Raw genomic sequence first — 111,559 nt, forward strand, 5'->3', positions numbered from 1 at the left:
AATAACCTGACCAGTTTTCTTGTCGGGTTTTATATCAAACTGACCACCCATTTCGTCAAAAAATCTCACTTGACTTGACCCACTTCATTATTTATACCCACTTCATTATTTATACCTTTTTACTTAATTATTTATAAAAATCAACCGTTTATTTTTTTACTACAAAACCACTTCGAGTACTTTCATAATAGTCCCTGATATTTATTAAAATAATTTGAGAATTTCTAAAGCAACTTCATTATTTATACCCACTTCATTATTTATACCTTTTTACTTAATTATTTATAAAAATCAACCGTTTATTTTTTTACTACAAAACCACTTCGAGTACTTTCATAATAGTACTTTCATAATAGTCCCTGATATTTAGTACAATTTATGTGTATTAGAGATTTTTTTAGTAATTTTATTAATATTGTAATAAAAGTTCTATTAACAATATAAAATTTAATATAACTTCTTTTTATTATATGATTGAATTTTTAATAAATACTTTAAGATTCTCCTAAAAATTTTAGGGGTAAGATAAATCAAATATTTGATTAAGTTTATTTAATAGATACATTAAGATTCTACTAAAAGTTTTACTATATGTTTCTTTAATTATTTACATATAATATACGATTTTGTTATGTGTTCTTTTTAAATAAGGTAGATTTTGATTTAAAATAATTTAAAATATCTTAAGGTTATCTGTGAATTGAGACTAGATATACACAAAAATATGTAAATTGATTTAAGTTGATGATTGATAGGTTGAGTTGTCAGAAATACCAAAAATAGAAGATATTTTAAAACTACTAGATTTGGATTCCAGATTATGTAATAATTTACGTTATTTACTTTACAGATGTGGAAAATACCAAACATAAAAGATATGAAAATATTCACAAACAGATTTTGTCCGAAATTGCCCCTGTTGATATTAGATTTGGATATATTCTGATTGAATTTAAAAATGGTAATAAATATATTCTATCTAATGAATGAACGACATCTAAGGGAGTTCTCTCGGTTCTCTTCATAGTAAGGTTCTCTCTCGAACCTTACTCTAGTTATATGATCATCCTAGCTATGTTCCTTTAGGAATTCCCAAATTATTTTAATAAATACTAGGGACTATTATCAAAGTACTCGAAGTGGTTTTGTAGTAGAAAAATAAACGATTGATTTTTTATAAATGTTTAAGTAAAGAGCTATGAATAGTGATGATATATATTTTGTTTATAGTGGCTTAAATGAGTCCGAAATTTTTTAGGTGAGTCAGGTGAGATTTTTTGACGAAATGGGTGTGAGTTTGATATAAAACCCTTTTCTTGTCTCCAAATCTTTCAGAAACTCTCATATCTGTTACATGTCAATGGCTTCTGCAAGTAATAATCAAGCTTCATCTTCTTCTTCTTCAACTTTGCATCCTACTAAATGGGACGTCTTCTTAAGCTTCAGAGGAAAAGATACACGATACACATTTACCGATTATCTATACCATTCCTTGCAGCGCAATGGTATTAAAACATTTCGAGATGCTCCTAATATCCGCAGCGGAGAAATTATTACATCAGCATTGTTCCAAGCTATTCAAGATTCCAAAATTTACATTGTTGTCTTGTCGCAAAATTTTGCTTCTTCACAGTACTGTCTTGATGAGCTCGTAGAGATCCTCAGTTGTCGCGGAAAATTGGATAGATTGCTTATTCCGGTTTTTTACTGCATCGAACCATCGGTTGTCAAGTACCAAACCGGAAGTTATGGTGAAGCTTTCAGAAAACATGGAAATTATCATGGTCCGGATTTGTTGGATAAGTGGCGTGCAACGTTAAGGAAGGTGGGGGAATTTTCAGGATACCATGTCCGCGAAAATACGTAAGTTGTTTGGAAATATTTAAATTGTTGTTATTAATGAGATTGGTTTGGAGTAAAATTGCATAAAATTATTGATATTTTTGATATTTTAAGACCTCCGCCAAACCTGAGCTTTGATCCAACCAATTCTCCCAAATCTCAATGTGTTGGGAGAAGAATTTACCAGGATCATATTGTTATTGTAACAGTGCTCAGTTTTTCTTATCAAAATGAGTCGACCTAGTTGGAGTCAAACTCGATTGATGTTTAAAAATTTCATTCCTTTATTCTTCTTTTGTGTTGGGCGTACATGAGTATAAGAAGATCATCAGAGTCGGACACAACTAAAAACCTAAAGGCTTAACACAAGTTTGTCTGAGTCTAGGGTCAATGAGTTGAAATGATTTTGAATCAAGTTCTGAGTTGGATACATTACAGTTTACTCAAAACATGAGATTATCTGTATTACTACTAGGATAGCTATGTATAAAAAAAATAAAAAATGAATCTCTATCTTTAGATAGATTCCTCGAGTCTTCACATCATCTGTTTTACTGTCAATTAATGTTTTGCATCCATCTGTTGTTGAAAAATGCTAGGTATCTCAGAAAGTGTTCCCAATTCTTTTTTCTCAAATCCTCTTGGCGACGTATTATTGGTTTCACTCACACTAATAATAATGGGATCACTGTATGCACATAAACCACCCAATTAAAATTAGCCACCTGTGTGTCATGGACTCATGGGGAAAAATAGCATTGCTCTCTGTTGTTTTAGTGAAAATCTGACACTATAATAAATTGTGGCAGGTTTCAAGTTGATGTTATCAATGAAATTACTGATAGGGTTTTACAAGAAATTAATACCATGCCTTCGGCTCTGGAAGTAGCCCAATATCTTGGGATGAATTCTCCTGTTAAAGATGAGGCAACATTGTCGAGTAATGTCACAGCAGGTGTGCACAACCAAAACAATGGCCCCTTTAAGGGCAGCAGCTTCTTAGAAATATATATATATATAATATATGATAATATATATATATATAGGAGTAAGATCCTGGGAGAACTGAGAGAACTACTACATCTGCCGTTGATTAAGAATCTTAATATAATTATATTCTGAAATAATATCCTTACAAAATCAATCAAATCTAATGAGGCTGGGGTATATTGGTACTATCAAAAAACAAGAAATCAATGACAACTTATTACCAAATTTAATGATATTTCTTGTTGTATTTAATTTCTAAAAGATCTGATCAATTTTATATTATAATGAGTAAATTAAAATCAATGTAACATAACAATTCTTTCAGGAACCTTCTCACATCAAGCATAATACACGATGCATTCATAACGGAATTGATGATTTCGACGAATTCACACGATCAATAACAAAGGTAAGATACGTCAAATATTTTGGGGTTTAGAGCTCTATGGAGTGTTCCTGAGATGAGCAAAAGCAATAGTAATGGCTGCATAAGGCGTGAGTACTTGAGTTTTTCTCACTGATTTTGGTGTTTCGTTCTTTTGTTTCATGATGGGATAAAATAAAGGATTGGGCTAGGGTTTTATGTAGAATTTTTTGTGTGCCTCCCCGCTTAATTTGCTTGTAAGGTCTAAACAAGGAGACTGTTGTTTGTCTAGATGCCGGGACTATCTTGAAGTTTTAAAATTCAGAGGCATAATTTTCTGGTTTATAGAGATCGGATTATAGTTTATTAGGTGTTTTTTTGGTTTCACAAACCTGGGTGCCTCATATGTGTTCTGATGGTCCTGTGTTTTTTTATGTTAAGGTTCTATGCAATCGTGAGGTATTCTGCAGATTTGGATGTTAGTTCCCTCTTGGTAAATAACTGTTAGGTACTAGTATGGTTTCGCAGTTCTCAGCACAGAAGTCTCATTTTGTTGGTCATTTTTTTTGTCATTGTTTGTACGATTTGGTTTTGTTTATGCTCATTGCTGGTGACATGATTTCTGGAGTAAGGATAAGGTGGGTCTGCTATGAAGAACATCACAATCCTGACTAAAGAAGAAGAAGATGATGATGCCTCTGAGAATGCAGCAACAACTTACAACAGCATCGCCAGATGTTTTATATATCCTAGCACACATGGTGATGGGCTTCAAACTAGGAATGAATAGAGGAATCCTAGTACCTTAGCTTATTTCTCTCCCCCAATTCATAAAGAAAAATTCTAATCCTACAACTCCCAAAGTCATATTATACACTAAGATTTTGTGAATTTTTTTTAGGTGTTCCATCCGTCTCTATGATTTTATCTATGCTCATCTTCTCAGTATTCTCTTAACAATTCTATACTATTCTTCTTAGTATTCTCTTGACAATTCTAAATATTTAAAAGTCATGATTCTAGCAAGTTTGTAAAATTTTTGTCTAAGATTCTATTATGCATATTTAAAATATGTTAATATTCTGTTCGAGGTTTATAGAATTCCCATAGTATCTTTTCTTAGAACCAGAGAACCAAAGTATCCACCATTGATCAGATTGTCAAATCCTAACGGTTATTAAATTAAGAGTTTTTAATATGGAAAACTTCTATTAATTGCACATGGGTTCCATTTCACTGAAAATATTAAGCAAATATTCTTAACACCGAAAAATCAGTCAAACAACTCCATAAATCAATCAAACACCTCGATATGTGCTGATTATGTTTGGAAACTATTTGCATATTTTTTACATATTGAATTAGCATTAAACTATATGAAAAATTTTGTGGAATCTTATTTTATAAAATATCCAAATTCTAGAAAATCTTCAACAAAAAAGTATTAGAGAATCATAATTAAAAAAAAAATTTGAAACACTGTAGAGAATCTTCAATAAAAGACACTTTAGAGCATCTTAATTTATGTAATATCCAAACACTCTAGAGAATCTTCAACAAGAATATCTAAAAATTATTTTTCTAGAATCTAGAACAATCTAAAAGGCATTCTAAAAAATATTTTAGAGAATCTTAATTGATAAAATTTTCACAATAATAATTCTAAAAAAATATTTTTATTCTCTATTATGTTCTATTATATAATTCCCTCACTATATTAATATTTTATATAAAAAAAATATGAGCTGCTTCGTTAGTCGATCATATGTATATCTATCTATAATATGATTTTCTTATGTGTTTTTTAAAGTAAATTTTAATTTCATAAAACTAATTTTAATGATACATTAATTACGATTCTACGCATTAAATTTTCTATATAACGCAAATTAAAAATACTTAATTTAAATCTATAAAAGACTTAAGAGAATATAATTAAAATATTCTTTATTATAGAATACTTAATTAATATTGTTAAAAGGCATCTAAACACTTTGGAACATAGTTAATAGAATTATTTTTTTTGAGAGCAAATAGAATTTTTTTTTTGAGAGCAAATAGAATTTTTTTTATTATCTGATTTAACATATTTGATTTAACATATTAGAACACCTAGCAAGATATTTTTCAACATAATATTATTGTGTGTCAAACATTTTTTATATAATATTAATAAAATTATAATAAGTGTTCAACTAACAATATAAAAGTTAATATAAATTACATGATCAAGTATAATAGGTATATTAATATTCCACTAAACCTTTTATGAAGTGTTTCGTTAGTTGGTCATATTTAACATATAAATTTATTATGTGTTCTTTTCAAACAAAATAGAATTTAATTTAAAATAATTTAGTGGTACATTAATGAAGATTCTATTGATTAATGTATTAAACTTTGTATAGAATGACAACCAAGATTTTAAATACATTTTTATTATGTATTAGAGATTTTTAATATTCTTTAAAAATTGTTATAAGAATTTTACTAACAATATAAAGTTTATTATAACTTTTTAAATGTGTTTAAGTTTATTTAACAAATACATTAAGATTTTATTAAAAATTTTATTGATATTCTACTAAATCTCACATTAATTATATTAAGTATATATTAAGTGTTTCACTAATAATATAATATTTTTATCATTATAATATTAGATATACTTATTCTATTTTAATTTCTATTAAGATTCTACTGAGTGTTTCACTAATATCATTCGGATTCTATTATTTTAATATTAAATATATTTATATTAAATTAATTTCTAATATATGATTCCCCACCTATGTCAAGATTTCATAGAAAACTTATAAGTTTGTTCGTAAGTCGTTCATATATAAAATATGATTTTATTATATGTTCTTTTTACATAACATATAATTTTATTTCATAAAACTGATTTCAATAAAACCTTAATCAAGATTCTACTAATTGATACATTAAATTTTAAATTTTAGATACAATGATAATAGAAAATATACTTAATTTATGTTAATAAAAGACTTACAGGAATTTTAATAAAATATTTTTGTTAGAGAAGAATTCATTAATATTAGAAAAACACATTTAAGCACTTTGGAGCAGATTTAATATTTTTTTTTTAATTATCTGATAAAACACAATCGAACACCTAGTAAGAGCTTTAATATATTATTATTGTGCATTAGAAATTTTTAATAACAATAATATTAAAATTGTAATAAGGATTCATTAACAATACAGAAATCGATAGAATTTTTTAGATCATGTGATGAGATGTATTTTAACAAGTACATTAAGATTCTACTAAAATTCTTATTAGGTGTTTCGTTTTTTGGTGATGTATATTATATAGTTTTGTTACGTGATCTCCTCCAATAAAATTTAATTTAAATTAAAATTATTTAGAGATACATTAATGAAGATTCTACTTATTAATGTATTAAACTTTCTATATTGATAATCAAGATTTATGACATATTTCTATTGTGTATTAGATTCTAGTAAAAATTTTATTGATACTGTACTGAGTGTCACATTGATGGTATTAAGATTCTATTAAATGTTTCACTGATAATTCTACTATTTTAATATTAAATATATTTTTTTAATTTTAATTTCTAAATATTAGAAATGTTAATGACTATAAAAGATTCTACTATTCCAAAATCATTTAGTAACATGTTAATGAAGATTCTACAAATTGATGCATTAAAATTTCTATATAATGAAAGATTTTTAGTACAATTTATGTGTATTAGAGATTTTTTTAGTAATTTTATTAATATTGTAATAAAAGTTCTATTAACAATATAAAATTTAATATAACTTCTTTTTATTATATGATTGAATTTTTAATAAATACTTTAAGATTCTCCTAAAAATTTTAGGGGTAAGATAAATCAAATATTTGATTAAGTTTATTTAATAGATACATTAAGATTCTACTAAAAGTTTTACTATATGTTTCTTTAATTATTTACATATAATATACGATTTTGTTATGTGTTCTTTTTAAATAAGGTAGATTTTGATTTAAAATAATTTAAAATATCTTAAGGTTATCTGTGAATTGAGACTAGATATACACAAAAATATGTAAATTGATTTAAGTTGATGATTGATAGGTTGAGTTGTCAGAAATACCAAAAATAGAAGATATTTTAAAACTACTAGATTTGGATTCCAGATTATGTAATAATTTACGTTATTTACTTTACAGATGTGGAAAATACCAAACATAAAAGATATGAAAATATTCACAAACAGATTTTGTCCGAAATTGCCCCTGTTGATATTAGATTTGGATATATTCTGATTGAATTTAAAAATGGTAATAAATATATTCTATCTAATGAATGAACGACATCTAAGGGAGTTCTCTCGGTTCTCTTCATAGTAAGGTTCTCTCTCGAACCTTACTCTAGTTATATGATCATCCTAGCTATGTTCCTTTAGGAATTCCCAAATTATTTTAATAAATACTAGGGACTATTATCAAAGTACTCGAAGTGGTTTTGTAGTAGAAAAATAAACGATTGATTTTTTATAAATGTTTAAGTAAAGAGCTATGAATAGTGATGATATATATTTTGTTTATAGTGGCTTAAATGAGTCCGAAATTTTTTAGGTGAGTCAGGTGAGATTTTTTGACGAAATGGGTGTGAGTTTGATATAAAACCCTTTTCTTGTCTCCAAATCTTTCAGAAACTCTCATATCTGTTACATGTCAATGGCTTCTGCAAGTAATAATCAAGCTTCATCTTCTTCTTCTTCAACTTTGCATCCTACTAAATGGGACGTCTTCTTAAGCTTCAGAGGAAAAGATACACGATACACATTTACCGATTATCTATACCATTCCTTGCAGCGCAATGGTATTAAAACATTTCGAGATGCTCCTAATATCCGCAGCGGAGAAATTATTACATCAGCATTGTTCCAAGCTATTCAAGATTCCAAAATTTACATTGTTGTCTTGTCGCAAAATTTTGCTTCTTCACAGTACTGTCTTGATGAGCTCGTAGAGATCCTCAGTTGTCGCGGAAAATTGGATAGATTGCTTATTCCGGTTTTTTACTGCATCGAACCATCGGTTGTCAAGTACCAAACCGGAAGTTATGGTGAAGCTTTCAGAAAACATGGAAATTATCATGGTCCGGATTTGTTGGATAAGTGGCGTGCAACGTTAAGGAAGGTGGGGGAATTTTCAGGATACCATGTCCGCGAAAATACGTAAGTTGTTTGGAAATATTTAAATTGTTGTTATTAATGAGATTGGTTTGGAGTAAAATTGCATAAAATTATTGATATTTTTGATATTTTAAGACCTCCGCCAAACCTGAGCTTTGATCCAACCAATTCTCCCAAATCTCAATGTGTTGGGAGAAGAATTTACCAGGATCATATTGTTATTGTAACAGTGCTCAGTTTTTCTTATCAAAATGAGTCGACCTAGTTGGAGTCAAACTCGATTGATGTTTAAAAATTTCATTCCTTTATTCTTCTTTTGTGTTGGGCGTACATGAGTATAAGAAGATCATCAGAGTCGGACACAACTAAAAACCTAAAGGCTTAACACAAGTTTGTCTGAGTCTAGGGTCAATGAGTTGAAATGATTTTGAATCAAGTTCTGAGTTGGATACATTACAGTTTACTCAAAACATGAGATTATCTGTATTACTACTAGGATAGCTATGTATAAAAAAAATAAAAAATGAATCTCTATCTTTAGATAGATTCCTCGAGTCTTCACATCATCTGTTTTACTGTCAATTAATGTTTTGCATCCATCTGTTGTTGAAAAATGCTAGGTATCTCAGAAAGTGTTCCCAATTCTTTTTTCTCAAATCCTCTTGGCGACGTATTATTGGTTTCACTCACACTAATAATAATGGGATCACTGTATGCACATAAACCACCCAATTAAAATTAGCCACCTGTGTGTCATGGACTCATGGGGAAAAATAGCATTGCTCTCTGTTGTTTTAGTGAAAATCTGACACTATAATAAATTGTGGCAGGTTTCAAGTTGATGTTATCAATGAAATTACTGATAGGGTTTTACAAGAAATTAATACCATGCCTTCGGCTCTGGAAGTAGCCCAATATCTTGGGATGAATTCTCCTGTTAAAGATGAGGCAACATTGTCGAGTAATGTCACAGCAGGTGTGCACAACCAAAACAATGGCCCCTTTAAGGGCAGCAGCTTCTTAGAAAACGCCAGGGAGGCTTCACAAACAAACAGAGGCATAGCAGCTGGTTTACAACAGAAACCTGTCAATGATATTCTTAAATGTAAGAACATCACTATTGACAGTACTGACAGTGGAACTGAGTTGATAAGAGATAGAATTTGTTCAGCAAAAATTCTTGTTGTTATTAATGATTTAGACGGCATAGTGCCACTGGAATTTTTAGAAGGACCATTCATTGTGGGGAGCACGATCATAATAACAACACGACATGAAGATTTGCTAGATCCAATTGATGAAGAAGCCAAGTACAAGGTTAAAGAATTGGGTGATTTTGAGTCGCGTCAACTTTTTTGCCAACATGGATTTGGAGGAGATAACGAAATGCTGGACACATTCAGCGAATTGTCCAAAGAAATTCTGGAACTTGCTGGAGGACTTCAGCTGGCTCTTAAGGTTTGTGGTTCGGCCTTGATCAAGGACTCTGAGGGAGGATGGAGTTGTTTTATTGATAAGTTGAGACAAGTTTCTATTGCCGGTGTAGAGGAGATACTACTGATTTGCTTTGATGCACTGGGTGACCCTTTGAAAAATATATTCCTAGACATTGCTTGTTTTTTTATTGGGCACGAGGAAAAAGATGTTGTTCAGATAATGGAAACTTGTTATGCATCCGTGAACCATGATGTTGGCATTTTAAAGAAAAAAGGTTTGCTTACTATTAATTATCATGGATTCATGGTGCGTCAACAAATCATGATGCATGATCTGCTTGTTGATATGGGAAGGAAAATTGCATGTAACAACTCCCCTGATGCATCAGAAAAGCACAGTCAATTGTGGGTACCGGAAATTATACATGAGGTGTTGAATGAGAACAAGGTACGTCTCTCTTTTCGCCTCAGGATGATTTTGTTTACAACTTTCGCAATAGTAAGTTTCAGTCTTTACTTAAATTTTTGTGTCAGGGAACAGAAGCAATTGAAGGTATGATCCCGAGCAACTTTGGCTTCTTTAGGAACTTTAATCCTTTTTCCGAGGATAGCTTGGAACATCTGGGGAGGAAATCCATTCTTGCCTCAAAAAGTAGACAATATGATGCTGAAACATTCAAAAGGATGAGAAAATTAAGATATCTTTACCTCCAAAAAGTGAATCTCACTGGAAGCTTTGAACACAAATTTAAAGAGTTGAGGTGGCTCTATTGGGAGCGTTGTCCCCTGTGGTATTTACCTTCTGATTTTTGCCCGCAAAAACTTGTTTTTCTGGCATTGCATGGTAGCAAAATAAAAACAATGTGCACGTTCAGCAGGGTAGGCATCTTTAAGAACTTGAAGACTCTAGACATGAGGCATTCTTTTGATCTAACTACAATTTCAGACTTCACTAGATTACCGTGTCTTGAAACTTTAAATCTCAAGTGCTGTAAAAGGTTGGAAGAGGTCCACCATTCAATTGGAAGTTTGGCGAGGCTTGTTTACTTAAATTTAGGGGGGTGTAGTACACTAAAAGGTCTTCCAGGCAGCATTTGTAACTTAAAAGCACTGAAACGCCTTCATATTTGGAGTTGTATTAATCTGAAATCAATTCCTAGGAACTTTGGGAACATTGAATCTCTGGTAAAGCTCGACGCAAGGTGGGCAAATCTTAGAAAATTACCAGATTCGATTGGTTGTCTTAGTAAGCTTGTTAAGTTGAACTTGTCTTCTTGTGAAAAACTTATAACACTTCCGGACACTATCTGCGATTTGAGATCACTAAATATTCTAGATATCGGTCGCTGTAGTAGTCTGGAAGCATTGCCTGCAAGATTGGGGAACCTTGAATCCCTGGTAGAGCTCAGAGCGGGGAATCTAATTGTTTCAGAATTACCAAATTCAATTGGACGTCTTAGTAAGCTTGTTAAACTGTTCTTGTCTTGGTGCCACAAACTTAAAACTCTTCCGGACACCATTTGCAATCTGAAGTCACTGGAAATTCTAGATATTTATGGGTGTACTAGTCTCGAAGCATTGCCTTCAGAATTTGGGAAACTTGAATCCCTGGTACACCTCGGAGCGGGGGAACTTCAAAGTTGTATCAACTTGTTGTCTATTGCAGAACTTCCTTCTAGTTTGAAATATCTAACCCTTGAGTGCTGCGAGTCTATGGAAAGATTACCAAATCTATCCAATTTGAAGCAGTTGGAGGATTTAATCCTGAGAGGTTGTCGTAGTTTGACAGAGATTCGAGGACTGGAGGAATTAACTTCTATTCAAAATCTTCATTTCGGAGGTTGCAACTCGTCTCTACTGAAATCCACTTTTACAAAACGTTTATTTCAGGTTTGCTAATCTCAAACTCTTTACGAATCATTTGCTTGATGATTTAATTGAAAATTAGTTTCAGATAGTTGTAAAATAAGATTGCCAGATGAATATCTGAACATTAATTTATACAGAAAAAACATCAGAAATTATTGACCTGGTTACAATAATATTTGTTGATTAACTGTTTACGGGGTCGTATCTTGCAACAGATATACTCTGAATTTGGGCATCAGATAAAATTTTATGCTCCTCCATCAGTGTTTATGGACTGGATTAGTCGATCAGCAGACTGGATCAGCAAAACAAGTAATTCTGTATCGACAGTTTCTTTAGATTTGCCAGAAGACCTGTCACAAAATTTCTTGGCAATGATCCTTTTCATTAAATCCTCTAGTAGAGGTAGAGCTGTTAGTTCTGTTAAGACTACCACAAACAACATTTCATGGAGCTTTAGGTATACAAGCTCCTATTATGATGATTATCAAGATATTTCAAGCATGGATATAGTACCAAGATCAGTATTCTCGGTTACAGACGATGATGATATAATTGAATTCACAGCAAGTCTAGAAGTAGAATCTTCTGGTATTGGTATGCCTTTTACAAGAAAACTAGAAAAACCAGAAATTCTTGGGATTCATCTAGTATACAAGCCGGAGATTAAGATAACTGACGAGTGCGTACAGTCAAATACAGATGAAGAAATCTTCTTTGAGGCGGTTGAAACATTTGGAATGTGACTACTGGCTCTCTCTCAAGTCCTGAACAATTGGATTATTTGGAAAGTGAGAAGAACTAGATGAACAGGATAGTTCTTTGCCTGGTAGACGTGCGAATTATATGCTTAACTCGATCATCAGTACTTCCGGACTGGATTTGTCAATCGGCAGATTGGATTAGTCAGTCAAGTAATTCAGGGACAACAGTGTCTCTAGCAGACTAGCATCGCCACCAGATGTGCCTCAAATTTTTTTTTTAAATGATTCTCTGCCTTCAAGACTCCGCCATTTATTCTGTAAAGACTACAGCTTGTTATATTGAATGATATCAGAAATATTCAAGTTTATTTTCATGTGATTCTTAGTACAGCTCATGTATGCTTGTAGAATTAAAGATAAGTATTCTTATTTAGGGTTTTTCTGGAACCTAAAAAGTCTACCGGACAGCTTGTGCCACTTAAAAGCACTAAGAAGCCTTTCTATTGACAATTGTTGGAATCTGATAGCAATTCCTGGGAACATTGGGAACATTGAATCTCTGGTATGGCTCAAAGCAAGATGGCTAGCTCTTTGCAAATTACCGGATTGAATTGGTTGTCTCAGTAGCCTTGTGGAGTTCAACTGGGGTGTAAATGAGTCAAGCAGTTCGTGAGCTGCTTGAGCTCGAGCTATTCAAATAGTTTACCGAGCCAAGTTCGAGCTTCGTATTACTCGGTTTGTGAGGCTTGCGAGCATAATCGAGCATGTATTATTATAATTATTTTTATATTATTTCTGTATTATTATATAAAATATTTAATTTTTATATCTTTTTTATATATTTAATCGAATCGAACTCGAGCCGAACCGAACCGATCAAATTACGAATTTTTGTTAATATTTTGTGAAATTAATCGAACTTTCAAGCTGAACTCAAGCCTATCGAACTTTCACGAGCCGGGCTTCGAATTTAAAATTAAAGGCTCGATCGAACTCGAGCTCGAACTCGAACCCCGAACTTTTTAATCGAGTTCGAGCTGAGCCTGGCAGTGCTCGACTCGATTACACCCTGTTCAACTTGTTTTCTTGAGCAAACCTTGAAACTCTTCCGGGCACTATTTGCAATCTGATATCACTAGAAGTTCTATTGGTTAATGGTTACTGTAGTGGTCTGAGAAGCCATTATTATCACTGATCAATAGTTACGAATTTTTGTTTTGTTTAACATTTTTTTGTTCAAATTGACTAATGACTAAATATTATACATAAAATATGAATAAAGATATAATAAAATTTGTATCACTAGAATTCACAATGTATCTATTTTAATATGTATTTTTCAAATATTATCAATCATAAAAGGATAAAAAAAACATAAATAATAATCAAAATTCAGTTAATTTGATATAAAAAGATCGAATAAAATAAAAAAATTGAAACGGGAGTATTAAAGATTTCATGCATTAAAAATTTATAGTACTCGTGTATACACATGTACACCGAAAATTTACATATGAGAACAACTTCAAGATCTTATATAGAAGCTATTGATATAAGACTACTGTCCTATTTTTTATATCTCAAAAACTTTACAATGATAAACTATAAAATTGATTTCTATATCATTAAAATAGTCTCCAATAATTTTAAATTTATTGAGGATCCAATTATTATTACAACATATTTTTTTAAAAATCAATAATTAAACAATTAGTCCATATTTTATAACTTATTGAATTGATTAAACGTTTCAATTATCTGATTATTATTCAATTAATAATTAATTAAATTTCATTTCTTATTTTCACCGATTAAATAAGATTCACAATTTTTCAACTCTGGTCAACATGTAAACAAATGTGCTGGGGGAGTTGTTGAAGACTTGAAGATACAGTACCATTGTCAAGATTCAAGAATATCCACCGCCGCCCACGGTACACCAGATCCGGATTTCACACCACCCAGTAAACACACACGTTAATAAAGTGCAGCCCATATAAGTGAACCTTGAATTTCAATTCTTTTACAACAATTAGTAAATTACCACAATCCATAGCCCTCTTCTAACCCTTAATCGTATTCCTTAACTCGTCGAATTGATTAAATTTCTGATTAATTCCCGATCAATTTAATCCTTATTCCGTAACTTCGTAACACTTCCGAACTAACAATGTTTCCAAATGGGACGTGTTCATAAGTTTCAGAGGCTCAGACACAAGATACACATTTACCGATTATCTCTACCACTCCTTGAAGCGCACTGGCGTTCGAACATTCCGAGATGATCCTGAGCTACGTAGCGGAGAACTAATCTCGGACGCACTGCTCCAAGCGATACATGAATCGAAGACCTACGTTGTTGTCTTGTCGGAAAACTATGCTTCTTCGAGATGGTGTCTAGATGAGCTCGTGGAGATCAAGTCAACGGGGAGACTGATCGTTCCTGTATTTTATAACATTGAGCCGTCAGTTGTCAAGTACCAAACCGGGAGGTTTTACCAAGCTTTTGAAGCTCATGAATCTCGTTATGGTAGTCATATGGTGGATAGATGGCGCGTCACATTGATGAAGGTTGGGAACTTGTCAGGATACCATGTCCATGAAAAAATGTAAGTGCTAATACCTTTCCTCATTTTCAATTTATTTTTTTTGAATAATATTAGAGAACCTAAAAATCTTCCTAAAAATCATCCCAAATGATGGGTTCTTGCTTGATTATGGATATTTTTAAAAGTTGTCCTAGGTACCCAAATTTGTTTCCAATTTTTTTTCCAAATGACGTGGCTGAGTAATTTTAATTAGGCGGTTTATTAATGTCAATATTATTAATGTTAATGAAAATTGAAACCAATCAAACATTGACAACTTATTGAGAACAAAAATGGGAATTATTTTTGGTCCCTAGCATTTCTCTATTTATTTTCTCTAATTTTAATTGGTCTATTATATGCATAATAATAACACGAACTAAATTAAGTGGACTTAATTGATGATAAATGAGAAAAATTAGTAGAAAAATTAGTAGTCGATTACATACAATTTGGAAAAGAATTATCAGCATAATTTGGGAGAATTTTGGGATCAGATTAGGAAAACATCACTCTATCCAGCACAGTGCTGGTGAGGTTCCCTAACCAATTCAATTTCTACAAATATAGGATTCTCTATATTGAACGACACTCCAACAATATTCCCTATTTGTGTTCCTTATAATTATTGGAACATGCTAGGTACCCAAAATGTGTTCCCAAATTTTTAGTGTATGATTGGTTTCCCTCACAATAATGATAATGGAACCCCTGTATGCATATCAACCAGCCAATTAAAATTAGTCATTTGTCTGCCACGTCATTTGGAAAAAAAATTGGGAACATAATTTGGAGTAGTATTAAATTCATAATCTATTAGCAAAAAGATAATGCAAAAAATGTAGGAAAAGGTGGGAAGTGAATATTTAATCATTAAAAAGCAAATGAGGAATGAGTTAGCCATTAGTATTTATGAGGACTGAAGAGTGGATCCTAATTCTAAAAGTTTAGAGAATGACTGAGACTCTTTTGGAGTGGATTTTTGTAGCATATTCCTCGAAATTATAGTTTAGTGTATCATATAGCTAATCTGTGGGAGATGGCTCTAATTCAATGGTTATGCAACTGTTTGTTGGTAATTGGTTAGAGGCAAATAATTGTCGGGGACCAGGTCCCTAGTTCTATATCCAAGAAAAGTCACACTTGTAGAATAGCAGCTCAGATTGAAATTGGAAGTCTAAATAACAAGAGTATTATAGGGCATATAAACTTTAAACAATTATACAGAGAAGTTAGCAGCATGGACGTTTAAGACTAATAGTAGCAACAGGAGTTTTGTATACAGTGTTGATCCTTATGCTACAGTTACCACTTACCAGTAATATCTGATACAAGTAATACTCGATGCAACAAATGAATACATGGACATCGTCAAAACTAAAATAAGCAATAAAAAGAATATAAATATAAAATACTTAACATCTATATTGAAAATTCTTACATTGCTTAAAGTTTGTAGTGACTTGGCTTCTATTCTATACATCCATAACTCCATTATTTTGATATTGAACTTCCTGTCAAGTTGCTTGACTCCGCATTGACTACTTTACAGGTTGAATGTTCTGCTATATATCCGACAGAAATACATGTGTGAACATATTATCCGCGTAAATCTCATGTAAACTGTCATCAGACAGCACCAAGACACACCTTTAGTATAGAATTTACATCATCATCATATTACGAAAGATTCATCAAGTCTTGGCATCCTTTACTTTACTGTTAATTTAATTTGTATGAAGATCTGATTCTTTATTTTGATTAATAAATTGCATTGCAGGTCCCAAGTTGCTATTATTGATGAAATAGTTGATAGAATTTTACTGGAAATAAATCCTGTGACTTTGGATGTTGCCAAATACCCAGTGGGGTTGGATACTCGTGTTAAGGACATAACAGCATTGTTGAGCAATGACACAAAATGTGTCAATAGGATTGGCATACATGGTATGGGTGGAGTTGGCAAAACAACTCTTGCCAAAGCTGTGTATAACCAAAACTATCATCGCTTTCAGGGCGGATGCTTCCTAGCAAATGTGAAGGATGTTTTAGAAACAAGAAAGGGCCTAATATGTTTGCAACAGAAACTTATTAGTGATGTTCTTAAATGTAAAAACATTACCATTGACAATGTTGACCAAGGGATTGAGGTAATAAGAGCTAGAATTTGTTCTACAAAAATATTAATTGTTATTGATGATCTGGACAACTCAGCGCCATTGGAATATTTAGAAGGACCATTTGCTTTTGGCAGCGCCATCATAATAACAACAAGATATGAAGATCTACTGGATTCAATTGAAGTAGAAGCCAAATATAAGGTAAAGGAATTGGGAGATGCTGATTCACGTCGACTATTTATCCAACATGCATTTGCAGATAATAATATATCTGATACATTCATGGAACTATCTAAAGAAATTCTAGAACATGCTGGGGGGCTCCCACTGGCTCTTAAAGTTTGTGGTTCAAACTTGCTTAATCAATCCGAGGAAGGATGGAGATGGTTCATTGACAAATTAAGACGAGTTTCTCTTGACGATGTTGAGAAAAAATTGTTGATTAGTTTTGATGCCTTGAAACTGGTTGATCCTATGTTGCAGGATATTTTTCTAGATATTGCCTGCTTTTTCATTGGGGATAAGGCAAAAGAAGTTGTTCAAATAATGGAAACTTGTTATACATTCAGCAATCGTAATATCGACATTCTCAAGAAAAGAGATCTACTAAGCATCAATGACAGAGATGAGTTGGAGATGCATGATCTACTTCGGGATATGGGAAGGAAAATTTCGTGTAACAACTCTCCTGATGAGCCAGGAAAACACAGTAGATTATGGGTAACAGAAGATATATATGACTTGTTAAAGAATGACAAGGTAATTTTTAGATATATGCATATATGTCCCGTAATTGTTCTAGAGGCATCTTATGGTTTCATATAACTTTAATATGATACTCTTAGAGTTCTAAATATATGAAGTCAGTGATGTAGACTAAAATAAAAATTGAAGAAAAGAGTAGAAGAAAGTGTACATTTTGTATATAATTCCCACTACTGCATGTTACAAGATAAAGGGGCTTTTCAGAATGTGTAACTAGAATGTGCAACTGCTGGTAATATATGCTCATAATATGTAATATATTTATCAACATTAGTCAATAACTTTCCTCCTGATATATATGTTTAGGGAACAGAAGCAGTTGAAGGTATCATCTTTGGTACAGGAACATTGGTCAATAACCTTCCTCCTGATATTTTTTCCCATCATAGAGCTATCTTTGATCATTTCACTACTGATACATTTCAAAGAATGAGTAAACTAAAGTTCCTTCACCTCGAGTATGTGAAGCTCACAGGAAGCTTTGAACATTCATTTAAAGATTTGAGGTGGCTCCATTGGAAGTTTTGTCCTTTGAAGTGTTTACCTTCTGACTTTTACCTGCAAAGACTTGTTATGCTTGAATTGCCTCATAGCAAACTGACTACAATATGGAAGATAAACAGAGTAAGTACTGTATGTAAATTTCTTGCGTATATGATTACTTGTATTGGAAAATCTGGTTTAATTTCTTCCGATTGCAGTCTTTTTTGCAGATTCCACATGTATTTGAAAACCTGAAGACTTTAAACATGTCCCATTCTCTAGATCTAATTACTACTTCAGACCTCACTAGACTACCGTATCTTGAAACTTTGAATCTCGAGGGGTGTGAAAGTTTGAAGGAGCTCCACATCTCAATTGGAAGCTTGGTGAGGCTGGTTTCTCTGAATTTGCAGTTTTGTGTCAAACTAAAAAGTCTTCCGGACAGCATTTGTAACTTGACAGCACTGAAATGTCTTAACATTGCGCGCTGTAGTAGTTTGAAAGCACTTCCTACGAACTTGGGGAACATTGGATCTTTGGAAGAGCTTAATGCAAAGTGGCTAACTATAAACAAATTACCACATTCGATCGGTCTTCTAGGTAATCTTATTGAGCTGAAGTTGTGTTTTTGCGGAAACCTTGAAACTCTTCCTGACACTATTTGCAATCTGAGGACACTGAAAATTCTATATATTGATGGTTCCTGTCGGCTAAAAGCATTGCCTGAAGAATTGGGTAACCTTGAATCGCTGGTAGAACTCAAAGCGGAGAATCTAATTGTTTCAAAATTACCAGATTCAATCGGGCGTCTTAGTAAGCTTATTGAGCTGAACCTGTCTTGTTGCAGCAAACTTGAATCTCTTCCAGAAACTGTCTGCAATCTTAGATCACTGAAAATTCTGGATATTGGCTGGTGTAGTAGTGTGAAAGCTTTACCAACAGAATTGGGGAACCTTGAATCTCTAATAGAGCTCAAGGCTATGAGACTAACTGTACCAAAATTACCGGATTCGATTGGACGTCTTAGTAAGCTTGTTAAGCTGAACTTGTCTGTTTCCGAAAAGCTTAAAACTCTTCCAGATAGTATTTGCAATCTAAGATCACTGAAAATTCTGGATATTGATGATTGCCATATGCTAGAAGCATTGCCTACAGAATTGGGGAACCTTGAATCGCTGGTAGGGTTCAAGGCGGAGAGAATAAAGGTCTTAAAGTTACCTGATTCGATTGGGCACATTAGATCACTGGAAAATATCTGGCTTAAAGGCTGTTTCAACTTGTTGTCTATTGCAGAACTTCCTTCTAATTTAAAATTACTAAGCCTTGAAGGTTGCAACTCCATGGAAACATTACCAAATCTATCGAATATGAAGCAATTGGAGGAATTAAACCTTACAGGTTGTAGTGTCTTGACAGAGATTCAAGGCTTAGAAGATCTTTCTTCTATTAAAACACTCCATCTGGGAGGTTGTGACTCATCTATGCTAGCAGACACTTTCACAAAGCATTTCTTTCAGGTTTGTTTAATCTCAAACTCTTCACTGAAATTTATCAGGTATTCTTCATTATATACATTAAAATGAATTATCAACATTGAAAATGAATTATCCTTTTATGATTAACTTTCTCTGGGGTTATATCTTGCAACAGATATACTCTGGATTTGGGCATCACATTAAAATTTATGCTTCGACATCAGTGTTTCCAGACTGGATTTGTCAATCATCAGACTGGATTGGTAAAACCATTTCATTTGGGTCAAAAGTATCTTTAGATTTGCCGCCAAACATGTCACACAATTTCTTGGCACTGATCCTCTGCTCGAGATTCTCGAGGGATGGCGAGGCCTATTATTCTGTTAAGACTACCACAAATGATTTTGTATGGAGACAGGGGGTTCCTTCATTAAGATACTTTTATGACCATTATGATGATTATAACCGTGTCCCATGTATGGACGTAGTACCAAGAAAAGTTTTTTCTGTCACAGACAGTGACTATAGAATTATATTCAAAGCACGTCAAAAGTATTATGAATCATGTGGTGACAATGTGACTCTATTAACCCAAGCAGCAGAAATTCTTGGGTTGTATCTCCTATACAAACCAGAGATCACAGTATTTAATGAGTGCAACAGAACCACCATCGATGTAGATGAAGAAGGAAGACATTCTTCCAAACGCTTGAAACATTTGTAAAATGAGAAGAACTAGATCTCCCTCAAGTCGTGAACAATTGGATTATTCCGGAAGACAAAGATTGTCCAGCTATCTCTAGAAAAAGAAGAACATAAATCTGGTTTGTCTGATAGAACTAAATCATCTGTTTCACTCCTACATAAACCTGCAATCCACCTCAAGATACCTTCAGGGGTAGTTTGGAGAGCGTACTTCTGATTTGCGCACTCCATGGAGAATGTGATATTATTTGGAGGATCGGGTTCAGATGATAGATGAGTGTTTGTGTTATTGGTGTAGGTGAAGGAAATTCAACCTCCAAGTAAGTCAATAGTATATGTTTATTTTTCGTCTCCACTTTAAATGCTCTTAACATATTTGATGATTTGAGATAAGAGTTTGTTCTTCGCTGCATATTCAATTTATAAGAATTAGTTTGTATCGTATATTTTGCCTACTTGATCACTCGTATGCACAAATCAATCTTATTCTTGATCATGATATAGGTCTGATACTTGGAGTCCATTGTTATGGTCCATCACAGTATTTTGGTCACCACAGAGAGCAGCTTGTTAGGTATAAAATTTTGCAGATATTATTAGGGGAAATTAAAGTAGTTCTTACTGAATTTGAAATGAAAGGGTATACAATTCAGACAATGAAAACTTGAAAACGCCGACCTGATCTTCTAAATTGTTAAAATGCTTGTGGTGTCTGATTTTGATTTGATAGATGTATGAGGAAAACCCTGTTACTGTTGTCTGTTATAGTGTCTATTATTATAAGATCTTACTGGCCTTTTGTCATTCCCTGTCTACTAGCTTAATTGCTGTGGGTGCACGCTTAGGGTTTGAAGATTTGCCTACTCATAATGTGACTACTTTGAAGAAATTTCATGATTTAAAATTTCAACAGAATCTTTGTTACTACTACGAATGACTGACCAGAGTTTAGTTACTAGGGCCGTAAAGGAGTCCAGGCTCAAGCTCGAACCATATTTTAAGCTCATAAGCTCTGTTCGAAAAGTTTGGTATATTTGAACTTGCTCGGAACAATTCCATTAGATAAGTTCTATGTGACAAGCTTGGCTCGAGTTCAACTCAATTATATATGGAAATTCTTTTACTGAATATTTATATCACACATATATATATATAATATGAAATAATAGAACATATAATTGTTTGATTAGTTACGCGAGTCTCGCGAGTTAAGTAGTTAGTAACTCGAGCTCAGCCTGATAAAGTGTTCAAATACATAGAAGATTTGTTCATAAACAAGCTCTAGGACGTTGACATTTTCAGAACCTCTAACTGATATATTTCATTTGCAATTCAGACAGATCCCTACAGTTTGTTGTTGTTTGGTTACTGGAATAGCTTACCTGATACACTAGTAGCTTGGATAAGAATAAGTTTGTCAGTAGAGTGAGCTGCTCCAGTGGAATGAACTATTCAGAGAAGGCGGATCAACAAAGAAGACTTCTCTCAGCTACTTCATGTAGAGAAGGTATCCGAGATGTATAGAGTTTCATAGTTCTTTTTTCTTTCCCCTTTCTGGCTATATAACCCACAGCTGATGAGGCAAGGTACGTTCGACAAATACATTGTACCATATCTGTCTTGTATAAGTTTAAATTACAGGACAAGCATGTACATACGATATGAATATTTACGTCCTTAATTATAAGCTTAGAAACTTTATTATGGCTGTGTTTGAACATTTCGTCACTAGTTTGCCGTGATCTTTATTTTTGTCTAGTAATGATCGTTTAGTTACCTCTTTAATGGATACGGTCTCTACTTCTATGCTAGAAGCAGGGGTATCTATTCCACTTTCTGAGTGAAACCTACTGATGTTTACTTTGCTCGAGTATGGATGCTTTATCTATTAACTTACCAAACAGGTATAAGTTCTGACAGTTATTAGAATAAGGTTCTAAGAGAACATAACTCTAATTTTATATTAGATCTACTTGTACGTTATTAAAAAAAATGATAATTTTATTTATTTTAGTGTTGAAATTGATTTTTATTTAAAAATTCATAAAAATAAGATAAGCTAATTTCTGAGTTTAAGTCGGTTTCCAGATTATTTATAACTTTAAGCCGATTTTTAACTTGTTACATATATATATATAAATTTTCTGTTTAAAGTTCAAGAAAAAAGAGCCCTCATGATTTATAAAATTCTCAATTCGACCGATTAATTCCCTATAAGAGGCTTCCGCAATTTGATTTTTAAAATCCAATTAATCACTATAAAAATGTTATGTAGTAAATTAAACTGATATATATTGAATATTATTATAAACAAATATTATAAAATATCCAGATTTTAATCTAATTAATCACATATCATTTGATTAATTTCTAATCACCACATTAATACGACCATAATCAAAAAAGTGAGAATCGTGCTATTCTTCCGCGAAATTACAACCCTATTCTTCTTATCCTTGTACTAGTATTCTCTACCGCAATAGCAGATACCTGAAATTGTGAAGAATTTCAGAACATTTTTTTAAATACATAAATTTATTAGAGCGTACTCTCCACTCACTCGGTCACCCCTTTTCCTTCCACTCAAAATTATTCTCTACTTTGTAAGCAATACTACTTTCAACTCCACCTTGCCTTTTCTGCAGCATTTTTTTATTGTAAAATATTAGATAGCGCAAAAATTACATTCAAATTTCTTTTCTAAATTTTTAGTTTTATTTACATTAATAATAATGAAACCGCATATATGCACACAAATCACCCAATTAAAACCTGTTATTTTTTTGTCATGTCATTTGTCCAAAAAAACTTGGACAAGATTTGAGATAAATAGCATTACTATTCTTTAACTCTTTGTTTATGTTTTTATTCTTTATGACCTCTGAAGTGGATATCTTCTTTTGGATATATTTAATAAAAAATATTTAAATATTAATTAAATGATCACCAAATAATCAAAAATTTAATCAATTAAACATATTATTATCCAATTTTCAGAACAATGGATACTAATATGAAGTGACCATGCCGAACCACGAGCCGAACGTTTTTGGGCTTTTTTCATAATTGCCTAGCCTCTTGAAATTTTTTACAAAAATAACTTTCAATATTATTAAAAATACCAATTTTTATAAATTATTTACAAAAATAAGACTTTCAACCTCTACAACCTCATTTGCAACCACATTTGACAACAATTGCAACGACTTGCAACTTCTGCAACTTCATTTGCAATCATTGCAACCTGAGGTTGCAGAAGTTGCAAGTCGTATTTTTGTAAATAATTTGAAACCAAAATGTATTTTAAAAAAAAAATTAACATCACAGTATATTTGTAAATAATTTCTAAAATATTGGTATATTTATAAATATTCCAATGTTTTTTGAAGATCTTGTCTGGGCACCATAAACAAAATTTGTGTTACTAAATTGAACATGTAAATCAAGAAAAGTGCATAAATTATTTTATTTTTTTTAAGAAAAAGGAAAATGTAGGTACAGTGATGAAAAATAATGGGCAGTTTGGATTAAATTAAAAGAACGATTTTTATTTAAAGTAAATAAATATAATTAATAATTATAAGTTATTAAAATATTTGAAAAAGAAGTCGAAGTTGTAAAGAAAAATTAACAGTTTCTACTTGCAACTTCTTTCTCACTATTTCTTAAGATCATCTCCAAACATGAGAAACCCTTAGCTAAAAGTTTAGTTGACTTACAAAAAATAAAAATTATAGCCAACGCCGTTCAAAAACGACACTCCAACCATACCGACCGCTTATTTATAAATATAACCAATTCTCTTTGGATGCTAAATTTGTCGAACCTCTAAAATTCTGTAAGAAATCTGTAGGAAGATTATACATCATTTATTATCATGTTAAACTAATATATTCTATTTATGACAATCTAACTATTAATAATATAATATTTTTAAATTATAGTCAACCAATATAGCCAATATCATCGAAGTACAATAACTTATAAATTCAACAAATTTTACAGGTCCAATTTAGTTAATGACAATAGATGCTCTGACAATGCTTCTTATTTCTTTATACACACGGTTCAACGAAAGCATAGGTAAAAAGGAGCGACGACGCAAAATATATTACTCCCTCCGTGGCTCCGTCTCTTAATACTTTTCATGTTTCTTTTTATCATGTTTGCCAATGCACGCTTTTGATCATTAATATTTTTAATTTCATATTAGTATTAAATATAAAAAATCAATGTGTTAAAGTAATTATATCCCGACATATCATACAGGAAAAACTCAAGGAGTAACTTTCGGCTCCCTCCATCTCATAATACTTTTCTGGTTTCCTTTTATCACGCTTGTCAACACATAATTTTGATCGTTAATATCTTTAATTTTATATTAGAATTAAATATAAAAACTTCACCGTATTAAAGTACTCGTAAATACAAATCCAACAAGATCACTCAGAAATATATTTAATCTTATAAATTGGACGTAAATTAGTAATTAATCTCATGTTATGAACAATCCCGACATATCAAGCGAGAGAAGTGAAAAGAAACAGAGGGAGTACAGACATTTGAACGATTTATTAACCAGCAATGCACAGTTGCACACAGGTGTTACCGGGAATCTGGGATTAGGATCCCCTGTATTTAGTGGAGCCTTGCTAGTGGTTAAACTGATTAATTCAATTAAAAATATTCAGAAACCAAAGATGCTGAGCTTGCCAACTGTTCGAGCAATGGTCTTAAAGACCGGGCGAACTGGGGATTGCAACTTGGTCAGAGGTTGATGTAACTCGTTTATGAGCATCAGCTGTTCGAGTTAAGGTCGCAACGACAAGATAAATCAAAATTTGAATCTCTGAATCATCTGCTTTTACAAAGTCATGATCAAACTCCATCATCGTCATTTACTTCTACAAGATGACAAGTTTTTTCTAGGTTCAGACTTCTGAGAGATAGTCGAAACTCCAAAGTGTTAATCATAATTCATACCATTCCTTTTCAAATTTAGTAGGTTCGTTTTTTCCCCTCTAAAGTGCAACATGGTACTTTCCTTGAAATTACAAATATAAATTCCCTTAAGAATTTCATAATATCCCCCCCAAGAAGATACTGTATTAATTCTAGATCCTCCGCGTAGGGCTCGTACAGCCCGTAAATCAACTACCACTCACCCATTCACCCCTTTTTGTTCCACTCAAACTGTTCTTTACTCGGTAACAATATTCTTTACGATCTCTGAAGTAGCTTAACAATTTGTTATATGAAAGTTCTTGCAATCATATTAATCTGTTCTCTTGTTTCTCAGCTACATAATTAAAGTTTTTCAATCTGTTCACTGAATATATAATGGCTTCTGCAAGTCATTCTCAAAAGCCATTTGCTTCTGCTTCAACTTCGGATCCTACTCAATGGGACGTGTTCCTAAGCTTCAGAGGTATAGATACCAGATACACATTCACTGATTATCTTTTTGATTCTTTAAAGCGCACTGGTATTCGGACATTTAGGGATGATCCTGAGCTACGCAGTGGTGAAGTTATCTCAGATGCTTTGCTGCAAGCTATACGTGAATCTAGGACTTATGTTGTTGTCCTCTCCGAAACTTATGCTTCTTCCAGATGGTGCCTCGACGAGCTTGTAGAGATAGTTGGTTGTTGCCAATCAATTGGTAGACTGGTTCTTCCCGTGTTTTACAACATCGAACCATCGGATGTACGCCACCAAACTGGGACTTTTAGTGAAGCTTTCCACGTACATGATCCTCGGTATGATAGGGATAGGTTGGAGAAGTGGCGCTTAGCACTGATGAAGGTGGCCAGTTTTTCGGGGTACCATGTCAACAAAAATATGTGAGTAGAACTCGTTAAATTGTCTTTAATTGCTTAAATGAAATTGGGTTGGAACACAATGAAATTTTCTATTTCTTTGATTTTTGAACAAGATAGTTATTCCATATTTATTTGGCATACTTGATAAAGATCTGATACTGTATTTATAATAAATAAATTGCATTGCAGGTCTCAAATTGATATTATCCATGAGATTGTTGATAGACTTTTACTGGAAATTAATCCTTCGACTTTGCATGTTGCTAAGTATCCAGTTGGGTTGGATTCTCGTGTTAAAGACATAGCAACGTTGTTGAGAAATTCAAGGGAAGGTGCCACTAGGATTGGTATACATGGTATGGGTGGAGTTGGCAAAACAACACTTGCAAAAGCTGTGTTTAACCAACAATACCACCGTTTTCAGGGTAGCTGCTTCCTACCAAACGTTAGGGAGGCTTCAGGATCAAGGAAAGGCCTGGTATGGTTACAACAGAAACTTATTGATGATGTTCTTAAATGTAAAAGCATTACCATTGACAGTGTTGACCAAGGAATTGAGCTGATAAGAGCTAGAATTTGTTCAGCAAAAGTGCTGATCGTTATTGATGATTTGGACAGTGCAATGCCTCTGGAATTTTTAGAAGGGCCATTTGTTTTGGGGAGCACAGTCATAATAACAACACGATGTGAAGATCTACTAGATACGATTAAAGTAGACGCCAAATACAAGGTAAATGAACTCAGTGATGCTGAGTCACGTCTGCTTTTTTGCCAACATGCATTCGGAGGAGATACTAGAATGTCCAACACATTCATCAAATTGTCGAAAGAAATTCTAGAACATGCTAGAGGGCTTCCGTTGGCTCTTAAGATTTGTGGCTCGGCCTTGCTTAACAAATCTGAGGAAGGATGGAGATGGTTCATCGACAGAATGAGAAGAGATACTATTGTTGATGTTGAGAATATACTGTTGATTAGCTTTGATTCTTTGAAATTTTTTGACCCTATGCTGCAAGATATTTTCCTGGATATTGCTTGTTTTTTTGTCGGGCGTGAGAAGGAAGAGGTTGTTAAAATAATGGACACTTGTTACAAGTTCCCGAATCATAATATTGACATCTTAAAGAAAAGAAGTTTGCTAACCATCGATAATGGAAATAGTTTGGGGATGCACGATCTGCTTCGGGATATGGGAAGGAAAATTGCGTGCAACAACTCTCCTATGGAGCATGGTGAACATAGTAGATTGTGGTTATCACAAGTTATATACAATGTTTTGAAGAAGGAAAAGGTGATTTCAATATATATATAGACACACACACACACACATTATGGTTTAGAATTCATACGATGGTTCCATATAAATATATATGATATAATATCACTCATCGACTTCTCCTTGTAGAGATATGTATATAAATTTGTTCAAAAATGATATTTTGTATTGTATGCGCAAGTAAACTTCCATCTCTTAAATTTATTATAAACCTTGATCATTAACTTCTCTTATTATCGTGTATGTGTTTTTGTGCTTGCCTGTTAGGGAACTGAAGCCATTAAGGGTATCATCCCTAGCTACTTTAACTTGCACATGAATTGTGCGACAGTAAGAACTCGTTTTGCTGCCAAAACATTCACAAAGATGAGCAAATTAAGATTTCTTTACCTCGATAATGTGGATCTTACTGGAAGCTTCAAACATACATTTAAAGATTTGAGATGGCTCTGTTGGTGGGGTTGTCCTTTGAAATGTTTGCCTTCTGAATTTTATCCGCAAAAACTTGTTTCCCTTGCTTTACCTCGTAGCAAAATTAGGACGTTGTGGGAGCTAAACATGGTAGGTACTGATACTGAGTTTCTTGTTTCTATGATAATTTGTATTAATGTGTCTAATTCAATATCTTCCAATTGCTCTTATTTTTACAGGTTCCGCATGTTTTTGACAACTTAAAGACACTAGACTTGTCGAATTGTAAAGATTTAACTACTGTTACAGACTTCACTAAATTGCCTTGTCTGGAAACTCTAAATCTGGAGGGCTGTAGTAGCTTGGAGGAGGTCCACATATCAATCGGAAGTTTGGTGAGGCTTGTTTCCATAAATTTGCGGTGGTGTTGGAACCTAAAAAGTCTTCCACACAGCATCTGCAACTTGAAAGCACTGAAAAGTCTTGATATTGAATGTTGCTATGGGCTGGAAGCAGTTCCTATAAATTTGGGGAACATTGAATCTTTGGTTGAGCTCAATGCGGCGAATCTATATATTTGCAAACTGCCAGATTCAATCGGCCATCTAAGTAAGCTTATTAAGCTATTCTTATATTATAACAACATTGAAACTCTTCCAGACACCATTTGTAACCTGAAGTCAATAGAGATTCTGGATATCAGTGGTAAGGGAGAAGGTGAAATTGGTGGTTTGAAAACATTGCCGAAAGAACTGGGCGATCTTGAATCTCTAAAAGTGCTCAGTGCGTGCTCACTAGATGTATCCAAATTACCGGAATCAATGGGACGTCTCAGTAAACTGGTTAAGCTGAGATTAAGCAATAACTTATACCTTGAAAATCTTCCAGACAGCATCTGCAACTTGAGAGCACTAAAGAATCTAGATATTAGTGGTTGCACTAGTCTTCAAGTATTGCCTATAGACTTTGGCAACCTTGAATCCCTAGTAAAGTTATTTGCTAGGAAACTAAGTATTTCAAGTTTACCTGAATCAATCAGACACAATAGATCACTGAGAACTCTTTCACTTGCAAGTTGTAGTCATTTGTTAAACATTGCAGACCTTCCTTGTAACTTAAAGCGGATATGCCTTGAAAGTTGCACGTCTGTGGAAAGATTACCAAATCTATCAAATATGAAGCAGTTGGAGGAATTAGACCTTACAGGTTGTAGTGGTTTGACACAGATTCAGGGCTTGGAGGAACTCACCTCTATTAAAACACTTCATCTGGGAGGTTGCAACTCGTCTATGCTTGCAGACACTTTTACAAAACACTTCTTTCAGGTTTGGTTCATCTCAAGCTCCATGCTTTGTATTTATTTCATAATTATATTTATATAAACTAATATTACCTATATTATTAACACATTTTTTGACCTGATTATTTTATATAATGGTGTAAAATATTTTATGTTTGTTATTTAGTTTATCAGTTTAGAATATTTGAAAAACACCAATGGTAGAATGTTTAATTTCTTTTTCCAATTTTAATTCTAGTACATCACTCCAACAAGGTTCTAGCCATCTCCTAAAAAGTTAAGATCTTTCATTCCTCATTTATAGGTAATACCTAACAATTACTCATCTTGTTTTTAACAATTATATATTCACTTCCCACCTTTTTCATATAGTCATAAAAACTGGATTTCGCGCAACCGTTTTATTGTATTGAATAAATAACATATTTTTTTTTCTAACTTATTTAGGCTGTTTTGTTTGACAACAGGTATACATTTCATTTGGGCAACACATTAGAATTTACGCTTGCCCATCAGTTTTTCCAAAGTGGATTAGTCAATCAGCAGATTGGATTAGTGAAACAAGTGATTCAGGATCACCAGTGTCTCTGGGATTGTCGCCAGACGTGTCGCATAATTTTTTGGGAATGGTTCTCTGCTTTGATCACATGGAGGATATGTATTTTCAGAGAGCTGTTTATTCTGTTAAGACTACCACAAGTGATTTTGCATGGAGTGACGGACGTTATTTTTCCTTTTATACTGAAGATGAGGAGGAAGAATTTGACCATTGCTCCTGCATGCATATAGTACCAAAATCAATCTTCTCGTTGAGCGATGATGATGATGAAATTGAATTCACGGCTGCTCCAGTGATATTTTATTTTAAGTTTGGTGATCTTGAGGATTGTGAAAGAACAGAAACTGCAAGAATTCTTGGAATTCATCTACTATACAAATCAGACTTGCAGTGATTGACGAGTGCAAGAGTAGCATTACAAACGCAGAACAAGAAGAAGAAAGAAGCTGCCCCTCTTAACAATTTAAACATTGGCAAAGTCACAATAGGTAGCTCTCCGTCTCTCCCAAGTTCTAGATGTGAGGATCCTTTGGAAAGTGACAAGAACATTTGTTTCATAACTGCATTATGCGTGCAAGTCAGGGAAAGACAAGAGATGTGCGCTTGAGCACTTTGAATTCTTTCAACATAGTTAATGACTATCAGTAAGTGTTTCCTTGTCACAGTACATCTATGCAAGTTATCATAAGAAGCTCGCTGTTACATCAATTATGTTCACTTTTTCTATCGTAAAGTCCAGAAACTAGTTGAAATTTTCCCAAAACCTGTTGAGTTGTATTTTACCAACCAAAGCTTCCACTCAATATTTTTATTAACTCGTGTTTGATCAAGAAATATGAGATATTATTTGCAGTACTGTAATCACAAATTTGAAGATTTGAGGTGGCTCTATTGGCGGAATTGTCCTTTTGAAGCGTTTACATATTGAATTTTACCCAAACAACGTTTTTTTCTTGCATTGCCAGGTAGTAGAACAAGAACAATGTGGGAAGTAAACATGGTAGGCATTATGAGTTCGTTTCTTGCATATACAATATTTATATTAAAAGTTTAAAATTTAGTCCTTCTGATTGCACTTAATTTCACAGGTTTTTGAAAAAATGAAGACTCTGGGGGACTCCTTGAAACTTCTGAAATTTAAAGTGTTGATATGCTTATCATGTCTGGTGTTGGTTTGATAGATTTTGAAGGTAAATCCTGTTAATGTTTTCTTATAAAGTGTCAACTACTAGAAGATTAGTTGCTGTGGGAGCGCGTTGTGTGTTTGAGTAATTGCCTCCTCAAATGTGGCTACTTTGAAGAAATTTCATGCCGTAAATTGTCAACAGGATCTTAGGTACCACGACGAATCACTGGCCTAGGTTTAGTCATGACCGCCCATATTCAACTTATAAGTGTCCTTGAATTTTGTGGTGACTTTGGATGCAAGAATGAGAAGTTAGGCGTACGTGGTACATACAATTACATACTTTTTTTATGAAAGTTGCCTCTATTTGAGGCTGTCTAGGGCGTCATTCAACTAAATGGTGTAGTTCAGGCAGTACTTCAAAGTTCAAAGTTTGTCATACACGATTCTTTAAAAACGGCGATATTGTTGTTTCAATGGTTGCATTTTCATCGGAAGTAGTTTAGTATATCTGCTTTTCAGTATTGTTCCACATAGAAGATTTGTTCATAAACAAAGGAGCCACTATCAGCAGACATCAACACTGGAATATTATCATTTTCAATATCTGTATCTGATTTTTTCCATATTCTATTTGGACAGAGCGCTACAAAATGTTGTTTGGTTACTGGATCAACTTACCTGATACACACTGGGAAGTTAAATGAAACCTAGACACTAAGTAGTATGCCGATTGAACCTAATGCCTCCGGAAGAAATATAGAGAGCGTAATGGTAATTTCCGTATGGAGAACATGTGATATTGTTTCGACTTTGGAGGAGTCCATTGATGAGTATTACTGGCATGGGCTGGGGAGATATAAGATGGGGACGCTTGAGTAAGTCGATATGTGTGTAGTTTTTTTCTCTACTTTAAATGCTTAAAAACTAGTTAATGACCTGAGATAAGAATTTTTTCATCAGAGCATATTCATCGCACACATCCTATGAGTTATACTGTTATCTTTATAAGAATTTTTTCATGTATAATCTCTTAACCTACCCTGACAGCGTCTATAAATTACTCATATCTTGATCATAATATAAGCTAAAGACTCGGAGTCAAATGTTATGGACATTACCTGTGCTGGTTTTTTTATCTGTTAAAGGGAGCAGAAGTACGGATCTTTTATTACCAGTTTCAGCTAATTTATCAGCAAAGATATAACAAAGGTTACGTATTTAGGCTAGGAAGCAAGATTATGCTAATTATGATTACATATCTTAAACTATTCGTAAGTACCTGTTAATTAAACATCTGTTCGTATTATTGTGCCTTTATATAATGAAATCTGCAGACTCTTAACTCTTACCATTCTACTTCTCTGTAGGCTGACGTTGTAAGAAACTATTAATCTTATTTACTTTACATTAGATATCTTTTGAACAATGCAAACACTTGGTCAGAACCATAAACTCTTCCATGTTATTACTAGAAAATTAGAACAGTGACGGGGTGACAATCTCTATCTTTGCTAATGACATGCCATTGCACATTCAATGATGGCTTGTGAATTCCTATTCCTAGCATTTTTATTGAATACATTGTGAAATTGCTTCACGGACTGAGTTGTTTTTTAAAACATTTCAGCTCGTCTTCTCATCGTCGGCTGCAGCTTCTGACCGTTGCCAAACGATGTTTCCAGCACAGAGGAGTCTCTAATATCCGCAGCAAATCAGACTAAAAACGGAAACTAGAGAGTTGCATTACTTCACTACTGTTGTAGCGCACAATGGTTCCAGTGGGTATATCGTCAAAGGATCTTAGGAAATTCCAAACAGTCTTGGGTGCTTTGTGTAACAACTAACTGTGAGAAACAGATGGAGTACAATGCCAACTTGTGTGAAAACTGAACTAACAGCAAATGCACATATTTTTCGTATTCATATTCTGATTCAGAACGCTTCTCATTTTAATAGTCTTTTTTGTTGAAATAAAATATTATATAATACTTGTCTTCTTCTCTAGTTGATGTTCTATTTTCAATATTGGCTACTCTTTTAAGAATTTTAACTGCACATTTATAAATATAATTCTAAATTTTATTATTTTTAAGAAAAATATGACATTAGTATTTTTGTTCACAAAAATTAATTTAAAAATTATATTTTTATAAATATATGATCAAAACTGTTATATGTACAAAATACAGGAGACTAGCATATCCAAACCGATTGAGATGGATCATACCTCCCACCACTTAAAAAATTATTCTAACACAAACCTATGGAATTCTAATTTAACGTCACCAGCCTTATTTTTATCTGAGTCAAAACTAGTAGTTGAAATTAACTGTTGTTTTTGTTTGGAGTAACTCATACGTTTGTGTATACTGAGTACATACAGCAGTAGAAGCATGTGAAGTCTAAGATCTGCAGCAATTAAGGTTAAAATACGGACAAATAGAGTAAGTATGAGGCTATTATTAGACTAATGACTTTTGTCTTCATTTGGTTAACATTTTTGGGGATCTGAATTTAATATTACTTACTATATGTCGTATACAAATATTTTTAGAATATTGCAACTTTCTTCCTAAAGTGCGTGATCCCAGCTAATTTATCATACCCAAAAATTCATTCCAAAAGCTTGCATATTACTCAACATCAACCGTACACATAAAATAATGCTTACTTTTCCATCATTTAACATGTTGCATACTATTATCATATTATCATGTAAATATTCTGGAAATTGGAATAAAATTAAATTTTGAAATAATATTGTTTACAAATTGTATAATATCAATCATAAATTATACAACAAAATCTGCTAATTATTTTATATAATAAATAAATATAAGAATTTAAATGTGTACCCATGTTTTATATTTTTATGATAATTAAATACGCTTCAAGAGCTGTTCGCTATGATTTTTTATATTTGACAGAGAAATTGATACGTATTTCGAGATTTTTATAAGATATAAATTTAAAAATTAATTATATCTAAACAAAAATTAAAAGGAAAAGTTTTTAAGATTAAATTATGAAATTATATTTATATACATATTAAAATAAGGGTCAGAAAAATTATAAAAAAAATAATGGGACCGAGTGATAACCGAGATTTTATAAATGCGTGATGACGTTTGAGCTGGTTGTGGGAAAAAGATAGTAGTAGGCGGTAAAGTTTGGTAACAGTAGTAGAATAGTGAGATATTCCACTAGCCAGCAAAAAATGTGAATTATTGGACCCTAACTTTGGGGGAAAGCAAGAGAGATTCAAGAAACAGGAGGCTGAGACTTGGAACGCCATTAGAATCTATGAGCAGCTGATGGTATGGATGACGATTTTAAGTATTGAATAACCGGATTTGACTTTGTTGCATGTTAGTTTTGCATACACACACTGTTCTGCGGGCGCATGCACATCGATCTGTCATTTCCCATCTTGATGTTATGCTCCTTACGTATGATGTTGAGGTTGATTGTTTTACAACCTAACATTGTGTATGCCTGCAAATATGCCAAGCAGCCCCATAACCGATCAGAATTTCGAGAAAGGATTTGGCTAGTGTGTGCTCGTTAAATGTTATTGGTGAAGCTTTTGTATATGTAAGAGGTCCATCATTATTAATAAGCAGTATTCAATCAAAATGAGTTAAATATATAAATTTGATACTTAGTATTTGCTCCGGACATATCATAGAAAAACCGTTTTAAAAATAATATAATTTGTTTGGATATGAAAAGTTCCGGTTTCTTTCAACAAAATAGGTTTCAGTTTTTCTAAACTTGTTTGTGTAAAAAAATTTGGATTTTTCCAACCAAAATCAGTTTCAATTTTTCTAGATCATTGCGTTTGTGTAAAGATACAGAAGAGAGAGCAATTAAAATTGAGAAAATTAACTTCTATTTCTATTTTTGTAAACCTCCTATTTCTTTTCAATTTTTTTTATAATAAAACTCTACTTTTGATTATCAAATATATTGAATAGAATATATCCAATTGCTTAAATAACTCGTGTATCCGCTGAATTAACCGGATTAAATTCAATGGAGTAATAATGTAAATTGTTTTTTCGATGTCATGACAAAACTAATAGACTTGGAAAAACAAGTGATTTAATTAGCGGGCCATGTGGTTTTATGGCTGGGAGGAGCAGATGATGGGCATGATGTAAGAAAAAATAAAGGAAAAGAATAAATTGTTGTAAATTGGCAGACACCAACCATAGCAATACGTTATACTTTCCCACCATCAATGGTGCATCTTCAACCTTTGTTTCCTTTTCCTTCCTCCTCCATGTCATTGTGCTTCTCTTTGGCTCCACCACAATTTATTTACTTTTCTATTTTCAGAAAATTATGCAAAATGACTAACTTCCTTGAATCCTTTCTTTTTACCCTTGTTAGTTTGCATATAATAATTTATCTAACTGTCCGTCCTACTCGATTTTATATAAATTTTTCATTATTTAATATGTATTTTAAAATTTTTATAAAGTATAATTTTATTATATATATTTTTTAAAATTTTATTTCTAAAGAAAATTTAAATATTAAATATTTATTTAGAAGAAAAATCATATTATAAAATAACTTCTAAAATCATATTTTATAAAAAATTTAAAATATGTGTCAAACTGTCTGTCGCAATAATATACTATTAAATGATATGAAGGGAGTAACTTTCGAACACTCAAAATATTTTTTTCACCGAAATTTTCAATAAATTCAATTTAAATTTCGAGGATGTATGAACTTGACTCGTCTCGTTTACGAAGAAAACAATCACGATATTCCTTCTGGTCAATTTCACAAGACGTTTGATTTTTTACATGTATGTTTAGAAGGATTGATCATATATTCAAAATTTATAGTTCTAATTTTTTTTGAATAAAAGTATGTGTGTCCTATTATAATTTATAATTATAGAAATATTAATTTTTATTATATAACCAAAACATAATTTTTTAAATTAAGTGTAAAAAATCAAGATTATATAGGAAAGCACAGAGAGTATCACAAATGGGAAAACTGGTTTGGTACGATTAGTTGAAGAATATGAACTGAAAGTTAAACAGAGAGTAAAGACTCTTACTTTCACTCCACATGTCATGCATCAAAGTCTTACATTTACACCAGAAACCAAAGCAAGCTTTGAAGAAGCACGACTGCCACGTAGGCTCCGAGACGTGACGTAAGCATGACAAGGAGAGAGAAGGGGAAATGAGTTGCTGGTGATTATGTCACTCGAGATTTCGAAAAGCAAAAGAAAGGGGTTCACTTACGGACACACCACACTGCACACGTCATCCAGAGGAGTGGGCCCCGGAAGTAAAGGAGGAGGAGTTCTTACGTAAGCTGAGGTGTGACGAGGCAATTAAATAAGGGGCAATAAATGAAACAGGCAGGAGTACATGTGATCGGCCCCATCGTAAGCCAGCAATTTAAGAAAATAAATTACGGTAATAAATGACGTGGAGATGCATGTGGTTTTCCCCACTCGCGGGAGTGGCACGGAATCACGTTGGTATCACTTCCGGAGTTCATTGTTGCTCAAACTTTTATAAACTTTACACTTTGTTTTATTCTATAGGTATGATTTCTCGTATAAATTTTATATTTACATGACGATATTGAATCATCTTTAAATTTATATGATATATATTTCTTTTTTATGATCTAATACTTATCTCCAGTTACAAGAGATTCTTATTTAAAATTAGCCATAAAATACTACAGATAAAATTTATACAAATTGTAGACAAAAATCATGATTTCAATAAAATATTTTTCTTATCTAAAATTTTAGCAAACACTCTTATATTAGTAATATTAACTTAAGTTTTAAAAATTAATAAAAGAGTTTCGAATCATCACTTATCATATAAGAATGACTCTATAAGAATTTATATCAATTAACGATGTTCATCATAATAATAATAATATATTATTTTCAACAAAGAAGTGTCTCCTGAGCAAATTCTTATAAATTCAACAAATCCTATGTAATCAGTATTTTATATTATTTCATACTAAGCGCATAATTTTATATTTTTTGAGAGATTTTGATTGGTGGGGTGGTTGTATATGCAGGGGGTCCACCATTATTAAGATATAAAAATCAATCAAATTTTCTCAAATATATAAAATTCCGCGCCTGGTGGGCACACAAGAGAAAAACCGATTTTTTATTTACACACTTGTCAATAAATATCACGCTTTCTCTTACTCTATTCCGGCGCGTGAAAGATTACCCGAAAAAGCTAGATGCAGAGAAGAAATAACTACGTAAGAACTCCACTTTTCCTTCATCTGCACCAGAAAACAAAATAATTCACCTTTTCTCCTTGTATAAAGAATGCCACTCCCACCATCCCCCTCTCGTTGACATCAAAACACTCCACTTCATAATTTTATTATCTCCTCCACACCCTCCCAATTATTTTTCCCAACTCACCGGAAACAATATAAATTAAATTAAATTAAATTAAATAATTTAATTATCATGCAAGGCGTCAAGCGCTTCCTCCCGCCGTCCGACGGCGGCGTCCGCCTCGAGCTCAGCCCCACCACCGCCTCCCCCCTCGCCCTCGACGTCTCCGAGACCACCGAGACGCGAATCCAGCGCCTCATTTCCGAGAACCCCGTGATTATTTTCAGCCGAAATTCATGTTGCATGTGCCACGTCATGAAGCGCTTGCTCTCGACGATTGGCGTGCACCCCACGGTGATCGAGCTGGAGGAGGACGAGATCGGCGCGCTCTCCGCCGCCGTCGACGAGAATGACCGCGGCGGCGCGGGGGCGCCGGTGGTGTTTATTGGCGGCGCGCGCGTGGGGGGGCTCGAGAGCCTCGTGGCGCTTCATCTCAGTGGCCATCTTGTGGCGAAGCTTGTGGAAGTTGGTGCGCTTGGAGGGATGAATATGGTATTGTAATGAATTTGTGGTAATTAATTTGTTTTAATTATGGTATTTATTTAGGTGATAAGAATTAAAATAAATTTAGTTTATGTTATATATGTTTGTTAGAAAAAAAAATGAAAAAATCATGATCAGAATGGTTGATTTTGTGATTTGGCCTAATGGGTTTTCACTTGATCAATTGTCTTGATCATTAGATGAAGTATTAGATTGTAATCTTGTTTTGTTGTTTTTATAATGTTATATAGTCTATGGGGCCGTTTGGCTGGACTTAAAAGAAGTAACTTATTGCTTAAAGTAAAGAAGTGGATTAGAAGTGATAAGTTGGTCGGGACTTAAAAGCTATTATAAGTGTTTGGATACCGTGACTTATAAGTTTTTAAGTGTTTGGATAACTTAACTTTTAAGTTTGATATAGTTTTGTAGTTTTGTAATAAAATTATTTGAAATTTACGAAATAAATTAAGAAAAGTTGATGAAAATATTAGATCAGATTAATATTTATTGTGTATAAAAAAAGATTTTTGGTCTGTTTTGTCTCTTATTTTATTATAAGTTTATTTATTTATTTCTTTAGATAGTATTAAAGATATAATTCATAAATAAATGAAAAGATTTAAGCAGACTTCACGATCAATAATTTAAATAAGTGAAATTATGATTTGAAAGGACTAAATTGTGTCACATTTAAATATTTGGAAAGTAACAGCAGGAAAAAATAAATAAACAAAAGCAGGAAGCAAAGGGGAGTAAGTTGAAAGAAGCGGAAGTTGTGTCCTGAAAAAAAGCTCCATTTCCTAGCTTATTTTCTCTGACTTCTTTTGCTTTTTTAAGTACTTCCGATCGTTAGCCAAACGCACAGCAAAAAAGTAGAAGTGGGCTTCCAGACTTTTAAGCCCAGAAGCCATGTTGCCAAACATCCACTATGAATTCAAACAAGCTTGAATTCTAGTACTTCTCTTGTTGCCAGATTGAAATTTCAGTTCAGTCATTGCAGTTTAAGCTTTTAAGTTAATATGCATATTTATGTATAACATCTATCATCGTAAAAGTCGGGAATAAGAACTAAGCGACTAACCTATTCACTTATGGATTCGGAATTTATTTGAGATTTTTTGTGTAAAAACACTGATAATATCATACGATATGTCACGTGTTCGATTCTCTTTCTCGGACCGATATATGTATGTATATATGATATACACACAAGAGGGGATGGAAGCATATTCTTGAGTTTCTTTTCTTATGGAAAAGGTTGTGCAGAAGCACTTTGTTTATGCAAATTTGGGGTCACAACTTGTAGTACTCTTGTTATTCTTTAGAACAAATTGACTGATTGTCTATTGATTTCACTGGAATCAAATGTGTTAGAATTCTTTGGTGTAGAATTTGTTTAACAAGAAAAGATTCATATATTGAATTTGTTGGAGTATGAATTATGATTTGACTGACTTGTCTTTACTTGGATGGATTGAATACCTTTGGAACACAATAACCCACTTTCAGTAAGATTTCAAGAATCTTAACCACATGTGTAATTATAACTACGGTTTTTCTATGGTGTGCCCATGGGCACATGCTAAGCGCGGAAAATTTCGTGTTTGGATTATTTTGATTGGCTCCTATCTAATGATAATGGTGGACCCCCCTGCAAATACACCAACCAAACCAATCAAAATCTCCCAAAATACAAAAATTTCCGCGCTTAGCATGTGCCCATGGGCACACACTAGCCAAACCGTTATAACTATATTATATGTTTCCAGAAATTACTGTGTATTCTCTTGTCCAATTCTATTGTTACACCCAAAATACTTGGGAAGTTCTGTTAGCCGATCTTTTTAATAAATCATACTCCAACCATGTCCATCTCGTTTATAATCTTAGCCAATCTTCGGTAGATAATTATATTTGTCGAAGTAAGAAATCTAACCTTCAGTAGATAATTATATTTATATTTGTCGAAGTAAAAAATCTAACCTAATTATATTCGTCGAAGTAAGAAATCTGTAGAAATCTGATTTATAATCTTAGCCAACCTTCGGTAGATAATTATATTTGTCGAAGTAAGAAATCTTTAGAAAAATTAAATATCGTTTATTATCATATAGAACTGACATATTCTATTTATAACAATTTAAATATTAATACATATAATTTTTCAATTATAACCAACTAATATAACAAGTATAATCGAAAAACAATATCACAAGTTAGGGAAATTTTACATAATATTTTACTATTCCAACATAGCTAATGTTTCTAACTAATCCATTGGAGATGCTGTTACCAGATTCAGTGAATTCTTCAGTAGAGTGCACTCTACCCTGGAAATATTTCCGGCGGTGGTTCTTCACGTAAAGTTTGGTAGTAGTCGGTACCGCTAGTCTGCTACACGAATGTGTACCGTGCTTACCAAATTGAAGTATTTTCACCCACAAACGCTGGCACTCAGATATCGTAAAGTTCCTTAGTGTCCCATTCTGTGAAAATTACTACTACTATTATATTCATCAAAGTTCCAACCCTTTGTACAGGTATTAATAAAATAAGTAAATTTTAGAGTAACTTTTTAGAAAATCCAGAATAATTATCACGATTTTTGTTTATTACTGAGTTGAACCATGTGTGCCCAGTATGATTGTACTTTGGTATTATGGTAACTGAACTAGTACATACTCATTCAATTAAAGTTAAAGCCAAGATTGTATTGATAAATTTAAACTTTTCCATGTAAATATTTTTCATCAATAAAATTTAATACTCCATTATTTTAAACTATATAATTTTTTCCCACCAAAATTTGACATAAATATAATATACACAATTTACTTTTATGTATTTAGAATTCATACAATTAGTTTCAAAAGTTAATAAATTTTGACGGGTCATATTCCTGATTTATTTAAAAAGCGTCTATTAATTTTAAAAAATATTTAAAATTTATAAACTACATTTCGATTTTACTAAAATCTCTAATTTATCAAAAATTCAAAAATTAATCAATTAGTTTTAATTTCCGACTTTTGAACTCATTAATCAGCGATGATGACGAGAAAAGTTGAAACAGATGAATGAGATGGATGAAAAAGAGATGTAGTTATCTGGAGGGTGATGCCAAATTGCATTAAGTGTGTGCCATTACATAATACACGATCCAGGTGAGCTGGACGGTGATTTATAATTCAAGTGGGTCCTTCTTCAACTTGGATTATGTTTCACTCAATACCTGAGGTCCATATAAACTTTAAACTCATCCCAAATTTCCACCATACGAGTAATTTTTGCATATTATCATTCGATCAGTGATCTTTCTGATAGATGTGAATTAATTTAAAGATATAATTTGATTAAAATATAATTAATAGAAATTAAACTAGAAATAAATTTAGAACAATACAATCCGGTTAGGAACAAAACTGATACATATAAAATATTATATATTATTATATATAATATGACATATATACATTTATTGTGTGCGTTTATATTTTAACAGCCAGGCTTTCCAAAAACAGAAAAGTGGAGTCTTAATCAGTGATAAAATAAAACAGAGGCATTATATGAGGAAGAGCTTAAAGTTCACTTCTTGTCAACTTCCTTTCATTTCTTCTTCTTGAGGGCTTAGATTTGATAATGCTGAATGCTGAGTGACAACAACGATTTATGTACTCATAGCACACTACACTCTGCCACAATTTAAACACTTTTTGAAGCCGCCTCTCAATACCTCATAAGTCATAATTCTCAAACCGAATTAGGGATAGTTGGCTAGTTTAAACGACTGTCAAGAATCGGAAATCTGAACTAATCATTGATTTGCCTATTCAAAATTTATCAAGAATTTATTAAAAATATATTGATATATTGAAGATTTTTAGTCAAATTATGATATAATTGATAAATCGTAATTTTTTTTTATAATGATTGATCGGGAATTAATCAAAAATTTTCAATAAATCATGAATTTTTAGTTTAAAAATCAAATAATAATTTTTTTTCTTTGAACTATGATTACAAGTTAAAATCAATAATTCACTTTCATCCGGACATTAAAATCAATGATAATAAATTTTTTTCATCCTCACTAGAAATCATGATTCTGATAAAATATTAGAAAATTGTATATGAATTTTTTAATATGTGTATGTGATCACATTAATAATCACTTTTTAATTAGAGGATAAAATTCTGTTGAATATAATGACATTCTGTATACAAAAAAGCTTCCGCACATAAAAATATGTCGTTTAATTAAAAATTAATTATTAATATATGCCATGCGGACACCAAATATCTAATTATATATGCATACACATGCAAATCACCTTTAAGCATAAGTGGCACACATAAAAGGATTGCTAAAATCACTAACATGCCCCACCACCAAGAATCTTTTCATAGTTGCCAAGCAATAGTATAGGAATCTTTAATTGAATCTTTCAAAAAGGCAACTACACATATAGTTCTCCCCACACTCAAGTCTCAACCATTCATTATACTAAAGTGTATAGTTCTAACATGAACTTGCTCATTTTTCTAAACTATAGATACCTCAACTCCTTTCTAGCCAATATTTGGTTTATGCTTTCCTGTCTTATTTGTATTATTAAAGTCCTTAAAAGTCACTTTTTCTTTCCAAGCACTTTTCCATCATTTCTTCTCCTTTCTTTAGTTGAGTGAGGTCATGTTGCTATTTGGCCTATAGATACAACATGGTTGTGTGCATATGTGGTGCTAGTGATTAGGCTAATTGAGTTGGGGAGTGAATTATTTAGGAGAAGAAGAGAGTTAATCACCAGTTGGCATCTCCCTCGTGAGCTTTTCAACATTATTTCATCATTATTATTAAGTGGAGACAACACTTGTACTGTTACTGTTTGTTTTTATTTTTTGAATTATTTGGGCGTGTGACAAGATAGCATAACGGTTAAATTATGGAGATTCTCTCCACTATCACTCTACTGATTCTACTTGCTGTCTAGCAATTCGTAGGCTCAACTTGTTACACATGACTATTTTCATAGGATTTCCGGTTGCTTCGGTTTTCGATTTTGCTCATCTTAGTACTTATACCAACTATTCAGTATTCTAATATTAACCCCCGTAGTTTTATAAATTATATTAGATTTTTTAATAAATTTGAAATATCAATATTTATATATAAAAAATAAAAATAATTTATGAAATTATATTTTATATACATCTTAATACGTGTCAAATAATAAAAAATTATAAATAAATAAGAGACACAGAATGAATATAGTTGATAATATATCCAGTTGATCACTATTGAAATTCATGTTTATTGATGCAGATGCGATAATTTTTAATTTAAAATTTTTATTAAACCATTTTACTTTTATCTCGTCAAGTCGTCCTCTTCTAATTGTTGGATTTAACATGTTGATGCATCGATTAAAGTGGAAATTAACTGCCGAATTTTATCAGTTTTTATGTTTTGATGGCCTAAATTTTAAATTTGTATTAAGGTAATGAGATTGTTTTTATTCATCAAAGACGTGACTAAAAAAACTTTTTAAGAAAAAGTATTAGTTTATTTTAACGAAAAAAAACCCTTAACTATTTTTTTGAAATATAAATATAATGTCATCGTTATATTTATAATGCAGCTACTCATGGTTCATGTTTAAAACATGCAGACTGCAGCAGCAATGCAGTTGTTGGAAAGCTTTTGGGTAGTTGGGCCTCAACTTGCCAAATCTTTTCATCAAACAAAACAAAAAGATTTAGTACTGCCCATGTTGCATATCTTGTTGGGCTAATCCAGGGCCACTTTTATTGACATTACACAAAGACCTGCACATGTATGATGTAACCATTAATCAAATCTTTTTCTTGAAGTAAACTAATTTACACAAAATTTTCACAAAACATGTGAATATGACAGCAAAATATTTCCAAAAAATATAGTAAAAATAAAAAAATAATTCCGAAAAATAATCAGTAGATGTAAAAATTGACTCGACGTTCATTTTTTTTCCGACAAGATTCAAGTTACTAACATGTATAAAAGCTCATTAAAATACATTTATATATATATATATTTTTTTGCTAAATATGATTTATACTTATTTTATATTATATTATATGTCTTGTTTTGATTATTAAAAAATCATATCGATTAAATTTACTTTTTAGATATTTAAAATAAAAATGGTAAATTGTTTTTAATTATTAATCAAATTTTGATAGACATAACTATCTCATAGTTAAAGAAGACATCTAATATGAGATGAAGGGCTATTAATTTGTCATATAAAATCATGCAGGTCAATGTAGAAAAATATAAATAAATATTTGTAATGAATTATTTTACTAAAATCAAAACTAGAAAATATAAAACTGCAGCTAATAATTTGTGGAGGGAGTGATAATATTGTTTTTGTCAAGCATTCTTTACCCAATATATCTCCAATATCCATTAATCGATACACAGATCTCTCATCCTCGCCAATTTGACCATCACCATATATACATACAAATCATTTATATCTATTTTTTATTTAATAAAGCAGAGCTAAAAAGGCTTGAAGATTGGATTTTTATTGCAGCCATGGCTCTTAGACGCCTTCTCTCTGAGGTCTGTTCATACCCAATTCAATCAAGAATGTTTTTTTAATTATTTCATGTATAAATACCCAGTTCTTGAAATTTTCAATTTTGTGATTTCTTGATTAAAATGAATTTTGTGTTAATTGTGATTTTGGGTTTCTTGATTTAACTTGTTTCGAATTGTTAAATGTGTGGGAGTGTACAATCTATGTTTATGCTGTTGTTTTGGGGGCTTTTGTTATGATTGCCTTCAATTTTTATTGAAATTGATGGATAATGCTGATTTTGTTAGGCTCATTTGTCATATATTGAGCAGTATGTGTGCAAAAAGGTGGAATCTTTGCAAATGATTTTTGGCTTGCTTCATTGATTTTGTTTGTGTTTTTGTTTTCATGGTTGTTATGTTATCGATAGTTCTAGCTGTGCAATGTTCAGACTTAGTATTTGGATAAAGGAGGGGGTTACCGGGTTAGGATGTGCACATTTCCTTTCTTTGCATAAATGATTTTGCGCAGCTATTCGTGTAAAAGGCAGGAAGATGATCTGCTTTATTTCCTTGTAACAGGTTGCATACAAGCAATGTCACGTCAATCAGTTGACCAAATTGTTGGCTAACTCTTATCTCACTTCACGATATTTAGGTAATGCCGGAGGTATATACCTACCTTTATTTGTTAAATCTCGCGTTAATGTCTTCCTGTCAATTTCAATTTTGAGTTCCTAGTTCCTGCCACTTTAGACTACAGCATATTTGTAAAAACAAAATTATCACCTGATGGGAGTGGTATTCTCATTTGGAACCTTGTTTAGCACTACTCACTATAGTAATAACATCATAAGTATAAGTTGAGAATCGTTAACTGTGGTAAATGAGCATGCTATGTCATTCATGACTCTTAAAAAGGGAGGATTGGGAGTTTCTCTCTCTATACAAACACACATACCAGAGCTGATTTCTTTTTTATTCTATTGAGTGCCTATTTTCTAGCCTTCTTATGGCTTCGCATGATGATATAAATCTATCACATATGCTGTTTCTTATTGTAGATCTCTTATTTTATCTTTTCATTTAGATTGATGTACATTATTTCATTTATCTAGTTATTCCAGTTGGTAGCCGAGTTTAATAATCAGAAGTATGTACTGCTTATATTATTTAAACACAGAGGTCCTCTTTACAGCCTTCTATTTGATCTCTGCCGAATTGTTATAACCTGTTCCCAAGATCTCATTACAGGATGCTCAGTCTGGAGCTCTAATGTCCTTCCTTTCTTGTTGTTCCGTAAATGAGAAACAATGCTAAGAATTAAGTTCTGTTTTCCACCATATCGAGGTCCCTTGTAGGACAAGTAAAAAAGAAAATTAAAAAATCAAATTCCTAAGTAACAACAATAAAGGAGTTGTTAAATCTCCTAACCTATAGCAAGAAGAGAAAAAGTAAAATCTTCTAGAAAAGGGAAACAGAGGAAATACCACATAAAATGAAACATTTTGCAAGGAATTCCTACTTTAATGAAATAAATCCAAAGCAATTTCATAGTAATATTTGTACAATTTTTTGAATTTTACCATGGCCTGCCTCTGCAGCAAATGGTCTTTCGATTACCCCTCACAGGTTCCAGTCAAGTTATGTTGGACGATTGGGTCGCAGAGTACAAGATTTAGAAGGATCAAGTGATGTTGCATATCTTAAAGAGCTTTATCATCGAAATGATCCGGAGGCAGTCATAAGATTGTTTGAGAGTCATCCTTCATTGCAGACCAACCAGGATGCACTTTCAGAATATGTCAAGGCATTGGTTAAAGTTGATAGGTTGGATGATAGCGAGTTGCTCAAGACATTGCAAAGAGGTGAGTTATTTACTGGAACTGAAGCAGGTTTATACTTTATCAAACTTATCAGTCAGAGTGGACTAGGAGGACTAAAATTGGCTTCTTTTTTTGGCTAGCCTAACAATTCCATATTTGTCAGGAAAACTTTCAACTTCTTACTTCTGTCTGAAAATGCTGTTAAGCAATAAGAAGCACAACGGTTTTGTAAGTGGGCAAATTTAGTTGCCATAACACAAAAAATTGAGCTAGAGTTTCGAAAGTTGTCTGTGACTGAAGGTGAAGTCAAATAGGAATAATTGCTAAAGGTTGTTGAATAGCTAACTAAATTTGAGTTCTGTACATATTGAATCTTCTGCTTTTGAAGTTTAAGGACTTTGCATCGAGTTTAGTGTCTTCGTTTGACTCATCAGATATCTCTTAAGCAAACAAAAGTGTTGCACAGGTATTTCTGGTACTGGCTTCAATAGAACAATGGATGAAAGTATTGGTGGTCGTGCAGCTATGAGAAATGTGGGAAAAGCTTCGAAAGATGGTGTCCTAGGAACTGCTGGTACTCCTATACATATGGTGACTACGGAAGGAGGACATTTTAAAGAACAACTCTGGCGTACTTTCCGAACCCTAGGCTTAGCCTTTCTCTTGATTTCAGGCATTGGGGCACTAATCGAGGATAGAGGAATAAGTAAAGGTATTACTAATTTTCATTTCCCTTTGCTGTTTTAGTAAATTTCCTCTGGCACAATCGTCATTAGATGATGTAATGCCTTTTATATTTTCCCTTTTGTTTTACTGATGTTTGCTCTTTTCAGGAATGGGTGGTCTTAATGAAGAGGTACAACCCATTATGGAATCCAAAACAAAATTCAATGATGTAAAAGGTGTCGATGAAGCAAAAGCGGAGCTAGAAGAGATTGTTCACTACCTTCGAGATCCTAAGGTATTCATCTTACTTATTTAGTTACTCTTTGACGTCTCACTAATTATAGGTTCTGTTTGGTTAATAGTTTAATACATGCATATGTACTCTATTAAATTTATTTCTGCAGCACTCTTGTTCAGTTTTCCTTTATTTGTAAATTTGCAAGTGTTTAAGCCACTATGATAGTTTAGAAGTACATCTTACCCTCTCGTTGGTTCAGCGCTTTACTCATCTTGGTGGAAAACTGCCCAAAGGAGTTCTGCTTGTTGGTCCTCCTGGCACTGGAAAGACTATGTTAGCAAGGGCTATAGCAGGAGAAGCTGGGGTACCTTTCTTCTCATGCAGTGGCAGTGAGTTTGAAGAGATGTTTGTTGGTGTTGGAGCCCGACGAGTGAGAGATCTATTTGCTGCCGGAAAGAAGCGCTCACCTTGCATAATATTCATTGATGAAATAGATGCCATAGGAGGCCGGCGCAATCCCAAAGACCAACAGTACATGAGAATGACTTTAAATCAGCTGCTTGTTGAACTTGATGGATTCAAACAAAATGAAGGAGTTATTGTGGTTGCGGCAACTAACTTCCCTGAATCTTTGGACAAGGCATTGGTGAGACCGGGACGGTTTGATCGTCATATTGTTGTCCCAAATCCAGATGTTGAAGGGCGGAGACAGATCATGGAATCTCACATGTCTAAGGTACTAGTGGTGAATATCTACATTTCCTTTGCAATAATTAATATAGTTCTGAGGTTGCTTCTGAATTGATCTTCATACTTCTTCTTTCTTTATCATCATAGAAGCTGGAAATATGGAATATACTTTGTTGATTGAACTGTATGTGTAGGAAGAGATACACTATATGTCGTGTTTTGTTTTACATGAGCTTGGATTTAGCGCCTTAAACATAGTATTTTACACTGCAATAATTGATTTTGTTTTGGTTATTTAATTAGAATTTCTTATTCTATATCTTTGCTTGTATATAAGAAAGCTCCAATTCCATATTTCAGATTTTTTTGCAAAATTTAGACATGACAGCAATACTTATCTTGGCTTGATGTCGATGGCATCAGATTTGCTTAAAATAATGTTCATTTGTTCATGTCCTACCCCAAATGCATGTTCCCAAATGTAGACTGATGTTTTTAGAAAACCATGTACACAATGACTTTTGCCTGCAATTCACAGAAGTGGTTGATCTACAATATTTCTAATTATATTTGATAAAAAATTAATTGACAGGTTCTAAAAGGAGATGATGTTGATCTGATGATTATTGCTAGAGGAACGCCTGGATTCTCTGGTGCTGATCTAGCAAATTTGGTTAACGTTGCAGCTGTGAAGGCTGCAATGGATGGTGCCAAAGCTGTGAGCATGGCTGATTTAGAATATGCCAAGGACAAGATAATGATGGGCAGTGAGCGCAGATCAGCTGTTATATCAGAAGAATCGAGAAAGCTGACAGCTTTCCATGAGAGTGGCCATGCTCTGGTGGCAATCCATACTGATGGTGCCCTTCCGGTCCACAAGGCAACAATTGTTCCACGTGGCATGTCTCTCGGCATGGTTGCTCAATTACCCGACAAAGATGAAACGAGTATTTCTCGTAAGCAAATGCTTGCTCGGTTAGATATTTGCATGGGCGGTCGAGTTGCAGAAGAGCTTATTTTTGGAGAGAATGAAGTCACTTCAGGTGCATCATCTGATCTCCAGCAAGCAACTAATCTTGCCAGATCAATGGTTACAAAATATGGCATGAGTAAGCAAGTTGGAGTTGTTACTCACAACTATGATGATGAGGGGAAGAGTATGAGCACCGAGACAAGGCTTCTCATAGAAAAAGAAGTAAGAGAATTGTTGGAAAGGGCATATAATAATGCTAAGGCCATTCTTACAACCCACCAAAAGGAGCACCATGCACTTGCTAATGCATTACTTGAACATGAGACACTTAGTGGTAGTCAAATTACAGCCTTACTTGATAAACTCAAGTCTGATCAGCAACAGAAGCTTGTTTCAACTCAAAGCACGTCACAGTCCAACCCAGTTCCTCCATCAGGACCATCTGCTGCAGCATCTGCAGCAGCAGCGGCCGCCGCTGCAGCAGCTGCAGCTGCAAGTGCCGCGGCCAAAGCAAAAGGAGTTGCTCCCGTTGGGTCCTAGTTGCTGCTTGAATATTACAGGTATTTATTTCCCATCAGAGAAGCCATTGAAGTTTCATTTGCAGCTCCGCTGAAATCCTATTTGTATATCAGCACTGAGTGTAGAAGTCAATATGTAGATTAAGCGGAAGAAGTTCATGTCAAAAATTAGTGGTTAAGTCTGTTATACTAATTTCTTAACCCTTTGCCCTTTGGTCTTATTTAGCCTTACTGTTGATGATAATAAGTTTTGAGTAGCTACACCCATCACCACCTTATTTTTTTTGTTTTGCTTTTGCCCTTGTTTCTCTTGAGGCCTGGAGACACATTGTAAAGCTATGAGTTAGGAGGCCCTCAGTGTTGTATTATACATACCCATACTGCAAAATTGTAGAATTGTAATACTATAAGATTACAATAAGAGGTATAAGAGTTGCAATTTCGTAATTTGTGTTGTGTTTATTAATTGTTGATTAGTCTTTTGACATGGCCCTTGACCACTGAATCTTTTATATGCTTGATGAAGTTTTCTGTGGTTCTTAGTGAATCACCCCAAATTTATAATACAAATTTTATTCCATTTTCCCCTTATTTCATTTCATCTGAGTGAACACAGTCTAAAGGTTTCCTTCAGCCGATCTTTCCTTTCTAAAAGGGAAATGAAAAGTGTTGTTATGTAAACATAACAAGTGTATACTAGTCGTTAAGACAGACTCCGAGGGGAGGTTAAGATGTATGCAGTCCCTACGTCCCTCGAGTCGAGACTCGAGAGGCTGTTTCCTGCAGGTAATATTTTGCGATACATAAAACTCACTGAAGTCATATACTGTTACAAGTAATATGTTTACGTATTGGGAAATCTTTGGCATGTATGCCACTGTCTGCAACACCATGGCAGACAGTCAGTGTTCTGAAAACAATTTTTTCACTTTATCCTCGAGGTCCTCTGATGAGTACTTGATGTATCTCTCTTTGCCTCTTTCACTCTGTACACGGCTGCCGTATTTCTCTAAAAACGCTTTATAAACCGGGAGCAGTTTACTGAGTATCAACTTCTGAAGCTCCTCTCGCAGGCCAACGTCCAGCACAAGCCGTGTTGATTGCATCTGGCAAACCTCTTCAAATGTCGAATTGAAAGTCTTGAACCTATCTTTCAGAGAGTTCTTTGAAATCCCATTGTAAAATGGGAACTTATTACTCAATCCATCATCTCTTAAACAATACAAAACCCTGTGCCAGATGGATGAGTAATAGTCCTGTGCTGCCTGCAAGACCTCTTTGCGCAACTTTGACAGATACTCCTTCCCAATCATCTCCACAAGCTCCGGAGACCCTTTGACAGTCTTGATTATGTAAGTCACATTGTTCATAATGAACAGATAGCGCAATGCTGAATCTTCATACACTTTAGACTTACTCATCAAATTGATCTTCAGGCTCATCATGATCCAGATCATGTGAAGATTTGACGAGGTTCTATCTGAAGCTTCCAGAAATTGTTCGTCTGCCTGATTCCCCAAACTTTTAGTTGGCCGAGATGTAATTATGTCTGTCACCGATTCCTTGTACTGTGAAAGTCTTGTAACATAATTCATCGCGTATTCTGTCAAAGAGTGAATTGTGCCATCTGGGGGTGGAGAGTTTGATTGCTCATTGAGCACAGTGTCTTCAAAGCTGGAAAACAGTTTCCTTACCAGAGTTGCAAGGCTAGTAATAGTATTACTGGCACCCTGACATATATTTTCCGATGCCACGGTGTAGAACATTTTTTGAATCTCAGGCAGGATAACATCCAGAGCCTTGTACAGATCCAAAACAGCAAATAGTTTCCGAAATGATGTGATAAAACTTACAGCATCCGCGAAATTGTTGAGCTCAACTGCAACATGCTCGACTATAGCCAGGAAACAAGTGTCGTATGAGACTGCTCTGACACCATCAAATATCTGCTCATAGTATTGCCTCTCCCCGGGGAAGATACTGTGGTAACATTTCTGGGCTACCTGTATCCATAACTTGATTTTTGCAGCAAACTCTTCGACGTCAAGACCTTGTAAGTCATTGACACTCCATCTCCCGATGCTAAACCTCAAAAACCTTGCATCCACGACTGATTTCCTTGATATTCTGTACACCTCAATGCAGTCGCCAAGACATCCTCCTTTGTTAAGCCTCTGTACTATACTACAGAGGCGATAAACTTGCTCTTGGGAGAGCTCATGATGGCTGGCATGATGGCCACCCTGTTGTTCATAGCCATAACTGCTAGTCATGGAACTAGAGTCCAGAGTGGAACTCAAAGTATCAGACTGGTTCACACTGGTTGAGCAGTCTAATATTCCCTGAAACACCAGCTGCAGCGTTTTCATAGCGCGTGTTCCATGAGCCTCATAATCAGAGACCTGACCCGTCTTGATTGATTGCTGAATCTCATCAACTGCATTCAAGTAATGATCAAATTTGGCGCGGTCTGCATCATTCACAAGTCCTTGTAGCTGCGCAGGAGCTCCAAATTCTATTATTACTCTTGCTGCAGACTCCAAATCTAAAAACTTAGTATCCTCGCAGGATTCCATCATTACAGCCTGATCCATATCAGATATGCAACTAACTGGAGCCTGTTCAATTTCCTTATCTGTGCAAGAAGCTAGAACTCCAACCACACAATTTACCACGAGGCAATCGTCTTTTAAATAGCCCAATTTCTTCAAATGTTTCTTCTTGATGTACTGGCCAAATCCCCACTGGCTCCCACGGCGTCTCATCAAGAAAGGCTGCTTCTCCTGCAACCTCCCAAACTGAGTCTGAATTTTATGCTTACCATTCCCACTCTGATCAACAAGCATTAGCTCAAAAACCGCGTTCACATCAGTCTCTTCACTCTCCAATCTTATGTATAAAGACACGTAATCTATGTACTGATCCTTCTTGCCACTGGGGTACAGAGCAATTGCCCATTCATATCCCCCTGCTGTGAAAGTATCCGAGACCAAGTACTTGCCAACTTCAAACCCTTCTCTACGCGAGTAGCGATCAAATCTGAATGTATGGGAGCCAGTGAGTAGATCATCTACAGAGAAACCTGGAGCAGTGTTTTTAGATGAGCTTGAAGCGATTTCTTGATAGTCTTGATCCGTTGTGTCGGTAGACATGGATGTGAATTGCGGTTTTATTGCAGGTGGTGGAAGAAATGTAGACATTAATATGGTTTAACAATTTGATGATGAAGATGTTAAGAAAGAAACATGGATGGATTCAAGGATGAAGGTAGCAGATACAGTTTTATTGGATGAGATAGTGAAAGTGGGAGCCATTGACTTGCTGTCTTGAGTCTTCCTGTCCAATTTCCAGGCTCCTTCGTTTTTTGTGTGCTCAACCGCGTTCAGTTTTTATAAATTTCCCCTTTCTATTTAAATGCAATCTACATTTCATTTCAAACGATGGATTTAATTTGAAATTATCATATTTAAATTATAAGTTGAATGTTTTTAATTTCAAATAGAATTCAAATCCGAATTCTTTTGATTATACAAATATGTTATTTAATCAAATTCAGAAATTAAATTCAAATTCCGACTCAACATGAGAATTAGTCCAGGCCGCAATAGGAGAGTTTTTAATTTTTAATTAAGTTCTAGCTTAATATCAGGAACATAGTTATATCCACCTCTTATATATATTCGGAGGTTTTCATTTTTACCAAGCTATATACACAAATCAGAGTATACATGGTTAATGTTCAACTATTAATTCTCTATTTTATTTCTCCAAAAGTTTAAAATTCAACCGGATGAACATGTTCGGTATAAATAAGAGACTAATCTCCCTTCCTCAGCAAACATAAGACACTGATGACCCTTAACAAACATCACCAAAGACAATGACGATAAATATGATGAACTTGGATTCATATATAAACTTTTCCAAATGTGATACCATTACAATACAAGAACATAAATATTAAATTTTCTCCGATATTTCATTCATGAAATGATTGAATAACAGAAAGAGATGTAAAATAAATATTGGTATACATTCAAATGATTGCAACACACTATAGTACTCTGCAATACAGTCAAACAACTAAGGCATGAGTTGACATATATAACTGATGATCATGATATCAAAGTTCATACTTCTCATCTTTGTTATATGCCATTCAAATTACATGAATCTGGTGACAGTTTCAATTTCGGGGTAACTTTCTTCCCCCAACTCCTAAATTAACTACTCTACTAATACTCTGTTATTATAAATAATAAAGATTATAAAATTTATAAAAAAAAACAATTTATTCATATACTGAAATCGCAAGTAATACCTATGTAACCATATGTATTCATGAAAAACTTGATTCAAAAACAAACATAGCTAATTAGTTTTACACAAGACTCTCAGGCAAACTTGACACATACTAAGAACAAATGCGCAAAAACAATCCACAGTAATGCCAGCTCGCCAATTGAATTATCTTAGAAGCTCAAATCCTTGAAATCTTTGGGTGAAACAAGGGTCTCGGTGTACTTGACAACTGAATCCAACATTCCAACAGGCGCGGGTGAAAGAAGCTTCTTGGCATCTTTCTTTTTGTAGTCATAAAAGATTTTTTCACCATCACTTTTCACTACAAATTCCCCATCACCCAGATAAAGAAAAACCCAATCGATCTTCATACAAGCCCCAATATTGAACTTTTTAGTCCAACACACTCTGTCCTCACAAACATTATCCAACGTCCACAGACTAAGAACCAATCCATCGACGGACTCAAAGATCATTGCAGCCGAGCCTTCAAAATCCAAAACATTTGATTTTGAACGCTGCACGTGGTCGGGAACCGGATAGGGATATACCTTAAACACCTCTTTTTCCAAATCGAATGATAGCAACTCATTAGTACCTTCAAAATATGATACCTCTGTTTTGAGATCATGAACACATTTTGAATGTAAGCGAACTTCAATGTTCTTTAGGTTTTCAGGAACATGGATCTCTTTGAAACAGCCAGTTCTCGAAGAATACAAATCGGCTATTAGTTCATAGGAAATGTCCTCCCCTTCATCAGGAAGGAAATAAATATATATGAGACAAACTGTAAGCCTAAGAACCTTGTAGTCATTGCAAGCAGGATCAAACACGAACCCGAAATCACTTACATACTCAGCAGCTTCTCGTGCTTTCGGGGCAGCAATTCTTTTCATCTGCTTGGTCGATGGATTCCAGAAGTATATGACATTACCATATTTTTCCGTAAGACAAACAAGACCATTACAAGAACAGATCCAACGAACCTTGCCATTGCATTGTGGTGGAACGTTGAGTTTGACAGATTCTTGGCGAGTATCGACGTAGAGATTATCGAAATCTTTGTCAAGAAGGCTTAGGGTGGCTTGTTTATTCTGAGAATTGGTGAGAACAGCATTGTTGAATTGTGGGTCGGATATGATGGATCGCCATGACTTGCAAACGGAACGGAACCGTAGGAGTGAGATTACGGGTAAATATGAAAGTATTTCGAAGATCAGTTCTTGAGAAAGATAATACCGACTCATTTTTCCCGTTGATGATCAGCCAAATGGTGAATGAAGCTTGAATCAACCGATACACTTTGTAAACCCTAATATATATCCGGAAACAAGTTATAACCTATTAATCGGTTCACGTCCATCTAATGGTTTGATATCTAATACACGTAATTACGTAAAATTAGGGTCCGCCATTTCGGGTTTTGGATCGGGTTCGAGTTTGACAGTCGGAGGTTAAAAATTTTACCCCGAACCCGACCCGAAATTTTAATGGGTCAGAATATCCAACCCGAACCCGAACTCGAACCCAACCCTCACTACTCACGGTTAACTCGAACCCGACCCGAAAATTAATATTTATTAATAAATATATTTTTTAAATAATAAATAAATATTATTTTAATTCAAATAAATAAATTAATTTTTATTAAATTAAATAATTTTTTTATTAAATTTAACTAATAAATATTATAAAAATAATATAAATATATCTAATATTTATATTATATATTAACTTTCGGGTAATTTCGGGTAACCGGAATTCAACCCGAAAATGACCCGATTAATAGGTTATAACTTGTTTCCGGGTATATATTCGGGTTTAAAAATAATTTTTAATTTTATATTCATATAATTCTTATTTTATGCAAAATATTATTCGTATTTAAATTCAATAAAAAATAGAATTAAATTAACGATTTTTCTATGGTGTGCCCATGGGCACATGCTAAGCGCTGAAAATTTTGTGCTTAGATCATTTTGATTGGCTCCTATCTCTTGATAATGGTGGACCCCCTGCAAATACACCAACCACACCAATCAAAATTTCCCAAATATAAATATTTACGCGCTTAGCATGTGCTCATGGACACACACTAGACAAACCGTTAAATTAAATACGTTAACAACATTATTATGAAGTTCAAAAATTTGAATCTAGGTAGTATCATATGTAATGAAATATAATACGTCTCTTTTCAAGTTTGCAGGTCTTTGTGTACTTCTTTCCTCTTGAGAATAGATATAGTCCTCATATCAGTGTCTTAATATTTAATATAAATATTGATCGACTCAGATTTTTAATTCAAATTTCACTATCAGTTAATAATATTACTTGTTTAAAAATTATAACTTATCATCTTCTATATCAGCAAAAAATATTATGTTTTTGTTGAGAGATTGTTGAAAATGTTGCTTCTTTCTATTCAAAATACAATTTAATTTATTGTGTCTTAAAGACTATTACTTATAATTATTATGATGAGTTTCTTGCATGCTTATTTATATTGAAAGAGAAATAATGTAATATTTTAGCACGGGTGCAACTATAAATTTGGTTTTGTGAATTGAAAAAATGCTCAACTCTACTACAAATTTTTACTAGTATTTTTTAATATATTTTATCGAATATTTTACTGTATCGATGAAAAAAATAGGCCTCATTAAGAACCCGACAAAAGGATGAGACTATTAAGATAATGATAATCTTTAGCTGATATTATATACTTGTATATAATAAGCGTAAGGGAGATAATTTGGTCGCATGGTCCTCTGGTCCAAAAGCTTATCATCCGTTGGATCTTATATTGAACAAATAAGCACAGTTAGATTGAAACAAAATTAAATTCCGTTTTAGAAGGCAACTGATATCTATTTGCATGTTTATAATTCCTTTTCTGAATCCAAAACAAATTCTGTCTTTCACATGTATATGATTTTTTTAATCCTAAATAAATATTTCCTACCAGTTTTATTCGTAGAATCATATAAATCTCACCGTCACAATTTTTTTATAATATATTTTAAAATTAATAAGCCGGATTTATGTGAGGAACAGATACAAAAACTTTTTCTTAATCCAAAATAGATTCTACCTTCTTATTGCATATTTATAATTCCTTTTCTTAATTCAAAACAAATTATGTTTATTAATTTTAATTTAGAACCATATAAATTTTTTGAAAAATATTTAAATCACATTATAATAATTTTAATATAAAATACATTTATTAATATAATCTAATAGGAGTTGGCAATAACGTATTCCACTCAAAATATATTAAAATTTAATAGATAAAATTTAATACTTTGGCATGATACATACGAGAAAAGGAATTGTTTGATTAAAATAATTTATTTGAAACCATTAATGGCTGTGATGATGTATTTACCAAAATTCTAACTTGCAAACAAATCATAATTTCGAATTTTATTTTATTGAAAATTTTAATTTATTATTTATAAATTAAATTTTTCCACACCATTTAAAATATATTTAAAAAATTTATAAATAATTAAAAAGCTCCCGTGCCTTGCACGGGCTATAAGCTAGTATATATATATAGGGTCTTACTCTGGTACAAACTTTCTTAGCGTACAAACTACAAACTAAAATAAAAAATCTCTAAATCGAATCGAAATATAGTACATATGGTATGCAAATTGATCGTTGGGATATGAATAAAAATTCAGTGAAGTCGGATTTTGAAAAAAGTTTACCAATTAACGGGAAAAATTAATTTAAAAACGGAGGGGATTAGGTGGGAGTGTGTGTGTGAGGGTGTATTTGAGTTGTGTGTGGTTGCCCCTGCGGGGCCGTTAGATTAAATGCATCCAATGGCTGAGATTAAGGTTTGTAGTTTGTACACTAACTTAGTTTGTATTTGAGCACTTCCCTATATATATATATATAGAGTCCTACTTCAATAGAAACCAAATTAGCCTAAAAACTAAAAACCAGTTTCTGAACAGTTTTTTATCACTATTTTTAACTACAGAAATCACTAATTTGTACATAACATATCACTAATTTATATATAGCATATCTCACGGATATAAATATATATATACACACATATATGCAATGTATATGACCATCATCTTCACCCAAATCGTAATAATGGACCTCTTACCACCATTACCAGACGTTTCCATGATTTGACACCATTGTCTATCATCACCAATAGTCACATACATTTTTCATCATAACTTACAAAATTAACGACTACTTACCATCATCATACAACTTCTCTTGCGGCATCCTACCGTCAAGAACCTTCATACGGATGAAATTGATCACCTATAATCGATTATCAATAGTTTAGATAAGTAGATTTTCTCAATTTTGATAATAAAACTCGCTGTTTACATACTGTATAAAAATAGTGATTAGTGCAGTACAAATTAGTGATACCCGTAATTATAAATAGTGGTAGGGAAATTAGTTTCCTGTTTTTATTGTAAGAGGGGTTTCTATTTGATCATGAGCCTATATATATATAGTCTGACAATAAAAAAAACTTCAACTTATATAATTAATTATAATTTTGGCAAATGTTCTCTATTAGCTAAATTAATTAAAGTAAACCTTTTTATATAAATATTATGATTTAATCTATAAAATTGATCAAAATTTTATTCCTTTTAAAAACAATTCAATAAAAACAAACAGTGGCAGGTCCTGATATGCAAGAACCTGAATATTAAGTTTTCTCCCACATTTCATTCATGATGAGTGAATCAAATATGAAATGATCGAATAACAAAATATAAATGTGAAATAAATATTGGTATATGTTTAAATGATTGCAACCACGCCATGTTAAGTAGTCTGCAATGCAGTCAAACAACTAACGCATGAGTTGACATATATAACTGATGATCATGATATCAAAGTTCATACTTCTCATCTTTGTTATATGCCATTCAAATTACATGAATCTGGTTATCATCAATGATCAATGCAAGGTCGACCCGTTCCGCTTGTTCGTCGATATAATACTCTCCCACTCCTACCCGTACTCACGGAGGAGCCACCAATTAGCGTTTGAATTCTTTTCTGCCTTGCTCTGCTTACTTACTAATACTCTGTTATTAAAACTAAAGATTATATTCTATATCAGTCCCCATATGCTTTGTAATGGAGGATCACTAATTCAATGACACAACTTTAAACAAAGATAATTAGATCAACGATACTTATCCAAATCAAGTTTTACTCGTTTTAAAGTCATCTACTCATACCCTCGTCGTATATTTTTCATAATAATTTGATTTTTATTTTATTTGTTAGTATTAAGTTTATCTCTATCATAATTGTATTTAAAATTATATTATTTTAGTTAACCATCTAAAAATGATGGAATATCTAACATCAACATTATTTACGTTTTTGTCTCATTATAAAATCTTCTTTTTATCTTGTTTAATTTATTTTGTCATAATAAAATTACATACTATCTCTATTTCAAATTAACCTTTCTCATATTTTTTAGCCACATTTATTAGATTTTGACTAAAAAAATGTATTATATATAATTGTAAAATTTTATATTATTTATATAATAATTTTTAAATTTATCTTTTAGTTTCTAAAAATTATTAAAGGGCCATTTAATTGTTGACCGAAAATATGATTTGAGATGGTGAGTATATTTTATATATAACCATCTCGTTCTTAAGCATTTTAATTTGTTAGTATTATTTTTATTATAAATTATTTGTCCACTTTTTTCATGGTGTATGGAAGGCATACTTTTTTAAATTATTTTATTTTATAAAAAAATCAAATAATTAAATTTAAATTTACAAGTACAAGTTTTTAAAATATTTAACGAAAATCAGTGTTTGATATACCTAAAAATACCCATAGAATATAAAATAAAAAATAAAAAATTACTATTAGTAAAAAGCACTTGAAAAAAAATGAAGATAATAGAGAAAATATGCTACTGTAAAATAGTTTGATAAATGTAAAAAGCAAAATCTTCGTAAATGTAAAATATGTTTGACCAGAGTTATGTTTTACGTACAAATTCAACAACTACTCCTAAAAACATTACTCCCTCGGTCTCAATTTATAGGTCCACTTTGGGAAAAAAAATTGTCCCAAAATACTTGTCCCTCACTTCTTTCAATACAAATTTATCTACATATTAATTGTGATTTTTCTCATTTCTCAATGCACTAAATCCCTATATTTATTGTGATTTTTTTGAAACTCAACACTATTCTCACTTATCAATGCACTAATTAATGATACATGAGATAAGATTACATCTAACCAACTTTTTTCTTAATATGTGTGTTTATTCCAACATGGACCTATAAATTGAGAAGGAGGGAGTACTATGCATCGCACAAAAAACAAGTTAAGGACATAATAGTAAATTCTGATTACTGCATTAAGCAATTTCTTACTGCATTTAGCAATCATGAAAACAATTAATTCATACTGAAATCGCAACTAATCCCTATGCAACCTAGGTACATGAAAAATTTGATTCAAAAACATAGTAGCTAATTAGTTTTACAGAAGGCTCTCAGGCAAGCAAATGACAAATACTAAGAATAAATAAGCTAAAACAATCCGCAATAATACCAGAAATTATACCACGATTGCTCGCCAATTGAATTATTTCAGAAGCTCAAATCATTGAAATCCTCGAGTGAAACAAGGGTCTCCGTGTACTTGACAACTGAATCCAACATTCCAACAGGCGCCGGTGAAAGAAGCTTCTTAGCATCTTTCCTTTTGTAGTCATAAAAGATGTTTTCCCCATCACTTTTCGCTACAAATTCCCCATCACCAAAATAAAGAAAAACCCAATCGATCTTCATACCAGCCCCAAAATTAAACTTTTTAGTCCAAGACACTTTGTCGTCACAAACATTATCCAACGTCCATAGACTAAGAACAGATCCCTCGACGGCCTCAAAGATCATTGCAACCGAGCCTTCAAAATCCAACACATTTGATTTTGAACGCTGCACGTGGTCGGGAACCGGATAGGGATATACCTTAAACACCTCTTTTTCCAAATCGAATGATAGTAACTCATTATAAGTACCTTCAAAATATAATACCCCTGTTTTCAGATCATGAACATATTTTGACTTGAACCGAACATCTACTTTCTTTTTTAGGTTTTCAGGAACACGGATCTCTTTAAAACAGCCGGTTCTCGAAGAATACAAATCCGCTGTCAGTTCATGAGAAATGTCCTGCCCTTCATCATCTGGAAGAAAATATATATATATGAGAAGAAGCGTGAGCCTAAGAAGCTTGTAGTCATTGCAAGTGGGATCAAAAACAAACACGAAATCATGAAATAAATCATCATCACGAGCTTCTCGTGCTTTCGGGGCAACCACTTTTTTAATCTGCTTGGTCGCTGGATTCCAGAAGTATACAACATTACCATTCTTTTCCGCAAGACAAACAAGACCATTGCAAGAACAAATCGAACGAATCTTGCCATTGAATTGTGGTGGAACATCGAGTTTGACAGATTCTTGGCGAGTATCGACATAGAGATTATCAGAATCTTTCAAGTCGAGAAGGCTAATTAGGGTGGCTTGTGTTTTGTGAGAATTGGTGAGGCGAGCATTGTTGAATTGTGGGTCGTCGGATATCATGGATCGCCATGACTTGCAAACGGAACGGAACCGGAGCAGTGAGATTACGGGTAAATATGAAAGTATTTCGAAGATGAGTTCTTGAGAAAGATAATAACGACTCATTTTTCCCATGATCAGGCCAAATGGTAAGATGAAGCTTGAATCAACGGATACACTTTGCAAACCCTAATATAGGGAAACAAGTTATAGCGGAATAACCTATATATTGATCAATATTCAATATCGATTTAAAGCATGTTTTGAAAAATTAGTTCCTAAAAACAAGGGATATGGATCTCATTTATCACTATTTTTTGAATTTCTTTAAAAACTTGCCAATATATATAACCACCCACGAAGAAAATTCAAATTTTCAAATTTTGAAGTTATATCAAACATGAATCAAATAATCAGTTTAACACAATCAAAGAATCATGTAAATTGTGCCTCATAATTGACGGCGTAAATTATGACTCCTAATTAAGGGCGTAAATTGTGTCTATTTGAGAGCGTTAATTCTGTCTTAATTGAGAGAGTTAATATTTTATTAATTGTATCTTAATTAAGAATTTAATTGTCTCAATTATGAGTTATCATAATTGTGTAAATATTTTGATCACATGCATATATACGTGATTTTATTAATAATTAATTATTGGATATATTTTTATTTTTATTTTTATAATATATATAATCTGTTATATATATCGACTTATATTCTTTTTATTTCTTTTGTTTTATTTTCAGGACTCTTGGAAGAAGACGGGTTTTTCTTTTCGGACATTAAAGTTTTATTGTCTAAATTTCCCCAATCATCTTGTATGTCCGACGGTTAGATAATAAGTTTTCTTAAATGAAAAAATTATCACGGTGAATTGCCGGTTCATATTTGTGAGATTTTTTTATTTTTTTTGAGCAAAGAGATTTATTCTCAATTTCAAAAAAAAAAATTCATGTAATTTCTGTAAAAAAGAAAAGAAAAAAAATCATGTAATTGTCATGATATTTCCAGAACATAAGTTCAATGTATTGGCTTCTCATACAACTCCATCTTTGTTCACGTCATCTCGGTATTCCACAAATAATTTTAATTTTAATCCTTACATTAAAAAAGGTAACTAGAGGAACATTAATCTAAGGACGTGACAAAACAAGTCAACTCGGGCAGTTTTATTTCCATTACACCCACTAATCAAGTATACATTCACGTTCCCGTAATTATCTCCAACAAATAATTAATCATAATTATGCCCGATAACATATTTGTACACATTCATATATCTTTCCGAACTGAACACAGATCACGTCCATATCCAAACATTTTTCACTTTTCAAAAACACCCGAGATCTTCTCAAAACAAAGCCTATTTTATCCAACAGTCGAAAACATTTCCACAAATGACTGGTCCTGCTGGCGGATCCAGTGTGTCACAGGCCTGTGCCGCATGCAAGCACCAACGTAGAAAATGTGCACCTGAATGTGTATTGGCTCCGTTTTTTCCTCCGCATCGACAAGCGGAGTTTCTAAATGTTCACAAACTGTTCGGTGTTCGGAATATTATGAACACCGTTAAGAAAGTCGAAATGAGTCGTCGTGGAGATGCGGTTAGGTCTATGGTTCATGAAGCGTATTTCCGAGCGGTGGATCCGGCTGGCGGAGCGTATCGAATACTTAGTCATCTTCAACACAGGTATAATCATATGAAGGCAGAATTAGATTTAGTCCGCCAACAACTTGCTATATTTCGGTCGGTTCAAATAGATGGTATCGGTAGTGAACATATGCAACATCCTCCTCTTAATTATTCCAATTTCGGTCGAAAAGAATCTGCAGAAGCAATCAATCAAACAGATGATATTACGAGTCCTCGTATTAATATTTTACGTGGTGATATTATTAAGAAGGAAGGATCATCTTCAAACCGGGATAAGAAAACAATGCGGCTTGAAAAGAAAGGATCGGCTTCGAATTTGGATAATGGAACATTTGAATCGGCACCGTATGACGGTAACGGTAATACTAAGATCGATAACATCGACGAAAATCATTCATCATCTCGTAGTCACGAAAACGAAACGAATAGCCTGGAAGATGTAAAGCTAAATGTTCGAGATTGATTTCTTAATTTCATGGTTTGTCCTGTAAATTCTTTTTTTTATTTTGAAAGTAAACTGTTTCAAAAGTATATACGAAAATTTTAATAGCTGCTCTTGATTATAGTGCTATAATCTTATCGTTTTAGATTAGTTACCTCTAATATATCAGGAATACCAGAATACATAATTTAGCATCTTGTTCTTACATTTTACACACGGATTTGGCAACAGATACGTGCTCCCTCCGTCCCACTGAGATCTATACGTTTGGAATGGACACGGAGACTAAGAAAAGTTTATAAAGTATTATAAAGTAATGAGAAAGAGAAAGAAAAATAGGTAAAGTGGTGGAACCCATGCATATTTAATTAATAGATTTGAAAAAGTAGATGGAAGTAGTTAGTGAGTGAGATTTTTATATTATAAAAATTTACTATTTTGGAAAAGTTTTGAAATGTATAGAATTGAATGGGACATCCCGAAAAGAAAAGTGTATAGAAATCAAAGGGACGGAGGGAGTATAAGTTTAGTGTATGCCATACAATCTGCGTGCATGTGTTTAGTAATGGAATGAGTACTTTATGTTTAAAGCGCCTTGGGATGTTGAGCATCTCGTTATCAAGTTTTTATATTTTGTGCGCTTTGTTACGTGTTTTTTTAATTTTTCTAAGAAGGATCGATGTATTCCAAAGATGATGCTTCGATATCACTTTGATAATTCTGAATATTGGGTTACACAAGATATGTTAAAATCAATTACGATGTTATTATGTTTACAACTGATATATTGGATTATTACTACAACTTAAATATTTTGTGTGTTAAGCGATCTGGAAACAAAATGATTATTTGTTTAGCTCATTTTGTGTTCGAGAATCAGGTTGTAATTCACAATTCGAAAGTTTGTCTCGGATAGGTTTCAATATTTAAATGAATTTTTCATTTTCCGTCAAAAAATAATACACAGTTAGAGACTTATAGTTCCTCCAAAAAAACTACTCCGGTCGACTTCAATTAAAAAGTTCAGCATATATCTCCAATCATAGAATGATGAACTTTTTTACAAATTAAAAGAAAATAAGAATTAAACAAAATTGGTTAAAAGAATTGATGAGAAGAACTCGGCCGAGAATGAGCTTGGGCCAGGAATTGGGCTGGAGAAAGATAAAAATTATCCGAATTATGGTGCAAGACAACGTAGTGCGTTATCACTGTTCTGGAAGTTGGGAGGAGTGTATTGGATTGGGATTCTAAAGTTTTTTTTTTTTTTCATTCATGAAATTCGAGGGTATTCGATTGGGATTGTTTGAAATCCATTAAAATTTTGAGGTATTCGATTGAGATTTTAAATTATGCAACAAAATCTGGTAGTATTCAATTGGGATTTTAAATTATGCTGTAAAATCCGATGGTATTCAATTGGCATTGTTTAAAATCCATTAAAATCTGAAGGTATTCAAATGCTGATAGATTTTTTTGGATTTCATAAAATGATGGATTTTATGTTATTTTTCAGTGTATTTTAACTTTTATGAAATCCCACCAAAATTAATGGGTTTTGAAACATTGTGCTTAAATCCTATAAACTCTGCGACATTTTATCAAGAATCCACACAAAATCAAAATCACATACAATCTATTAAAATCCATGGCTAAAAACAATCCATTAAAATTACAATCGAATACACCCTCTCTTAATATCTTTTCCTCGCGAAGTAGCGCTATAGATTTGAAGATCCGTTAAAAACGTGATCCATGTAAACATTTTTCTACTAATTATTTTCAATTTTTTTTCCCAGTAAATAGGATTATATCCATTCTTAATCTATAAAATCATGCTTACTTAATTATGTATTTTTGTTAAACACGGTATTTTATATTTAAGGAACGAAAAGTTAAGGAGATCATTATTCTAGTTATCAAGACAGGAAAATTATATATTTTTTGATAACTCGATTCCAATTATTTTTAAAATATGACATATATATTGATGGGTAAATATTTTGAAAATATACCAAACTCTCGGAAGAAGAGAATAAACAAAATTCAAATAAGTTGGGAACAAAACACACTCAAAAAAAAAAATTATCAAACAAAAAATACAACGTCGAAAGATAGAAATTTTTATCTAATGAAAAGTATTAGTGAAAACAAGAACAAAATAAAGAAACCAATGGATATGAACTTACCACGGGTGAAAATCTTATGACATGTCAAGTAGAATTTTAGCTAAAAAGCATTTGCCCACAGCCCTCCCATTCAGGGCAAACTCAGTCGTGATTAAAAAATTTAAATTTGGGACAAATTACCCTAAATTCTCATCCAGCAGTTATCTAAAAACTGATCCAAATTTGGATAAGTGAATAGTGCTGATCCAAATTTGGATCACCACTGTTTACTGATCCAATTTAGATCACTTACTTTATTATAAAATAATGATTTTGTTTTATCTATATCTTTTGTTTATTGGACTTAAAATTATATTTAATTAATAATAATTTATAGTTAATGATTAAAATAAATGTTTTAGCAAAAACTGAGAATTTTCATTAAAATTAAAAAAAAAAGAGTACATGCATAAAAGAAAAGTACATGAAACGCATCAATATATTTTGTTTATTAATTCGAAATATTAGTTGCTTCTCTTTTTTATGAAATCAACAAACACATTATTTTGTTTAATAATATTATCAATTAAGTATATAATTTAAATATTTTGATTGATGTTAAAAAAATTATTTAATTAAATAAATATAATATAAGTAGTTAATAATGATTAAACATTTGATTTAAGATTAGATAGTTTGATATAAAATTTATGTAATATAATATACATAAAATAATTTGGATCAGAATTTGGATCACGCTGCTGGAGTTGGTCAGAATTGGTTAGAAATTTGAATCAGAATCAGAATTTAGATCAGTTTGTGATCCAAATTTGGATTTTTGGATCACAACTGCCTTGAATCAGAATCTAGATCAGTTTGTGATCCAAATTTGGATTTTTGGATCACAACTGCCGGAGATGGTCTCAGATGCTCGAATACAATCAAGTGGGTGTGGGTGCATTCAACTAAAATTTTACTGAATTATATATTTTATAAACTTTAGTGAATTATATCTTATTTAGATTTTATACGGATTCTAAATAGAATATCAAAAATTAATATAGAGTATTTAAGATTTAAACACAATCCTTTAAAATCTCGTGAATAATTTTGATCTTTCAAAAAACATAAGTTATGTGGAACAATAACGCAAAATCCATCATTTCGTAACAAAATTTAAAAAAATAAAGTATTTGAATACCATCATATTTTAATAGATTTTACTTTTTCGATAATAACAATTGAATATCGATGTTTAAGCTTATTTTAAAATATTGTTTGTATATCACCAAATTTTTAGTATAATTTATAATTTTAATCAAATATTTCAAAATTATGATATATTTCTTAAAATTCTGGGTAAAAAAACCTAAATTTCATGAATGAAAAGAATTATTGAAAAATATACCCCTAAAATTTAATTTGTAGTAACAGTAATTATTACCAATCTTCTTCAAAAATTAGAAGGGTTTAATTAAAATCAATACCAAACAAAAAAATGGTAGGAATAAATGGCTTATAAAGAAAAATAATAGGACTTGCCTGAACATTAGATGTAATAAAAACGAGAAAAAAGGTAGGAAAACACCCAGAAAACAAGTGGCCCGAGATGATGATAGCAGAAACTGTGGTTCATATATATCCAGTTAACAGACTATCATTACACATCACAACTCTACGCACCCTGTTGAAACATCCATACCCATCTACATTCTACACCACCAATCTACTCGAAACATTAAAATAACCAAACTCAATATATAAATATATATCGTATTTCTTTTGTGAATTCCAGAGTTCCATGGACCCGCAAACAAAAAATAAATTAATAAAGATTACAGCAAATTAATCGGTGTAAATAAAAAAAAACTAAAATTAAAATGTCCATTTCCAGATCTTGACTCTCAGATCAACTTTACATTTTGCTTTACCTACTGAAGCCACTGATGCAGACTTACCTTTGGGAGCTGTGACATGCACCCCTTCGCACTTAATTCTGATCCCCAGCTTTTTGGTCTTGAGATTATCGGCTTTTATAACGACTTTTGTGTCGAGAAGTACTTTTAGTGGTAGCCCGGATTTTTTCTTCAGATCTGATCGGAGTGAAGCGACGGAGTCGGCGTCGAGGACTTGAGATGTGCTGCGGAGAGATGTGTGGATGTAGGTGATGTTTTTGGGGGAGGAGGTGAAATTGGTGAAGGAGGATTGGCCGATTTGGACTTCGGAGGTGGTGATGGCGGAGATTTGGATGGGGAAGTAGGAGAAGGTGAGTTTTTTGTTGGGGTTGGTGGAGGAGAGAGTGAGGTTGAGCTTGGTGGTGAGGGTGGTGGAGTCGTCGGCGGCGGTGGTGAGGTTGAATTGGGAGAGTTTGAGGGAGGTGAAGGCGAATGTGGGGCGTTGGGGTCGGTAGATGGAGTAGGCGATGGCGGCGGCGATGGCGGCGATGGTGAGGAGGAGGAGGAGGATGAAGATGGACCAGCAGAAGCAGCAGCAGAAGTGGGTGCGGCGGGAGCGGCGGTGGCGGGGGGCGGGGTGAGGGGGGTTTTGGCGGTAGGGGTGGCGGAGGGGGGCTTTGGCGGGGGGGACGGGGAGGGGTTGGTGATGGTTGTGGTGGTTGGTGGCGGCGGGAGCGGTGGTGGTGGCGGTGCCGTTGGGTTTGGTGGCAGAGGGGTAGACTCTGTCAGTCATGGTTTGGGAAGAAGGGTGATAATGTGATGGAAGTGTGTGTAATATGAGTGAATGAAAATGTGAAAATATAAACGAGGATTATACACGAGGGATGGGATGGCTAGATGCTTGCTGCTTACAACTCACCATAAAATAGACTAATGCCCCTTCTTTCTATATATTTTCAATATTAAGCACCTCCTTGTAGCCAGTGTTGTAAAAATCGGGAATCGGACTTAGTCGGTGAAGGCACCGTCCAGCGATTAATCGGATAATCGGAGATTAATCGGAGTGATTAATCGGATCATTAATCGTAATCAATTTAATATTATTTTTTAAATTATATATATATTTATATAATTATATATAATATAAATTTATAGTCTTATAAAATCAAATGAATTGGTGATTTTTTATAACACAAAACATGATACAAGTCGAGTCATCTCATATATAAACTTGAATTTGATTGAATTTGCGAAAAAAGATATTGTAAATTTATGTAATTAGAATTTGGGAGCTAATGAAAGAATGAAAAGTAATAAAAACAACTTTAATTTATGTGTCATTTCCGTGCCTTTTGTTTATTTAAAATTAAATTTAAAATTTTAAAAAAGATTGCTTTTTTTTTTTTAAAATTCACCGATTTTTGACCGACTTTTTCCGATTAATCCCGACTTTTAACCGATTAATCCCGATTTTTAGAAAAAACGATTTTTTCACCGATTAACGCTTAATCGAGACGGTAGCCGACCGAACAGCGATTAATCGGCGATTAATCCCGATTAATCGCCGACTTTTAGAACACTGCTTGTAGCGGATATTGTATTCTCATACAATTCATCTTACGAGAAAATATCTTGTGATAAAAAAAAAAAAATCTCCTGTAAATACGAGTTTGTATTTGAATTTTCAGTCAAATCAGAATATAATCAACTAATTTACAATTTATTAAAATTTTATCATATATTTTGATAATTTGTATTCGAATTTTCAGTCAAATCAGAATATAATCAATAAATAACTAAAATATTTTTAAAACTAATCGTACATTTTTAAATAAATCCGGAATCTTTATAAGACTGTATTCAATAATATATTGAAACTTTTATGAAACAGAGAAATATTCATAGAATATACTTTTTCTGTTTTCTCTGTTTCGTTAATATTTAATTCAATATCAATAAGTGAATATATATGATTGTGGATTAAACGAGCGGGACCGGAAAAATATTTTGTTCGCTATAAAAATATAGTTTGTGCGGGGGAATGGGTCAATGAGAGTTACAGCAAAGGAAATTCGCAGTTGTGACGGTGCATAACGGCTCCTAATCCTCGGTCCTTTATAATATATTTTGTATTTTCTTTTCAATTTCCTTGCCAGCATGCATGTGAAGTGGAGTTCGAAAATTTATTTGCAATCCCAATAATTGAATAATAACTTTGTGTAGTTTTGCTTTCGTTTTTGTGTATGATGCTGATAGCCGTATAAGTTAGGGGCGTATTAGTTGTAAAACAAGTGGTCAAGCTCATAATGAGCTTCACGACACTCACGTCTCAAGAGGGAATTTTGGGTTTATGTGGTACTTGGCACGTTTGATTATTAAGATGGCCTCTAGTCAAGGGGGTGTGCTCTGTTGGTGTTGGTCTGTGAGCTCTATGAGCTCCCTGATTAAGTCAATGACACTTAGTTACGAGGATGATTAGGCACTAAGTGGACGTTTGGGTAAAGTTAAAATAAGTGATTTTTGCTTAAAGTAAAGAAATTGAGAATAAGTTAGAAGTAAATTAAGACTTATAAGTTGTTAAAGTGTTTGGCAAATAAGCAGAATTCTTGAAACAAAAGCTAATATTCCTAGTTTTTTGTAAGTGCTTCTTGACTTCTTACACAAACGGTACGAATAAGTGCTTCTAACTTATAATCAAGAAGCCGTACGTTTAAGCCCTCCCCAAACACCCCCCAAGTCTATAATAAGTAAATTGTGATTTAGTCGGTCAACCTAATTTTTAAAGAGAGAAAAAATAAATAAAATTTCTGTTTTAAAAAACGTTTAGTCTTAGTTTTTTTAATCAATCTAAAAAATCTTACGTAAGATGAGCAGGATGAGCAGGATGAGAAGTCGAGTTTGAACACGATATCTCTTTCTGTTATTGTGTATTACTGTTTTTAAATGAATCCAAAATAATCTTACGCATGACGTTGATTTGAATACGATATCTTGTATTATCATCCTGGAGTACAAATAAAAAAAAATATAATAAAAATTATGAAAAAATCACTTTTATAAAAAACTATTCAATTTAATCATAAGAAATACAAAATGTATTATCTGAAATGGAGTAACTATAGTCCAGTGCAGTTCATAACAATGATTTATCATAACTAGCGTGTAATTTGTAAACGATATTGCATTAAACATTCATTAATCAACAAAATCGGACAGAGGGTTTGGTGTCCTGAAACAATCACGTAATCACTTTTAAGGTGGTAAGAACTTGATCGTTTAACTCTCCTAACCACGATTTGGTAACCACTTGGTCTCACTGTTCTGCCTCATCTTTTTTAAACACGCTTTTTCTTTATTTGCATTTTGTAGATTTTGTTTCCTGCGGTGACTTGTGTCTAGATTCTTCTAATGGTTTGTCCATTTGGTCTTTTTTCTTTCTATGAGAAAGAATATTTTCTGAAAAACTTGTATTATCGGAGTGTGTAATATATAAAACCGTAAAAGTATCCTTTTACTTGGTTTAGAATAGGCCATTTTTACTTCCATGTACTCCCTCTTGCCCCAACTATTTTTTTTACGGTTTCATTTTTAGGGTGTCCAATTTAATTTTTTATATTTCAAAACATATTGAAAGTATTTAATGGCTCCATTATTTCCCTAATTTTTTTTCCCACTCTACTTTTACTTCACTACTCCTATTTCCTTTTTAGTATACATTTTTAATTTTTAATAAGTCTCACTACTTCACTCATTTTCATTTTTTGTTTTTATTATTTTATACATGTTTCTTAACTTCCGCTTTTAAATTATATGTAAACAAATGATCAGGACGGATGAAATACCAATGAAACTGAATTACACGTAAGAATGATAAAAAGGAATACTCTATTAAATACTTGTAAACAACACACTGTTCAAGAGCAGATCCGCCCCATTAATGGACACGGAAAACTAGAAGAAAAAGGCTTGCAGTGAGCGTATTAGCAAGTACAGCCACCGACAATTCTGAAATTCGGATGCCGTATATCAGGAAGCAATTTAAAATCAGGGTGTATTTTAGATCTGCTTCGATATGAAAAAAATAATATTGGGACTTTGAGTTTTGTGTTCAGAAATTATTATAAAAAATAAAAAATTGAAATTGTGAAAAATTGACATGTATAATATATAAATAAAATTGAATTTGTTTTTCAAATTGTTTTAAATGATAATCGAACAGTTACAATATGCTAGATAATAGAAAAAGCACACACAATACAATATTATTTTACTCCCTCCGTCTCATTTTAATTGTCACATTTTTAAATTACTGAAAATTATGAATCACTCTTTTATTATTTTAAAAAACTGAAAATTACATCTAAAGTAGATTAAAAGTTATTTCCGATGATATATTTTTTTAATTTTATCAATTAATAAAATATTAATAAATTTCAGCCAAACTTTAATCAATTTGACCGACACAAAACCAAATTTCACAACTAAAATGGGACGGAGGGAGTATTATGGAAAATTATCTCGTCAAAGACTCGTAACTAATTAGCTATATAAAGGAATTTTAAAATCAATAATTGTACTGGGGTTAATATCATTGCTTGTTTTCTTGTGGCTGCAAGTAGAGAGTACACAAAGTTCCCATTTTAGGAAGTTCCTACAGCCAGTGATGTCCACCAATTAGGAGTACCTCCTTTACATGATTATGGTAATCTGTGGAGTACTACTGCTTTATCATAATTAAATCTCCCGTGTGTTTCCAGCTGGATTGCAAAATCGTCCTTGGATGTTCAAGTTTTCGTTTTACTGTAGCGTAAAGCCTGCTTGAACTCGTTAAAATTAATAAAAGTTTTCAAATAATATCCATTTGAGTATTTTTGCTTTATTAATGATTTCTAGATTATTAAAAATATAATATCAAAAATGATGTATGGATAATTTATGGAGATAATGCCCTAAATAATATATTTTTTAAATGTAAGTGTCTAAAATATCATATTCTGCATTGCGTGTCCAAAATACCCAATGAAACTCGCATATTTGGTATGCGTATGCTTAGTTTAAAGTTTAAACACTGCACGCACAGGGCATTCACCTTGCTTTTAAGATCAAAGATACTAGTGTGGGACCTCTATCTAATTGCTCTTGTGCTTTACTCTGGATGTTGCTTCCCTGGATATGTACAGGGCCGAGATTTCAAGTGCCCTGTGTAAAATGCAAAAAATGTGCTCTAATAGTTTGAAAATATACAACTACATGAAATAATAAAAATTGAAACAAAACTTTAATAATCATATTACAATTAAAGAGCATAAAATATTTTTTTTTCATATTACAAAAATTAATTGAAAATTGTAAGGAAATAAAACCAGTACATATATAACATAAAATTATCTGAAAATTGTTCTTCTAGCATTTTTTGAAGCAAACCCACTAATAATATTTTTATAGTCTACATTTTCTAGCAAACTATTTTCATATTTGATATATATATATATATATACATGTATAAATTAAAAATGAATATAATTTAAAATAAATTAGTTACTAAAGATTGAATCATTATTTTAATGATATAATACTGCATATGGTCATCAAGAAAGGAAAACAATAATATAAGTAGTTAAATTAATTAACTTAATTTAATGAAGTCATTGAATTTAGCAGTTAAATTAGAATTTTACCTCAAGAGCAGGGTAATTGTGACAATTTTTAATGCAATTAATTTTCAATGCAAGTATTTATTTTTATTAACATTAATGATATTAGTATTTTTTAGAATTTATATAACTTATTCAAGATAGCATTTAAAAATTATTGAAGTGTATAATATTTTTCATTTATAAGTTTTTAATCATAAAAATAAAATTTACTTTTTTTGCTATTTTTTCATTTTGACTATACATATATATATATACACACTTGCATAAAAAAATGGGCCCCCAACATTTGAGGGCCCTGTTCCATTGAACACCCCGCACACCCTCAGGCACGGCTCTGGATATGTATTGCACCAAGCTTTCGCATCTTCTACATGCGTGTACTAGCCTTCGCATCTTTCATATACGTACACTACTGATAAGAAAAATAAATATGCACCCGCTAGATGCGTGCCTGTGACTAGACGGAGAAGATGTACTGACACTCGCATTTGTCAAATGCGTATTGCTCTAAGCGCATGTCCACAATGCGGGTCCAGTTAGGTATTTAGGACACCTATTTCGCTCGTGGTTATTTCGGGCCTTTCTCCTTTAAAATTAGTTAAAAAAAGCATTCACCCTAATTTATGGCATGTGGGTAATTTTTATCAAAAAAAATGTCTATAAAAATCGAGTCACCGTGAAAATATCTCGAATTCAAGCCTGTTTCTGATTTATTAGACAATTGATATTATTCATTAATTTTACCACAGACTTTGTAACCTCAATAATTTAACGATTTTCGAACACCATTCTCCAGTGGACTTGCGAATATGAATCTGGACTCAAGGTAATAATATTAAGATTGAGTCATAATGTATGCACGTATTACATGTTAGATGCATATGCTTAAAACTATTTGGAATAAAAAAAGAGAGAGCACATGAGAAGGGGTTCCACCAAGCTCGATCTAGTTATAACTCATAATGCAAATCAGGAAATGCATGTAATGGATAAAGAGGCTGTGTAGTGATTCTGCAGGACCAGGGCAGCTGGCACATGGAGAGGAGGACAATGGTCTTTTGTCCATTCCGTTGAGGCCCAGCTTTGAATATGAATTAATCAACGTGCCCTCCTCTCCAGATAAGCAATATCAAATTATGCACATGAAAATACTAATGGATATGTTCCAGCACTCAGATCTCTCTTAGAGTTAAGCCCGGTTACCAATTATAATTACAGTTAGAAAAATCGGAAATCGGAATAAATCGGACTTATCAATTGACCTATTGATTGGAGATTTATTGAAGATTTTTCTATAAATTGAAATTTTGTAGTCAAATTGAAGTGAAATCGGTAAATCAGTATAATGTTCGTAAAAATTGATAGAAGATTATAGGGATTTTTATAATACTGATTTTAATACAGGATTAGAAAACTAGCTACATAATTATGTTGGACTTTTTGTTACCCTTCTTTCCCAAAAATGAAACATGTTAGGACTTTCTTTACCATTCTTTCTGACCAAATGAAACATGAATATAATTTCTGTTAACCAGGATTCGAATTTCTCATTTAATTCATTTACTTCGAGTACTTTTATCGGATGCTCAATTAACATGTGTATGGATATTTAGACGCTTACTTTAACCTAAAAATATGTAAATTTTTAAGGTGGTTGGAATTTAATACTTCGACGATACGTACCTGTATCGGATACTTCTATTCGAATCGGATACGAGTAAAAGAATGCTATGAATGTAAGTTTTAAGTTTGTTTCTGGACTACTGACCGTCCACAAAGCAGAAGACGACCAACATCTTAGTCCATCTAATCACCTATTACTTTATGATCCAACCAAACCTTGTTTGCATCTCTTTGTTTTTGACGAAGACGTGTAACAGGCTATAACGTTTATAATAAGGTTAAATCTGAAAATGGACCGTTATATCCAAAAGAAATACACGGAACTACTGAAAATTGAACGATCCTGGGAATTAAGTCCAAAGCTTAACATATTTTGTACCTCCTACAGGCGATCAGATTATACAGTGTCTGGATGGTATACCAAGGTCCAAGGCGTGAAGGAATCCGATTGCGAGGATACTAAGTGGCGAGATTTTGAGGCTGCAGTCAAAATAATCGTAGAATCTGGATCACCGTTCCAGCTACAAAACTTTTTAGTTTTTTCTGTCAGCAGCTTATCGTTGATGGAGAGCCCAAAAATTTCGAACAATACTTGGATGCAGTTGACAAGTTTCAGGATTTAATTACAGCAGCTGAGACCTGGGGAATGTGGGATACTCGTACACTGCAGATGGCGTTTCAAGGAATATTAAACTGCTCAATCAGTATGACCAACTCCGCAGTCTAGTACTATGTTTCATCTATTTGGTGCGGGGTCTTGTACATTTCAAAACTTGATGGATCGAGCTATATAATTCAATTTTATAAAGGGATTTTAAGGAATTCTGTGAAGAAAAGGTTTATGAGTTTTAACAGTGCATTTGAACAGGTTTGTCAGACTGAATCCACAAGAATCATACCAGATACACACCTGCGTGCTCAGCTTCATGAGTTGATACTGAGTAATCCATCAGATTTTGAACTTCAACTTAAAAGTATATGACTGTCCAACGAAAGAGACTTCAAGTGCATGTCATTTTGTATCCAGAACGATTCTATTTCCTCCATGTGCGCATGAGATCTGTCACCAGCAACGAATTCCACGACAACACCACCAACCTCAATCAAGCTACAACCAGGCACCTTTATAACTTCTTTCTCTACCATTCCCTTCCTTACCCTTTCTACGTGATCCCATTGGTCAGCAGATGCATAAATATTTGAAAGAAGAACATGAACTCCACTGTGATCAAGACCATGGTTAATCAATCCCTTAACCATTTCTTTACCAAGATCAGCGTCACCGTGAACCCTACAAGCATTCAGTAATGCACCCAATACATAAATATCAGGTTGCATAGGCATATCCCTTACCACAACTTTTGCTTGTTCAAGCAGTCCTGCTCTACCTAAGAGATCTACCAAGCAACCATAGTGCTGTACCCCTGGCTTAATACCATATATACTAGTCATGCTTTCAAATACTCTTAGCCCTTCATCCACCAATCCAACTCGAGCACACGCGCTTAAAATACACATAAACGTCACTTCATTAGGTTTGATTCCCTCATCATCCATCCTCTTCAGCAACTCCACTGCCATTGCACTATTCCCATGATTCGATAGTCCTGAAATCAGAGCTGTAAAAGCATATACATCCCTACAGGGCATCTCCTCAAAAACACGACAAGCTACTTCAACAGAGCCACACTTGGCATACATATCAATCAATGCTGTCCCCAGCACCGTGTCCAACTCCATCTTACTTCTATCCACATAAGCATGAATCCATTTACCCTGATCGAAAGCACCAAGAGAACCACAAGCCGAAAGCGCCCCAACAATCGCAGCATGATTAGGCCTAACCCCACTCATCTGCATCTCCTTAAAAATCTCCAACGCCTCCTTGAAACAGCCAACTTTTACATACCCATTAATCATCACACTCCACGAAACAACATTTCTCTCCGCCATTCGATCAAACAGTTCCTTAGCAGCCGCAATCTCTCCGCTCTTCACATATCCATTGAGCACCGCAGTCCAAGTCACAACATCACGATTCAAACTCACATCAAACAACATCCGAGCACACCGCATCAAATCACAACTAACATAAAAATGAATCAACCCATTTTGCACAAAATCATAACATTCCCAGCCCAATTTAATCACCTGGGCATGACATAACAAACCAAACCCAACATCCCCAATTTCAACACAACCTCTCAAAACAAAAGAAAATGTGTAGTTATTAGGCAAGAACCCACAACACATCATCATCTTATAAACAGATAAAGCGTTGTGGGAGTCTTTCTTTTCGACAAAAGATCGAAGAATAGTGTTCCATAAGTAAGTAGACTTGTGTGGTAAGCGAAGAAAGACAGCGTAGGCGTGGGAGTGATCGAGAGAGACAAGCGAGGAGATGAGTTTTCCGGCGGCAAAAGGGTCGGAAATAGCGCCGGAAGTGATGAGATGGGATTGAATTTGGTGGAGATGAGTGAGCTCAAGATGTGGTTTGTTTAGGAGGGAAAGAACCCTGTAACTGCATTTCAAATACTTTAACATCACTACCTGATCTCTAGTAAGTTAAGCCCTCCTCCCGGTTATAATCAGGCTCAAAAAGCTAACTAGATAATTATGTTTTAGGCTCTTTTATAGAATTTTATGATTAATCATGATTAATCCATGTTTAATAAATCATTGAATTGGTTAAATTTCTTATTATTCAATCAATCATCCAATTAATTCTCGTTCTGTGGCTTCACTGATTAAGTTTAATGCATTGGTTTCAGGGAAGTAGGAAATCAAAACTTTATATTTGCAGAATTAAAAATGGATGGTAATTAGTGGTTATCAGATTAGATTATTTTCCTGTCAAAAAAAAAAAGATTAGATTATTTATTTTCGTTAACAGTTAGTTGATTTGACTAACAGATTGCATCACCTATTTTGAACAAAACTCATTATGAAACTGATTGAATAATAAATACATGATAAACCTCAGACAGGCTAAGAAACAAAAATATAAGGCTAAGAAATTTGTTTTGGGCTACTGACCTTCGGAGAAGAAGATCAAAACCAAAACCGTGTTTGTGTTTCTTAGTTTTTGACAAACACGGCTATAAAGTTTATAATATGTTCAAATCTAGGAACTGGACGGTTAAATCTAAAATTAATTTGCCGAATAATTGATAAATTGAACCATCCTGGAACTTCAGTTTGTCATATTCTGTACCTCCTATGATTGATGATCAGATTATATAGTGTCAGATTATACATTGTGTGGGATGGGATAGGAAGGCATGAAAGAATCGGATTGCGAGGATATTGAGTGGCAGGATTTTGAGTCTGCAGTCAAAATAATCGTAGAATCTAGATCACCGTTTCAGCTACAAAAATTTTTCTGTCAGCAGCTTATTTGTGATGGAGAGCCCAAAAGTTTCGATGAATACTTGGATGCAGTGGACAAGTTTGAGGAATTAATTCCAGCAGCTGAGACTCGAGGAACGTGGGCTACACGTACACTGCAGATGGCGTTTCAAGGAATATTAGACTGCTCAATCAGTGTGACCAGTTCTGCAGTCTACTCTAGTAGTGTGTCAAGCTCTTCTGGCTATGAGTTGCAGGTTAGCAATTATACTGGCCATGGTGAGCTATCCTCTGGGCAAATTTATCGTCTCCGTGGTATAGTAGAGAGGCTGAAATCCACAGAATATCTTGCAGACTGCATTGGGGCGTACACGAAATCAAGGAGAACAGCTGTGGTTGCAAGGTTTCGCAGGTTTGGCATCAACGATCTACAATATTTGGACGATCAGGAGTTTGCTGCAAAAATCAGATTATGGATACACACAGCCAAGACATTTTACAGCTCTATCTTCCCTGGGGAGAGGCAATATTACAACAACATCTTTGCTGGTGTAGCGGAGGCAACTTATGATAATTGTTTTCTGGCTATAGTCCAACTTGTTGCATCTGAGTTGAACAACCTCGTGAACATAAGTCCAGCTGTATCATTTCAAAGTCTGTTCGCCATTTTGGACCTGTACAAGGCTTTGCTTGTTATATTGCCTGAGATTAAAAAAATGTTCCACACTGTGTCATGCGCATATATTTCTGACGGAGCAAGTTATACTATAAATAGCCTGGAAACTATAGTAAGAAGATTGTTTTCCAGGTTCAAGGATGCTGTGCTTAATGAGAGCTCAAACACTTTATCACCATTAGGCGGAATTCATTACATGACAGACTACACGATGAATTTTGTTACGAGCATTTTACTGTACAAGGATGTGCTAACAAATATAATTGTAACTCGGCCAACAGAAAGTTTAGGAAATGAAGCAGATGAACAATTTCTGGAAGCTTCAGGCGGTACCCCTTTGCAGCTGCACATGATTTGGATCATGATAAGTTTGAGAAAAAATCTGGAGTCTAAATCTACTAATTATAAAGACCCGTCATTAGGTCGTGTCTTTATTATGAACAATTTAAACTACATGACTAAGATCATTACAGGGGATCCGGAACTACTAGAGATGATTGGGACGGAGTACCAAACAGAGTTGAGCAAAGATATCTCGCAGGCAGCACAGGACTATGTTTCATCTATCTGGCACGGGGTCTTGTACTGTTCAAGACTTGATGGATTGAGCTATAAAATTCCGTTTGTTAAAGGGATTTTGAGAAATTCTGTGAAGAAAAGGTTTAAGAGTTTCAACACTGCATTTGAAGAGGTTTGTCAGACTGAATCCACAAGAATCATACCAGATACACACCTGCGTGCTCAGCTTCATGAGTTGATACTGAGCAAGTTGCTTCCGGCTTATGAATCCTTCTCAGAGAAATTTGGTAAACACATACAGAGTGAAAGATACAAGGAGAGATACATCAAGTACTCATCAGAGGACCTCCAGAATAAAATTCAAAATTTGTTTTTAGAATATCTAATAGTCCCCAGTGGTGCACAAGACATTGCAACAGTTATTTAAGACTCTGTTTCACCATTGAATAAAATATTAGTTATTGAGACCAATGCTCCATAAATGACACAATCTTCTTATGTAAACATAGCTTGTCACCATTTACCAGCAACTCTGTTATTGTTTTACTGTTTATTAGTAACATTTTGTTGATGAAACTCATATAAATGCTATAGAAATAATGGACTTATATAAATCACACTGGCTGCGCAAGATCAAGTTGTGTTAGTATTTAACCTTTTTCCGAAATAAGGTTAGTGGTATTACCCAGTGCTGAAATCTGATATAATGATTGTTCATTGATTATTTGATATCACCCGGGACTTAAATTACTAATTATATTAACTTTTGAGAAAATGAATTTGAAAAAGTCTATTAATTTTTCTTACTCAGTCAGGACTTCCTGATTGATCATCTCCCATATTCCTTCCATGCTGTTAAGCTCGTTCTGTTATATTAAAATATATCAAACTAGTAATCATTTCCGAACATCACAATTCAGATCCATATATCAAACTATTATATTTTTAGAATTTTAGTCCTCTTGCCAATGGCCATCCACAAATCTGAAGAAGACGACGATGACAATTACTTTTTTGTTCATGTTTTGTTTTTTTGCTTATGATAAAGACATCGAACAGGCAATATAACTTAGAATATCGTGAGTAACTTAACTACATTTCTCTCTAAGATTTAGACATTTAAATCGATATTAAATAACGGATTTACTGGTTACTGAAACTTCCTGGAAATTCAGGCCAATTACTCAAGACAAACTTGCCTGCCCGTCTTTTTACAGTTCACAGTAGCTATTATTATTGCTTTCGATCAAGACAGTTGTTTATTGATGAACTACTGTTTTTATAATAATTTAATCTTCAATCTTTAGTTACAAGGGTACAAATTAGCAAAAAAATGAAAAAATTGAGAGGGTACAGTTAGATTGATAGAGTTTGTTTGAAGGGATTATATATTCCCAGATAACTATCTCTTTAAACAAATATGAGTTGAGGTTTAGAGTTTGGTTAGTCCTTGCCTGAATATTTTAGTGTAAAATGCTACATGAAATAGCATTTAAGGTTTCAAAATATTAGACAATCTGGCTCATGAAATAGCATTAAGGTTTCAAAATATTAGACAATCTGGCGTTAATAAGTGAAAGATGGATAAACGCCGCACTATCTAGTGTTTTGGATTGAAAGTGATATTTGGGGTCATCTTCTCCGGTAGTGATTATGGAGCCTTATCCCTGAAAAAAAATTATGATATATTGGCCGAACACCCATTTCACCCTGGTGTTCATAGCTCGGTCTGATCCGGATTCAGCAACTTTTTGAACAAAACCGATAATAGTAGTTTACAATGATCCAAAGAGGTGAAATAATGAGGTGTAACCATAGCTACATTCTCTCTAAGAAGTTGACGTTTAAATCTAATATAAATATACGGAAGTACTGATCATTCAACCATCCAGGAAATTTACACAAATTTACACAAATCACTCGAGACAAACGTGCCTGCCAATTTTTACACTACGCACTTCAACTACTCTTACAGTATATATATAATTCTTTGATAAGGACTAATAATAGCTTAGGTGCAACTAGATAGTGTTCTACCTTATACGACAAGAGGTTCAGATTATACCAGTTTGAGAAACCAGATTCGAAGGCATGAAGGAATCTGATAGCGGAGATGCTACATTTACACGTATGGACTCTGCAGCCAAAGTAATCACAGAATTTAAATCTGCATTATGGCTACAACAACTTATCAATGATGGAGACCGCAACAAATTTGATCAGTACTTGCGCGCAGTTAAAAAGATTCAGCGATTGATTAAATCAGGCATGATTAGCGGTTATGAGAGTCAGGGAGGTCTTGCTATGAATACACTGCAGATGGTGTTTCAAGGAATATTGGACTGCTCAATCAGTGGGACTCACTCTGTAGCTTTGAAGTCCACCGTAAACTCCAGTAGTGTGTCTTGCAGTTCCGGCTATGAGTTGCAGGCTAGCAATTATACGGGCCATGGTGAGCTCTCCTCAGAGCAAGTCTATCGTCTTCGTGCCATAGTAAAGAGGATGAAATCTGCAGAATGCCTTAGGGACTGCATTGGGGCGTACAAAAACTCGAGGAGAGCAGTAGTGGTTGCAAGGTTTCTGAGGTTTGGTATTAATGACTTGCAATCATGGGACGAAGAGAAGTTTGCTGCAAAAATCACGTTATGGATACAAGCGGCCAATACATTTTACAACACTATTTTCCCCAGGGAGAAAAAATATTATGACCAGATCTTCGCGGGGGTAAGGCCTGTTACGTATAGTAATCCTTTCCTGGATATAGTCGAACTTGTTGCAATTGAGTTGAACCACCTTGTCGATGTAAGTCCTAATGCATCATTTCAAAATTTGTTTGCTGTTTTGGACCTGTACAAGGCTTTGCTTGGTTTGTTGCCTAAGATAAAAAACATATTCCACACTGTATCGTGCACAGATATATCCGATGGGGTGAGTAATACTATTAGTAGCCTAGAAACTCTGGTAAGGAAATTGTTTTCTGGATTCAAGGATGCTGTTCTTAATGAGAGCTCGAACAGTTTATCTCCAGAAGGCGGAGTTCATCATATGACGGAGTACACAATGAAGTTCATTACAAAAATTTCACTTTACAGGGAAGTGCTAACAAAATTGATTGTATCTCGCCCTACTGAAAGTTTAGGAAATGAGGCAGATGCGAAAATTTTGGAAGCTTCAGGTGGTACACCGTTGCAACTGCACATGATTTGGATCATGATTAGTCTGAGAATAAATCTGGAGTCTAAATCTACTTTCTATAAAGACTCATCATTAGGCTATTTATTCATTATGAACAATTTTAGCTATATAATTAAGATTCTGACAGATGATCCAGAACTACTAGATGTGATTGGGACGGAGTATCAAACAGAGTTGAGCAAAGATGTCTTGCAGGCAGCACAGGACTATGTTTCATCTACTTGGCGCAGGGTTTTGTATTGTTCAAGACGCGATGGATTAAGCTATATGTTTTCATTTTTTAGAAGGATTTTAAAGGATTCTGGGAAGAAGAGGTTCAAGGCTTTCAACACTGCACTTGAAAAGGTTTGTCAGACTCAATCTGCAAGAATCATACCAGATACGCACCTGCGTGCTCAGCTTCATGAGATGATACTGAGTAAGTTGCTTCCGGCCTATGAATCCTTCTTAGAGAAATATGGTAGCCACATACAAAGTGAAAGGTACAAGGAGAGATACATCAAGTACTCATCAGAGGACCTCCAGAATAAAATTCAGAATTTGTTTTGGAATATCTGATAGTCCACAATGGTGCATAAGAGTTACTTAAGACTCCATTCCACCATTGGATTAACTAGAAACTATTGAATACCAGTGCACCATAAATTGTACTATCTTTTTATTATGCAAGTATGGCTTATAACCATTTATCAACAACTCTGCAACTGTTACAGTTTAGTTAATGAAGCTCGCCTTGATAATAAGGAAATGATAGACGTATTTAAATGTCATTAAATGTCTCAGGCGTTTTAGTAATCAGTTTTTCATTAAAGGTTACGGGTAAGATTGTATATGATGTTGTTACGTGGTTGTAAAACCAAGTTTCACATCGTAAAGATAAAAGAAGATTTGTCTTGAATAAGCAGTCAAATAACTACATTAGTATGAGGCTTTTTGGGATGAGCTCAAAAACAAATTCAGTGATAATTGTTACAGGGTTGGTGATAATTGGTAAACACATATGCACTGGAATTCAGTGATTTATTGCCATTCAAGCGGAACGAGCCTCAGGGGATCATCAAATTTTCTTCTGTGCCATTGTGGACAATCAGTTTTTCCGTAAACAGAGTTTGAATTTTACTCTGAAGGTCCTCTGATGAGTACTTGATGCATCTCTCCTTGTACTTTTCGCTCTGTAGATGGCTACTGTACTTCTCTAAAAAAACCTTGTAAGCCGGAAGCAACTTGCTTAGTATCAACATATGAAACTGACTGTCAATGTCAATGTCTGGCACAAACAATCTGGATTGACTGCGACAAGCCTCTTCAAATGTCGTGTTGAAAGTCTTGAACCTGTTCTTCACAGAATTCCTCGAAATTCTGTTATAGAAGAGGAACTTATGCTTTAATCCATCATCTCTTAAACAGTACAAAACCCTGTCCCAAATTGTTGAAGAATAGTCCTGTCTTGCCTGCGCGATATAGGTGCTCAACTTTGATGAATACTCCTTTCCAATTAAGTCTAGTAGTTCTGGAGATGATTTAATGGTCTTAATTACGTAGTTAACATTGGTGGTAACAAATACATAGCGACACCACGCATCTCTATAATGACTAGATTTACGCTCCAAGTTGATTCTCAAGCTGATGATGATCCAAACTACGCGGAGTGCTAATGGGGTTCCACCTGCAGAATTCAGAAATTGATCATCTGCCTGATTTCCCAAGCTTTTAGTTGGGGACTCAATCATATATCTTAGCAGTTCCTTGTGCAATGAAATTTTAGTAACATATTCCATTGCATATGCTGTCAAAAAATGAACCGTGCCTTCAGGAAGTAGCGCGGTTGATAGCTCATTTTGCACAGTATCCTCAAAGCTGCATAACAATTTCCCTACTAGAGTTAAGAGGCTCCGTCGAATATTAATTGCCCCCTGAGATATATTTATTGTCCATGAAGTGGAGAACATGATTAAAATGTCAGGCAAGATGACATCCAGCGCGCTGTACAGATCTAAAACAGGAAACAGGTTTTGAAATGAAGCAATAGAACTTACAGCACTCGCAAAATTGTTCAACTCAACTGCAACATGCTCGACGATAGGTACAAAACAGTTGTGATACGTCGCAGCTGTTACACCTTTGAAGATCTGCTCAAAAGATAGCCTCTCCCCAACAAAGAATCCGTCATAAAATATTTTGGCTACTTGAATCCATATGTTAATTTTTGCAGCAAACTGTCTCGAGTCTAATTTTTTCAAGTCGGTAGTGGTCCAGTTCCCAATCCGAAACCACTGATACTTTGCATCCACAGCCGACCTCCTTAAATTTTTGTACACGTCAATGCAGTCCCCAAGGCATTCTATAGCATTTAGCTTCTCAACTATGCTACGGAGATAATAAATTTTCTCTGAGGAGAGCTCATATTCGAAAGTACGATTTCTTCCCTGCAACTCATAACTATAAGTGCTAGGCACACCACTAGAGTAAAGAGAGGAACTCGAAGGATCAGAACTTGTGTTGGCACTGATTGAGCAGTCCAATATTCCTCGAAACACCAGGTGCAGTGATTTTATAGCACGACTTCCATGAGTCTCATAACCGGTGATTAACCCTGAATTGATGGATTGCTGAATCTCAACTACTGCATACAAGTATTGATTAAATTTCTCGCGGTCTCCATTATTGATAAGTTGTTGCAGCTGGAACGGATATCCTAATTCTTCGATTACTTTTTTTGCTGTCTTCAAATCTGGCACATTGGTATCCTCACATTTGGAGTTGGAATCCTTCATTTCTTGGAATGCCACAAGCGGTATGTGCAGATCATCTGCCATGGGAGAAAGCGATATCGTTGGAGGGATAGTGCTAATACTTTAAAACTAGTTGCTAGTCTGCTTGGGATTAAAAAAGAGTATGTAGTTAGTCCTGAGGTAAACTTTGTATAGAAGATGACTTCTTTGTCTTTTAATGTGCCTTGTAATATGAGGATTTAGTTTCTAACGATCTATTAAGGATCTGAAAATATTGATGGTTACTCCCTCTGTCCCATTTAATTCTATACGTTTCTTTTTCACTGCTCGACACACACTTCAATGCTCTTGTAAAATATAGTTCTATAACTTATTTTTAAAATTTTCTTTTTCTGAATAAAAATATAACATTCAAACTTTTATTCAGAAAAGAAAAATCTTAAAAATAAGTTATAGAACTATGTAAAACAGGAGCATTAAAGTCCGTGTCGCGTCCCCGTCCCCCAATGTATACAACTCAGGGGGACGGAGGGAGTACTACTAAAGCAAGTAATTATGCATCCATAACATAAAATAATTGCTCATCCAACTGATATCCCAAACTTTCAATTGGCCTTGATAAAATAAAATATATGTGCCAAAACACAATCTTTGAGGATTTACAAAATGATAGTGGGAAAACAGTATTAGATTGTAAAACAAGTTTCAAGTATCTATGCCACTTTCAATTGGTGGTCAGTGTTCTGAAAACAAAATTTTTAATTTGTTCTCCAGCTCCTGATTTGAATACTTGATGTATTTCTTCTTGAACCTTTCACTCTGTATATGGCTACCAAATTCCTCCAGAAATGATCTATAAGCCGGAAGCAACTTACCTAGTATCAACTTATTGATCTGACAGCGCAGCTGAGTATCCAACACAGACATTGTGGATTGGGCCTGACAAAACTCTTCAAAAGCAGTGTTGAAAGTCTTGAACCTATTCTTTACAGAATTCTTTGAAATCCCATTACAAAGTAGAAACTTAAAGTTTAATCCATCATCTCTTAAACAGTACAGAACCTTGTGCGAAGTGGATGAAGCATAGTTCTGTGCTGCCTGTAGCACATATTTGCTCAACTTTGACGGGTACTCCTTCCCAATCAGCTCTAGTAGTTCTGGAGACCCTGTAATAGTCTTGATTACGTAGCTAACATTGTTCATGATGAATATATAACTCATTGACGAGTCTCCATAAAGACTAGATTTACCCTCTAAATTGATCCTTAAGCTTATCATGATCCAAATCATGTGGAGCCTTAATGGGGTTCCACTCAAAGCTTCCAAAAATTGTTCATCTTCCTGATTTCCCAACCTTTCTGTTGGTGGAGATACAATTATATTTGTGAGCAGATCTTTGTGCAATGAAATGCTCGTAACATACTTCATGGCATATTCTGTTAAAGAATGAACCGCGCCTTTTGAAGGTAGGGTGTCTAATTGCTCATTGAGCACAGTATCCTGGAAGCTGGAAAACAATTTCCTTATGACAGTTGTGAGGCTATTGATAATATTACTAGCCCTATAAGATATATTTGCAACTGATACCGAGTGGAACGTGCTCTGGATCTTAGGCAAGATAGCAACCAGAACCTTGTGCAGATCCAAAACAGGGAAGAACTTTTGAAATGATGTAGTACAACTTACTGCTTCCGCGAAATTGTTCAACTCAATCGCAGCATGTTTAACTATAGCCAGGAAACAGTTTTCGTCTGTGACAGCACTTACACCACTAAAGATCTGCTCATAATATTGCCTCTCCCCAGGAAATATAGCGTCATAACATTTATAGGCTGCTAGTATCCACATTCTGATTTTTGAGGTAAAGTCTTCGTAGTACAAACTTTGCAAGTCGTTGATGGTCCACCTACCAATGCAGAACCTCATATACCTTGCATCCACTGCTGACTTCCTTGAAATTCTGTACACGTTGATGCAGTCGCCAAGACATCCTGTGGAGTTTAGTCTATTTACTATACTGCACAGACGATAGATTTGCTCACTCGAGAGCTCACCCTGGCCAGTCTGATTGCTTCCCTGCAACTCATAATTGTAACTGCTGGTCACACTACTAGAGTAAACAGTGGTAGTCATAGCATCATACTTTGTCCCAGTAACCGAGCAGTCCAAGATTCTTTGAAAGATCAGCTGCAGCTGTTTAATAGCTCGAGCTCCATGAGTGTCATAACCGGAGATACCTGACCTAATTGATTGCTGGATCTCATCCACTGCATACAAGTACTGAGAAAATTTTCTGCGGTCTCCATCATTAATAAGCCCTTGTAGCTGCGATGGAGATTCAAATTCATTGATTACTTTTACTGCTGACTCCAAATCTGGCAACTTTGTGTCCTCGCTGTCAGAAACCTTCATGCTTTGTGATTTCTTAAGCTTCATAATCTGATTATTAAGGGATGCAGATAAGTAAGCGGATGTAAAATTACTCGGGGCTGAGATTTCAAATCCTGTACCAGATTCAAGGACTCCCACCACACAGTTTACTACCAGACAATCATTTTTTAGGTAGCCTAGTTTCTCCAAATATTTTTTTTTCATGTACTGGCCAAATCCCCATTGGCTTCCACGTCGTCTCATCAAGAAACCAAAATGTGTCTGCATGCTGTGCTTGCCTCTTCCACTCTGATCAACAAGCATCATCTCAAACACGGCATTCACATCAGTTCCTTCACTGTCCAATCTTATATAGAGCGAGATGTAATCTTTATACTCGTACTTCTTGCCATTGGGGTACAAATTTATGGCCCAGTCATGCCCTCCTGCTGAGAAAGTATCAGATGTCAAATACTTTCCAACTTCAAATCCTGCTCTTCGCGAGTAGCAATCAAATCTGAAAGTATAAGAACCAGTGACTTCATCATTTGGTGATACACTTGAGGTTTCTGGAGTTGACAGAGGCTCATGGATCTTGGTACTTTTGTACGAGGTTGAATTAACTTCTGGAGATGTTAAAACTCCAGTAGATGCCCAAGACGACAATAAACTGTTAGCTTCCGCGATCTCTGTTGATGATGCAACGGTCATTTCATCTTGGAAGTCCTCATCCATTGTGTCGGAAGACATGGATGGGAAATGCAAGTCTATTGCAGAAGGTACAATAACTGCAGACATTTTTTTTGTTTGAAGGATCTAGTCTAAAGGTTTGAAGATGAAGATGTAAGTTCAGATAGCATCAACAAGTACAATTATAATGAAGACATTGACAAAATGAAGGTGGGAGCCATTGGGAAGCTGCTTTTGGTCTTCCTGTCTAATTCCAGACTCCTTCGTGTAATGACTTTTACTTAAAATTCAAACTCCATATGCATAAATGATTCAATTAAGTCAAAATTTTGAACGAGTCCATCGAGTACTATGATCAAAATTCAGTCAAATTAAGTCCGCTGAATTTCGCTTCATAAGGTAATACTTAAAAAATAAAATCCTCAAATTACAAGACACATAAAAAGACATGCAAGACATAAATTTGTAACTGCAGAAATATTCAAAGATAGCTGTAAGAACATTATCAACGATAGAAACTCCTTAGTAAATATTCTAGGTAGTGTCAAGCCGCACTTTTTAGATAATAATATGTAAAAATTCTAAATCTTCAACCTTGTATCCTCTGAACAAAAAAATATAGCCAATCGGATATCATGTCGAACAAAAAAATCTCTCTAAGTATACTTTTACATAAATCATAACTATAGAGAACTCTATTGAAATCTACTATCCCAATAAGCTAAAAATTTAAACCAACAACTATAACCGACCATCTCACCTACTAGTGTTGAAGATGAACAAGGTATTCATGAGAATACAAAACCAATAAAAGAACAATAATAGACAAATATTAGTCCCCAAGGATGTCCAAATTTCAGGTGTTTTAGTATTCAACTTTTGTCGAAATAAGTTGGGAAAATAAATTGATACGTCCCTAAATTATTCAGCTTTTATTCAAAAGGTCCCTTAATAAAAGATTTCCTAAACCGGGTCCTTTAACTTTACAATTGTTTGTATCAAGTCCTTCCGTTAAGTAGATTCTAACCGACGTTAGAATCTTGCTGATGTGGCGACACATCACCAGTTGATCCATTAGAATCTTGCTACATGACGACACTGTCACGAGCTGATTATTACTTATATTAAAAGAAAAATGAAATTGTACTGGAATTTCGACTTGGGGTTGCTGGAAATCAAATTTCCGGTACCGTTCGACAACAAAACGTCGTCGTCAGATGGGCCACCACTCGAACGTTGGAGCCATTTCTCAATATTTCTCCGACCCGGATGACAAAATCGACCCTAAATTTCAAGATTTCGAGATGGGTTTGTAAGAAAACGAAAATGTGAAGGACCCATATGAATGATTTTGAAAATTATGATCTCGTTTCTCGAGAATGAGAATTATTGCAGAGGATATGAATGCCGGATGCGTGTGAAGAAACTGGGAGCTACAGAGATAAAATATGTAAGTATATATATGATTTATTTTTTTTTGATACCCATATACTCCTATGTATGATTTGTTCGAGGGCATTAAATAGGGAAGGTTTTTAGATAAGGAATTCTTACAAGGATGGAGGTGGAAGATGAGTACAAAACAGCTTCATCCTCTTCAATTACATCTGCAGAAAAACAACACTCTCTCATAAGCACTGCTCTTGTGTGCATATACTTTCGAGACTTCGAGTAACCCCTGTACTCTGCTGTTTCCTCCTTTTAGCTTTGCAGTGTTATGCGTTTTTAAGTTTTGACTCTTACCACATGCTAAGCACAGAAATTTATAGAGAAATTTATAGTTTTAGAGAATTTTGATTGGTGTGATCGTTGTATATGCAGGGGACCATTATTATTGAAGAGTGTAAGCCAATCAAAACCCTCCAAATTCATAGATTTTACTATTTTAGTGCTTAATATGTGCGCATGGGCACATCATAGAAAAACCGTTTTTATTAAACATATAGGTAGTTTTTATTAAACATATAGGTATCTTTCAAACTTTTTCTTTTATTACCTGATATCTTTATTATATATGTATTATTATTTTTTTAATTTGATGTTTTTTGCTTATATTATTAAATTTATTTATTATGCTTTGTACCAGACTCGGTTATTTTATATTCTAAAATCTTCAGTTATCTATTTTATCATTCATATTTTAACATTAATAACAGATCTGTGGTATATTATATTTTATATTCTAAATTTTCAATTATTTATTTTATCATTCATATTTTAACATTAATAACAAATATGTGCTATATTTGAAAATTTTAAAATATAAAATAACCAAGTCTGGTACAATTACAAAGCATAGTAAATAAATTAAATAATATAAGCAAAAAAATCAAATTAAAAAGATAATAATACATATATAATAAAGATATTGGATAATAAAAGGAAAAACTTGAAAGATATAATCTATATGTATAATAAAAAATAGCTGTACACTTCAAGACTCAAAACTTAAAAACGCAAAGCACTACAAAGCTAAAAGGAGAAAACAGCATAGAGTATAGATGACAGTGGAATCCACGTCATTTTATACATAATTCTGCATCTGTTTCCGTGGATGTAATATTATTCTATATTTTTTTCATTTTTTTTATTATATGTACAAATTGGTGATATGTCGCCATATCATATCAGCAAGATTGTGCTGGATTAGCTGGTGATTCGTCATGTCAGCAAGATTTTAACGTTTGTTAGAGAATCTACTTAACAGAAGGATCTGATACGGACAAATGAAAAAGTTAAAAGACCCGATTTGAGAAATCTTTTGTTCAGATATTTATCGAATAAAAGCAGAATAATTTAGGGACGTATCAATTTATTTTCTCAAATAAGTTTTGTGAGGAGCAGGAGCTCCTTGTGTTAGGGACGTATCAATTTATTTTCTCAAATAAGTTTTGTGAGGAGCAGGAGCTCCTTGTGTTAGGTTACACTGAAATGTATTATATCCACGTACAGAGGTATCGAATTGGCTGTCAAAACAAGAAGAACAATGGTTCTCGCCTTAACCAGATCAATTTAAAGCACTAAAATCATCTATAATTCATTCATTTGTCGTTTCTATGAAGATAATGCCTGCGTATATAAAACCAATGAAAACTCTTTTATCCTGTAAAATGGAGTACGTGTGTGGACATACACAAAACTATTTTGTATTTGAAGATGCATCTTATTGTGTGCAACCAAAACTGGATTTATTCGTCGTATATGTTTAATTTTGTATTTGAAGATGCATCTTATTGTGTGCAACCAAAACTGGATTTATTCGTCGTATATGTTTAAACGGTCTTTCTGGTATGAGCGCACACAAACAACTATTTTTTACTTAGGTGGAAGATTTTTGTGCAGGGTAGCCATCAATATTTATGAGATGGAAACTTATACAAATACTCCACCTAATCAAAAAGTGGTGGTTGACGTGTGAGTAGGAGCACACACTAGACAAATCGATGTTTAAATACAATATGATTTGGTTAACCCTCTTAGCATGTTCAGATTTTAGAATAACTGGTCACTTGATAACCGGAAGATCGTATATGAAGATGTAAGCTTAAATGAAATGAACTGATTATATGCCTTTGTCTATGTTTACCTTGAAACTAACTACATACTAATCTAATCCCAAGCAGAAAAAATGTCGTTTAAAAATATTATATGAAGGAGCCTGGTATATTTCATTTGGTATCTTCACACTTGAATATATTTCTATTTCAATTCTTATATCTTCATCAAAAGACCATCATTGCAGGTCCTTGATTTTACAATAAATATGTCGAAGAGTCTTGTCGATTCTACTACAGATGATCTGCAGAAGAATAAGAAGATGTTCCTAGATATATTGGACAGATCAACCTATGCACTCGAATATGATCGTTTGAGTTCCACTCTCCACTCTAGCAGTGTGACAAGCAGCTATGGCTATGAGTTTCAGGGAAGAAATCGTAATGGTGAAGGTGAGCTCTCCTCACCGCAAATGAACCATCTGCATAGTATAATAAAGAGGCTAAGCATCACAGGATGTCACGAGGCCTGCATCGAGGCCTACAGAAATTCAAGGAAGTCAGTGGTGGATGCAAGGTGTAGGAGGTTTTGCACTGTAAAGAGAACCACTGATGATTTACAGAGATTTGAATGCGAAGAATTTGCCACAGAGATCAGAATTTGGATAGATACTGCTAATATTTGTTATAACAATATCTTCCCCGAGGAGAGGAATTATTATGAGCAGATCTTTTATGGCGTGGGATCTGTCACAGATGACAACTGTTTCCTGGCTATAATCAAGCCTGTGGCAATCCAGTTGAACAACTTTGCAGATGCAGCAAGCTACATTTCATCATTTCAAAAATTGTTCGCTGTTTTGGATCTGTACAAGGCTCTGTTCAGTATCTTGCCTAAGATTCAAGGCACGTTTAATTCTGCATCATGCAGAATTATATCAGAAGCGGCACTAAAAACTATTGATAGCCTTGCAAATCAAGTAAGAAAATTGTTTTGCAGCTTTGAGGATACGGTGTTTAATGAGCAATCAAAAACTTTACCTGCAGAGGGCACAATTCATTCTATGACAACGTATGCAATGAAATTTGTTACTAGCATTTCAGTGTACAAGGAAGTGCTAACAAATGTAATTGTATCTCGGCCCACAAAAAGCTTGGGAACTCAGGCGTATGATCAGTTTTTGGAAGCTTCAAGGGGAACCCCGTTAGAACTCCACGTGATTTGGATCATAATAAGCTTGAAAATAAATTTGGAGGGCAAATCTAGTCTTTATGGAGACTCGTCATTGCGCCAGGTATTTATTATGAACAATGTTAACCGCATATTTAAGACTATTACAGGGTCTCCAGAACTGCTAAAAATGATTCAGGAGGAGTATCTATCCGAGCTGAGCAAAGAGGTCGTGCAGGCAGCGGAGGACTATTCTACATCAGTTTCAAACAAGTTTCTGTATTGTTTGAGAGACGATGGATTAAACTTCAAGTATTCATTTAGTAACTGGATAGTAAAGAACTCTGTGAAGAAAAGGATCAAGGCTTTCAACACTACATTCGAAGAGGCTTCTCGGATTCAATCAAGAATGCCTGTGTTGGATGTAGACATACCCTTTCATCTTCATGAGCTCATTCTGAGTAAGTTGCTTCCGGCTTATAAGCTGTTTCTCCAAAAATATGGGAGCCTTTTACAGAGTGAAAGGAACAAGGACAGATACATTAAGTACACATTGGAGGACCTTGAGCATACAGTAAAAACTTATTTTCAGCATGCTCCTGAGTGCTGACTATCCACTGTGTTGGAATATAATATGATCCTGGTAAGCCCTCCTCTCAACACCTTGAGATATTGGGAGAATTGGTCACTTAACATGGTATGAGAGCTCAGGCTCACGGGAGACTCGGGAAGAATAAGAATCACTGTTCTTACACGAACACAAAATATTTCCAACTAACAAAGTTATTGTGGGGCTGATTCTGTTTAATAAAAGAAATTGACCAAGGTTTGTAAAGTTAAAAAATCGAGAATTAAAACATTGATGAATCAAAATGTGGTTTTTTCAATGGACATATGTAAAGATGCTAATAATTCTGATTTCTACTTGAACTACTGTGTCCGTTACCTTGCTTGAAATTCAGAACATGTTCAAATGTGCAACATGGGGCTACTGAGACTGTGTCCCCAAGTAAATATAATTTAGTGGTGCTAGGGAAGAGCATGGTTCAGTTCGGCTATGTTTTGGGATATGTTGCCTAGATGCTATAGCTCAGAATGTTGCAAGGGACTGTGATTCCGCATTTGTCTTATGTTTTTCTTCGGATTAAGCCTTTTGTACGGCAGATGTTTTAGGTATTTAAAGAGAAACAAATTCAGTTGGTCCATCATCATGGCTGAATTCTGCATCTACCTCAGAACTGCAGTCTTCGATCATATATGTAACGATTAATAAAAGAATAATGACTCTGGTTTCACCAAATCAATTCAAAAGTAGTGCATTGTCTGGGAACGTGGATTTCATTTGAAATCCTGGATTTGATCAAATGACATGTTTGCATACACAAAAAAAGTTAGATTTGAATTTCATTTGAAATCCTTAACATTCAAATACTAGTATAAAACTGAGAAATTGAAGTGACGCCTCGAATCATGTCATTTGAAATCCAAAATTTGAAATGAAATACATCATCTCAAAAGCAATCTAAAATCATTTATAATCTGTCGTTTCTATGAAGCTGCATAGATCAAACCAATGAGAACTCTTATATCCTGTAAAATGGAGTACGTGTATACACAAACTATTTTGTACTTAAAGATGCATCTTATTGGGTGCATCCAAAACTAATCTGGATTTATCTAGCATATAAACCAAGCAGGATCTGGCCGAAGGCCCAAAGTTAAACGTAAAAAATGATAAGATTGTAGATGATGACACAAAACCAAGTTTACCTCCAAAACTAATTTGGATTTCTCTAGCATATAAACTAAGCTGGATTTGGCCGAATGCCCAAAGTTAAATGTAACAAAAGATAAGATTGTAGATGATCACACAAAACCGAGTTTACCTCTTATTTGCCGCTTCTGATAGCAGACAAAATGTTAATGGCTCCCAACTTCATTCTCTGATTCAATAAAACTGAACGTGCTATCAAAGCCTCAGAGTCGAAAGTCGATCCTTGGCTTGAGAATAAATATGACTCTTGCACCTCCAATGACATCTGATCATACTGATCTGAAGGCATCAGAGTCCGAAGATGCCTTTAAGTCGCAACATTTGGAGTCAGCAGCAAAGCTAATCATAGAATTTGGATCTCCATTGCAGCTACAACAACTTATCAGAGTTGAAAACCGCGACCAATTTGATCAGTACTTGTGTGCAGTAGATGAGGTTCAGCAATCAATAAAGTCAGGTACGGCCTCCAGTTACGAGACTCATGGAATTCGTGCTATAAAAACACTGCATACTATTTCGAGGAATATTGGGATGCTCAATCCGTGCAACCGCTTCTGATTCTTTGAATTCCACTGTTTACTCTAGTAGTCTGTCCAGCACTAGTTATGAGTTGCAGGGAAGCAATCAAACGTCCCATCGCGAGCTCTCCACAGAGGAAGTTTATTATCTCCGTGACATTGTAAAGAAGCTGGACTCCACAGGATGTCTTGGGGACTGCCCTGACGTGCACAGAATTTCAAGGAAGTCCGCGGTGGAAGCAAGGCTTCTGCAGTTTCACATTAGGAACTGGACCGCTAATGACTTGCAAATTTTGGACAGTGTACAGTTTGCTGAAAAAATTAGAATGTGGATCCAAGCAGCCAACATATGTTACACTAATATATTTCCCGTGGAGAGGCAATTTTTTGAGCAGATGATGGTGTAAGCGATGTCAGAGATGACAATTGTTTCCTGGCTACAGTCGAACATGTTGCAGTTGAGTTGAACAATTTTGCGGAAGCTGCAAGTACTATTGCCTCATTTGCAAAACTCTTTGCAGTTTTGGATCTGTACAGGGCTCTTTCTGTTATCTTGCCTATGATTCAAGATATTTTCCATTCTGTTTCAAGCATATCCCGCGGGGCAATTAAGACTATAAATAGCCTCCCCACTCTAGTAAGAAAATTGTTCAGCAGCTTTGAGGATACTGTGCTTAATGAGCTATCGAACGCTCCAATTCCAGAAGGGAAAATTCATTTTCTGACAGAATATGCAATGATATATCTGACTAGAATTTCACTGCACAAGGAACTGCTAACACATATAATTGTATCGAAACCGACTAAAAGCCTGAGAAATCAGGAAGATGACCTGTTTCTGGATGCTTCAGGTGGAACCCCATTAGAACTTCACATGATCTGGATCATAATAAGCTTAAAAATCAATTTGGAGCGTAAATCTGAATTATACCAAGACTCCACGTTACGCTATGTATTCCTCACAACCAATGTCAACTACATAATCAAGACTATTACAGCATATCCGGAACTACTAAAGATGATTGGGAAGGAGTATCTATCAAAGTTGAGCAACTATGTCGTGCAGGCAGCACAGGACTATATTTCATCCATCTGGCACAGGGTTTTGCACTGCTTAAGAGACGATGGACTACATTATCAGATTCCATTTTATAATGGAATATCGAGGAAATCTGTGAAAAATAGGTTCAAGGCTTTCAACACTACATTCGAAGAGGTTTGTCAGACTCAATCTAGTATGCTTGTGCCGGATATTCACATACACTGTCAGCTTCATAAGCAGATGATAAGTAATTTGCTTCCGGCTTATGAGTCGTTTCTGCAAAAATATGGTATGCAGATACAGGGTGAAAGGTACAAGGAGAGATACATCAAGTATACATCAGAGGAGCTCAAGTTCAAGATGTTATCAATTACTGAAGCTAATCTAGCTCTAAATTCATTTGAATAGAGAAATCGACCAAAGTCTGTGCTTTGTAAAGTTAAAATTACTAAATTCGAAACATTAATGAATCTATATGTAACAGGGATTCCTGATTTCATCTTAAGCATTCTTTTCTATTCACCTAATATGATGGACAAGTAGTATATAGCCTTATGTGGGATAACCAATCACACTACTTCTGTTTTACAAAGGTTAAGTATAGACGTAGCAGAAATAGACGTGTAAGCTATGATGAATCACGCGGAAGAACTGAAGTTGAACTATCCTGGAAACGCTTAATCTAACAGACCATGATCATTCAAGAACCACTAACTCCTACTTGGTCTCCCTCGCGACTTAATTCTGCATCTCCCCCTGGAGTTACAGATATTTATTGATCAATTATTAGAACTACCATACAAGAATGTCCAAATTCAACACTTGTGAAAAAAGACTAATATGTTCCCTCTTCACTGGTCCCCTGATGCTAACAAGTTTCAAACTTGAAGTTGACAAATACTAACTCAGGGATGCAAAGTCAATGGAATTGTGAAGTTGTGCAACTATAGTGATGGATGCACTAAGTGTACAAGTCAATGACTAGAATTTGCGAGTGCAATTTACTTCTAAAATTTTATAAGAGGAAGGAGTCCGGAAACTCAATAAGAAAACTAAAGGCAGCTTCCCGATGACTCCCACCCTTGTTAAGTTATCCAATAAAATTGTACTACAAGTCCATCTGAGCACTAATTTTACATCTTCATCGCCAATCCCTTAGGCAAGATCTTTGTTAAACAATAATAATGTCTACATTTGTTTTACCTCCTCTAATAAAACTGCGTTTCCCTACTGACACAATTGGTGAAGACTACTACAGAGAAGAAACAAGCGTTTCATCATCAGCAGAGATCACGGAAACTAACAGTTCTTTGTCATCTTGGACATGTCCAGGGGTTCTGACATCCACAGAAATTACTTCAACTGCTTATGCAGACACCAAAGTCCAGCAGCCACCATTAACTTCAGCAACCGCTTATGCCTTTCAGGACACTAAAATACCAGATTTGGGATCAGCTACAAAAATAATTAACTATGTAGATGGACGCAGCTCATTCAGTTCTTTAATGCAGCTACAAGAACTTATCTATGATGCGCGGAGCACGTTCACTGAGTACTTGTATGCAGTAGATGAGGTTCAGCAATCAACTAAGTCCGGTATGATCTCCAGTTATGAGACTCAAAGACGTGCAATGAAAACACTGCAGCTGGTTTTTAAAGGAATATTAACCTTCTCAATTAGTGGAACCAGATCTTATCTCAGGAGTTCCACAGTGTACTCAAGTAGTGTGACTAGCAGTTCTAGCTATGAGTTGCAGGGAAGCGGTTATACTGTGCAAGGTGAGCTGTCCTCAGAGCAGGTCTATCGTCTCCAAAATATAGCAGAGAGGCTGAATTCCACAGGATGTCTTGGGGACTGCATAGAGGCTTACAAGATTTCAAGGAAGTCAGCAGTGGATGCAAGGTTTCTGAGATTTGGCTTTGGGAAGTGGAGCATCGACGACTTACAGGGCTTGGACTCTGAAGAATTCACTGCAAATATTAGGTTATGGATACAAACAGCCAGGAAATTCTACAACAGTTTCTTTCCCGGGGAGAGGCAATATTATGAGCAGATCTTCGGAGGTGTAAGCTCTGTCACATATGACAACTGTTTCCTACCTATAGTCAAAGAGGTTGCAATTGAGTTGAACAATTTTGCAAATGCTGTAAGTTCCATTGCATCATTTCAGAAACTATTTGCTGTTTTGGATCTGTACAAGGCTCTGTCTGTTTTAATACCTGAGATTCGAAACATGTTCTCCACTAAATTATCTGCATATATATCTCAAGGGGCAATAAAGACTATTGAAAACCTTGCAACTCTAGTAAGGCAACTGTTTTCCAGCTTTGAGGATACTGTGCTCAACGAGAGATTGAACACTCTGACCCGAGATGGTTCAATCCATTCTTTGACTAAATACGCGATGAATTATGTTACTAGCATCTCACAGTATGAGGAACTTCTGAAAAGTATAATCTTATCTGGGCCAATTGAAAGTGTGGGATATCAGTTGGATGAGCAATCATTGGAGGATTCCGGTAAATCTCCATTGCAACTCCACCTGATTTGGATCATGATTAGCCTAAGAATTAATCTGGAAGGCAAATCAAGATGTCATGAACATTCATCACTGCGCTATGTATTCATCATGAACAACGTTAACTATGTAATCAAGACAATTATAGGGTCTCCGGAATTACTAGAGTTGATTGGGAAGGAGTATGTGTTGAAATTGAGCAAAGATGTCATACAGGCAACACACTTCTATTCTTCATCCATGTGGCCCAGGCTTTTATACTGTTTAAGGGATCCTAGACTAAGCAATAAGTTTACATTTTACGACAAGCTTTCAAAGGATTCCCTGAAGGATAGGTTCAAGGCTTTCAACACGACATTTGAAGAGGTCTGTCAGACTACATCTTTTGTGTTGGATATTCAGTTGCGCGATCAGCTTCATAAGTTCATACTTAGAAAGTTGCTTCCGGCTTATAAGTGCTTTCTAGAAAAATACGGGAGCCACACACTGAGCAAAAGGTACAAGGAGAAATATATCAAGTACTCCCCAGAGGACCTCGACTATGCTTTCAGAACACTGACTAATGACAATGGTTTTTCTGTTGAATGTTAAATCAGGATTCTGATATTATCTAGGCCGTTTCCTTAGTATCTGCACATAGCTTATCACCATCTATCCGCAACTCTGTAATTGTTTCTTATCTAGTAATTTAGTGCTCAGATGACCTTTGTATGCTGCATAATCTTTAAACCTTTACTTTGTTCTTTCTATGCAATACTTCTAGTTCATGGTGGCCAGCACAAGGAAGTGCTAAAAAAAATAAAATAATGAATAAATCAGCTCTTGAAGGTTATGAGATTGTGAGATTATCTGAGTTAGGGAAGAAATTACTTGGTTGTTATGGATGCATAATTACTTGCTTTAATAGTAACCATCAATATTTTCAGATCCTTTATAGACCGTCAGAAACTAAATCATCATATAACAAGACATTGAAGTCATCTTCTATACAAACTTTAGCTCAGGACTAACTACATGCTCTTTTTTTTCTATAAACTAAATACTCTTTTTTGGCGGTTGGTCCAGAACATACGAATGATATTAGTATACATCCGGCGGAAGAAAGCACCGGACGTATTCCTTCCGCTGAACGTATGCTACTAACATACGTATATCAGGATCCGTACCCCTCTTTTTTAATCCCAAGCAGACTAACAAAGTTTTAAAGTATTATATAACAAGTAGTTGTAAAATTCAAATCTTGTTTTCGGAAAAACTGACTGTCCACAATGGCACCGAAGAAAATGTGATGATCACCTAAGAATCGCTTGAATGGCAATAGACCACTGAATTCCAGTGCGGCGTTAACCACACTACACAGTACCCCCTCTGTAAGCAAGCATATGAGTTTACCAAATATCACCAACCCTGTAACAATTTATAGTGCTCTGGCCTTTCATCAGTTCACTAGTATAAGATTTAATATATATTTTATAAAATAATACATTAAAAATTTATATTTAAAATATATTCTAATTAAATTTCATTATTATATTTATATTAAATATACACAAAAACTACATGACACATTGAAAATGGATATGAGTTTGGGATTAGATATATGAATTCTAATGAATCAGATATGAATTTCGCCTTTAGGTTCACAAAACTTTCGAAACCGGAGTTTACAATTAAATACACGACTTATTTCCTAAATAAGTCGAATATGAATGTCACCTTCAAATATACAAAACACACGACTGACTAGTGACTGCTATAACTTAAACCAACCACACTGCTTTGCCGATCGAGAAAAAAGTCCGGGTCTTTCTCTACAAAATATGAAAGCAAGAAATGAAACCACCAAATCTGATATGACCATATAACAAAAGAAAATATAACAAACAAAAATAAAAAAGGAGAAATATTTGGTCCCTCTTTGTCTCACATTTATCTCAACACTGACCACTTCACATCCCAACCACTTCAAAACTGCAAATATACACACCACACTTACACTAGTTAATGTATACCATTCACAAGTGCCCCACTATTCCCTTATCACCATGACCCATCAAATTTTACTTGTTCAGCCCAACCAAAACCACCACTACAATAGTACAATTATCCATCCACCCAAAACTAGAAAACAACTAATAAAATCATTATATTTTCAAAAAAAATAATTTATAATACTACTTGTTTAGGCATATAACATCCCCACGTGCACCACCAACCAAGCAAACACCATATACAAACTTTGCATTTGTTCCCAACAAAATGCAAGATTGACTTAACTGCCCTTGCCAAGTAATATGGTTTCTCCCAATGTCATAAACCAAGTTTGTCTTCATCAATCACTAACAATCTCCATTAGCCACCGCAATTACCATTATGACCTTCATGATTTAGTAAAGAAAGAGGGTATTTAAGGGTATATTTGGAAAAACAGATCAAAGTCACATCAATTTAATTCCTAACTAACAATAAACAATGGAGTATAATATAAGTTGTAACCAACACCTATCTACCATAGTTATCATATTGCCCCTCCATGCTTAAAAAGATGAAATATGAATTAAAACGAAACCCCTGCTCACCCAAATTACCATTATACCCCCTTATGCCAACCAATTGCATAACAATTAACAAGAGAAGGATAAAGGGTATGCTTGAACAAACAAAAAATATATTATCAATTTATCATATTCCATAAGAAAAAAAACTTACCCTCCTCCATTAATCTTTCATTACACTTTGCATAATCAAAAGGACGAAAATGCCCTTTAATGATTGTTTTCCACTTTTCAACAACAGCCCACCAAGAACCAGATCTAAACATCTCATCCAATGTTTTACGAAAGAACCACTATACTTTCCCCACTTTCCAGAACAACCCCCCAACTTACAAAAGTTTCATAAACCGCCCCAAACTTCCCATTTCTTTCAGTTAGCACCTCTGTTTATCACTTCTTTGTACCTCATTATCGAATCAATCCTCTGTAACTTCAGCTGCTGCTTGAATTTGTTGATGAAATCATCAGCTTTTGCATCGACTTCTTCGTCAACGGCCGTCACTTTAGCACCCCGTTCCCTCACAGTCACCGGCCGGCGAGCCTCCACAATGTCGTCCTCCTCGAAATGCGCAAAAGGGGACTTCATGCTCGCCGACTTCTTCATCTTCGCCGACAACTTCGCTGGAACCTCGCCGGAGGCCGGTTTTGTATCGGAAGTAGTTCTGCTAAAATGACTGTCGGTGAGCTTCTCAAAATGACTGTACACTTCATCTAAGCTCTGTGGGACCACATCTTCCACTTCCGTTGATTCCTCTTCATGGGGTTCTTGGATCTGAGATTCTGATTCATGGGGTTCTCTTAATGGGCCTGATTCTTGATGGGTTTGTTCAAAACTGAACTGGGCTTGGACTGCCATTGTTTCATGGTCATCAAACAAGTAATGTGTTTGTGTCTCTATAGCTGACTGCAGTTCTTGATTCAAATGTTGTTCAGTTGTGTCTGAATCTAATCCTTCAGTAAAACTCTTGAAATTGATAGATTTGATGCGTTGGAGCACCGATGGGGATTTTTGAAGCACAGGGGTATTTTGGTCATTCTGGTGGTTCTGAGTGTTGGATTCTTGTTTTTCTTGTTTGTGTTCTTGGTTTTCTTGGTTTTGTTGTTGTTGTTGAGGGGAGGTTGATAAGTTGGAGCTGAAGAGAATGGTGCCTATCATGACATTGAGAAGAACAAAGAGGACAGTTGGAGTGAACCAGCTGTTCATTGATGCCCAGATTGAAGAAGGGTTAGACACAGATTCTTCAAACATTGTGTGTGTGTGTGTGTGTGTGTGTGTGTGTGTTTTGTGGGGAGAGAAGGTGAGAAAGTGTGTGTTTTGTAGGGGGGAGAGAGAGGAGTGGGAGAGTGTGGTTGATGTTATAAGGTATAGTGGTGGAGTAAAGAGAAGGGGAATAGGGGAGGGGGATGATTGATGGTGATTCAATTCAACTTATTTTTAATTTTTATGGTCATGGATGTTTTATTTCGTATACTTAAATAAAAATATTTATGAGGGTGTTGGAACTTGGAAGTGCACAGTTTATTTCAAATGATGAATTTTAGATGATAAAATTTTTATTTTCATTTTATTTTTTGAATTTATATTATTTAAATATCTTGAATGTTAAATGAAATTTAAATTCGTTCGAATTCAGAATTTCAAATGAAATTTGAATTTTCATATAGATCGTAAAAATATTTGAAAAAAATGAAAGAATGTATAATAAGCATGACCCGTATGTGGGGATAATCCGTTATAATTTGTAACCGTTGTATTAAAAAATGACATTATAATTTATAACTATTGTATAGAAAAATACAGATGAACGTTTCTTATGATGATGGAAGTAAAGTAAGAGATTATTTTATTTATTATGGTCGATATAGATATATGTTTTATTACGATTGAAATTTGTAACGTAAAATATTATCTTTGTATTATATTAAGATGAATGTCCGTTTTTAGACGGTTGAAACATGAAAACGTTGAGATTCTTTCTAGTGATAAATTTTGATACAAAAATTTATAAATATATAATGTAAGGATTATCTTTTTATTATAATTTCTTACATGTTTTTGTGTGTATATTTTCTCTTGACTGAAGTATATGATGTAAAAGATTATCTTTGGATTGTGTAAGAATTATTGAGATATAAGGGTCATATTCCAGAGAGAATCCCTAAAGCCACTATCTTATTTCTCGTATTAATTAGGGTCCTGTAGCAGAATTTCAAATGTAAAAAAATATTAGTTAAGGTTCTGCGGCAGACCTTCAAATGAAAAAATATCTTATTTATATATTACATATTAAAATTACTTTTGAACACACACAACGATGCAAAAAACATGTATTTATATTTAGATCCTGAAAATTTATGAAAAATATAGATTTCTGCAACAGAACCTTAGTGGTTCTATGATTCTATTATAAGATGGTTGTGGACAGGTTAATTGGCCCACAGTTTTCTGGCCGTTGGATGCATATCCAGCGGTCAGGATTATAACAAAATCTTAACACGGCGCGCTAGACACATTTTCCCCGTCTAGCGGTTTTTAGACACATTTTTCCCGTCTAGCGGTTAAAAACCGCTAGACGTGTTAAAAAAAATGTTATAATCTGGACCGCTGGATATTCATCCAACGGCCCAGAAACCATATGTCAGTTACCGCGTCCCTGGCACTCGACTGCCAGGGACCAGCACCCCTATTATAAACATCAGTTCGCTTTTGAGCGCGACCCTATAAATTGAACATGATTTTTTCTTGAAAAGTATCCCAAATTACGTTTCTAAATTTTTTTGCCCAAATCCAAATGACAGTGAATAATTGGTTCCACAACTTCGCCCGCGGTAAATCATCATTACCATCTAAAAATTAACGTAATTATTTTTTTAAAACTTCACCATCACATCACAACACACACCTCTTCAATTCAGCAAATCGACATGATCGACTCGCCCATGACGCATACCTCGCCACAATCTTATTACTCGTTTCCTGTCTTTAATATGTGATTTTGGTGTGTATTTTAGGGTGACGCAGAGATTTTTTTTTTATTTTTTTTGAGTGATTTTACTCGGTTGTTTAATTATCATCACAATCGATCTTGATGTACATTTTTCTGCGATTCAAACTGATATCCAGATTAAAAAAATCAAATCCCTTACAAACACATAATTATATATTATAATTTTACTATATATCTATCAATAAGTATACAGGTGTATCACAAAGGTGTATATATCTATCAATAAGTATATACTCTATAATTTTGTTAATAGATCCCGATTTCAGCGCAATCCAAACAACCTCGGTAACCTCATTCCCAAACCCGATTCCCCCCATTCCCATTCCCTTGATTCTCATTTCCGATTCTCATTCCCATCAACAATCCAAACGGCCCCAAAATAGATACTTCCTTCAGAAAATGTCAATGATATACTGCCCAAATTTATCTGGTTTGTTGGTATCAGAAGAAATTGAATATTAGAACTGAGAAATGGACAAAAAGCAAAGAGTTGGATATGGGAAGTAAATGTGAGGTTCGTTTGTATTTAATAAAAGGCAGCAGACTGAGACAGCACATATAAAAGAAGAAGGGAGTTTTTTATGGCCATTGCTTTATGTCTTTATTAGCACCAATTTTAATTTTAATTATTTATTTTATATAGTGTTCTAAAAATCTCCTATTTAACCGATTAATCTCTGATTAATCCCCTGTAAGGTTGGTCACCGATTCGATTTTTGAAATCCGATTAATCCTTATATATATTTCTTAATCGAAGTATATATGATAAATTATTAAAATTAAAATACTATATTACTTTAAATATGAATATGAATAATTATAGAGTTTATGAATATAGTAAACGTATTAGTTACTAAATAGCTAATATAATAATAACTAAATATTAAATAATATTTTAATATTAAAATAAATTCGATCTTCACTCCGATTAATCCTTCCGATTAATCTCTGTATCGATAGCTTAACCGATTATATCCGATTTTCGATTTCTGTAACACTGATTTTATATTATTTCATCTTTCATGTGAATATTCGAGTATTTGCGCGATGGCTATCAAGTGTCAACAGAAAAAAGAACATGCATGTTATATAGGACACACACATCAAGCTTTTTCGCAAGTGAATTCAAATTTTCGAGTCCTCCATCCTCTCAGATTCTTTTGACGTTGACGCAGTGTGTGAAAATGTGACTAAACAATCTTTTATAAGTTGTCAAGACTACAAACTCCATACAATTGTGAATTCGATTCAAAATTTTATTGTATTGATTAAAAAGATTGAGAAAATATAAGAATAAGATTTACTAAAAATGTTGTTCATTTTTTACAAGTAATTACTCGTTTTGTCCCTTTCGATTTTTAATATTTTAGAAAAAGAATTCAACACGTATTTTAATACTCTTATATCATATAATTTTATAAATTATTTAATTATTTAATATATTCTTTCTGGGGGAAAATTAATGCTTAAATTTTAACTAAATATGAAATTATATTTCATTTACTTCGTAAAATGTGTGTTAAACAATATTAGAAAAATGTTAACAAATGAAAGTCAAGGAAGGAGCGTAAATGGTTCGTGGGAACTTTGTCTGGGAGCAAAGATGTTTAGATCAGTTTGGTATTATTATTGCAGGTTTTTTTTATTAATTGGGTGAAAGATTATTTGATAAATTAAAAAAGTTTGATAATTATATTTTTTTGAATAATAGTTTTTATCTCGAATACTATTTTAACAAAGTAAATCTTCATGTAATTAGAAAAAAATATTCGTAGCTTTTGCGTAAGATTGTTACAGGTTTCATTACCTAACTTATCAAACTTATTATTTTTTAACACTATATTTAAGGATATGCTAATATCATAATAATCACTCCTTTTAATATTGTATTTTAATTATATTAATCTTAAAATTAAAATTATTATCAAATTTGTAACACTTTTTAACGGCACACAATTTTAAACTAACATTCTCGAATCTATACTATACTATTAAAGCCGAAACATTAAAAGTTTGGTCGGTCGGTCGGTACTTGGGCCAAAATACGGGCCTATCTATATAACCAATTATTCTGGGCCTATTTATATAAATAATTATTCTTTTTAATTTGGGCCAAAGTACGGGCCTATCTATATAACCAATTAATAATAATCCTTTTAAAACTGAAACATTGGGCCTATCCATATAACCAATTATTCTGGGTCTATCTATATAACCAATTATTCTTTCGGTCGGTACTTGGGTCAAAATACGGGCCTATCTATATAACCAATTATTCTGGGCCTATTTATATAAATAATTATTCTTTTTAATTTGGGCCAAAGTACGGGCCTATCTATATAACCAATTAATAATAATCCTTTTAAAACTGAAACATTGGGCCTATCCATATAACCAATTATTCTGGGTCTATCTATATAACCAATTATTCTTTTTAATTTGAGCCATAGTACGGGCCTATCTATATAACCAGATAATCCTTTTAATTGAAATATATTACTTTTTTATATTTTTGACTAAAAAACTCAATCTTCTAAAATAACATTGAGAAACATGGTAATTACTTTTTTAACTAAAATATATTATCTTTTTATAAATTTTCCAACTAAAAAATTAATCTTTTACAATTAATACGGACATGGGCGACATATTTATACGTAAAGATGTGTGCCAAAAGTCTAAAAGTCAAATAATAAAAAATAGAGGGAGTATTATTATACTGGTCGGGCGGTCGGTACTTGGGCCGAAGTACGGGCCTATCTATATATATAACCAATTATTCTTTTTAACTAAAATAAATTATCTTTTATATATTTTTTAGATAAAAAAAACTCAATCTTCTAAAATAATATCGAGCAACATAGTAATTGTCTTTTTAATCAAAACGTTTTATCTTTTTTAGATTTTCTAACTAAAAAAACCGAGTTTTTACAATTAACACGGGCGCCATATATATAAAAATATAATATCATTAAATATAATTATTAATAAATAACATGTGATATTATTCAACCAAAATACATTAATAACATTATTTTTAAATACTCTAATGATCTCATATTAAAATAAATATTACAAATCTGTCATATACTATATATTATTACACTATTAAAGCCAAAAATAAAAATACATTTGGTTGGTCAGTTAGTTGAGTTTGGTGAATCGTTTGGTATTCGACCCACGGAGCTCTTAAATTTATAACATGTTATAGTATATTTTTTATTATCAATTAAACCAAAACATTAAATTTAGGTTAGTATGATGGGGAGATATTTGGTTTCATGCGTATGTTTTATACCATATTATTAATTATTAATAACGAAATATCAAAGGTTGATTGGTTAGTTTATATCTGAGTTTATAGGCCACCTTAAATTATAACATCTAAAAGAAAAATATTTTAACATTCTCATTAAAATATATATGTTCGACCTAATTTTCAATTAGCCATTTGACGGACTTAACTATGAAGAATTTATCCAACTGTTAAGTAAAAAATTTATTAAACCATGTTATTCTATCATAATTATATTTTTACAATAAAATTAGATAACTTTAAAATATATATAATAAAATAACAAATATGTTAACCGCCTGTGCATTGCACGGGTTATAAGCTAGTATATTTTACAAGACGGATAATGAATTCAGAACCTTCCTTCGCATATCGAAGATGGTAATGAAATTGAGTTAAAGGAATAAATTGGTAAAATTAAAAACTCAACTAAGATTGTGATGAGGACGCCGTCATGGACTGTACCGGACACAGCTCATCTGGATTGATTTGCTGGACACTAGCCCTAGGCCCTGGCTTAGCTAGAGGCTGTACTTGCTTTTTTGGACTTTGTGTCTGGATTGATAGTAATGGTTTTTAATTCGCCATTAAAATAGTAATTTCAAATCTTGAAAATTGAAATACTCTCCAGTTTTTTTTAAAAAAAATAGGTGAAGAAAAATATAAATAATAATACTCGCATTCAAATCTGTAGCGTCGGAGAGGTCGAGTGCCTGAGAAAGAAAATTCAAGAAAGTAAATTTATTAGAATTTATCTCAAAATTTTCATTCACAAAATAGAATAAACAAACTAGTTCACTTTTCAATTTTTAAAACTCATAAGCAAGTGAGTAAAATTAAACTGCCGTTCTATTTATTTTCATTATGTTTGGTTCATTTTTTATCTATGAAAAAATCGTATAAGATTGAGTCTGTTTAATTTTTTATATATCAGTCGACATCAAGACAAAGAACATATATATAATTTTATAAATTATTAAGATCCTATATGTAAATGACAAGATTAATTGTTAAACCAATTTAAAGATTGATGGAATATGACCATATCCAATAATTTGTTACAGTCATCAATAAATTTAAAATGTATTAACTTTTTAAAATTTAATAGAATAATTGATGATCTATCAAATTTGTTTGATTAATCAATATATGACCACGATATCAATAAAAATTCTCATTGGATAAACGTTTTACCTATATTGATGTAACAGTTATACAAAACATAATTATTATTTCATATATATAAATAAACTAAATCAGATAATACAATAAATTCTGTAAAAAAAATCAATAAATTAATGAATTGAGGGCTTTCTGAGTGAATTGTGTGGGGGCTATTTTATTGAGTTTTTTTAGATACTTGTCTCCCGCCACTGAGTATTTTCCATAGAGCTGTAATTCGAGTCGGGCGGCTCGCGAGCCCGCCCCGCTCGAACTCGTTTAACTAGGTTCGACTCGGCTCGTTTAGTTAAATGAGCCGAGCTCGAACAATGATTCCGGTTCGTTTAGCTAAACGAGCCGGCTCGATTCGACTCGTGAAATTAAACGAATCGAGTTCGGACGGAAATTTAGGCTCGATTAGTTAAACGAGCCGGCTCAGCTCGAAATCTGGCTCACTTGACCCGAATTACACCCCTAATTTTCCACCTACTTATCTGTGTCGTTTGGAAACAGGTGTCCTTAAGTCGAAAGTCATTCGAATTTCGAGTTTTTCTTTGAGAGTATGGCACAGGTTACCTTTAACTCCATTGTCTATGGTACTTGAAAAGATATATTACTGCTTAAATACAATTATTAAAATATAAACTAAACTACAAATGAAGAAAAATCATACTTAAACGACATTAATCTAGAGTCTATTTTGTGATTTTTGTCTCACTCAATTCATCTCGAACCTATTAAGGTCTTTTTATTCATCCATGCAAGCTATAGGCCTCACTCTAGCTCTACTAATCCTGTTTGATCCATCTCATCCCGAAACTCTTCTCATTCTACTTAAATGTATTAATTTTATTTAATTTATATTTTAATGATTTATATTAAAAATAAAACTATATATGTATATGTATATATAATAATAATTACAATAAGAAAGTAGTATAATACTAAAATAAACCATAGATAAGAAAGAAAATACAAACGTGAATCTCGACTGTAGAATAGAAATTTGCTGCATTTAATATGCAAGTGTACTAGTGTCCTGACACAATGCTTTAGCCCAGTTAAAAGTGTTTTTGCCTTTTCTTATGAAACACGTTTTTACCCCCATTTTCAGATCCTAAAATTACTCTGCTTGAAATGCAGAGAACACAATTGTTTCTGCTTTGACGGCATAATATATGATTTTTCAACGCCTATCGTAAAAACAGCAGTCAAACCACGCATGTTCATTCAGATCCCAGCATAATAAAATAGAAATCGTTAAACATCTAAAATAAAGTTTTAAATTTTCTTTTCAAAAGATGAGTTATCATCCACTTTATGAATAGTAACTTCATAATACTATAAATTTCACTACATACATAATAACAATAAAAATAATATAAATCAAAATATGTATATCTGTCATTTGAGATGAATTTCAATTAATCATTCGCAAGATGAAATCTGCACAATATTAACACAGTCAACTAATTCAATTGGTTGTCGAATATGTCAAAGACGTTCTGGCACAATTTACTAGTTGTCGAATACTCGATAGTCGACTTATTTTATCTTGTGCACTTTGATTTATCGTAAAAATAACTTAGTACGATTAATTAATTTAAAGACTAAGTTGAATATTCGGTCATCTGATTTGATTTATCTTATCTACATTTGTTGCTTTAACAAGATATTGTATACCATGAACTCAATTTATTTATTTTTTATTTATAAATAAGTTATTTTTTTTCAAGAAAATAATTATTGAAAGTGATTTTTTAATAAAAACAAGTATCTTGATTCTGGGAATAAAAAATATTAAACTATTATCAAATAAAAGTAACATATAAATATAAAATATTTTTTCTATAAGCAAGTCCATATCTTCACCATTTAGACGTTAGAGGACACAAACGGCCTCTGTACAGGGGGCCGAACCCGAATTGTTACCCCAAATTGCAGAGTACATGAAGCTGTCCGGACTATATAGACTTTATACTAGCCCACAAAGAGACGATCCAACAACCTAGCCCAAAACAATGCCAAAAGGCCACCATATTCTAGAGAATGAGTTGCAAATAAAATATGTTACTATTATTTTGTGTCGCCTTTTATCATAATAAAAATCCTCTCACCAAAATATAAATGTAATAATTATATAAATATTCTTGACATATAGAAGGAGCTCATATAAAAGGAGCTAGATCATGTATAATAGAGTACATTTTAGTCATTCGTGGTTATACCGTAATGATTAGTACTCCTACTTCTGTTGACCAACATGTTTGCCTAGATTTTAAATCACAGGTCTTAAATTGTTCTAAACTTAAAAATATGTATTTCTCTGATAAAACAGAAATTCGTTTAAAATCAGATATAAATTGGCTTTGAGTCAGAAGTTAGATTGAGTATTTTTCAGTAACATATTTACTCAACACTTTTTTTATAGAAGAAACTCATACATTAATCTATCTATAAATCATTTTTATTTTTTATTATGATATTTTTAATAATCCATAACTCATTAATTAGTCAAAATTATCTAAACAAATATTTTAAATTCACAGCTTATCAAATTAAGGCAGACAAATGATCTTTGTTACAATGTGCATGATAAATATGATCTGTCACACTATTTTTGAAATGATGTAAATTTAATTATATTTTATCAAAATCGTTTGACATAAATTAGAGAAAATATATATTAATTATGAACACGAAGTTATTTATAAACAAAAAGAAGATGTTTGACATAACTTAATAAAATTACTTACTCCCTCCGTTTCAATTTACATGTTCATTTTTGAATAAAA

At 33.6% G+C, this 111,559-nt stretch overlaps 20 protein-coding genes across 28 annotated transcripts; 12 read left to right on the forward strand and 8 right to left on the reverse strand.

The window, feature by feature from the left end:
- The first annotated feature begins 1,297 nt into the window (after positions 1–1,297).
- On the forward strand, positions 1,298–3,654 carry LOC135150617 (toll/interleukin-1 receptor-like protein). The gene is made up of 3 exons (XM_064087193.1): positions 1,298–1,863; positions 2,652–2,830; positions 3,638–3,654. Exons 1-3 carry the CDS (start codon positions 1,355–1,357, stop codon positions 3,652–3,654), a joined length of 705 nt encoding a protein of 234 aa, XP_063943263.1. The 5' UTR covers positions 1,298–1,354.
- Positions 3,655–7,852: 4,198 nt separating this feature from the next.
- On the forward strand, positions 7,853–12,757 carry LOC135149916 (disease resistance protein RUN1-like). The gene is made up of 4 exons (XM_064086050.1): positions 7,853–8,416; positions 9,205–10,258; positions 10,345–11,700; positions 11,895–12,757. The coding sequence occupies exons 1-4, from the start codon at positions 7,908–7,910 to the stop codon at positions 12,423–12,425; spliced, it is 3,450 nt and encodes a 1,149-aa protein (XP_063942120.1). The 5' UTR covers positions 7,853–7,907; the 3' UTR covers positions 12,426–12,757.
- Positions 12,758–14,227: 1,470 nt separating this feature from the next.
- Positions 14,228–22,239, forward strand: LOC135149917 (disease resistance protein RPV1-like). 4 transcript variants are annotated; one of them, XM_064086056.1, is made up of 6 exons: positions 14,228–14,992; positions 16,752–17,850; positions 18,163–18,480; positions 18,558–19,856; positions 19,990–20,839; positions 21,856–22,239. In XM_064086056.1, exons 1-5 carry the CDS (start codon positions 14,922–14,924, stop codon positions 20,536–20,538), a joined length of 3,336 nt encoding a protein of 1,111 aa, XP_063942126.1. In that variant the 5' UTR covers positions 14,228–14,921; the 3' UTR covers positions 20,539–20,839; positions 21,856–22,239. The 4 variants fall into 4 exon arrangements, with proteins under 4 accessions (XP_063942126.1, XP_063942127.1, XP_063942128.1 ...); XM_064086057.1 differs by having other exon boundaries at positions 14,247–14,992; positions 21,860–22,239; XM_064086058.1 differs by lacking the exon at positions 21,856–22,239 and adding an exon at positions 21,024–21,849 and having other exon boundaries at positions 14,247–14,992.
- Positions 22,240–25,093: 2,854 nt separating this feature from the next.
- Positions 25,094–33,020, forward strand: LOC108224735 (disease resistance protein RPV1). Of its 5 annotated transcripts, none has more exons than XM_064086051.1 (9): positions 25,094–26,362; positions 26,531–27,632; positions 27,885–28,178; positions 28,268–29,353; positions 29,796–30,531; positions 30,741–30,887; positions 30,976–31,077; positions 31,656–31,891; positions 32,644–33,020. In XM_064086051.1, exons 1-5 carry the CDS (start codon positions 25,860–25,862, stop codon positions 30,279–30,281), a joined length of 3,471 nt encoding a protein of 1,156 aa, XP_063942121.1. In that variant the 5' UTR covers positions 25,094–25,859; the 3' UTR covers positions 30,282–30,531; positions 30,741–30,887; positions 30,976–31,077; positions 31,656–31,891; positions 32,644–33,020. The 5 variants fall into 5 exon arrangements, with proteins under 5 accessions (XP_063942121.1, XP_063942123.1, XP_063942122.1 ...); XM_064086053.1 differs by having other exon boundaries at positions 30,853–30,887; XM_064086052.1 differs by having other exon boundaries at positions 25,094–25,726; positions 25,819–26,362; positions 29,796–30,887.
- A 4,315-nt stretch (positions 33,021–37,335) lies between these two features.
- LOC108214378 (glutaredoxin-C6) lies at positions 37,336–38,177 on the forward strand. Its single transcript, XM_017386352.2, has one exon. The coding sequence runs from the start codon at positions 37,510–37,512 to the stop codon at positions 37,936–37,938; it is 429 nt and encodes a 142-aa protein (XP_017241841.1). The 5' UTR covers positions 37,336–37,509; the 3' UTR covers positions 37,939–38,177.
- Positions 38,178–44,312: 6,135 nt separating this feature from the next.
- LOC108203726 (ATP-dependent zinc metalloprotease FTSH 4, mitochondrial) lies at positions 44,313–49,840 on the forward strand. Of its 2 annotated transcripts, none has more exons than XM_017372861.2 (7): positions 44,313–44,527; positions 45,065–45,140; positions 46,087–46,350; positions 46,775–47,020; positions 47,142–47,269; positions 47,472–47,948; positions 48,495–49,840. In XM_017372861.2, exons 1-7 carry the CDS (start codon positions 44,501–44,503, stop codon positions 49,413–49,415), a joined length of 2,139 nt encoding a protein of 712 aa, XP_017228350.1. In that variant the 5' UTR covers positions 44,313–44,500; the 3' UTR covers positions 49,416–49,840. The 2 variants fall into 2 exon arrangements, with proteins under 2 accessions (XP_017228350.1, XP_017228342.1); XM_017372853.2 differs by having other exon boundaries at positions 44,321–44,527; positions 45,065–45,152.
- Positions 49,841–49,948: 108 nt separating this feature from the next.
- On the reverse strand, positions 49,949–52,770 carry LOC108224742 (exocyst complex component EXO70A1). The gene has a single exon (XM_017399461.2). The coding sequence runs from the start codon at positions 52,591–52,593 to the stop codon at positions 50,296–50,298; it is 2,298 nt and encodes a 765-aa protein (XP_017254950.1). The 5' UTR covers positions 52,594–52,770; the 3' UTR covers positions 49,949–50,295.
- Positions 52,771–53,865: 1,095 nt separating this feature from the next.
- LOC108199336 (putative F-box protein At4g09190) lies at positions 53,866–54,945 on the reverse strand. Its single transcript, XM_017367117.2, has one exon. The coding sequence runs from the start codon at positions 54,943–54,945 to the stop codon at positions 53,866–53,868; it is 1,080 nt and encodes a 359-aa protein (XP_017222606.1).
- Positions 54,946–60,239: 5,294 nt separating this feature from the next.
- Positions 60,240–61,570, reverse strand: LOC108199180 (putative F-box protein At4g09190). The gene has a single exon (XM_017366918.2). It carries the CDS (start codon positions 61,447–61,449, stop codon positions 60,337–60,339), a length of 1,113 nt encoding a protein of 370 aa, XP_017222407.1. The 5' UTR covers positions 61,450–61,570; the 3' UTR covers positions 60,240–60,336.
- Positions 61,571–62,715: 1,145 nt separating this feature from the next.
- LOC108224749 (LOB domain-containing protein 7) lies at positions 62,716–63,435 on the forward strand. The gene has a single exon (XM_017399473.1). It carries the CDS (start codon positions 62,716–62,718, stop codon positions 63,433–63,435), a length of 720 nt encoding a protein of 239 aa, XP_017254962.1.
- A 3,703-nt stretch (positions 63,436–67,138) lies between these two features.
- Positions 67,139–68,345, reverse strand: LOC108212651 (NDR1/HIN1-like protein 6). Its single transcript, XM_017384376.2, has one exon. It carries the CDS (start codon positions 68,208–68,210, stop codon positions 67,398–67,400), a length of 813 nt encoding a protein of 270 aa, XP_017239865.2. The 5' UTR covers positions 68,211–68,345; the 3' UTR covers positions 67,139–67,397.
- Positions 68,346–75,024: 6,679 nt separating this feature from the next.
- Positions 75,025–77,309, reverse strand: LOC135149918 (pentatricopeptide repeat-containing protein At5g66520-like). Its single transcript, XM_064086061.1, has one exon. The coding sequence runs from the start codon at positions 77,239–77,241 to the stop codon at positions 75,661–75,663; it is 1,581 nt and encodes a 526-aa protein (XP_063942131.1). The 5' UTR covers positions 77,242–77,309; the 3' UTR covers positions 75,025–75,660.
- A 416-nt stretch (positions 77,310–77,725) lies between these two features.
- On the forward strand, positions 77,726–79,745 carry LOC108224769 (exocyst complex component EXO70A1). The gene has a single exon (XM_017399493.2). The coding sequence runs from the start codon at positions 77,979–77,981 to the stop codon at positions 79,665–79,667; it is 1,689 nt and encodes a 562-aa protein (XP_017254982.2). The 5' UTR covers positions 77,726–77,978; the 3' UTR covers positions 79,668–79,745.
- A 1,522-nt stretch (positions 79,746–81,267) lies between these two features.
- On the forward strand, positions 81,268–83,105 carry LOC108224778 (exocyst complex component EXO70C1). Its single transcript, XM_017399502.2, has one exon. It carries the CDS (start codon positions 81,332–81,334, stop codon positions 82,991–82,993), a length of 1,662 nt encoding a protein of 553 aa, XP_017254991.1. The 5' UTR covers positions 81,268–81,331; the 3' UTR covers positions 82,994–83,105.
- A 176-nt stretch (positions 83,106–83,281) lies between these two features.
- On the reverse strand, positions 83,282–85,444 carry LOC108224789 (exocyst complex component EXO70C1). Its single transcript, XM_017399513.2, has one exon. The coding sequence runs from the start codon at positions 85,249–85,251 to the stop codon at positions 83,482–83,484; it is 1,770 nt and encodes a 589-aa protein (XP_017255002.1). The 5' UTR covers positions 85,252–85,444; the 3' UTR covers positions 83,282–83,481.
- A 313-nt stretch (positions 85,445–85,757) lies between these two features.
- On the reverse strand, positions 85,758–89,947 carry LOC108208060 (exocyst complex component EXO70A1). Its single transcript, XM_017378538.2, has one exon. It carries the CDS (start codon positions 88,333–88,335, stop codon positions 85,903–85,905), a length of 2,433 nt encoding a protein of 810 aa, XP_017234027.1. The 5' UTR covers positions 88,336–89,947; the 3' UTR covers positions 85,758–85,902.
- A 1,985-nt stretch (positions 89,948–91,932) lies between these two features.
- On the forward strand, positions 91,933–94,214 carry LOC108224799 (exocyst complex component EXO70A1). The gene has a single exon (XM_017399526.2). It carries the CDS (start codon positions 91,991–91,993, stop codon positions 93,500–93,502), a length of 1,512 nt encoding a protein of 503 aa, XP_017255015.1. The 5' UTR covers positions 91,933–91,990; the 3' UTR covers positions 93,503–94,214.
- Positions 94,215–94,906: 692 nt separating this feature from the next.
- Positions 94,907–96,634, forward strand: LOC108224807 (exocyst complex component EXO70C2). Its single transcript, XM_017399537.1, has 3 exons — positions 94,907–95,123; positions 95,188–95,535; positions 95,628–96,634. The coding sequence occupies exons 1-3, from the start codon at positions 94,907–94,909 to the stop codon at positions 96,632–96,634; spliced, it is 1,572 nt and encodes a 523-aa protein (XP_017255026.1).
- Positions 96,635–97,264: 630 nt separating this feature from the next.
- LOC108224815 (exocyst complex component EXO70A1) lies at positions 97,265–99,499 on the forward strand. The gene has a single exon (XM_017399549.2). The coding sequence runs from the start codon at positions 97,411–97,413 to the stop codon at positions 99,334–99,336; it is 1,926 nt and encodes a 641-aa protein (XP_017255038.1). The 5' UTR covers positions 97,265–97,410; the 3' UTR covers positions 99,337–99,499.
- Positions 99,500–100,342: 843 nt separating this feature from the next.
- LOC108205362 (pathogen-associated molecular patterns-induced protein A70) lies at positions 100,343–102,706 on the reverse strand. The gene is made up of 2 exons (XM_017375304.2): positions 101,455–102,706; positions 100,343–100,556 (listed from the first exon to the last, which is right to left on the reverse strand). The coding sequence occupies exon 1, from the start codon at positions 102,547–102,549 to the stop codon at positions 101,671–101,673; it is 879 nt and encodes a 292-aa protein (XP_017230793.1). The 5' UTR covers positions 102,550–102,706; the 3' UTR covers positions 100,343–100,556; positions 101,455–101,670.
- Positions 102,707–111,559: the final 8,853 nt, after the last annotated feature.

The sequence above is a fragment of the Daucus carota genome, chromosome 1 (genome assembly GCF_001625215.2).
Source record: "Daucus carota subsp. sativus chromosome 1, DH1 v3.0, whole genome shotgun sequence".
NCBI lineage: Eukaryota > Viridiplantae > Streptophyta > Magnoliopsida > Apiales > Apiaceae > Daucus > Daucus carota.

Coding starts and splice junctions, on each gene's coding strand:
- LOC135150617 (XM_064087193.1), top strand. CDS start 1,355: ATGTCAATGGCTTCTGCAAGTAATAATCAAGCTTCATCTTCTTCTTCT. Junction 1,864..2,651: donor TACCATGTCCGCGAAAATAC/GTAAGTTGTTTG, acceptor AAATTGTGGCAG/GTTTCAAGTTGATGTTATCA.
- LOC135149916 (XM_064086050.1), top strand. CDS start 7,908: ATGTCAATGGCTTCTGCAAGTAATAATCAAGCTTCATCTTCTTCTTCT. Junction 8,417..9,204: donor TACCATGTCCGCGAAAATAC/GTAAGTTGTTTG, acceptor AAATTGTGGCAG/GTTTCAAGTTGATGTTATCA. Junction 11,701..11,894: donor TTACAAAACGTTTATTTCAG/GTTTGCTAATCT, acceptor ATCTTGCAACAG/ATATACTCTGAATTTGGGCA.
- LOC135149917 (XM_064086056.1), top strand. CDS start 14,922: ATGGTGGATAGATGGCGCGTCACATTGATGAAGGTTGGGAACTTGTCA. Junction 14,993..16,751: donor TACCATGTCCATGAAAAAAT/GTAAGTGCTAAT, acceptor ATTGCATTGCAG/GTCCCAAGTTGCTATTATTG. Junction 19,857..19,989: donor TCACAAAGCATTTCTTTCAG/GTTTGTTTAATC, acceptor ATCTTGCAACAG/ATATACTCTGGATTTGGGCA.
- LOC108224735 (XM_064086054.1), top strand. CDS start 25,860: ATGGCTTCTGCAAGTCATTCTCAAAAGCCATTTGCTTCTGCTTCAACT. Junction 26,363..26,530: donor TACCATGTCAACAAAAATAT/GTGAGTAGAACT, acceptor ATTGCATTGCAG/GTCTCAAATTGATATTATCC. Junction 28,179..28,267: donor CGTTGTGGGAGCTAAACATG/GTAGGTACTGAT, acceptor TTATTTTTACAG/GTTCCGCATGTTTTTGACAA.
- LOC108214378 (XM_017386352.2), top strand. CDS start 37,510: ATGCAAGGCGTCAAGCGCTTCCTCCCGCCGTCCGACGGCGGCGTCCGC.
- LOC108203726 (XM_017372853.2), top strand. CDS start 44,501: ATGGCTCTTAGACGCCTTCTCTCTGAG. Junction 46,351..46,774: donor GCTCAAGACATTGCAAAGAG/GTGAGTTATTTA, acceptor AGTGTTGCACAG/GTATTTCTGGTACTGGCTTC. Junction 47,949..48,494: donor TGGAATCTCACATGTCTAAG/GTACTAGTGGTG, acceptor ATTAATTGACAG/GTTCTAAAAGGAGATGATGT.
- LOC108224742 (XM_017399461.2), bottom strand. CDS start 52,593: ATGTCTACATTTCTTCCACCACCTGCAATAAAACCGCAATTCACATCC.
- LOC108199336 (XM_017367117.2), bottom strand. CDS start 54,945: ATGAGTCGGTATTATCTTTCTCAAGAACTGATCTTCGAAATACTTTCA.
- LOC108199180 (XM_017366918.2), bottom strand. CDS start 61,449: ATGGGAAAAATGAGTCGTTATTATCTTTCTCAAGAACTCATCTTCGAA.
- LOC108224749 (XM_017399473.1), top strand. CDS start 62,716: ATGACTGGTCCTGCTGGCGGATCCAGTGTGTCACAGGCCTGTGCCGCA.
- LOC108212651 (XM_017384376.2), bottom strand. CDS start 68,210: ATGACTGACAGAGTCTACCCCTCTGCCACCAAACCCAACGGCACCGCC.
- LOC135149918 (XM_064086061.1), bottom strand. CDS start 77,241: ATGTTAAAGTATTTGAAATGCAGTTACAGGGTTCTTTCCCTCCTAAAC.
- LOC108224769 (XM_017399493.2), top strand. CDS start 77,979: ATGAAAGAATCGGATTGCGAGGATATTGAGTGGCAGGATTTTGAGTCT.
- LOC108224778 (XM_017399502.2), top strand. CDS start 81,332: ATGAAGGAATCTGATAGCGGAGATGCTACATTTACACGTATGGACTCT.
- LOC108224789 (XM_017399513.2), bottom strand. CDS start 85,251: ATGGCAGATGATCTGCACATACCGCTTGTGGCATTCCAAGAAATGAAG.
- LOC108208060 (XM_017378538.2), bottom strand. CDS start 88,335: ATGTCTGCAGTTATTGTACCTTCTGCAATAGACTTGCATTTCCCATCC.
- LOC108224799 (XM_017399526.2), top strand. CDS start 91,991: ATGTCGAAGAGTCTTGTCGATTCTACTACAGATGATCTGCAGAAGAAT.
- LOC108224807 (XM_017399537.1), top strand. CDS start 94,907: ATGACTCTTGCACCTCCAATGACATCTGATCATACTGATCTGAAGGCA. Junction 95,124..95,187: donor TCAGCAATCAATAAAGTCAG/GTACGGCCTCCA, acceptor TACTATTTCGAG/GAATATTGGGATGCTCAATC. Junction 95,536..95,627: donor GATCCAAGCAGCCAACATAT/GTTACACTAATA, acceptor TCCTGGCTACAG/TCGAACATGTTGCAGTTGAG.
- LOC108224815 (XM_017399549.2), top strand. CDS start 97,411: ATGTCTACATTTGTTTTACCTCCTCTAATAAAACTGCGTTTCCCTACT.
- LOC108205362 (XM_017375304.2), bottom strand. CDS start 102,549: ATGTTTGAAGAATCTGTGTCTAACCCTTCTTCAATCTGGGCATCAATG.